Source organism: Elgaria multicarinata, chromosome 6, assembly GCF_023053635.1.
Source record: "Elgaria multicarinata webbii isolate HBS135686 ecotype San Diego chromosome 6, rElgMul1.1.pri, whole genome shotgun sequence".
Lineage (NCBI taxonomy): Eukaryota > Metazoa > Chordata > Lepidosauria > Squamata > Anguidae > Elgaria > Elgaria multicarinata.
In genome coordinates this window covers 35270454-35414632 of record NC_086176.1, presented here as the reverse complement: position 1 = coordinate 35414632, position 144179 = coordinate 35270454, and the positions used below count along the sequence as shown (strand labels likewise).

The following is a 144179-nucleotide window of genomic DNA, read 5'->3' as shown; positions in this document are numbered from 1 at the left end:
TCCATGTGTGTAGAATTGCTTTGTATGGAGGAGCGTGGAATTATGTAATATTCCACCTAAAGTCTGAAATGGTACAGTCCAAGCACATGTTTATTACTTCAGTAAGAACTTGGCTAGAGCTTTGCCAAAGCATGAAATTATCAGAAGAGAAAGTCAGTCATCCCATTGCTATAAGAGCCCAAAGGGGAATTGTTTTAAAAGCTTAGTACACACAGTTATGCAGACACTTTACAATGAAACCAAAGTAGTTGGAGAATGTTAAGTTCTTAGCTTGTTTTTCTTCCTGGCAAGTAAAGATGTAGAGATGTAGCAGTACAGAAGAAGGAAACTTCAGGCAGCAAATCTTCTCAGAAACAGGCTTCCATGTATTGTAGTAGGGCTGTTGTTTCTAAAGCTGTTGTGGGTCAAATTTCTGGTATAGTCTTAAATAGCTCTTTAAGACTGGTTGAACACATTTGTCTGACCCAGAGGCCTGTCACCCATGCTAAAACATTAAGCTAGTGTGTGTTCCATAATAAATGATAAAAAGTCAGAATTTTAATTGATCTAAATGAAACAAAAGGGATAAAACCCTGTAATCCCCAAGAGCGAGGTTATTTCCATTCCAAAAAAGCAGAAGGAGAATAAATTAGCAAAAAAGTGTATGGATTATAGATATAGGGTTTTTTTGTGCTCTCGGTGCCTATTCAGCTCTTTGTCCTGTGGTGATTGGACCATTTGTGCGTGAATAGTCAGGCTGCCCTTCCTCGTCCAAAGCCAAGATGTCTGGTATCTCATCAGATTCTGAAGACAAGTCTGTGATGGTGAAATCTGGAACCTGCAGAGGAAGAAAGTCAGATAAATTTGAAGGCAAAATTTCAAACATTTCCTAAAGCATGAAGCACCTGGGAACCGAGACGGATGATAACAGAAGCTAGCCGGCATTATTCCCATCCCCACCCACTGACCCTAATCTCATTTTAATAGTTTATTTATGCAAGTAAAGTACATCACATATCAAAATGAGATCTGATGGGAGCGTTCACAAAGCCTTAAGGTAATGGGGGAAATTAGTCATTCTGTTGGGCATTTCATAGTGAGAAATAAAAGAAACACATGCCCATTTGAAGCCAATCCCCTTTGGCTATGGGGCAATATATAAATGTAAATAAATAAATAAATAAATAAATAAAAATACTTGTATGGTTTTATATAGGAAGCTGCCTTATACTGAGTAAAACTATTGGTCCATCTAGCTCAGTACTGTTTACATTGACTGGCAGTGTCTGTTCAGGCCCCTTCCCAGCCTTACCTGGAGACATATGCTAAGTATTTTCTCTATCATTAAATGATGGCCCTCATTTAAGGTCTGGCCCTTCTTCTCCCAGTTGCAGGGGCTTGTGTAGGAATTGAGCACAGGGCCTCCCACACCCAAAGCTAGAATCATAACAGTAGACCAGGCGTTAGGAACCTATGGCCCTCCAGATGTTGTTGAACTCCATCAGCCTCTGACTGCATGGCCAATTTCAAGGATGGTTCAAGTTGTGTCCAACATCTGGAGGGCCACAGATTCCCTATCCCTGCACTAGACCAACAAGCCTGAACTATGCTTCTCACTTTCTCACAACGACAGCTTGTATTCCTACAGTTTGTCCCCCCAGTTGCTAAGCTGGACTCTTGATACCAGAAGTGAGCTCAGCTTGAAGAAGGAAGGGAAATTGCAGGGAGAATCAACTCCCCTCAACAATATCATTCCCCTTTGACTCTAATGGAGTATCTAATCTGAGGAAACCTGGCTTCTCTCAAAGAACAGCAGGCATGTGCTTTCTACTTTTCCTGGACTGAGTAGTAAAAACCCAGTTTGAAGGAGTTGTAATTATAAGAGGCAATCAAGTTGCAGAAAGGCATTAATAGGTAATCTCTGATGGACAGGGAATTTAAAGCAAGGTCGTTCTTTAAGGCAGAGTTTTAAGCTGTGTAGGTAGCTTATTATACATATCTTAGTGTTCCTGTATTGGGAGCATTATTTAGGTTTCAAGATTCCTTAACAAGCCCTGGAAACGTGGGTGTACATTTCCAAATTAGAGTGGTGTGATGTTTACCAGCAACAATCCCAAACAGGTGCTATCCATTTGGTACTTTCACAAGCTCTTTTGCATGTGGTGTAGTGGCTAAGGTGCTCGACTGGGAGTCAGGAGATCTGGGTTCTAGTCCCCACTCGGCCATGGAAGCTCACTGGGTGACTTTGGGCCAGTCACAGACTCTCATCCCAACCCACCTCACAGGGTTGTTGTTGTGAGGATAAAGTGGAGAGTGGGAGGAGGATTATGTACGCCGCCTTGGGTTCCTTGCAGGAAAAAAGGCAGGATATAAATGCAATAATAAATGAATAAAAATAAATAAATTAGTTATGAGAAGCTGAATCATGCAAAGAGGGAATTAATGTTTTCTAAATGAGTCATTTCCACTTTGCGTGATTCAGCTTCTCATAACTAATGTCAATGGGCCACTCATGACTAAGGCCCCCTTGTAAATAAGGCCACAAAAATGACTAGCTTGCAGGAAGGTGTACTAGCATACTAGGGGCTTGCAGAGGACGGACAGAGAGCTCCATCCATTGTTCGTCCAGCAGCCCACTGCATTTCTCTGCTAGACACCCAGGTGGGTGGGTGGGGGGGCTTCCCTCCTCTGGCAGCCTACTTGGTGCAGTGGGGGGATACACCACTCTATCCCTCCTCCCCTGGTCTGCTCACCTGCCTGTATGTGCTTCCTTATCATCTATGACTACTAAAAGTTATTAACTAAGTAATGCTGCAGTGCTATGCTCATTTTGAGATGCAATCCAGTGAAATTAATGGAACCTACTTTAGAGTAAACATGGGTAGGATCAGACCAGCCAGAGACTTAATTTTTTTTTAAGTCTCTGGGCATAAAAGTGGTATCCTAACTATATCTGCTGCTATGCAGGTCTGATTCCTATGTGCTACAATCATGGTTTTGGGCTTAGGAAATGATGAGGCAAGCAGGGAGTTTACTGTCGCTACACATCCATTGATTAAAGCAGGGGTGCAGAGCTTCTTGCAGGCCAAGGGCCGAATCCCACTTCAAAGAAGCCCTCAGGGGCCACATTCCAGTGGTGGGTGGGGACAAAACCAAAAGGGTGGCCCCCAAAAACACCAGCATATTTATTTTAGCATAAAGCTCTTACAGCCAGTAAATAAGTCTTAGGAGAGGTATTTTAACCTTTTTAGAACAGGACTGCAGAAAAACTGGGAAAACACCAAGCAATCAGTGGTTAGGAGAAAAGGGAGCGTGGCCATCTGGCGAATGTAGAGGGCTAGGTTGGAGCCAAGCCCTGAGGATCTGCACAGCTGTACTAATTATAGGGTAACCATATGGAAAGGAGGACCGGGGGTCCTGTATCTTTAAAAGTTGTATAGAAAAGGGGATTTCAGCAGGTGGCGTTTGTATGCATGCAGCACCTGGTGAATTTCCCTCTTCATAACAATTGTTAAAGATACAGGAGCCTTGCCTTCTTTTGTATCTGGTCACTCTAGAATAGCTCCTGTAGCTTCAACTGTTGTGATGAAGAGATAATTTCACCAGGTCCTGCGAGCATACAAATGACACCTGCTGAAATTCCTTTTTTATACAACTGTTAAAGATACAGGAGCACTGTCCTCCTCTCCATATGATCACCCTAGTCCTAAAGCTTATACAGGAGATTTTGGAAGGTGGAGCTTAATCCAGTTCTTCACCTGTTTCAGCAGAAGGCTGGACTCCAGGTCAAGTTGCCTACTCCACCCTGTCCTGTTTGGACATATGCTATTGTTAATTTACCTTGAATACTAATGGAATGTATTGTAACCAATGACAAAATGAAGGCACACCTGGGTTTATGATATAGTGCTCATTGCTCACCTATGCAGAAGACTATTTCTCTAGATTCAGGTTATTCATTAAATACACTGGAAACAAGAGTGAGAAGAAGTGTCAACTCTGCTACATCATAGCCCTTCTAATTTATGGAAGGTGCTTTTAACAGGCCAGTGTAGGAAATGCTCACAATCTGAAGAAAAAAACATTTCTAACGTATTTAGCCAGCAATAAATAGTGTAATGAAACAAAATGGATGGACTACCCTGCACATCATAGTTTTAAAATATATGTATTAAAGCCATCTGTAGCTCAAACTCAACAGGTTTATATAACTATCTCCATTTTTTTCCTCCAGCTGGCTGACATGGAGGTGGGGAGGGGATGGGTGAGGGATCGATGAGAAATGTAACCCTTTTTAAATTATGAAAAAGAAATTGCAACTCACCTTTTAATAACAATAAGAACAGTTTCACAGAGGGGCTTTTACTTGAAGGCCTGTTAAAGTTGTAACATGACCTCAGTTTTCTCCCAAGGTCTTGGACCCAGAGCCATTGGGCACAAGGTTTGATGATTTTACTACTCAAGTTGCAAAAGCAGGGGGTGAGGAGCTTCAGGCCCAGGGGCCAAATCTGGCCTCCCCAAGGTTTCCCAGATGATGGTCATATCCCTTCCCCTGGCCCACCACCACCTTTCCCCCAATAACCAATCATTTGATGGCTTCATGGCTTTTTTGCAGTTTCAACCTGTTTTAAAAGGGTTAGTTACTGGCAGTAAGAGCTTTGAGCTAAACCATGCTGGTATTTGTTTATTTATTTATTGTATTTTTGGTCCCACCCCTCTTTCCTTTAAGCTTGCTTTGTTTCTTTTGGCTCCACCCATAACTGGATCCTCCCCCCCCCCCCCCCGAGCTTCTTCTAAATTAAATTCAGCCCTTGGCTGAAAGGGGTTCCCTACCCTGATGCGGTTCTGTAGCCATTGACTAAAGTGGGGACCTTGACTTTGATTAAGGGAGAGGGAGAGAGAAGGAATGAGCCTGAACATCATCCAAATTAGGCATTTGAACAACAAAAAGGGTATATGGCTAAAACATGCCAACCGAAATGCATGCACCAGACTTAAAAGATAATGTGAACCCTCAGGAAAGATACTGAAGCTGGAAGATTGCTAGTTCAAAATTCATCTTTGATTCCCAAGCTGAGTCCATTAATGGAATCACAATAATTCATTAGAGCTATGCTGGAAGATTAGAGCAAAAAGACATAATGAATATTTACACATAACTTTGTATTTGTCCTTATGCCCACTTCATTATTTGCTAGACAGTTCCCAAGAACGCCAGATGGAACCCCATTTATACTCCTGGTATATGTTTCAATAAAATATTAAAACTGATTTCTTTTAGCCCTGTTCAGGCATTATAAAAGCTTGGAAGGTACATGGTGTCACATGCCAGCCTCAGCCCATCTGGAACCCTATTTCAGTAGTAGCAAACTAGTGGCCTTCCACATCTTATTTATTTATTTATTTATTTATTTATTTATTACATTTCTATACCACCCAATAGCCGGAGCTCTCTGGGTGGTTCATCTTGTTGGAGTCTAAATCCCATCAGCCCCAGCCAGCATGGCCATTTGTTAGATGGAAGCTCTAGCGCAACAACATCTGGAGGGCTACAGGTTCCCCCACCTCTACCCTGTTTAATTAGTGTTTGTCTTCTTTTAAAGAAAGGTTGGGGATAGACTTTCTTCTCCTTTTCCACCTGCCCCTCCATGGCATCAGTGCTTTTAATACTTTAGAATTCTAGCACCTAAGTAGTATTGGTGTTACCCTATTCATGTTCTCATTCCTTCTGATAAAGCAATAATTGGAAGTGTTGTGCATTTATGGAGTTCATATATTGCTAATTCATTTGCTGGAGCCTTCCCAAACGTGTCTGAAGAGTATCCATCTTTCAGTCAACATTTTTTTACATGCAGTATCCAAGTACTACATCATCATTTACCAGTAAATCAATGTTACACCAGTTAGTGGCCACAACAAGATTAAATCAGAGGTTCCTCATTTTGGAAAGAGCCATGCAATTTATGCAATTCAAATACACTAGGTCTTGTTAAAGAGAAAGCAGATAGATTCACACGAAGGCTGACAATATAAATTCAAGGCTCAGCTCTGCAATCAATATTCGTTTTGGGCACCATATAATCCTATTTCACGTCTCCCAGAAACCAAGATCTAGACTATTACTTATAAAAAATATGACAAAGGAACTTAATATAACTTAGTTTAACCAACCAAGTTCTGAACAGTCTGAAATGTATTAACTTTATTTGCAAATAGCTTCTACTGTCTACAATAGCAAGGCTAGTACGTGCTTTTAAAAACTGGAAGTAAAAACAATCAAGTGTGCCTTGTCATATTATGTATTCAGTTTGCTGTCAAAATACATGAACTTGCCCAAATATTATCATCCCCCAAATGCCCTTCTCCATGTCCTCACACCTTCAAAAGTGAGGCAGAGGTAATGACTTCAGATAGGGTCTTTGAGATTGTGGTGACACTTTCTAGGTAAGTGAACCTATCACCAAGGCTAATGTATTTTTGGCACCAGGTAAAGAAGACCTTTTATTTGCCTGGGCTTTTTGAACCTTAAATCTTCTGCTGTGTTTTTATGCCAACTCACAACTCGATGGTTTTAAGAACCTCCACAGTAGTTACGGGTGTTTAAAGTTCCACAGTAGCACTCAGGATTAATAAATACTTAATATGCAAGTAAAACTTAGGTGAGCAAATTGGGGAGTGTGTGTTAGGGGTTTCTTAGCCTATTTCTTAAAGTCAATTCTGAAACTTTAAGTATTACGTTACAAAACGTTTCTAGATTTCATAATCCAAACGACAGCGTCTTCTCTCAGTACTATTCTATTAAAGCCTTTAAGAAGTAGAAAGTCAACAGTTCTGCCAGTGACAATGTGTGTTAAGGCTTATTTGGCCATATAATTGTAGTATTTGTGAGCAGAAGTGAGTCAGGTGACGCCCATGTGCCTGCTCCCTGCCCACCTCTACACAGTGCTGGTCTTGTGCAACTTAGCAGCCACCTTACACTGAAACCAGGTACACTCCTATACTTCAAATCCCACTTTAAATCAAGGCCCTCAAGATGAGCTTAGAAACACATGTGGTTTTGTTTTAATGTAGGTAACCAATGCTCATGCAACACCAGAATTGCATACAGAAGAGAACTCTCACTCTGAAGGGAAGTGGGGGGGGGGGGGGGAACATCCTTACAAGATCCCTGTTCCTGATCCTTAAACAGCTAACTGGACCCAACTGTAGAATGACCACTTTCCCTTAGCCTGTTAAGGATTTTTCCTCAGCATACAATTCACATCATTCCCTGTATGTATGCGCTAGACAATCCAAACGTGGCATACCCAGTTGACTTAGTTTTAGTTGGCGTAGTTCATGTTTTAGGCAAGTTTTCAGAAGTACAAAAAGTTTGATAACCGGGAAATTATAAGATCATAACTTATTGGATATCCAAATGTACACAATTGTGACTTATGAACAACTCCACTGCAGTTTAGTTCTCTTAATGGCGAATTTTGTCATTGTGGCACGAATTCTATACAGGAAGCCTCGTGGCATCTCACTCAGTGGATCTGGGGTGCAGAACTTCAGACCTGGGAGCAAAATCTTCGCCTGCCTGGGGTATCACTAGTTTGGCCCCATCCACTTTTCCCACCCACCAATTATTTGGTGGCTTCCTGGATTTTTTGACTCCCCACTTCCCAATCTACAAACCTGAAATGCCTCTTCTAAGGTTGACTATAGACAATATAAGCAAAATTATATGCTGACATTTTTCATATTTTAGTCACACCTCTTTAACCTTCAGCCCCACCCACCATTAAGAATGCAGCCCCTGAGAACATCTCCCAGAAGGAATTTGGTCCTTGGGCTGAAAGAGATCCTGCACCCACGCAGTAGATGTTTTTTCTGGCCAGTATCCAACAGAGTGCTTCTGCCTCCACCGATTCTCCTGCGCCTTAACAATTCAGCTGCAAAAGCAGCCTCCACCGCTTGCGCGAAAGTAATTTAGCAGTTCCGGAGACAAAGCAAAACAAGCAGAAATGCTTGTTTCTGAAAGCAGCAGAGCTCGCATAAGAGAGCTACACCAACCTGCCTCCTTCCAAAAGTGAGCATTTCTACTCATTTGGGAGCTTTGGTGTGTTAATGGTGGATCCTGCTTGCACAGTGGAATTGACAGGACCTAACGCTTGCGGAAGGGAATCGGTGGATGCATAACCCCCCCCCCCCAATGTGGGCAGAACTATTAACGTACTAAAGTTTGCACACTTTTATCTTCCAATTGTTAGTGCAGTAGACAGGTAACTAGCAGTAGCAAGGTCAGATATTTTTGTTTTGAGTTCAGCATCAAGTTAAGCATGATAACTGCTGAGCAGGAAGGACCGACATCCCCAGATGTGTAGCTGGGGTTCTCAGAAAGTCGAAGTCAGTCTTTCTCAGCTATTGACTCAGAACCTGTTGTAAAGTCTAATGAAATCGTCAATCCCACAGAACATTTGTTCTCCAGGAGACAGGTTGTCATGGCCTTATGGCAACACACTGCAAAGTTACACCCACCCACTGAAAATCCCTGACCCAGAGAAGCAGGCTACAAGCAAAAGTTAGAATGAAGCTGGAATGGTAAAGCAGCAGCAAGTATCTGGAAAGCTGGTGAGGAGCTACAGGTAGGAAACAAATGCAGCAGCAACATCTAGCCCATCTATTTACATGTAATGTTTGATGCTGATTAGAGGACCAGCAGTTTGCATTCATTCACTTTTAAAAGAAGACCCAGTTCAATAGTAATTGAGTCACAATATTTGTTTAGTAACAACAATATTTGATTACACAATTCAAGAGACAGACTTTGGCTGCTGAAGCATTTATTACTAAAGCATACATGTGAAATTACAAGGCAAGGCACTACAGAAAGGACAGGCTAAACACCCGTGTACAAACAGCATGAATCTTTGTATTTAGTGCACAATACTCAATAGTACTTTAAGTGGAGTTATTGAGTAGTACAAAGTCTTTTAAAAAAAATGTGAAAGGATAAATGTAAACTGTCACAGCATATGAGTAACTCTGGCAGGTATTCGTTATAAGCCCCATTCAAAAAGTGGCAACATTCGTCAAGGCCTTTTTAGTACTAGAACGATTTGGTTTTAAGGCAGTTGTAAGGAACAGTATGTACGCAAGGGCACCGTGTGCCGTTTCCAAAGAAAGCTGGGTAAGAAATTCTGATTATGCTGCCAGAGGTTTTCAATGAAGTATTTTTTTATTCAATCGTTTGCTTAATTTCTTTCTACACATCTGAATAGCAGTACGTTCCTTTTAAAGGCCACTTTAAAATGGGGCTTTGTAACTAGATAGCTAAACAAGGCATTTCCTCCAATGTAATCTGCTGAGGTTTAGAAGTGTTAAGGCACTTCACACCTTTCGCTACTACTTCTAGCCAAAGCACTAATAGCGCAACTCAGACATACAAGAATCTCTTTGCTTATAAAACAATTCTCTTTGTCAGAGAAGGTCCCAGTGGAAGTATGGCAGAACTCAAGCATTCTCCTGTCATGTCATTCCCCCAGCAGGTTACATTGCAGCTACAACAGCTAAGCCACCTTGTTATGGTCAGGCTACGGAGTATATGTTTGTCATATTGCATTTTATTCTGTGTTGCGTTCAGGCTGTTTGTCCTCCTGGCTGGTATTTTCCTCCCCTTTACTTTTGTGCTCCGCATTCTGGGAGCCAGCCAATTGTGGGTAAAAGGGACCTACCAGCCAGTTGAGTGGCGTGTTGTTTACAAGATAATCCATCACGTCATCCAACGATTCCTTCATTTTCTTGAGCTGCCCTTTACTGGTGACAATAAGGTTGTCAGACACTTCTCGGAAAGAAGATGTCGAGCGGAAGCTTCGGTAGACTTCGGCTGCCATTTCCCCAATGTGGTGAACCTGGTCCTGGATGTTCTGTGGCAAGCCCTGTATACTCGACACCAGGGTGAGGCAGGTGGTTTGAAGCTGCTGGGTCAGATTCTGCGCGATTGACAGCGTGCGTGATTCGATGTACTGGAAACAAAGCACAGAACTTGAAAATCGGTTTTTGATTTTGTTAAATTACAGCTTCTAATCACCCACAAGAAAGAAAAAGGGGGTGGAGAACTCAGAAGAACTTTGCAATACTTCTGTCAGCCAAATACTTCACAATACTTCTGATATTCCATTGGCAAAGCCATCAACACTAGAATTTCCAACGTGCCGTGCAACCCAGTTAAATTCCCCCCTCTTTCAACGAACACACTGTGAATGAATCCAGAACTGCCTCTCCAGAAACAGGACTGCTGTCCTCAGAGAGAAGCAGGATCCAGCAGAGGCTTCCTGCTGGAGGAAGGGGCAGGTTAGCAATTTTCACCAGCTCTCCCTTCCGCCACCAGTGCCACCTCCCATGCCATTGCCCAACCTTTCAGAAAAGTGTAAGAAGCTGTACTGGGGCTGCAGGGCAGAAAGGGGAAATTGGAGTAAGTTGCCACACTGCTCCACCCCACTTCCTCCAGTGCCAGTGGAACTCTGCTGAGCACAAATCTGGGTCCAATCCATCGACCAGTATTTCTCACAATGTAAAAGCCTCTTTCCAAGAGATTAGGCTGGGACTACTAGCCTAATCAAACCCATTTTTTCCTGGCCTTCCATTTATGCAGCTATCAAGTACTTCTTCGTGTGATGACTAACTTTAACCTCATACCTTATAAAGATTTGGGAGGAGTGGATAGAGTGGTCTGGGAAAAGTTGCTTTTCTATTGGACATGTTTTGCCTTCTCTATACCAGCTTACTGTAGTTCCACTGGGACTGAGCCAGACAAGCAGCTAATGCCCAGTAGTAGCAAGAGCTAAGTTTAAGCCTATGAGTTCAATCCTGGACAGCAGCCTTATCACTGCTGTAATTATGTGGGTCAAGAGGTTAATACCCTTAACCTTGATAGAGAACTTTCAGGATGCTCAGCTGTAGACTGCTGCACTGACCGGCAAGAAAAATGTTCTCGGGTGCAAAGTTGGGCACCTACGGACCAAATCAAAACTCCTCCAACAGGCTGCTATTTGATTTTTCTCAATCAAGTTGCTGCAAGAAGGAAGTTGCTTCTGCAAGTGGTGGAATGGAGGTTGTTGTTTTTCCTACCTATTTTGCTCTGTCCCACCTAAGCCGGAGCATATTGGTTTCTCTTCCACTCAGATGTGCACCGAGAAACATGTAGTGTTAACATACAACTAAATATGCATGTAGGTGATTTAATACACACATCTGAGTCCAGACCACATTGGACAACTGATCCAAAAATGTTTCCCCATTACTTAACTGTTAGTGGTGTTGCTTCCATTAAACAGAGTAATCATGGAAAGAGAACACAACTGGGACTCCAGAGGAAGATGCATATGGAATCAATATTTGTGTTCATGTCCCTGTATTTATAGCATGCACACTCAGACACCTACCTCAGCACTGTTCAAGTCATCCTCATCATTTTGGCCTGTGTTTTTCTTCCATTCCACCCAGGAATTATACAGCTTCTGTTGGGCATCTTGGAGTTTTTGGTTGGCACTATTTATATTCTTTCTGGCATATTCAATCTAGAATACACAAAACACACATGTTCACATTTGCAATGTCTTCAGTTCTTGTTGATGTACGTATCTTTTTACAGCTAAAAACTGTCTGCGTTCAATGGTTTTCAAATGCAGTTGTACAAGTCCAGCTCTGGCTTCTCATTTTAAAACTCTATGGGGCAAGAGTTCAATATCCATAACAAAGCCTCAAAAAACATTAGGAAGAAGAGATTTCACAGTGATACATGGCTTTTGAGAACAGCAAGTTATTTGCTTGGTTTAAGCAAATTGTAGAAACAGAAGAGAGCCCCCCCCTGCCCCCAATTTTCACCATTTCCCCTTTTGCTGCCTTCCCATGCATCGCATTGTGTGTTGTGCTGGAATGTCCTTCAACTCCCCAGGAACAGTTTTTGGGGCACGCAGGGAGGGAGAAGCAGGAAAGCTGCTCAGGGAACAGGGAACTCTGCCCGCAGAAATTAAAATCCAAGCCAACTTTTTCTTCAGTGTTGGGAAAATACTAATTCATATGGACAGGTTCCATGCTAAAAGCAATCAGCGTTGGTTAACACTCAAGTTCACCAGAGAATTCCAGAGACAGAATCACCAGGCACTTGTTCATCAACTCCCGTGTTTATTACTTGCATTCAAATGGAACAATAAACCATACATACCATGGTGCAAATCACATTCTCCTCTCCCCAGCACCCTGCAGCTGCAAGGAGTTCAGTTTTTGCTTCCCTGCAGCTTGTCCTGTTATCTGAACCAACAAACTGCAGCTAATCTCATTTATTCACCTGGGGCTAGCAGAAATGCCCCCCCCCCCCCCCAGAGCAGCACCAACTCCAAGCCCCTGGTTTACATCAAGTCTCCAGCATATATATGCTGGTCCCTTTTAAAAAGCCAAACCAAAAACTATTGCATATATTCAATATAGCAGCAACGTTTCAGCTCGCACTAGAGAGCAGCTACTGTAGCTTCTCTCACATCTAAAGTGAGACTCATTCAACAGCCCAAGCCAGTATTAGCATTATCTTCCATTTGTGTTGTGCACAGCATAACTAAGAAGTGAGATATGAAGGAAAGTTAGTGAGTTGTTACTTGTGTCTGAGAAAGGAACTGTAGCGATCACTGTTTTGAGGAGGAGAAATGGCTTTTGTATGCAGCTCAGTGCCAGACTTTTCCCATTCTTTGATGTATGTGGACTGGTTATAGTATTACTCAGTGAGTTGGCAAGCACTCACACATTCTGAAGCATCCCATTTCATATGTACTCAAGCTCAGTATTGGCACTGAAAGGTATTCCGCAGTCAAACCCTGGCTCAAACTGAGCAACCAGACAGAGTGGGAATGTTTGCATTCAGCTGGAAAACCTTGCGGGGAATAGTAAGTAGTATCTGTTCGGGCAAAGATTTTCCTCCCACGATCTTTTGAGGAAAGAAGGACAAGAATGTTCCTTTGAAATTGCCTCATTTTTAAAAAAAAAAAACCCAACCCAAACATCTTTTCATTTAAATGAATAAAAGGCCATTTTTATTCTTTGTACATGTGTGCCGGCAGGTTAGCTAGTAAAACTTTTGGGGCTATTTAATACCTAAGTGGTGGTCCAGCCTTGAAAACGTTCATGAAACCTGAGGCGCATCCATAAATAAAAAGACAGGAGTGAAAGAATAAAGACAAAGTGGAATGGCAGACACTAAATATGCAATAAGCGGCTCCAAAGCTAACTTGTACGAAAAGATCAGAGTTAGGCCCAATCTACTAAGAAACATACTTACCAGATTAACTGTGTAATTGAGTTGAGAAATTGTCTCTTGGCTTCTGAGCTTAGCATCTCTAACTTTGTTTAAGGCCTGTTGGTAGGCACGTGATCGGACCTTTGAAGACAAAGATCCTAGTCTAACATAGTAACTTGGCTTCTGAACTCCAACTTCAAATCCTTCCACTTTTGTAGCTTCTTTTTCTGCAGAGTCAAAAGAACAAGTCGCTTCAACTGGATGTCAGTACCATACAATTTGCAGTTCTAAAGGTGCCATTTTGCTTATTACTTCCAACTCTATTGTTTGACATCAAGAGACACAATTCACAATATTGGGCTGACTGACCACAGTTCCAACGCCATGTTAGGAAGCTTGCATGTAAGCCACACTGTCAACTGACCACAGAATGGAACCACCCTCTTAAAAACAACAACATGTTTCTCATTGAGGTCCAGTATTGGGCAAAGGCGGGATACTAATAAATATAATAATAATAATTGCAACACAGTACTCAATAATAAAGAAATCATTCTTCTTGTTTAATTTTCTCTATAGCCACTGAAGTTGGACAAGTTATTTCTTCTCCAGTGTCTATCTATGAAATAGCAAAGTATTCACAACAGGATCAATCTAATCTGCCTATTAATTGCAAAGCAGATTTGGCCTTTGAGGAGAACTTACTTAGCTCTTCTTCTGTAAGTGGGAGGTACTGGTCTACCAGAGTTTCTGATCTGCTGAGTGCAGTATCCACTCCACTGGTCACCAGACGCACCACCCGACTTCCCAGAACAGTGTTGATGCTGCCATTGACAACCAGCTTGGTCAGTTCCACACTGTCCTGCACTGCTCCTTTTGTCTTGTCAACAACACCATTAATAGTATGTGTAACAGTATCCTTGGCACCAGTCACAGTAGTTGTTACAACATCTTTTGCACCAACAACTACATCCATTGCATTAGCAACTACCTAGAAGAAGAAGAAGAAGAAGAAGTTGTTACAGATGCTTCACTGCTCACTGAAGAGACATGCAAGAAGTGGTGACACTAATTTTAAGATTCTGCAGTGTGAAGCAGAGGGGCTCCAAATGGATGGTCAAATTCGGGATGTGCAAGATTTCTGCAGTAGTCGAAACCATTGCCATCTGGAGTAGGGTACCCCACACCTCTCCAACAAGCATTTCTTATAAACAAAAAAACATGCATCGCTACTATAATGTCTAAAATGTTGACAAACAAATCAACTAATCGTTGTAGTCTACAATTTTAGAATTCTAAGCTTTGTAAACCTCTACAGAGTTTAAAAAGAAGTCTATCTGGACAAAGGTCTTTTTAAAGGATAAAACATGGATATCTGGTCTTAGGCAGGGTTGACCTAAATGATCCAATATCTGGTCTTAGGCAGGTTTGGCCTAAATGATCCTTTAAAACTTGGTTGACTGAAGTGTAAAAGGGTTTGCATACAGAGTTTGCAAACCCTCTTAGCTGTACCTAGTTTTGACGATAATGCCTGGGATACAGCATCTCCAAAATCCAGTGGGTGCAAACACCCGGAGGGATTATTATTATTATTATTATTATTTATTTATTTATTTATTTATTTATATAGCACCATCAATGTACATGGTGCTGTACAGATTACACAGTGCATCCTGCCCTATATCACTGAGATCTCAGGGCGGTGTACAGATAAAATCAGAACATTGTAAAACCATAAATAATATAAACAGCTAAAAACATATTAAATTGTTAAATTAAATCCGGTAGAAATTTTTAAAAGCAATAGAAACAATTAAAACAATTAAAACTATGTGCAACCATAGAGAATTTAGCCCTCAAAGGCCTTGATAAAAATCCATGTTTAAACTTAGTGCCAAAATGAAGCCAGCATCAGCGCCTGTCAGTCTTCCAAGGCGAGGGTATTCCACAACTGCGGTGCCACAGCAGAGAAAGCTAAAATTTAATACTCCATGTATGCAACAAGTAGTCCATATGGATCTGCAGAACTTTTGCTTTCATAGAAGAGAATGAGACCAACCCATGCATGAAGCAGTAGATGTAAAGTTCAACCACATTTCTCTGCTCTTAGCATGATATTCTAACCCTCAGGCCTACTGTATACTTTTCCCAGCATTAAAGAGATTATGGGCATGTCTAGACCAGCTCTATATCCCAGGGTAGTCCCTGGATCGTCCCTGTGAGTGCAAATGATACACAAGGGAACCCGGGACGACTGGGGACTTTCCCTGGAATATTGGGAACCGTGGAAAACCTGACTTTTCCACAGTTCTGGAACCATCCTGGGAGCACGGGCCGTGGGGCCGCTGCTCCCAGGTCATCTCATCCTCCACACGAGTAGCGGGGCACTTGAAATGGGCATGGAGCTGCACAGCAGCAGTCCATGCCCATCGTGGGTAAGGAGTGGGGTTAGGCTTTTTTTTAAAATATAAACCCTTACTTTTTGCAGTGAAGCGCAAGTGCGCTCTTCTTCCTTGTTATTTTTTTAAAAAATGGAGGCATGGCTGTCAAGGTACCCAGGGAGGCCAGTAAGTCTGCAATCCTCCCCACTCCCTCCCTCTAGTGTAGACATGCCCATAGGGTTGTTTTTCTGACTTGGCTAGAAAAACAGTCCTTAGGGTTGTTTTTCTGGCTTGGTGTAATTTTCAGTTCAAGAGCTTCTCAGCTTTGAGTCAATATCAGTAAAGTTAGGTAAAAATACTTCTAAATAACTTACCTTATCAGTCGGTTGATAGAGTATAGGCAGCCTCTCTTCAACTTTGTCAAGTCCTATACAAGCATAGCTGTTGGCAACGGCAACTGGAAAAGATGAACAACCATTAAGGAGATCCCTTGCAAAGTTGGGAAAGTATTAGAAGCTAGTTCAGCTTCTCGTACAGTGAAGAAACAGGAAGTATTCTTCTCTAGTATGTGGAGAACAAAGTCCATCATGACTGTCTCACTAGCAAGTTAAAAGAGCCCTTTCGAAAGTGATGAAGCATTTCCTGGCTCTCTGCCAGTTTACAAGAATAGGTTTTCCCCTAGCAGACACCCAGGCAAGGGAGTACAAAATATGAACTGCCAAGTTTTAACTATGAGGCATTTAGAAAGTAAGTGAAAGGGGAACAGAAGACACAACTTGGCACTGGGTGAAGTGTCAGGCCACAACGAAGTTGAGCAACGGGCTTTTTACTCATTAAGCATCTTACAAATCAAAGTTCCATAGAAACAAGTCATGAGAAGTTGAATTTCACCACAGCCAATTAGTTTTAAAAGCTCGTGTTCAGTATTAGCTGCTCATAAGCTTGCGATACGTATCAGTAACTGCCCTTCAGTGAGGTAGGCATTATAGTTCCTTTCAGCAGCTGTATTTTCACTAAACCATATATTTTAGGAAAAAATTCTGAAGTGGAGAAAACATTTTAACTCCAGTGTCCTTGCTGCTCCAGTGACTTGGCTTGCGCACAGAGCATTTTACAAGTTACAATCTAAAGAAAGATGGGGGCATGATAAGCAAGCGACAGAAACGAGGCAGCAGAGTCATCTGGCCTGTCTGGGACTACTTGCAGTACTTTAGGAATGCCTTCACTATGCAAGCAGGAAGAAAAGTCAAAACCGCAGCGGATACTATAGGGTTCCGTGGAGTAAAACATTTTATGGCTGCTTCATCTATTCTTGTGCTATCTGTTGTCTTGCGTTCTTTTAAATATTTGTATTGCATTTTATAGTTTTAACTGTTTGCAAGGCATTTTAGTCTTAACTGTTTGTAATCCATCGATACAACATTGGTTAGTGGGTGGATTAAAAATATAAATAAATAAACAGTTTTTAGTGATGCTGCAAGTCTCAAACTAATTAAAAGAAGTAGCCTGGAACCAAGATACATGAGGGCATGTCCGATTTCATATTGGCCTGTTCATTTGCAGGGCTCAATAGTAGAGACATTTGGTCAGTGTCCCACATTTAGAAGTCAGGAAGCTGGTAACTGGAGACGAGGCCTTTTCGTTTCAGTAGTGACATCTAACTTTTTGAACGCTCCACAGAACAGCTTCATGCTACCCCTCCCTTTTATCATTCCTTTGCAAAACCAGCTCTCTTGTATTGAGGACTTTGGGAAGTGAAAAAATTGTGTTTTTAATTAGTTCTATTTGTTTTAGATTTTTTAAAAAGTTGGTGTGTGGTTATTAGGTTTGTGATTGTATATTGTTAAGTTTGTGCTTTTATACTGCTCGAGTTGTTAGCCACCTTGAATACAATAGAAAGGCACAAAGTAAATAAGAATTGCACTTGCACAGAATAAGCCAGAAATCATTATGTTGGAGATGTGGGAACCAAATATACAAATACTAATTAGGACAGCACTGAAATAAGCTCATACAAATTGCTAGCCTACGTTTTATTTTTGTGTTACAACATCCTGAAAATACACAAAAATGTACAAATCCTTCCCTGCTTGGTCTCCTGAAAGCAATTTCTATTTGCCAAAGACAACCAGGCAAGTAACTACTTACAAGCCTGTTGCCTAAAAGCAACACTCCAGTAGGTGAGTTACCAATCTGAAGTTATACTGAATGCAGTTCAAGAAACTGAATTCCAAAGATGCAAGGCTAGCCAAGCACTGGAAATTAAGTGTTAGAATCGATCCAAACGGAGAGGCAGGTAAGAAATATTTTTTTATTATTATTATTATTGGAACTGCTTAATGGATCAGAAGGAAGAATTTAACAGGATGATGAGCAGAAGCTGTTAAAGAAAAAACCGAAAAGGGCTATGCCTTACTTTGTGGCTCCAGCTTTTGGATGATAGGCAGAGCACTGGTCATGGCCACTGCAGTGATGGTCTTCACTCCTTTCTCCGCAATCTCACATACAGATTTCAGGTAGGGATGGTTATCTTTTGTGTTGACATAAGCAGAGGAGACCATGTCATAGGTGGAACTCACCAGGGGAAGGTTGGCAACCCTGGAAACCACATTCTGTGTAGACAGAAGATAGGACAGTTTAATAACCCACATTTCTTCTTGGGTAAGCAACAGACATTCTTTGGCTTATTCAGACATACCTGCTGTGCATCAGTTGCCACTTCTGCCATGTTTTGGTCTTGAATGTTTTAGAGTCTGGAAGGCAGAACACACATTAAATTTTGAGACTTGCAATAAAAAATTAACCTTCCACAAGATGCGACTGCTATGATGTAATCACCTCATTCATTTACTAAAATCCTTGTCATGGAATGGAATGGAAAGTTAAAACCCAAAATTTAAAAGTCGGAAATCAAATCTTTCCTAGACATTGTTCAATTACCCAATAATTTCAAGGTTATTATTCCTGCACTACTCTCACTTGTTCATTTAGTAAGGCATAAACTAAATTGGCCATAGACATCCTTCAGGGGCGTTAAGCAAACTATGTACTTACATACAATTTTGAGACCACTTGACCTTTCTTCTGTCCAAAACTTGGCTCGTTTACCAAGGCAAAATGCAGAAGCATTAAGTTAGGAAAATAAAGTTTAAATTACAACTAGTATATTTGAAATGGGAGCTGTATCCTAGTAATCTACACTAAGCTAATGAAAACAAATATTTTCAGAGAAAACATTAAGGTTCTGATTTCTAGAATTAATGTAATAAAAGCCAAGCAAGTCCATATAATCCACAATGATAAATCATTATGCACACATTCTACAGCTAAGACTGTGCCATAAATACAATACCAAGGAGTTACATCCCAGCCACACACACAAATCCGATTGCATATACTGCAGTGTACTCTTCTAACTGGTACTCTTCATAGGGATAATGTGCAATTTGGCCAGTATATTGCAAATATCCCTCTACTGCCACTACTGGGTGTGGCAGTATGCTTCTGTAAATGAAACACCATCTGCGTTATGAGACCACATCATTGTTCTATGATCAAGAGAGTCACTCTGGAATATTCTTCTAGCAAAGCACAAGTTGCCAATATGGGATCCCATATTGACAGGCTATGTTTTTGTTTCCGTTCTCATTTATCCTGCTATTACGCACGCAAAATGTCATCCTACAGCAGGCTTTGGCTAAGATGTAGACATTATTACAGCAATCCTGATTTTGTTTTGCTTTTTAAAAAGCCCCTAAAATGTAATTGTTCCTCTTAAAAGTCGATAATCAATGCCAGGCAGAATTCCCTGTCATATAGTCCCATCTGAGTCCTCCAAAAGGGTAAGAACACACCATTTTATGGACAATGACGTGTACGTGATTAATTTGTAGTCAGACAATGGGACAAATGCGCCTTTTATGTTCAATCACTCAAAAAACAGCACCCATTGCATCTATATTGGTCAAGCATAACTACAGGCACCATACATATTCTGTTCTAATACTAAAGGCATTGTATTTCAGATTACAAATGCTCATACATCCACCCAATTTTCCTATTCCATCAATATTTTATGCAATGTAAGAATAAACCTCTTCTACAGTAACCCCTGCAACAATTTTTTCCTCTCAGCCATTACAAATTAGGGGTAATTCAGGGGTTTGAATACTGCTGATGCTCTAGATGGGTGAAAGCATATGAACAGGGGGAACTTAGTATACACTCACTTTTAGCTGACAGCAAAAAGAATAAATGAGCTTAGACTACAAGTAGGAGGAACAAAAATCTACTTAAACAATAAGCTCATATATGAAAGCTTTCAGTCTTCTCTAATTACATTGCAGTATTATTTGTCTCTATTCAGAACAAATATGCAGCCATTTATATTTCTGTAAGAATGACCTATCGAATATAAAGACCCTCCACCCCCTGAGGTTCAGCACAGCCACTGACAAAAACTGGTACTACTGTACATCGCAGGCCAGATTTTGGCGGGGGGGGGGGGGGGACCTTTCTGGTAAAATCGCTTTGACAACATCCTCCAAGCACCCGCAACTTCCTTCCAGAGACTTCAATTCTCTTGTCAAGTTTCTCTTGACAGCAGGCTCAATCCTTTATACTTGAGCTTACATCACACAATCGAACTCTTCACCCTCCATACACAGAGTGGGGGTTCAAGAAGAACCCTTGCTGCCATACCATTACAACTATGGGATGGGGGAAATGCAGCATCCAGTGTCAGTCTAACTTAAGCCCCATTCATTTCAATGGGTATACTCTAAGTAGAACCTAATGACTCCTCGACCAGCAGTTTCTTTAATCTCCAGTCCTTACGAGATACTGATAACTTATTGTTGCTATTTATTTTTTTAAATATACGCCTGATATATTCCAGGAGGAAAAGAGGAAGACGTTGGGGTTTTGCGCTGCGGAGTGAAGGCACCCCACCCACCCGGCCCTTTCAAGGCGCCGGAGAGAGCGTGCAAGAATGAGCAAAAAAGCAGAAGCAAGCCCATCAGCAGGACTGGACGTCTCAGAAGCGGGGGCGGGAGGACCCCCCCCCCATCAAATTGACAGCCCTTTGCCCCTCGCATCCGGAGGGGTTGTGCTCCAAGGCGCCGGGCTGTCAGTCCCACCCGCGCCAGGCAAACAGCTCCAGCCTTAAAATATGCACCGACCCCACGCGAGTAGATTAGGGCGCCTCCGCCCGCAGGCGCCAAGGGCAAGGCGCTGCAGCTACTCACCCGGCGAAGAGAGCGAGAGCCGCTGGATCCGCTGCAGTGGACTAACCCCCGGTCCCTTCCTCGGAGCCCCGCTGCTGCTACTGCCCGTGCCTCCCCCGGCAATTTATGCACAGAGGCCACCACCCCGCCGGCAGCCACCTCTCGCGAGATGGCTGGCGGCTGATCCAGGCGGCTTCCTCCACACGCCTCAACCTTCTCACATGATCCGCCGCGGCGGCGGCGCCTCTCTCAGCAGCGAGGGTCGGCTGATGGGGCGGAGCTCGCCGCTTTCTTATTTATTTATTATTTTCCTCCTCCTCGGGCAGTTTCAGATCTAGCGCGCTGGATCGGGGACCACACACACAATAATATTTTGCTCTTGTTGCTTAGGGAAAGCTGGAGAGAAGAGCGTGTGGGCTTAATCGCAGCAGTCATTATGCAATGACTTGTTGCCCAAAAGAAGTAATGAATGCGTTGATCCAGTGTCCTAGTTATGTCAATGGGTCTATTCTAAGTAGGGTTGGCATTGAATACAGCGCTGAGTCGCTTTCCACTAAGAAAATCCAGAGGGGTAGTGGTGTGAGTCTATCGCAGCTAAAACAGCAAGGAATCTTATGTCGTTAACTGCATCCTTTATGTCTACTCAGAAATAAATCCTATTAATTTCAATGGGACTTACTCCCAGTAAGTGGATAAAGTACAGCAGCCTTACTGTACAATCCTATGCATCAGGACTCAGAGGTAAGTCCTGCTGTCTTCAAAAGGGTTTACTCCCTAGTAAAAGTGTTTAGGATTGCAGCCGTAAAAGCAAACAGATTTATCAAACAGCTTTCTAAAATAAGGCCCAGTTCTGTTCATCAGATCCTGAACTGTTATCCTCTATTGGCAAATAGATAGAAGGGGGCTGGTATATAGATGAAATTATAAACATGTCAAAAAGCCATGAAATGAAAGAGGAACCATCTGTGCCTCTTTTGTAAATGGTATTTTGGTAAATAATATTTATATTGCCTTTAAAAAAAAGCACACAACTAAGTTCAAATTTAAATATTCAGTTCAGAGGCTACAGAACACCACTCACTAATTTAAGGCGGCCATCCTATGCAACCGTAATAAAAGGGAAGTAGGTACTTTTTTAAAAAAAGATCTTTATTGAGTACCATATTTTCCCTCAATTTAAAAAATACAGAGAAAAATGAATTCGTGGAGGATACAGCCATCAATGTCTACTAGTAAAGATGGATATATACTACTAGTATTAGAGACTGTGTGCCTCTCAATACCAGTTGCTGGGAAAGGAGTGGGAGGGGTGCTATTACACTCCTGTCCCTCTTAAGGGCTTTCCACAAGGTAGCTGATTTGCTACTCTGAATGCTGGACTACATGGACGCTTGGACTGATCCAGCATGACTGTTCTTACATTTGTAGGATGGGCTACCCATCCCAAACATAAGCTGCCCATTCAGTGTTTTCAAATAGAACTGAGTGAGACTTGTGAATAGCCACAATTAGGATTATGCTGCACACAACGTGGGTATAAAAATTAATTTATCCATTACATATCATTACGCTTCAAAAGAAGTGTAAAGAATGACAGTTGATAGGAAAGGTAATTCATATCAAGTAATTCTAACTGACAACACTCCGGTATACAAGAAGTCATGAACTAGAACGGCACGAGACAAACTTGGGAACTCAGTCCCAAATGCAAAATCACATATTTGACCCCGTAAAACATAATAAAATGCCCATTTCCGGAATGGGAACTAGTGATGCTTGAAAAAACACATAGGCAAAATACACACAACCCAGGCCAAAGATGTATCACAACCCCAAACCCTGGCAAAACATATATACGGAGAGAGAGAGCACTAGCAAAACACACACATTCACCCCAACCGCTTCCCAGCGTAACTTTTTATTGGAAATAAAGATGGCAGTAGAAGCAGGAACTTTTTGCAGTATTCCAACTTCCAGGTAATTTTTGTTTTTTGTTTTTTAATGAAATGCTTCAAAAATCAGGAGGGACAAAGTGCCAAGGGAGGTATCTGGGGGCATAGTTGCACCCACAGGCACCACATTGGGGACTCCAGATCTATACAACTGAGCCGCCAAATCCCCACAGAAAAGAGCTATGCCATAGGACCTATGAGCTATACCTAACCTGCTAACCTAACTTTATGTTGTTTACTTATTTCCCCCCCAAAATTTCCTTTCTCAATAACCTACTGTGGTTTTTAATTATTTTATTGTATTTTATTCTGTTAAATATTTCTATTTTATTTTATATTTTTAACTGTTTTAAAATGGCACCAGGTTGTTTTTTTTAAGTGATTGTAATCTGCCCAGTGAACATGACTTATTGGGGAGATTAGAAATGTACTAATAAATTAAATAATAAATAAGGCTTTTCTCCTGAAGTCAGGTAGTATGACAACAGGGCAGTAACTCCAGACCCACATGGGCCTTATGTTATCTAGGCCTACTGACCAAGACAAGAGTTCTTATATAAAGATTAAATGAGTTAATTGGAGGACAATCCCCATATCAGTCACCATTATCAGGGTAGTTGAAGCATAGCCTTTCTTCTCAGTGTGCTCCAAGTTATTTCTGCTAAGTATTCTTAACTTTACAAATAGAGGCTGCAAAACGCACTGGTTACCTGAACTAGCCATTAGGGCCTTTACTTTCCCTTCTGAAGTTTTCATGGCGTGGTCAGTTGTGATGGCAACTTGTTCTCCACATTGACCTGTCCTCTCCTCATGTATTCTCCCTGGCCATGTTGATCTGTAGTCACTGCTGGTACCCAAAAACAAAACCCATTCAAGGAGACAATTTGAAGTTAAAGATGATAACTAATTTAACAACAGAAAATTGTTATTGAGTGAAGGGCATTCTGAAAGTGATGAATGACAAAGAAGACTTATCCTTTGCAACGAAGAGGGATGTTTTGCTTCTCAGGAAGTACCCCAGAGGACATTGAACTGGTAGAAAGTAAACCTAAAGCCTCTTTGCAAACATTGTTAATTATATTACTTCATGCTGTTTACATAATTTTTCTTATGATTTCCATTTTCAATTACACTAAAGCTATTTTCAAAGTTATTTGACCATAAAAGGGTTCGAGCAGATTTGGATATGCTGTTGATTCATTCCCCATGCTTTCCTTTTTCAGTAAGTTCTAAACATATTTTTCCCAAGATTTTTAGCCATAAAAGATTTGAGGCAGATTGGGGTATGCACGGAAGGTTGAGTCATTTTTGATGGACTGGGGCAAGAATTTTCATTCTGAGTTTCAGAGTTTCAGGAACTGCAGGATTTGTTAGAAACTTATTAGGGTCCTCAAAAAAAAGGAAAAAAAGAAAAATTCCAGACAGAGACAAGCTTGACTATGATGACTGACAGTGATGGGAGTCATTGTTGCAAAGTTTAGTACTGAATTACCTTCAGTTAAAGTTTACATCAGTGATCCCCAATCTTTTGGATTTGGTGAGCACATCTGGAATTTTGAGAATGTTGTGACACTCGCTCAAAATGGCTGCCATAGGGGGCATGGACAGTCACAAAACACCCATTTCCAAGAAGGCAAACACAGTACCCCCAACACACCAAATCCAGACAACTCAGACACCATACCCAACACACACACACTCCAGAACTCAGGCAAAATACATACACAAAAGCCAGGCCACACACACCATCAAAAAACCCAATCTCAGGACACCGGTAAAATAAACTGCACACACGCTACACACAAAACCCCACATAAAACACATACCAAAACAAACCAGATTATGTGCCACACAAACAGGCAAAACACAGCATATATTAAAACACCCCTCTAGCGCCTCACCACCCTCTTTGGCCCCCCAGAACACCCCCCTACCAACCTACCTTCATTTTTCTAGGTGGTTTGGCACACTTCAAAATGAAGTGCTGAGCTGCAGCCATCCACCATTTTTCTTTTCTACGAATGCCTCTGGAGTCCACATTTAGTGCTCATAATTTTCATTCTCTGTGACCAATGTTGTATTCAACCATATAAAATTCCTGCAAACATTAGTCCTCTGGGTGGGCTGCACCAGTTGTAGTTCTGCACCAGTGTTGTATGTGTGATTAGGGAATGGATAAACCTGCCTTGCATTTCCTAACTACTCTTATTTATTTTGTCCTAAGATTATGCAAAGAAGTTGTATAATTAAGAACTGGTGAAGGTGTAAGAGGCACAACTTTAAATTCACAGACAGGTTCTTGAGCAATACTTGGGCAGATCAGAGGATCCTTAGATTCTGTGCTTGTGGGAAGCTTTATTTGTTGCATTTCCAATCCACCCAATAACTAAATGTTTTCTGCTTATGCAACCTGTGCATGAGTATACTCACAGTTGTGAAATATTATCTGTGTGTGCTTAATGTCCAACTGTAACTGCAGCAAAACAGCTGTTTAAGGACTGGCCTATTAGGCTTAACCTTTTATTTATTTATTGCTTTTATTACATCCCAAATAATTTCATCAGTTAGGAGGATGAAGGTAATTAAACTAAATTATAAATGTAAGTATTTGCTCTAGTAGCATTCATTTTTAAATGTATAGACATCTTAATTCTCTTTTTGCTTCTTAGATGTTTCCCTGTTTTTCAGTCCGAATAATCTTCATGTAGGCTTTGCATCCTACGTTGCGCTTTTTTGTCTTGGAACATCAAGCTAATTCCTTATATCCCCTTAAGTAGTCCATCTCCATTACTGTATTTGTTGGCTTTGTGGATTATCCTGCTGGGTGTTCCTATCTCAGAAGACTTTTTTGTGCTCAAGATTAATCATATCCATAGCCTGCCTGCTATGATTCACTTTATTTCCTTTCACTAAGATTACATCAGATTAATAAAACATGATACCCTTGTATGTTCAGGATGAAATTCTGATTTTATTCACCTTTGCCCAGGAATGACAGCCTCTTCCCTCCCTTTCCACATTCCGTTTGCCTCCATCTTATTGTACTGTAAGCCTGTGAGCAAGTGCCGTTGCAAATATTTATCATGAAACTCTTAATACACATTAAGCATTTTAGAAATGATATGATAAATTACTTGTTCTGTCAAAGCAAGGATCGCTTTTGAGCAACCTTTGTTTTATTTATTTACTGTTTTTATGCTGCTTTTCAGACAACTTTTGTCTCCCAGAAACAATCTTTGTTCGAGAAGGGTAGAGCGATGGCTTAGCAGTCTCAATTTGCTACTTTTAAATATTTTGTTAAAAACACTGAAAGTGTAATTCTATACATCTCCACTCAGATTAGTGGGTATAGGATTGCAGCCTTAAGGTGTTTGCAAATAAAAACACCGTGCATTGGAAGATGTCAAGCAAGACAGTGTCCCATTCCTTCCAATACAACTCTGAAATTTGGTTTTGTGAGGGGCACTTTTCTAAGGCCATAGCTAGATGGGGCAATCCCCAGGATCATCCCTGTGCATTCACATGACGCACAGAGGATCCTGGGAGCAGGGAGGGATGATCCCTCCCTTACCCAGGGATATCGCCCTCCACTTCTAGCCTGCTTTTTCCACAGTCTCAGGCTGATCCCGGGACCGCGGAACATGTGGGCGGGCGTCACAGTTTGTCCCGGCTCCTTGCAAGTAACCGCGAGGAGCCGGGAGCTGGGCACAGGCCACAGAGCTCCTCAGGGTGGGGTGGGGGGGAGCGGGGAATTTTTTTTAAAAAAAAGACTTACCTTCTGCACATGAGCGCTCGTGCACTCCTTCTTCTTTAAAACAAAAAATTGGTGGCTGTGATGTCGCGCACCACGTGTAGACCAGTGCGATGATCTTGCAATCATAAAATTGCAAGGCCATCTAAGTAAAAACCCCTGATCTAGCTGAGGCCTAAGTATAGACAAAGCTTTGGATGTGTGACAAATAAAGCATAGTGTTAAAACATGCCGATTATATATTCCACGTTCTCCCCATAACCATAAAAGTAAGTAATATTTTTTTAAGGGATTTCCAGAGTCTTTGGAATACTAATATATTCAGGATTGGGTTGAAAAGATGCTCAAGATTCTAAGATGTGAATATCACATAACAGGGACAGTGGATGCTGATTCTGAATATTATGCTGCTCTGCTTTTGTCAAAAGCCCTTCGTCAAAAGGCTCTTGGTATGTAAACTGTGCATGTCAAAATCTGACAATGTCTCATGAAAGGAAGTGAAGGGTCCATCAAGAAAAGACAGGTTAGTGTGGACAAAGGAATGGTAACTGTGAGGACTCATTATCTACTACAAGAATCGAAGTAAGAATAATAGACCACCTTGATAGAAAGTCAGTTTATATATTTTTGTAAAGTAACTAGAATTACCTATGTACCTTCATGTTGTCTGGGAGGCTAGTGCTCTAAGCCTTCAGTCAGTCATCCATTGTCATCCATTTCTGATGTTGACCGAACGTTCAGCTGGTGGCAAAGAGGTTGCCATGGCAATACAATAAGCTTCTCGGAAGGCCTTCCCATTGCTACTGCTGATTTAAGGCCACATCATGTACTTGGGTGATCGGTATTAATCCATGTGTAGTAATAATCTACTAAAAAAGATGATATTAAAAAGGTAAAGCGTTTTTGTTTTTTTGTAAATATTTACAGAACATACAACTTTTACTGACGGCATATTCCAGCCACATAGGCTTGGCGGATTAACTGTTTTAGATATTTGGAAAAAGAAAAACAGGACTGTATTACCAAAAATGAAAAACACGAAGGAAACCTACCAAATCAGACTATTGGTCTACTGGATCCAGAAGATATGAACAGCCATTGAATAGTGGCTAACGTTCCCTTCCTGGTCAAAGTGCTCAGCCAAGTGATTGTCAGCGAACTCCAAGTACTCTTGGCTGAAACTAAATATTTGGATCCATTTCAAGCTTGGTTTTAGCACGAAAGGTCACCCTTTTGATAGGAAAGAGAAAGAGGGAGTGTGACCTTGTTGATTCTCCTGGATCTCTCAGCAGCTTTCGGTACCATTGACCATACTATTCTTTTTAAAAGGCTGAGAGTTGGGGAAACCACTTTTCAGTGGTTCTACTCCTATCTGAAAGATGGCCAGTTCCAGAAGGTGCTGCTAGCCATGTACTCAGGCTTTGACCCACACTCAAGCACAGAGGAGGACACAGATAGGGAGAATGTGCCTCTTAAAGAAACACTATCCTCCACTCAGAGTCCCTGCAGGCCAGAGTATGTTGCTGTATTGAACTTCTCAGATTCAGAAGATCCACTCCCAAAGCAGCCCCTATCACCCCTGCATGTAGGAGCCAGCGACTGCAGAACTACTCAGTGGCCCTTTAAGGGCACAGACAGCTCGGGGTGGGGTGGGGAGAGCAACAGCAGGACTAGGCCTGTGTAACTAGGCTTCAGAAGTCCTGTGTAGCTTGCTGAAGCAACAGCTCCCTTTCCATGGGTGAGTACTCCAGCCATTTTTCTCACAGTGTTCTTCTGTCCAAGGTCCTGATTGCTTCTGCCTTGTCCAAGCCAGAATCTGTGTAGCACCTTCCTTGGCCATAACACATGTGACACTGCCTTACCTGATCTTACCAGACATGTCTCTGCCCTACCTATTACGCTGCCCTGCCAGTCAGTGTCATATTGCAATCTGCTTCCCGTCAGCTCAGAGCCCAGCCAGAACACCCAGCTCAGGGATTTCTGACCAACTCCTTGATATTTATGGTTTGGGTTCCTACAGGGTTCTATCCCCCTTAGGCTTTTTAATATCTAGATGAAACTGCTGAATGAGGTCGTCCAGAGATTTGGAGTGAAGGGTCATCAATATGCAGATGACATCCAACTCTACTTCACCTGTTTAATGCAGTTGAAGTGCTAAATCAGTGCTTGCATATGGTAATATTCTTGATGAGGGCCAATAAACTGAAGCCCAGTTGAGGCAAGACAGAGGTACTGTTAGTAAGTGTTCATCTGCCCAAGTATGTAGTGTTTGACCTGTTCCTATTCTAGAGGGGTGTTGCATTCCCCCCCCTAAAAAAAATGGTGCTGGTTTTGACCATTATGAACCTCACCACAGTACCTGAAGGACTGCCTTTTTCCACATGTACCTACCTGGACCTGAAATCATATTTGGGAGTCTTTCTCTGAGGGCCACCACCAAGTGAAGCACATCCTTTGAAATGTCCTTCCCAGAGAGCATCACCTGGCATTCATCATTTCGGTGCTAGTGGAAAACCTAATTTTCCAGGACTTTTAATCTGTTTTAGCATCAAGCTGATTTTTTTTATTATCCTTATTGTTGTTATATTATTCTTTCTTGTTATAAGGTGCCTATAAATAACTAAATAAATCCAAAATTAAATTATACTGACTGGCGGTGATTCTCCATGTTTTTGGACAGGAGTTTTCCCCACCTCTATCTAGATGTCCCAGAAATTGAACCTGGGACCTTTTAACATGGCTCTTCTCTATTTGCAGTGCAATCCTAGGCATGTCTACTCAGAAGTAAGTCCGAGGTAGCAAACTTGTACCTACTCATCTGGAATAAAGCCCCATTGAACACAGTGGGTCTTACTTCTGAGTAGACACATAGAGGACTGAGCTGTCAGGCTGTTAAAAAAAATCATTTAATTAGGCAGGAATTCTATGGCCCCTATGCAGAGTCTGGGGAGCCATAGGATAATTTGGATTCCTGGATCCAAGGTCAGGAAGAGTGCTCTGACCATGGATCAAGGAATCCATGCTCCCCCTTTCAGCCAGTGCAAAGAGAACCGTGCCGGCTACTTCTCTGAGGGCACAAAGGCAACCTTGACTGGGAAAGTCTGTCTAGCTGAAAGGCAGAGCAGGAGGACCACTGAGGCAAAAAGCGTTCTACATAAGTTGTCCACAAGCTTCTGAATTCGGAGCCTTACAAGCATCATCATCAGGATAGCTTCCTTAATCTTTTTATTTATTTAAAACATTTATATCCCATCCCATATCATTAAGATCTCAGAGCGGCGTACAGATAAAAACATACAGTATAAAACAATAAATATGCACAGTTAAAAACAAATTAAACTATGATCCAAGTTAAAACAACATACAATTTAAAAGCAGTTAAACAATGTGCCAGTGAGTTTAACCATCAAAGGCTTTGTTAAAAAGCCATGGTTTACTTGGTGTCGAAATGCAATCAATGTCGATGCCAATCGGGCCTCCAAGGGGAGGGCATTCCACAGTCAGGGTGCCACCACAGGGAAAGCCCTCTCCCTTGTCCCATCATAGCTTATATGTTGCATTGGTGGGATGCGGAGAAGGGCTCCTCCAACAGATCTAAGGTCTTGGGCAGGCATATATAAGGAGAGGCGCGCTCTCAAGCATCGAGGTCCCAAGCCGTTTAGGGCTTTAAACGTCATTACCAACACCTTGAATTCCAACTGGAAGCTTATAGGCAGCCAGTGCAATTCCTTTAAGACCGGTGTTACGTGGTCTCTGTAAGATGTACCCACCAGCAGTCTAGCTGCTGCATTTTGCACTAGCTGCAACTTCCACGTCATCTTCAAGGGCAGCCCCACGTAGAGTGCATTGCAATAGTCTAATCAGGAAGTTACCAGTGCATGCACTACTTGTTGGGGGAATTAGTAGTATGGTACAAATTCCTCCTAGCAGTTCGCAAATAAACGAAAGCGTGAGCATTGAGTCCTCAATGCATTTATTTAGAGAAGTCTTCCAAAAACAAAAGACCAGGCTGGTAGTGTCAAATAATAACAAAGTAACTGTCTTACCCTAAATCACATAAGTAAGCATAACAGCTTTACGGTTCTCTTTGATAAGTCCTCCCTTCACATCAAAACAGCATACTCCCTCCTCTGGCAGCAGCCTACACCACACACTCCTGTGAAAGAGTGAGCCTTTTACTTACTTCACCCAATCACCAACAGGTGTTCTGAGTTTGCAAGTCTCTGCCAATAATTACTGTTGAAGTTAACACAAAAACCTGACACTACTGTGGCTAGGTTGTCCCTGTCCAGGAAAGGCTGTAGCTGGCAGATCAGCTGAAGCTGACCCCAAGTACTCCGTGCCACAGAGTCCACCTGGGCATCCAGTGACAATGATGGGTCTAGGAGTACTCCCAAGCTACCTTCAGAGGGAGCGCCACCTCATCCAGAACGGGTCACTTTCCCAGTTCCCAGACTTGGGAACCACCAATCCACAGAGCTTCCGTCTTACCAGGATTCAGCTTCAGTTTATTGGCCCTCATCCAGCCCATTACAGCCCCAAGGCACTGGTCCAGCACCTTCACAGCCCCAGCTGACTCTGATGACAAGGAGAAGTAGAGCTGAGTATCATCAGCATACTGATGGCACCCAAACCCCTAATAACCTCACCCAACTGCTTCATATAGATGTTGAACAGCATGGGGGATAGAATAGGTTGTTATGTATTTTATGCTTGCTGTTGTTCCCCGCCTCAATCCAATCGGAGAGGTGGGTAAGAAATAAATTATTATTGTTGTTGTTGTTGTTACAGCTCTACTTTCCAGACAATTTTCTGTAAGGGAATTGTCATTTGACCATTAGTATTGGGTCATAAGCATGTCTGTTATAGCCTATGAAAAATAGAAGACCATTGTATACCATATCCTTTCTCATATTCACACCCAGCCTCAACAAGTATCAGCACTTGGTTTTATGTGTTACATCATTTTAGCTGGCTTCTATTCCTAGTGCTGTTTACAATAGAAGTATATGTTTCAAACCCGTGGAGTGAATATATAAGGCTAAAACAGCAGCTGTTTCAGTTAGTATCGTTGGCAGCAGTTAGTATTCTATTTTCTAATATATATTTGTGTTTATTTAATCATTTTGCTCCAATTGTTTATATACAGCCTAGGTGTCTTACAAGCAAAACAACAATGCATTAATAAAAAACATGAAAAGTAACTCATAAGACTCTGTCTCACAGGGCAGTTGATGACAGAAAGCCCTGTGGGGAAGGGAGGGACAGTTGAGTTGGTGTGGGGGCCTGAGGTAATCTTCACCTGCCTCCCTCCCTCTTCTCATATTTCTGTTTTTATGTGAATGAAAATGACTATAGTTTGATGAGAGCGAGAGCGAGAGCGAGAGCGAGAGAGAGAGAGAGAGAGAGAGAGAGAGAGAGAGACTTTTGTATTATTTAAAATGGCTACTCAGTCTGCCACCAGTTTTTACTAATATGTAAGTCACAAACATCATCTTTATGGCTTTGTATTATTACTGAATGACAGTGGGTTTACAGTAATTGTTTTTTATACAACATTTCAACTCTCAAGGGAAGACCATCTCTGAGTCTTCCTCTGCCTGGGTGCCCTTCAGAATACTTTCACTCTCCACAGAAAACTCTTGATTTCTCCTACCACGTGCAGCAGGTTGAGGGTCCCTTGGAAATATGATCAACATCAGAACATACATTGGATCATGTCGCTTGACTGAAGTAGACTGCCCATTGCTCAACAAAATTATCTGTCAGAAAGTGAATGAACCTGGTTAAAGTCCATGGTTTTTTTCAGCTGCACAAATCCATTTATCATTGGTATCTTATTAGCTGGTGGAGGGCAAAGTTCAGATGCCTGCTGACTCAAACAACTATTGTTTGCACAGACTGTCTGGTAAAAAGTGCCATATGCTGATGAACATAGTCCACCAGAACCATATCGCATGTCTGAGAAAGAGAATGGGGAATGTGAGACTTTACTAGAGTGGGCTTCTGAAGCCAGCTGATATATTTAGGATTCCTGCCAATATAACTTCTTCCAATGCTCAGTGTATGAGCTAGTGCTCTTGATCAAGTATGCAAACTGATCCTTTCTATGGCTTCAGTGATGGGTTGGCTTTGGTGCAATATCTGAATAGCAGCATAACCTTCGGAGAAGTCAAAGTCCCAACTCATCCATAGTTTTAGTATGCTACATGACCATCTCAAAAAAGTTACAAAAAATGGTGGTGGTGGTGGGAATATAGAATGCCCCCATCACCTTAAAGAGCAGCGGAAGGTGATACTCTTGGGAGAAGAATAAGAATTGGTCATTATCTCCACCGCACACACTTATTATTTTGTATTCACGTACGTTTTTCTTTTTAAAAGCAATGGCTTTTTAAAGTCATTAGTGCATATAGTTACATGTGATTATCCTGAATGGACCCTCACTAAGATATGCTCTAAAAGGACCTCTAAGTTTTACAGAAACTGGTAAGGGCCAAGAGGTTCTCAGAATGTGAAAGGCACCAGAAGGTTCCCAAACATGTCAGAAAACCTGATTGAAAGATATATTAAGGTGGTTGTGAGACACATTGATACTCAATGTGTTTTCTGCTTCCCCCATCCCATGTGTGTGTGAGAGAGGGAGAGGTGAACCCATATCCCTTCCCCCTCCACCCACCCACCTCACACTTTTTATGTACACTGGTTTGGTTAGGAATGCCAGTATGGGGTTTGTGATATCACTTCAGGTTGAGGTTTGTAATATGGGAGGTGATTGGCTAATGGCCACAGTGTATTACCACCAACAGCTTTTTAGAGCAGCAGTGTTCTCATAGTTCTTCTAAAAGGCCTTTTCATGAGAAATGAAGTTTTCTTTAGGGGGTCTTCTAATGGCAGTAGCCCTAAAATGAACATCATCTCCCATCAGTCTTTGGGATCAGCTCTCAAAGTTATTTTAATCAGAAAGATAGACATGGGATTCCCTGTAATTTGCACTCTATGGTAATGCCAAACACACACACACACACACTCACTCATACCTTAAAAAGGAACTCATAGGAAGTCATAAAAAGAATTTGGTTGCAAGAAGAACAAGAGCAGGGAAAATAAGTGCCAGACAGGAATAGAATGTTGAGGGAGCACCTCAGTAAAATTGAATTTATGGTAATATTTACTTTGGCCCCCAGTCTCTCTCAAACAAAGTGCCTGGCTATCAGCCCTCTGCTTGTCTAAATCCACCCAGACTTGAAATCCGGTGTCTAGCGTATTGGAACCAGACCAAGGACAAACCTTCTCAGCAATGAGGCTGACCTTTCCCCAATCATGCTCTCACAGCCTGAATTACCTCACAAGGTTGTTGTGAGAATTCACATGGGGTGGGTAGACAATGTGCTTCACCTGAGGTCCTTGGAGGCAAGATGGAATAACGCCTGCAGTGACTTAATATCAGAATATGGAATTGATGCATTGCTAAGCGACATATTAACTATGCATGGTGTGATGTATGACCTATGCATGGCGCATTAGCAACAAAATCACATGACATGTCAGAGTGCATCAAGCAATGATTGCCACCCTCTTGCTTACCTTGATTGTTGAATCAGTCACTAGACTTTACCCTTTGCAGACCTTCTCTCTTCTTTATCACTTGCCAAAGTTCTAAGGTCCCCTTACATTTCAGAACCAATGATCACACATCAGTGTGAAAGACAAGGGAATAGGCTGAGTGTTAATTTCAACTCCTTTTTCTTGGTAATTTTTTTTTATCAATGGCCAACTTAAGCAAATAGTAAGCATGTAAGTATTCAGATAAAATGTATATCATCCTTGACCTCTTCTTGCCTTTTTGTAACTTAAAGATAACCCATATTGATGGCTAGGACTTTGTGAAATCCAGTAACCATACCTCTACCAACAGTGTTGTCTTTTGTAACATACCGAGTGCATGTAGTCTGTAGCAGAAGCAAACATTCCACATATCTCCATAGGCTCAGTGCAAACCATTCCTTCTGAAAACACTCAAGAGCTTGCTGGCGCCAGGACACACAATACATTGAGGAGTAGGGACTACAAGACTGAAACTCTTTTGTAGTCCTGAGGTCCATACTGCAGTTCCAAGTTCCTTATTCAATTCTGAGATGCAGATATTGTGTGAATTAGGAATTGCGATTTCTATAGCTCTCTGACCCAGAATAAGATATGGATCACCCCAAATCCTACGTCCAGTCCACCAGAAGACAATCTCCCACAAGAGAGAGCGCTGGTAACTTCGAGGCTTGACTTCTGCAATTTGCTCTAGATAGGGCTACCTTTGTACCTAGTCAGGAAACTTCAACTAGTTCAAAATATGGCAGCCAGATTGGTCACTGGTACACCTAGGGGTGACCATATTACACCAACTGTTACCCAGAGAGGATCTACACAGAGTCGTCAGGTGCCCTGAAGGCGCTTGCGTGCGCTTCCAGGGCGTCCCGAAACTCCTAGTGTAGATCCTGCCTACTACCTGTCCAGAAGAGGAGGAGGAGGAGGAGGCGGCCCCGCATCGCCCCTCGTGGGGACAGGGCGAGAAGTTCCAGGGCTCGGTGGCTTCACTGGTGAGTCCTTGCCGCCGCTGTCGCCCACCTCCCTGCCAGCCTCCTGGTGCCGGCGAAAGAGCCACCCGGGTTGGAGAGCTCGGCGGAAGAAGGCGGGCCAAGCTCTCCAACCCGGGTGGCTCTTTCGCCGGCAGCAGGAGGCCCCGTCCCCGCGAGGGGCGGTGCAGGGCTGCCTCCTCCTCCTCCTCCTCCTCCGCCTCTTCTGGACAGGTAGTAGGCAGGATCTACACTAGAAGTTTCGGGGCGCCCTGGAGGCGCACGCAAGCGGCTTCAGGGCACCCCGACAACTCTGTGTAGATCCGCTCCAGGAGGACCTTTCCTTCTGCAACCCCCAGACTGTGGAATGGCCTGCTAGAGGAGATTCACTGGCTTAATATTCTCTCTGAGTTTATGACAGCCATAAAGACTAATCTCTTCTGGCAGGCCTACCCAGATGAATTTTAAACCTAAGAATTTTAAGATGATGTGATTGTTATTTTAATATCGTATCAGTTTTATATGCTCTTTTAACCAGTTTTATGTATTGTATTGTATTTAATGTTCCCTGCCTCGAACCAGAGAGGCAGGTAAGAAATTATTATTATTATTCTAGAGGAACCTCTTTTACCCTGAGGGCCAAATTCAGTTTTGGAGATGCTCTCAGGGTCTTATTCCAGTGATGGGTGGGGTCAAAGTCAAAAGGGGTGAGGCCAAAATACAAAAAACTAAAAAATTCCAGCATATTTTAGATTACTGCCAGTAACTAAGTCTTAGGAGATGCATTTCAAGCTTTTAGAATGTGTGTATGGGGGATGCAGAAAGGCTGAGGAACCAGCAAATGACTGGTGGTTGGGGGAAAGGGTTGGGGCTCTTTGGGGGTCACTGGAGCAGCAGATTTGGCCTCAGGACCGGAGGTTCCCCTCATGTTCCCTACAAGCAGGACTGGCCCTACGATTAGGCAGACTGAGGCTGTTGCCTTAGGCAGCAGTTGATGGATGGTGTGGAGAGTGCAGCAGTGCAGCCCCCTTGCCATTCTCCTCTCATGGAGGATAGAGCTATGTGTTCACACAGCCTGCCCTGAATTCCTAATCTAGCTTGATGTCCCTCAGGTGAAATGGAGGATGCTTTTCTATAACCAGTGCATGCTTCAACTGCAAAGTCCGGTTGGCTTCTGTAGATGGAATGGGGTGGGTGGAAGACGGTATCTTTTCTGCCACAGGCAGCAAAATGTCTTAGGTCAGCTCTGCCTACAAGCAAGCTACTAAGGTATGTTTGTGCACCCTCAGACAAAATGGCCCTGCCACAGAAAGCATCCTATAAATAGGATGCAGGATTCAAGTAGATTTGCACCCAAAAATAAGATTTTGACCAGTCCAAATTCTGTGTCCAGGTCAACATGGAGCTACTGCATGGTGAGCCTGGTCCAAAGAGGGGCAGTTGTCTCAGGCAGCAGCCATTGGGAGGCGACAGCAAGGAGTTGGAGGAGAGAGCTGTAGGCTGCATCCCTTAAGTTATCTTCCTGCCTCCAAATGCAGTGGAAGATGTTCCATCCCCAGTATTAAAATAATATTCCATTGCAGGTCCAGTCAGCTTTTGTACATGGAATACGAGAGGGCGCCATCGTGTTCTTCACCTTAGGCAGCAAACTGTCTTGGGCTGGCCTGGGCCACAGGTTCCACAGCCCTGCCATAGGCATCTGGTTGACCACTGTGGGAACAGAATGCTGCACTAGATAGCCTTTGGTCTGATTCAGCACTGTTCTCTTTATGGTCGTAGCTCTTATCCTTGTGTCTTTTTTCTCCCTCAGACTGGAGCACTGAAGGATTCTATCATAAGATGTTCATGAGATGTTTGAGTTCTCACACAGCTCTTATTTACAATTTTCTGGGTGGGATTGGGAGTAAAAGAACTGCAAACACAGGAGCACGGGGTCCTGAAGTCTTTGGCACATAGCTGTTCCTCCTCTACCTATTTAATCTTCTTTTGTGGCAGTGATGGGGAGACCCAATATACGGTGGGAGTATCTTGAATTGCAAGGAACCCATCCGAAGGTGGGGGGCTTGATTTCTCCAGTAGATCTCTGTTCTCCTACAGAAGATTGGGAGGAGAGTGTTGAGCTGTTTGTACTGCTGCCTACTTCAAAATGTGTTATATCTAATTAATAAAACATCTTTCTTTAAATAAATGGACAATGTAGCCCAGGGAGAGGAAATCTATGGTGCTCCAGATGTTGCTGATTTACAACTCCCTTCATTTTGATCATTGGCCATGTTGGCTGGGCCTGGAGGGAGATGGAGTCCAGCAACATCTGGAGGGTCACAGTTTCTGTACTCCCACTTTGAACATTGCCTTTTGAGGACTAATTGATGCTTGCTGTAAGGTCACTACTGACATCATTTCATCAGTATTTCTTCTGTATAAAGTTTATCTTTGACTTCAAACATGGGAGGCTTATTTGGGTGCAGAGTAGGGTGACCATATAGAAAGGAGAACAGGGCTCCTGTATCTTGAACAAAGGGGAATTTCACCAGGTACTGTAGGCATACAAAAGACACCTGCTGAAATTCCCTCTTCTATACAACTGTTCTCCTTTCTATCTGGTCACCCTAGCAGGGTATAGAATAGGTATTGGGTGGGGGGACGTGTTTCAGCATTTCCATACAATCAACCTGTGTTCTCGTGCAACAACAACAACAAATAGTTGAAAAAGAAATATCTATGATGCAAGGAAAACTTCTTTGCAACATTTGCGCTCGCTATAGGTTTGTAGCTCCCCCTCATGGCCAGAAACAAAATTAATTCCAGTTCAATTCTACAATTATTTCCACATATAGCGGTGGTGGAATATCATTGCTTGTTTAAACCTTATTGCACATGCTACCTTAGCCTAATTATGCAGCATTATGGGTAAGATTTAAATTAAGCAACAGCACTTTCTTCCTCTTGTACGTTATTTTCATTTCGATACCCCCCCCCCCCCATAGGCAAAAGTTTCTGGGCAGTTCACCAAAATTAAAACCCTAAAGTAGGGGGATCTACACTACTGCTTTAAAGCACTTTATAACAGTTTTGACAACTGTTGGGGCCCAGAACACACTGCATATACAGGTTTCAAAACGTTTTCAAAGCGCTTTAAAAGCAGTAGTGTAGATCCCCCCATGATAAAAACATAATACAAAATCTTAACCTACAAAAATTTAAAATAACTAAAAGAAACAATTCATGATACAATATCAAGACGAGATAAAACAACTGACATTGAAAGGCTTGGGAGTAGAGGAAAGTCTTAACCTGGCACCGAAAACACAGCAATGTCGGCACCAGGTGGACCTCAGTGGGGTGAGAATTCCACAATTGGGCAGCCACCACTGAGAAGGCCCTCTCCCTTGTTGCCATTCCCAGAACCTCCCTTGGAGGCACTCAGAGGGCCTCAGATGTTGATCGTAGTGTACGGGTAAGTTCATTGCTTTTGTATGTTGGCACACACAGAAGAGAATCTGTGCTCCCTTTACTTATTTATTTTCTATCTTGCCTTTCCACCAAAAAATAAAAATGGTGCTCAACGCAGCTAACAATAAATCCTGATTTATAAAATCCCTTTTGTTTTCAGAGGGATTAGAATGCCATTTAGATGCAACGGCTACAGAAGAAGAAAACAGAAGGTAGATCTCTGAGTGAGTTGCTGTAGATGAGCAAGTGTTTCTGTCTCCCTGCTGTTTTACAATAGCAATGACAATCCAGCTCCCCTCCCACTGTACGTTAGGCTGCTAAAATGAAGAAACCCAGGAGTAGTTTTGTGTGTGAAAGACCGGTGAACTCAGTTCTGGTATTGAAAACAAAAATGCACCCTTTCCCATGATTCTAAGTGTATAATCTCCCTCACCCCCCATTTTGCACCTGGTTCTAGTTGTGGGACATGGGCTCAAGTAAAAAAACAACGTGGATTCTGCAAGCTTGAAGACTACCCACTTCTAGGGCAGATCTACACTGGAGTATTTATTTCAAATGCAATTGTTTCTCTCTGGTCACACAGTAACCATGTGCTGCGTTTATAATGTGATCAAGATCAATGCATAGTATTGTAATTGTGGGAGAAGTAGGAAGTATTTGATAGGTCACCTGTGTTTTATCATTTGTGTTTATAGTGCGAACACATGCAGCAAGCCACAGTATACTTCTGTAATTGTAGAAGATGAGGGAAGGTCATGCTGCCATTTCAGGTTACTATTTTTTATTTATTTTTTTAGGTACAGTAACTGTATTTGCACCGTCACAGCTATGCAGGAATATAAGGTTAAAAACAAATGAGGTGGTTATTCACCACTGCATAGCTCTGTAGGTGCACAATAACAAAAATCACTGGAAAGATTTCTGTAAACTGCCCAGAGAGCCCTGGCTATGGGAGCAGTATATAAGTGCAATCAATCAATCAATCAATCAATAAGGAAAGAGGTGGAGAAAGATGTATTGGGTGGGCAAAGGATCGGAGAGATGGGGAAATCATGCTGCCATTTCAAACTAAAATGGGAAGATTCCTGGAACGCTCTTCCAGAACATTTGAGAACTACAACTTCAATCGCAGCTTTTAAAGCTCAACTAAAAACTTTTCTTTTTCCTAAGGCTTTTAAAACTTGATGTTGTGCAGACTTTATACTGTTAGTTTTACCCTACCCTGTGCCTGTTTGCATTCTCTTCCCCTCCTTATTGTTTTACTATGATTTTATTAGATTGTAAGCCTATGCGGCAGGGTCTTGCTATTTACTGTTTTACTCTGTACAGCACCATGTACATTGATGGTGCTATATAAATAAATAATAATAAATAATAATAATAATAATAATATCTCATTACTTGAAGCATAAAGGGGAAACATCTCTTTGTGTTCGGTCTTTTGTATGTGAACTAAAAAGTAGTGGCCTTTAGTTCACTGGACTATGAACTTGGGTGTGTCGTATTCAAACATCAAACAGAAGAAAGCTATTACATTTGTGCACATTTATCTGGCTTTAATTTCTAGCATGCTATTTACTGTGGGCTACACATGCACATGAACACACACACCTGTTAAATTGATCCATATTTATCTGGCTTTAATCTCTTGCCTTTTATTTACGGTGGGCTGCGTCGACACATGACATCTAAACAGAAATGATGTCCATATGAGAGGGGAGGGAGGAGGAAGTATACCCACCCTCTCGAGTTGTAGCACAAGTATTGCTTTTGCAAAGCATACACAGGAAATTGAGAAATTACCGTGATCACGGTTGACCTCAGTGGTGGAGCACATGATCCATTGCATAAAGAAGGCTCAGCGTTCAATTCCCAGCATTTCCAGGTTGAGGATGTCAGGTAATGGCTGAGTCAGAGAAGTCATTGTTTAGTGAGAAAACAGTCTAGGGCTGAATGCACCAATGATCTGAGAAGTATATGGCTGACCATATTGTTTAATATTTTTAAACAGCAAAATTTAGAAATCTTACAACAACTATATTTTGGATGATGATTAACATTTCTATACCGCCCCAAAGCCAACGCTCTCTGGGTGGTTTACAAAAATTAAAGCATTAATTTTACAAAATTTAAAAGCATAAAAACAGTCAACATACAAAGAAAATATACATTTAAAACAACTTTGAGCTCTCATTTGCCCTGATACTGTAAGAAGGATTGTGTAACAAGTAAGCACTGCCATCGTGCCTAATACAAACTCAGGTTTTGAGTGCCAACAGGATTGTAGGGTCACTGAGAAAGGAAAAGGAGATATCAACAGACTCAGGGCAACCCCAAGGTTTGCAAAATTACAAAAATGTGTGTGTGTTTGTTTGTTTTAAATCGGGGGGGGGGGTCATCAACCCCTCAAAATAAAACAAAAGTCCAATGAGAACTGAGCATGCTCAGTACTTACAGAATATAGAGTGGTAGCCACCAAAATTTCCTTTTGTGTCCATCATACTGCACTGATGCCAACAACACAGAAATTCTCTGGTATCTAGGTCCCATGGGATATTTTTCTTCAGCCCCACCTCCCATCTGCTCATTTGTTCTATGTCTATGTACACCTGTTGCTGGGGAACATGGGCAAGAGGGTGCTATTGCACTCATGTCCTGCTTGGGGGTTTCCCATGGGCAGCTATTTGGTCACTGTGTGAACAGAATGCTGGACTAGATGGACCTTTGGTCTGATTTAGCATGGAGCTTCTTATGTTAATATGTTCTTCATTCCACATGTTCTCCTTAGGTCCCTGGGTCTCAAGAAGGTAACTAACTATATGGTCTAATCAGCTGTCAAACCATCAGAAATATTAATCCCTAGCACAATGCAGTACAACAAATATGTAAGCCTATGCGGCAGGGGTTTTGCTATTTTATTGTTTTACTCTGTACAGCACCATGTACATTGATGGCGCTATATAAATAAATAATAATAAAAAATAGTCCTTTAATGGTCATGGGTAATACTAGCCCCTTTGAACATACCTTCAGTATTCTCATAAGTACTTTCCTGTGGTCCAACCGCACATAACTGTGGTGTGAGGAGCAGAACCACATAAATGGGGTCAATCGCATGGGTCTTTCTCACTTAGTTGCCATTCAACCAAGAGGGGAGGCAACAATCAGGCAGTGCTGCTGCTGTGGGAGAAATGCTGGACCATCAAGGGTGAGCTATTCCACCTGCTCCCCTCCCCACCTGGAGACATTAAAGCAAGGCTGGAGCTAAAGGCTGGGAGGTGCTGCTTTTGAGGGAGAAATGCTGGACCATCAAGGGTGAGCTATTCCACCTGCTCTCCTTCCCCCCCCCCCCCCCGCCCACCTGGAGACATTAAAGCAAGGCTGGAGCTGAAGGCTTCCCCTCCCCTTACCTGGTTTGTTTTGCTGTACATGTGTATTTAGTATATTTTGAATATTATTGTGATATTGTTGATTTGTATGTTGTTAAATATAGTTGTAGTTTTTAATTTTTGTAAACCGCCCAGAGAGCTTCGGCTATTGGGTGGTATAAAAATGCAATAAATGAAATGAAGGGAAGATGTACCCAATTGCCCGTGCCCATATGCTTCTGATATTCAGAGGTATACTGCAGCTGTCTGGCATTTTACATGGAGAAGTACTATTAAACATTTACATCAAACCATTGGGGGAGGTCAGGATTTTTTTGGGTGTGTGTGTGTCTGGTGTCACTAATATGCAGATGACACTCAACAGTATCTCTCCTTTCTATCTAGTTTCCAGGAGGCTGTCAAGTTCCTGAATCGTTGCCTGGAAATGGTAATGGCCTGGATGTGGACTAATGAATTGAAACTGAATCCAGACAAGACAGTAGAGCTGATCCAGGAATTGGGGTTCAGCCAGTGTTGGATGGGGTAGCACTCCCTTGAAAACACAGGCTTGGAGCTTAGGGTTTCTTCTCAGGTCTTGGTAGTGACTAGGAGTGTATTTACCCAGCCAAAGCTGGTGCACCAATTATGCCCGTTCCTGGAGAATGCAGACCTGGCCAGGGTGACACATGCCATAGCAACATCATGTCTGGATTATTGCAAAGTACTCTACATAGGGCTGGCTTTGAAGAGTGTTCAGAAACTACAGTTGGTCCAGAATGCAGCAGCCTGATTGTTAACAGGGTACATGTGATTCCCTAGTTGAAACAATTGCACTGGTGATGACTTTTAAAGCCCTGTATGGTTTAGGATCAAGATATCTAAATGGATTCCTTATCCCATGCTGACCTACCCACCTAATCTTCGGAGGACTTTTTGTATGTCCCAACAACTGCTGTGATACGTTTAGTTGGCACTAGGGAGAGAGCCTTTTTGGTGCCTGTACCTAGGCTCTGGAACGCCCTTCCAGGGGAGGCCTGCCTCACTTCTTCACTAATAAATTTCTGGAAGTTGATGAACGCTTGCCTTTTTAGGAAGGCTTTCAGTAGGTAATTTTACTTGCTGTTTTAATTAGTCTCCGGTTTTTAAAAAAATATTTTTAATATTTTTCACTGCTGTGTATTGTATCTTTCTGCTGCTGTTTTAAATTAGGGGTGAGGAACAGCAACCCTCTAGATGTTGTTGGACTGTGACTCCTGTCATGTCCAGTCAGTATAGACAATGAGAGTTGTAGTTCAACCACACCTACAGGGCCTCCACCTCTGTTTTAAACATTTAAATATGTAATTGTTGCAAGCCACCTAGAGCTCCTTGGAGAATAAGTGGGATATAAATGTTAATATATATATTTTTAAAAATGGTCTAACATTCTCTGCAAATACAAATGGAAGAGGCCATAGTGTGGAATGGTGTGGTATGAGCCACTGTGGAGTTTGAAGTGCTAAGTTTTGGACTGGAATTCAAAAGATACGGGTTCCAGTCCCCAGTTGGCCATAAAGCTCACTAGGTGACTTTGGGCCAGTCACTGACCCTCAGACCGACCGACTTACAGGGTTGTTGTGAGGATAAAATGGAGAATCATGTAAGTTGCCTTGGGATTCTTGCAAGAGGAAAAAGGTGAGATATAAATGTAGTAGTAGTAGTAGTAATCGCCTATTGTGTATTTCCCTACAAGCAGCTGTAAGCAATCTATTTTGTGGAGGCAGGTTCACATAACAAGTTTGGGGGCTCTTGATTTGGTGTTTTAGCACATTGCCAGAAGCATAACTGGAAAAGACAGGCAGGAATCTTGATGCTGAACACACTCCTTTATGGATACTGGGAAACTGGCTGTGCAGTGGGCCCACAGTTCTCTCTCCACTGTGTATACAACTGTGAGGACCAGATATGTATCAGACATGGTTCATCTGACCTGACTGTGAAGTAAACGTCCTGTGGTTTCCCTTTGCAACGATGGCACCGCTCTCCTTTCTCTCCACCTACTAGCTCATTTATATCCATTCAGTGCCAAGGGTTCATTTATCCCTCTTCCCTTTCATGTTTGCAAAACAATATTACTCCAGGGACAAAATCAAGGAAAAACTACTTTTCATGTGTGTTTGAGTTACCACATATAGGGAAAGATATCTAGCAGGCTGTTCTCCTGAAAATAAACACACATGAAAGTTAAAGCAAGTCAGAAAATATTGTTTTAGTAACACATCTTTGGCTCCACTGCAAAAGCTAAAAGGTTTCTGAATGGTTAATAAATAGCAAGCTAGCAATGGCTTCCCCTGATTAGTAACCAAGCAATGTCTTTCACCCAGATTATGGAAGGATCTACACAACTGCTTTAAAATGGTTTATAACAGTAGTGACAACTCTTGGGGCCCAGGACACACACCATATACAGTTTTCAAACCGTTTCCAAATTATCCTGCTTGGGGTAGATCAGGCCTATGTTTTTTGTGTATGCTTATGAATAAAAAGAGATGAAGCTGAAGCGGCAAAATGTTCATCCAGACAGCTCTAATTCAGGAGTGCACAAACTTTTCGGCATCCAGTATTGGATTAGGATGGGGGCTGGGGGAAATGACACACGCACCCCTCCCCACAGACACACACTCACTTCCCACCCACAGAGACACACTATCTTTTTCTTCCTACCCACCCCATACATATTTCAGTGCATTGGGATGGGAAGGTTTAAACCTCCCCTCCCTGCTCACTGAGATATAAGGAAAGCTATTTCTTCACCACTACTAAGCAGCAGGGAAATAGCAATCTCACAGGTGAGATTGCTGGGGTTTGGAAGAGGTGAAAACAGTATTCACCGGCAAGTGTCATTCCCACCTCCTGGCTTGCTCTCAAGGCACGTGGGATCTCTATAGAGCCATGTCAGCTTGACAAAGCAGACGGTGGTGGCCCTTCAGAGATACTGCCAGGCTCTGAAGGGGTCCTTCTTCAGTGCCAGCCATTATGGAAGGGATGTCCCAGGAGATCGCCTGTACAGACCCAGGCATTTGGGCCTGGCTGACTCTCTGAAAAAAGCCATGCTAGCCATTTTTCCAGCTGATGCAGCTCTTCAAAATTCCTGCCCATAAGCCAGAGGGCAGGTGGCTGCAGCATTTGCTGCAGTGGGACAGTGGGGCTCTCTGGAGCACCTGGTTCAGTCAGTGCTGCCCTGCTGGTGCGAGGCAGAGGCTGGGGGCCCTCGGGGGTGGGGGGAGCATGCAAGAAGCCACTCTGCTGCTTGAGGAGGAGGATTCAACCCATCTCATGAGATGGCCGACCCTGCTACCAATGAGAATATGTTGTGCTCCTGATTTGTCTTTTTCTCAGCAGTAAGAAAAGAGACTTAAAAAGTAGTGGGGGAAACACCGGAGGGTAACAAATGAAAGATATTGGATTTGAAAGGCCAGATCTACACCAAGCAGGATAAAGCACTTTGAAAACGTTTTGAAAACTGTATATGGAGTGTGTCCTGGGCCTTAACAGTTGTCAAAACTGTTATAAACCGTTTTAAAGTAGTAGTGTAGATCTTGCCTTGGATTTACCACCACCCATAAGATTCTGTAAATGAGGCAGGGCAATTGCACACTAAAAAAACCTCGCCTAGAAACCAGCAGACCTAAATAAAAGATACTGTTTGATTTTCTGTTCTGTGGGCCCACTAATATGGCAACAAAGATTTTGATTTGTAACTTAATAAGTGGTAAGGCAGATATTACCAAAGCAAGCAAACTCAGTGCCTTTGCTTTTTTTTAATGTAGTTTGTCCTTGAAAATCAGTGCATAGTGAACTCAGTTTATTTACTTTATCTAGAAGAGATGAAAGGCTCTGTTATCTTAAACAGGATCAGAGAATATTCCAAGCTATCAGTTTGTTTTCCATGGAGGGGAGTGGTACAATTTATGGAGGAACTCCCCCCCCTCGCCACGCCTACAATAAAAATAAAACAACCTTCTCTATTTTCCACCACCTTCAGCAAACTTTCTAGAAAACCCTCACACATACATGCTACACACAATTACACAACTAAGTATGCCATTCTACACATGTCTACTCAGAAGTAAGTGTCACCCTGTTCAAAGCAGGTGTGGGCAACTTGTGGTCATCCAGATTTTTGGCCTAAAGCTCCCATCAGCCCTAGCTAGCATAAGCAATGGTGAGGGGTCATCAGAGTTGTAAAACCATGTGGAGGGCCACCAATGTCAAAGAGGTTTACTACTAGGTAATAGTGCGTAGGATTGCAGCCTGAGAGAGCCACTGGGTCTTCAGTTCCAGAGTTCCTATTTAACTGAGTTTAATAAGGGCTCATTGAGTAAGTTTCCAGAACACACAGCTGTGGGACCTTCCAGTAAGTCAACCTCCCTGACTTAGGGTGGCCATATGACCTATTTTACAGAGGACAGTCTTGTATTTGTAGGGCTGCCAGAAGATAGCCTTCTGTTTGAAGGCATCCTCTACTTCTGGAGTCTACAACGTGGTACTACTTTATGAACGGGCAAGCCCCCTCCATGGCAGCCATTTTGTGAGCTCTCAAAATTCCATATGTGTCCACCATCCCAACAAGTTTGGGGAGCCATGCTCTATTTGAAGAACTGTCCAGACCAAGTCTGGTTTAAACGTAAAGAACGATAAGAAGGGAGAGTAGGGACCTTGAAATTGCCTGTCACAGTTAGCACCTGGACATCAGGGTCACAGCCCTACTCCGATGAGATGTATTGCAGTTCTACTTAAATTATAGTCATTATTTCTAAATTTTCATCTATATGTATGAATTAGCACAAAAATAGCAAATTTTATGCTAATTTGTGTCCCCTTTTTTGGTAATGCATAAGCAGCCACCCAACTCTGAAGGGAGATTTTTTGCCATAAAGTCTTTTTATTTGGTGTTTCGTTTTGAGGCCACTGCTTGCTTATATCGCATTGCATGCTCAACAGAAGAATGTTGTAACCTGACAGAGACAGTTCCGGCAAGGACACCAGTCTGCAAAATATTTGGGAGACAGCACTATGTACAAAGGGGAGGGAGGCTATATCCACAGTTCCTGTGTGCTTATGTGGATGTTTGTCAATTGAGAAAGCATGATGTAAGGGTTCGGTGCACTGCAGAATTCCAATCCAACTTTTATACTTTGTTTGAAATTTACTTTTGAGGAACATTCTTTGAAAAGCTTTAGATGTTTTCTCTTGATGATTCTTAAGCTATTGGGTGTCTTCAGACGGTCATTTTTTCGTGCGATCATCATGGTTCGGTCACTGGTTTTCTTGTGAACTTTACAAGTCGTCATCGCCATGCAGTCATTGTCTCATGTCTCCCCACCCCTTTTCCTGTGTTATTTTACTATGGGGAAAATGTGTTTATTTTTGCTGGTCATGTGATGAAACCGCCATCATCTCCCTGTGTAATCCAGACATCGTGCTATGTCCTGCTTTGTGTGGGCGGGTATTGGGAAGTGCAGCACCAACATCATTACTGACGAAGATCAGTGTCTCTTCCCGCGCCTTCTCTCCTCTGCCCTGCTCAGCTCCGTATTTCAGGAATGCCTAAGTGAAGAGAAAGGTGTTACTATTGCTTTAGGAGCATTTTCAGATGGGAGGGAAATCGCATGGCTGGGAAGCATGGTCATAACTGTAAAGACGCTCTTATGGGGATAATACTGATTTGCACATGGGGTTGGGGGAGGCGGACCTCTGAAAAGGCAGACTTCTTAACTTGTGAAGAATCAGCACTTAGCAATGATACGGGGGGGGGGGGGGCTCCTCTGCATGTGCCTCCCGGAAAACTTTTAGCCCTTTCTATTCAGTCCCCACACTCACATACAGGAGAGAAGCATATACACTAAAGAGGAAAAAAATGTTACTGTTGCTTTTACAGGGACATAACTGACCTGCATGGATGGGGTGGGGGAACGGATCTCTAGTGACGCAGACTTCTGAACTTGTGAGGAAGTGTTTCATTTCATGCCGCGAGAGGGGAGGGGCTATGCTAGAGGGGTGGGCAACTGATAACATCCTGCCAGGCTCCACCCAACCTTGCAAATGGCATATAGTGTTATGCGTACGAAGAAAAAGCGGCCGTATAAAGACCCCATTTAATTCCTGAAAAGAATCCAGAACAGGAAGAAGCAGTAAATCGTGGGAGAAAACGCCCATCTGAAGACGCCCTAAAGATTAACTTCCAAGTTCAAGAACTTAAATCCCCCAAATCAAATATATATAATTGGGAATGTTGCAGCCATTTGAAAAGAGTTTTGACAAAATGACTACTTGTGAGAATAGGCTATTCCTCTGCCTTCAACCTGGCCTAATATGTTATGATGACATTCATATCAGTGGCAAAGCCTATAGTGCTTGAACACACAAAAGCTGGGAAATGATTTTTCCAACCATAATGCCAGACCACTTTCAAACCACGATGTACATTGGGCAAAGGGACCAGTACATGTGTAGCAGGTGATGAAGGGCAGGAGCCCATTGGATGGCACACTTGATTGTTGAACCACAGGGCTCTGGGACCTATCATACATCAGCCTGAGTTAGGGTGACCCTAAATGCATCCCTCATTTCATGTTTATTAAGCATCTCCAGGTGTCTGCTTCTGCAGCTTTCTCTGTACCTGAACATCAAGCTACTTATAGTCCTGTAGCAGTGAAGGGGTTATCAGCCTGAGTGCTGGCTAGCAGAGAGGAATTTGGGATACAAAGAAAAAGCCAGTGACAAGGGTTAAAGGTTTGGCCCCAGTTGGGCTGCATCACCACTGCAGGGGATAACAGCTCCTACAGCCTATACTTCTTGCCCCTCTCTCTGTTTTTCCCAGCTCTCCCAATCTTGTGCCATCATCAGAAGCTGCTAACAGCATATAGTATTGCAGGGGCACTACTTATTGTAGTAGCTAAGAGGCTTCAACAATTGGTGGATACATTGTAGCTAAAATGCATCCTTAGCTAATTACAAGCCACTGATAGCCTATTAACATCAACAATGAGCCAATACCACTTGTAGCTAGTGACTGGAGCTGCCTGAAATTAATTCTTGTGCTTAGGCAGGTATAATGAAATGTGGTGGAGGCTATGGGGTGGGGGTAGGGGTAGGGGTAGGGCTGGTTGCCTTTGCCATGCTGCTGCAGCAGCCCAATGACGGCCAAAACATTTTGTTCTGCTTTCCTTTCTCTATCCGGTATGACATTCCAACTTCCTCTCTTCCAACCAGCACTCAAGCTGTTATCCCCTCCACTGCTGACAGTGGCACAGGATGTGTTGGAACAAGTGGGATGTGGGGTGGAGGCTATGGGTGCCAAATGGTTAACCTCTGCACTGCTGGCTTTCCATCAGCTGTTTTCACTAAGGCGTGATGCAGCAATTATGACTTGGCAGGCATAATATCTTACAGGTCGGAGGACTCAAGCTGTTGAGGGTTGACCATATTACACCAGTTTTAAAATCTCTTCAATGGCTGCCAATTAGTTTCCGAGTGAAGTATAAAGTGTTGGTTATTACCTTTAAAGCCCTACATGGTTTGGGTCCAGGCTATCTGCGGGATCGCCTTCTCCTGTACAATCTGCCCTGCACACTCAGGTCCTTTAGGAAGAATCTACTTCAGCTAGCAAGAACTAGATTAACGACTGTTACCCATGGGGGATCTACACTACTGCTTTTAAAGCGCTTTAAAGCACTTTGAAAATGTTTTGAAAACTGTATATGCAGTGTGTCCTAGGCCCCAACAGTTGTCGAAACTGTTATAAAGCGCTTTAAAGCAGTAGTGTAGATCCCACCCACCCCAGACAACCTTCTCTTCTGCTGCTCCCAGACTGTGGAATGGCCTGCCAGAGGAGACTCGTCAACAGCCTACTAGCATTCAAGAAAGCTGTAAAGACTGATCTCTTCCAGCAGGCCCATCCAGTGGAATTTTAAGATGTTTTTAGAATGCTTTTTAGGGTGTTTTAACAATGTATATTATGTTTTAATTCAGTTTTATGTATTTTACCGTTTACTGTTGTTCCCCGCCTCGATCAAAATGGAGAGGTGGGTAAGAAATAAATTTATTATTATTATTATTATTATTATTATTATTATTATTATTGGTCCCGGAGCCCTGTGGTTCAACAGTCACACATGCATCTGAATGGGCCTACCTGGCTTCTGACCCCCTGAATCACCCAGCTGAGCTCTCACTACCCAGACACGAGTTCCCCCAACTGCTCTCCAAAACACCACCCTTTGGTAAACAAAAAATGTGAATCAACCACCCTTCTGCAGGGGTGGGGCACATCCCCTGTAATTCCCTTTTCCTGGGCCAAACTGCTCTGCCATAGGGCTCAAAAGGGCCATTTTAACTCCTTCCCCTGTGGCCACATGCCACAGCTCATTTTGTGTCTTTCCATCCAAGTTTCGCATGTTAGGCAGTTGGTTTTGAATTTTTACACTTAAAAAACTGTTCTACCATAGCATATCTATTAGAAGAACTAGAAAAACTCCCCACAGATCTTTTGTCCACGAGGCCCTATGTGGGTGGCTAATCCTCCCCCCCCAATAAAATCCCATAATAAGCTTTGTTATGCAGCACACCTAGCTAATCCACTGACAAATTACCACAGCAATCTACGTGCAAAATTTGGGGGCAGACTGGACAAGGAGGATTTTAGCTATGTCCCCAAAATTGACTTTTTGTCCCTATGGGAAAAAACACACAAAATGGTGTTCCCAACCATAACAATATTGCCACTTATTTCTCATTTATTATTTTAACTCCTATTTTCTTCTGCTCCACAAACAGAGCATGAGAAATATCTAGGCAAGGTTTAAGAGTTCTGTCAATCTTATTGCCAGTTTGTGGAGCTATGTTCTTCTTGCCCTGCCTTCTGGACCTGTTTCCCCTCCCCCCCCTTCCTTCCTTGCTATAGAGCTGTCCGACATCACAATGGGGTATAAAGAAAGGCAAGTCCTTAGTACTCATTCCAATTGCCAGCATATGCTTTCCTGTTTGCAGTAGAAATATTCACTGTAATTGATTCTGGATTTGTGACATTGACCTTCAAAGTCCAGGATCTTTGCAGAATACTGTTTGTTGCTTTAACCTTTAAAGCAAATTTAAAGAGATGTCCACTTGAGCTAATGTTACGAAAGACTGCAATGGGGAGGCAGGTGCCTCAGTCAGCAGATGGGGGTGCTGCTGTTTCTCCTAAGTCTATTAAGCTACTCTTGCTGCCCTCTGGTGTGGTGGAGGGTGCTCTCCTATCACCAATATTGAAGTAAGCTTCAACTGCCAGTCTAATCGACTTCTGTATGTGGATGGAATTGAGAGAAAGAGGCACCATCTTGTTTTTGCATTAGGCAGTAAAATGTCTTTAGCCAGCCCTGGTAATAGCATGTTCACAGAATTTCACGTCAATTTTCATGATTAAATGTTTACAAGTAAATCATGACTAAAATAAGTTCCGTTGATTTCAGTGGGTCTACAAGAGTAGACTCTACTCAAAGCATGACTAATCTGGATCCAGTTCAATGAGTATTTCATGAAACAAGCGCTGACCTTAGTAGCAAAAGTAATTTGGACTAGGGCTCTGATAAAATTTCTTTAACTCATCCAGCCTATACACCTGCACTCAGAGGGCAGCCAGAGGACTGGGAGCCAACCCAGCAATGGCACAGAGCAGAGGTTTCAGTAAGCACACCTGTACTCCCTGGCTCTGCCATGTTAATTATGTTGCCCCTGCCCCGACGTACACATCAGAAGTGGGGAGAAAAGAATGAACATCATGACTCTAGTGACTTAAGGAGCATTGTGCAGGCTCAGATGTACTCACTGCCATCTAGCAGAACCACATTAGTGATGCTGATAGCAGCAGTGGGCCCTGCCTGGGCTCTGGCATTTGCCCAAGTATGTCATGTGCTGGTGCCAGAATGTACGTGGGAATGTGTAAATGGAGACTCAATGCTGATAAAAGTAGATTAGTTATACTTAAATTTACATGTTGTCTTTCCACCATGTTTTTCTATTTAATGGAGCTCACAATACACAAAGTAAAAACAAACATCACAGGCCAATAAAATCAATACATTAAAAATAAAAATAAACCAGCATTTCAATAACAATTGAAATAACACAATATATTTCAAGACATAGTACCACTATGTCAAGAATATTTGTATAATATTTGTATAATCCTTTTTTTAAAGGTACATATGATGGAAATGACGATAATTTTATATACACAATGTCCACCACCCCCTTTTCACGATATATTTTTTGTTTTGTTTGTTGATATTCAATTTTTTTTTTAAAAAAAGAATGTTGTTATAACAATTCATAGAAAGCGTATCAGATAAAACAACTAATAGTAGATAAAAAGAAATTCTGGAACACTGCAATGGTCCCCCTGGCATGGTAATTGACTCTAGTTGATTTGTATATTTTTGTATATGATGGGCCTTAATTGATATGTTAGACAGCAAGAAGGACCAAAGGGTGATTAATGTGCCACTTGTTTGCTACTGCAGTGACTGCAGAGTAAATGACATCTCTGACACAACTCAACCGAAGAACTAATAAATCAGGGATCAGCGGGGGTGGGGGAGGAGGGAACCAAATCTGCTTGACGTGATGTTCGAAGGCAGCATTTCTAATTTCTCACAGTACTCAATCCCAGTATGTGTTGGTTTTAGTCTGTTAGAAAATGTGGCATTTCAAAGTCTGAAATAAGTTGTCATTTATTCATATCAGTCAAGGAGGTCCACAAACAATGAATGGCAAAATTCCAGTGGAGATGAAGGAAATGCTTGAGTGAATGACATCGTAGATTGTAGAGACAAAACAGGTTCCGGTGTTGCTAATTTTTCCAGACGACAGTCACAACATGGTACTTTTGTAGCACAGTTCCAAAATTTAAAGCCAAGATTTCAAGAGTTCCAGAAGAATTACCTTCAGCAGGAGGGTATGCCACTCTGTTTCAAAGGGACTGTCAAAAAATAGGCACAATCCAGCCACATAAAGGCCTAAACTTCACAAGGAAAACATGGTGTTTCCAATCCTATGTTTCCCTTCTAATATTAATGTTGTGGGCTAGGGAATATTTGCAGGGACAATTAGTGGTGGTGGGTGCTAAACCTTTCCCCACTCGCTGTTTTTCCATTGCAAATGACTTCTAGGCAGTTTATTTCCCCAGTCAGGCTCCAAAACTGGAAAAGAGATTAGCTGCAGAAATATCAGGCAGGAGAGGGCATTTGCAGGGGAGAATTGGCAAGCAGATAAAGGATGCGTTAAACATCTCTCCCCACTCTTCTGATCCTCCCCTGTAATGTCATCCTGGCCCCACATTCTACATTATCTCAGCATATAAACTTCATCCCACGTACCTGCTTCCCTTGGATTTTCCCTGTAACTTTCGCGGTTGTTGTTGTTTTTGCTACCAGGCGACAGCGATCCTTTGCATACCAGGAAGTGAGTTTAAGGGGGGAAATGTAAAAAATCATAACAAATCAACCGATGACCCAATTCAATTCAAATTTGGTATGCTTAAAGCTCTCCCTAATATCTATTACTGTGCCAATTTTGGTGTCTTTATCTTTAAAGCTTACACAGATGTAAGCATTTCTTTAAAATCCTGCTCCTGCGCCCCAACGGTGGCTCGGAAGATATGCTCAAAATGTAGGTGCTAAATACAGTGAATCTTTTTGCTTTATTGCACAATTAAGGCAGGATGCATGGGAGTACTTCACAATCAAAGCAGATTATAAGGTGGAAAACTTCTGAGTCCTTTGCAGGCAATTCACAGTGATTGCATAGTATAACGCTGGTGTGATAAAGCTCTGAGTTAGGTTGGGAATATATTTGGTAAAGTAACAATTAATTTGGCCTAAAGTCCCATAATTTTAATGGGGGAATTAAACAGACTAATTGCAACTAGAAGGATTTATAGCCCAATCCTAAATCTCAATGATTTCAAAAGGATTTATTGTAATGCTGGCTGGAAGAGGATAGCATCACTACTAAACTTGTTATGTCAGAGTATCTAAAAGTTATGATAGCATAAATATGATGAAGTTATGATATAAAAGTGTAACTTTACATCAAAGGAGATTGGTTGCGCCAGGGACCTCAGCAAGGAGTGGATGGCTGTCTGATGCTGGCTATAGGATTATAAGAGTTGTAGTCCAAAACATCTGGAGGACACCAGGTTGGTGAAGCCTGGTGTCGGGGTACATATCAGGTTTCCTAAGGCCAGCCAATCTAAAAAGTATATTCCACTAGGCCCAGGATGCCTAGCAGCATTTGCTGCTTTAAACTCTCCCATCCCGCAAAATGTCAGAATATCTAAGCCCTACACTGCAGTCACATTTTCATATACTTTCACAATATTTTTTTTCCTGAATTCAAAAGAGCGACAAGTTTATTTTTCACAATGTCAGAGATTTGTGTTCCATGGAAATCACAAGACATCTGACACATCTGAATTAGCAACTAAGCTAGTTTCACCACGAAGCCCAGCCTATGCCTCTCATATGGCTCAAGAAGAGAACTAAAAATGCTGTGGTGGGTGTGTCAAGGAAGGGCCCTGATGTACTCTGTGGTCTCAAAATTAGCTAGATCAATTGTGTAACAATAAATGAAGTCTAGAATTCTTGACAATCTGCCAAAAGCATCTTAACCGGGTTAAGACATGCTCAGGCCCTAAACCATGTCAAGATTCAGAGACCCCATACCATAAAAAAAGAGAGACAGGGTTGTATTAGATTATAATAGAAAATAAATGGTAAACTATAAAATGCCTCCGATGGTGAATGTGGCTAATCACATAATGGCAACAATAGAGGCCTAGCTAGTCAAAAGTGAGCTAAAGATTTGCAGCAGGGGGTGGGAGAGAAAGAGAGAGAAAAGTCTGCCCTAATATTTCCCAAGGTTTTGCTTAAAATAATGTTTTTGGAGGGTGCAAGTAGGAGAGAGCCTCTTGGATGCCACTGGACTTTCACACCAGACTTTCCAACGTATTTAAGCCAAAGTGATTTCAATTATAATACGTGCCTCATAATATAAGGCTCTAAGCCATGTCTTACTTGGCTTGTTCCTAAATCCGGCACTACTGTAGACATTGCTACTATCTCAGAAGGGACAATTCCGGAATATAATCCCCACCCCCTGCAGCAAGAATTGCACTGGCTACTTCCTGACGTTGCAAAAGCACCTCAGAAAGGGGGTGTGCTTGTGGGCAAGGAGAGGCCAGGATATTATGAATCCTATAGCCTCTCCAGTCCTGTTAGCGCACGCTCTCTAGACAGGCCCATCTAGAGAAAACAAAACATGGAGAGGTGAAAATTGCCCTTGCCACTCTTCCGGCATTCCAGCAAAAGCTCCACAGGGCATTGGATACACAGAGGCCTCCAAAGTTTGGAGGCTTCCATCTCACAAGGGAAACCCATAGGATTGCACCAAATCAGTACTGTTCATTGGACTGTCTTGGACCCTGCTGTTTTCCAAACTACAGTTTACTGTGGAATGAGTATGAGTATGCGAATGTGGATTCGCTGGAGGTTTCGTGGTTCGTTGCATCATTTCCATGTATTGTGTGGATTTGGTTGGTTTGCATTTTTTTAAACGTGGTGTTCCGCAATTCTGTTTATTACCCAGAACATAAGCTCTTTGCATCATTCCAGTTGAGTTTAGGGTGTGCACTTGCACATTGCCCCAAAGAGGATATGCATCATCAAAAAAGAGGACAGATCTGTATAAAATTTGGTAATTTATATCTAGGAAAATGTAGAAATACTTGCTTTAAATAAAAATACTATATACATCATTGATACATCAAAATTTGTTGTCTCTTTGTGTCGTGTCTGTTTATATGTAATGGTTTTACACTTTATATAACGTTTTTAATCTTTGCAAACTGCCCAGAAAGCTTCAGCTATGGAGCATTATAGAAATATAATCCAATGAAATCATAGTAGGGAAGACTGCGACCAGGTGACTTGTATGCCTACACAGCCAGTTGTCCGGTGCTTCTGTCCCTCATCTCACTTATGGTTCTTTATCTTTAAACCGGACTTGGGCCAGGCAGCCTCTCAAATATACAGCATCTTCAAATAGAGGGCTGTCCTCTACGAAATAGGGCACACCCTAAGTTAAGCATGCCAATTTGGTTGGTTTGAATGTTTTGTTAGATGCTGTCCATCACCAAATTATCATTCCAGAAATACTATCCTCTGGATCAGTATTCCGACTGATTTGGGTGTGGGTATTTTCTTCCGACAAGACTTTTAAGTAAAAAAATGACTTTGCAAACCGCCCAGATTGCTTTGGCTATTGGGCGGTACAGAAATGCAATAAATAAATAAACAAATAAAAAATACTGCGTGAGGAGAATGATCCACGCTGCTTCAAATGTAAGCAAGTAGGGAGGAAGTCTCTGGAAAGAGGCCCACCCAGCTAAGTTATTAAATTAGTAAACTAAATAAACACACACTGGTATAGATATTCGTTAGCTGGCTTGTTTCCTTCTCCTGCCCACTTGAGGGTGTCTCCCTGAAAAGTAATAATGACGGAAGCTGGGCTGCTGCACAGCGAAAGGAAAAGCTCCGTTCACGTTTCCTCGGAAGTATGTGCCACTGAATTCAATTCTTCCACAGGTAAATGCGCATAAGGCGGTAGCACTGGGGGAGGGAAGCTCACGGAAGAGCTCTTGGCTTGGTGGGATCATCAAGCGGCCGGTTCCGAAGGAACATTTGCCGGCGCCGTCCCTCATGACATGAGGCCTGGGCCGAGCCCCGAGGCAGCATCCGCCCTGCGAAGCGCCTTTGGAGGCGCCTGAGGAGAAGCAGCAGCTGATGCTCGTCAGCGCCTCCTAGGGAAGCGCTTGCGGCCTCTGGGTGACTCCCCTGCCTTTCTCCCACTGGTCGCGCCGCTGCCGCCGCCGCCGCCGCCGCCTCCTGGGCGGGCCCGGGATCCGCCTCCAGCCGCTTTTGCGGGGGCGAAAGGAACATGGTGGCTGCTTCCTCTCTTCCCAATAACAGCGACGGTTCGGGTTGCTCTTGAGGGGCGGGACAGGGGCAAAGCAGTCGCCGGAGCAGCCAGGCCGCAGGGCGTCTCTGCGCTTACGGGAGGAGAGGGAGCGCCGCGTTTGGTGCCGCCGCCGCCGCAGGTGAGTCTCGGGGAGCGGCGGGGGGGGGGGGGGAAGCAAGCTGTCAGGCAAGGAGGCTCCCGGGGGTTTCCCGTGTGGCTGCCTTACTTTCTCCTCCCCACTTTTGGGGGCTGAAAGTATCGTCTTTAGCAAGAGAGGGGAAGCAAAGCTTGAGCAGACGGGACGGTGCTAGTTAATGTTGTAAATACGCACTTCGCCTCTAGCTCTCTTCCCCACCGACTTTCTCCTCGCCTCAGCGTTGAGGTTGCAAAATGATTATTTCTTTGAGTGTGTGTGTGAACCATGGTGTGGAGTTGCGGCCGTCGCTCGCAACGAACGAGGTCGAGGTAGCTCTCTCTGAGAAGTGTCCAATCTTTTCTACGGGGCGGAGATGTTTTGAACGCGAGGGCGGCCCTTTAAAACAAGGGGCATCCGGTAGCTCTTCCGTGGGGGTGGGAAGGAGAGGCTTGCAGGGTTTACTCTCCTTTCCTTCTGAAAGTGGCGTTCTCCTCACACATGTCCTCACCTGTCCAGGTTTGCAGTATGGAGCTCACCTACACTTCACGGTTAGGAAGGAGCATGCTAGTAGGAAGAAGGCCCCACAGCGCGATATCTTCTCTTTTCTTGTTGAGCGTGTGTGTGTGTTTATAATATACATACTTGTTGGCAGCTGCAGTGTGTTTGTAGAGCAACCTACAACCCATCAGTCCAATTTTCACTTGCCTCGGATTACATGCTGTTCAACCCACTTCTGAGAAGAGTTGTGTAGGATTGTGCTGTTAATTACCTTGTAAAGAATAGCTTATGTGTTAAGTGGGGATGACTAAAAAAAGTCTCGTCTTGATCTTATAGTCTTGAAGAAGGTGGTAACTAACTACACACACTAGACATCCCCATGTTCAATAATAATCTTCCCAATGCATTTTAGCAAAGGTTTAGTTCTTCATCACGAATACGAGAAAGCCATTACAGCCGAATACGAATTTCTGGTGAAATTCTTGCTTAGTATTTGTTATTCATAGAAAATTAGTATTTCGTTCCCTGTCACTCTTGACTTCCCTCCCTATTCCCAATGCTTTGGTAGCTCTTGGCTTCTTATGTGCCCAGTAGATGAGGATTAGTTAGTTGAAAGAACCCCCTTAGATGCCAGCACAAAGAATACAGGTGTTGAGGGAAGACTCTAGACACCTTATCTGCTTTCTTTCTCCTTTCCTGGCTCCTCCTTTTAGCTCCTCCTGTGTGAATTGACTTAACTCTTGCAGGAATTTCTGCAAGAAACCCTAACAATTACTTCCTATGAAACAGTAAAATAGGCCAGTTACTGTGATATATGATCCAGTATTTATTACTATGTGACCTGAGCACTCTAACATTTCAACAAATAGGGTTGAAATGGCATCAGCAAGAGCAGTACTTGAAAGCACACTTCGTAATGCAGTTTTGAATTTCTGTTTACACATGTGTCTGGGGACCTGGTTACATGAGCTAATATTATTAAATGTGCTTACCGGTACCTTCCAGCCATGCTGGGAATGCTGTATAACATTCCAGTTCACTTTGGTAAATGTTGAATGGCGCTTTTTGTGTTAGGTCTAGCTGAAAGTTGGAGTTAACCTTTTTATATGTGACCACATTTGGAATAATTCTTGATGTAGTGTTTTGCTGGTTGAAAGTGAATAAAAAACATTTGATTCTTAATCATATATATGAGATGTAGAAACATCCAGGTGTGTGTCCAGTTTTCTTTCATCTAGTAAAGCAAGTATATGACCTGGTTCCTAATAGCAATTCATGCATTGCCAAGGTATAGTGGGAAGGCGCGAGCATGCTCATAAACGTGCTCAGAAATGCCCCATTCCTATGTTGTCGTGATGTATGAACCCGGCACTCTGGGTTGTTTAGGGTTAAACAACCCAGAGTTTTAACCCAACAATCTCCCTTGTTTTTCGGTGGAGTTACAACTCTGGGTTGTCTAACCTTAAACGACGCACAGTTGTTTAGGGTTAGACAACACCACAACAGCAACCTAGGAATGGGACATTCCTGTGTTGGTTACAAAGTCAGATGTAAAGCTGAAGCAACGAGTAGGTGGGAGGCTAAACTATGAATTGTTTAACCAATAGTTAGTCATGATGTGTGAACTTGGTAATTGTGTGACACGATAACCCATTTGGGGTTATTTAACTCCTGATAAGGTGCAGTGTGTGCCAACAACCATTTTGAATATACAAGCCCTGATCAAATGGTTGCCAGTTCGCCTGACACAACATCCCCTGATTGGGGGTTGAATATTCAAATTTTGCCTGGCACATGCTGTGGCTCATAATAGCTTAAATAACCCACAGTGAGCCCCAGTGTGTCATGTGAACCAAGTCATTGGGCCAGTTCACACTATTGGCTTATTTACACCACAGTGGGCCGCGGTGCATGCCAGCAGCCATTTTGAACATTCTGTGCCCAGCTGTGGATTCTTGTGTCATGTGAACTTGGGGGCCGTGGGTTATGCAAAAGTTAAACAAACTTTGCAAAACCTATGGCCCCTGGGTTCACATGAAAAGCTGCATCTGGGCGTTGAATATGCAAATCCTGCCTAGCACACGCCACAGCCCACTGTGAACTTTTTTCATCATGCAAACCAGGTCATTGTCTTCATGACAGTATCCATGAAGGACAAGAACTTAAAATTCCTGGATATTGTGTAGTATGGGGTTATGATTGTTACAATTTTGCAGACCTAAAACCCATTCCTAGAGGGTGTTGTTGTTAATTTCTCAATCTGAGCTTTGTAATGATACTTTGCTAAGCTTTAAACTAGGGATGACCAACTAGGGGCTGAATCTTGCCCCTGAAACACCTTTATCTAGTCCCTTGTTGATCTACCAATTTTTAGTTAAGGTGTTTCTCATTCATTTGCAAGAAGACTTTGCCTGTAAATATAAAAAACTTTATTGTCTTGCTCTGTCATGTGCATTCTGGACATGCACATGACAGGCAAAGCTCCAGTCTGTGGAGGGATCTTTAAGCCCTGCAAAAGAATTTTATCAACCTCTTGTCACAGTCTGACCTCATACTATCTGGAGGAATATGTTCCATACTTGGATGCCTCACTCTGGGTGATGCAAACTTAGTTCAAGAGCAGGGATGGGGAAACTGTGGCCTTAATTTCATGTGTTCCTAAGCCTAATTTCTGCGTGAAATCAGTTCAGCCCTCTGGCAAGAGTGATCTGCCCCTCCTTTGGCAGACCACTGGGTCGGAAGGAAGAGAAAAGGGGTGCCCCACAAACCTCTGGCTCTGGCCAGCAATGGCTTCAGGCCTCCTTTCTGCCAACCTGCAGCCCCCGACATTACCTGCAAGAGAATGCATCCCTTGGCAGATAAAAGATTGTTCACCCTTTTCTAGAGCCTTATTCGTAAGGTGTTCAAATCTCATTTAGCTCCAGTCTTGTTTCTGAAAAACAGTGGTCTGTGTTATCTATGTGTTATTCTGAAATTATTGATAAACTGCTTGAAATCACTCATAGAATCATAGAATAGTAGAGTTGGAAGGGGCCTGTAAGGCCATCGAGTCCAACTTCTTGCTCAATGCAGGAATCAATATTGTCTGTGTATACTAATATTCTTTAATAGTTGCATTGAGGCTTAAAAAATATTGCTGTCAGCTGTCCACTCATGTGTTGCCTTCAAAATAAGTAACTAGACACATGACAGAGAAATAAACATGCTACATAAGAATATAATTTAGGTAGACTGTTTCAAAACACTGATTTGAAAACGCAAGTAACTAAGGGCCAAAGTAGATGTGATAGCATCCAGTTCTGTGTTTTAGGGCAATTCCATCTTTATTCATGTAAACAGAGGGGTGTGAGAGACCTTAAAATGTGCATAGAGGTGGGGAATGCATAAATGTCCTGCCTCTCATGGTTTTTCCCCCAGCTGAGCGTCAACATCAGAATTTATTTCAGATGGGTAAAAAGCCTTTGGAGAAGGGACTGTAGGGAGATAAGTGGCAGGCGTGTATATGTGTGTGTGTGCAGGGTTGTACGCTAGTATCCTTTACCTATATGCCCATTTTGCTGCTAAAATCAGATGCTTGCTCCCTCTTTCTACATGATTGGTGCAATTCCATGTTAAAGCACATAGAACTGCTGCTATCATAGTTTGGTCCTGAAGTCAATGTGATTATTAATTTGTTATAAACATGATAGTGGATAATTCCTAAAACCTAAAAGAACCTCAATTTTCTGCAACCTCAAATTCACTTTTACAATGCAAGTTTAACATTTTACAGCAAAAGCAATGTGTAAAACAGTACAGACAGTACAGATGTATATCAGAGTAGATAATTTACATATGAGCCACAAAATTATATGTACCTAATCTGTGTGTTCGTGACCAGCTTGACTTTCTTGCTAGGCCAAGAAAATGATGCATCTAACTTCTTTTTGGAAAAGTAAATTTATAATGGAACATTGCTGAAATGGAGTCTAAAGGAATGTGTGCTGCTATTGTCTAGGAGATGCATTTTTCCTTGTCTAATCCTTTAATTGACTTTCTGCTTTAAATTAAGCAGTGATATTTTCAACAACAACAGATGGGCATTGCCAACCACTTGGGAATATCCTGAGATAGTCAGGCATTAATCTTCCCATCCGTTTTTTTGAGGGAGCCTTCATGCATTTGTAAAAAACCACACACACCCCAAAAAACCTGGGTGATTAGGAACATAGTGATGCGCACTGTCTCTCCCACTGCCAGCCTGGAACTTTACCTTGTCTCTTCCCTAACAAGCCAGAGAAATAACCCATGGCTTGTTCTTGGTCAGCCCTTCCTCATTCCCAATAATCCAGTATTATTTTAAATTCTCTGTTATCATTGCATACACACCAGGCCATTGTTTAATCTATAAGAACATATCTAGCCATATGAGATAATATATTAATATTGTGCATGGCAAGTACATAGCCAGGTAGCCAGTAAACTTTTAATTGAGAACTTGAGTAGCAGTACTTTTGTGGTGATATAGAGCATGTTGGTGCTAAGTACTGGTTGTTTCGAAACCAGTATAGAGAATATAACATTAACAAGTGGGTAATACATTTGTAGTATGATTTCTGGTTTCTGTGTACCAACATGATCACCTAGATCTAGTTTATGGGCTGAAGTTTCATTCTGCCATTAAGAGTGGAAAATAACAAATATTTTCTTGCAGAAAAGCAAGTGTCTTGCTACTGTAAAATTTGCGTTTGAACATTTGTGAGATTGTCACGCAGCGGAATTTTACATTGTCTGAAGTTGTTGATACCAAGAGGAAGAAGGAACTGCTCTGGTTGATAGTAAAATACCTGTAAAAATGGCTTAACAGACTTTCATTCTTTGGATTGTCACATTAAGGTCATCATCCTTTTGTTCTATTTTTCTTTTTAAAATTAAGAATTAAGCAAGTATACAAATCTAAGCCTGAAAATCATGTAAGTGGTTGAGGAAGCCTGGCATATCTGGATATGTTCAGGGCAGCTTAGAATGCACGGAACTTACTCTGCTTGTCTTTTTCTTTTCCTCTAGTGCTTTGCATCTAAGACTTGGAGTTGCTTTGAAATTCTTACATCCCTAAAGTATCACTTGATTCGGCTATGGGGCACTATAGAAATGTAATAAATAATAATCTACCATCACAAAGGATGCAATACAATGCCTTAGTTTTCACAAGTCTATGCTTAAGGTATCAGGCCTGTAACCTGATATTGCTCGGGTCCAGGTTATCTGAAAGATCGTATTCTCCCTTATGAGCCTGCCCGTGCTTTAAGATCTTCTGGGGAAGCCCTTCTTTCAGTCCCACCATCTTCACAAGTGCTCCTGGTGGGAACATGGGAGAGGGCCTTCTTGGTGGCTGCTCCAGTGCTCTGGAACTCTCTTCCCCGGGGAAGCTAGAGTGGCTCCCTCCTTGATGTGCTTTCTGAAGCAGGCAAAAACTTCTTTGTTTTGGCAGGCCTTTGGCAAATAATTTGGGCCTCCATCTATGTTAAGGACTTAGAATGTAAGCCTATGCGTCAGGGTCTTGCTATTTACTGTTTTACTCTGTACAGCACCATGTACATTGATGGTGCTATATAAATAAATAATAATAATAATAATAATAATAATAATTGTCGTGTATTTTAAATGTTTAATGTTTTAATATTGTATTTTTTAAAAACTTTTATATATTTCTTTTCATAGGTTTTAAAATGTATATGTTTTAAATTTTGTAGAGCCACCTTGAGGCCCAGTATTTGTCAAAAGGCGGGATACAAATAATAATAATAATAATAATAATAATAATAATAATAATAATAACAACAACCTACTGCATGCACTGCAGACTAACCTTGTCTTTTGGAAGATGGGTGATTGATTGCTATTTTGCTGGCATTATTGTCTGAGTAAAATTCTGGTGGCCTAGGGCTTCAAAGGCTAGAACAAGAACTAGCAGAATGATTTGCTGCTATTCCATACTTAATAGTAAATCTGGGAAAATAAATATTATTGGAACTGATAAAATTAGCATGACAAGGTGGGTTTTTTTTTGGTTTTTTTTGGTGGGGGCGTTATTTCTAGCAGCTTCACAAACGAGATGACAAGAAAACGCAAGTGACGTCTGCTTATTCAGTAAGATCTGAAATGAGATTCCTCCACATCTACCCTCCAAGTCATTCATTTTCCTCACCATACAGGTTGCTGAAGCTGAAGTCACACCTGATGTTCCGCCTTACTCTTCTTTCTTTAAGGCTATTCCTAATTCCTGTGCAATATCACTAGCCATATTAGATTCCAAAGCTGTTGTATAAGCAGTTCACAACAGTTAGGGCACAAACTTACTAACTCATCTGCCAACATAGTACCTAAACTAACCATCTCTGGCCTATAGAATGAGAATCAATTGTACCCAAGTTCTTTGGTCACCTGGAGACAATCCTGCCTTGCCATAGGTCATCAAGCTTGTGCATACATCAGTGTGGTGGGAGTGTACACTAAGAAATAAGAATGCCTAGTTCAAAGATTGCTTGGGTTTGTACCAGCAGAATACCAGTCTGTTAATAGGCGCTTTTTCTTTTTCTTTTGAACCAAAGTGAGCTATTTGCTAAGCAGTGTTGGAAATACTTCTGGAGACAGCCACAGTTACTTTGCGTATTGTTGACATTCCTTGTGGGGTTCCACTTCGTTCTTTACCATCATCATATATGTAAGATGAGAGTATACAAATCTTTGGAGTTAGCAGCCTTTTTATGATCAGCAATTGTACAATGGGTGTCCAAGTAAGTTTGCTTGGATTTAAGTACTCTTTTGCAACAACTAATGGAGACTATTTAGCATCAAATTGCACTTCCTAAAACACGTGTTTGGAACTATAGTGAGTTGTTTTCCCTGGGGAAGAATGCAAATATTTGAAATGCTCTCAGCCTTATGGGAGACTACTTAAAAACTAATTTTCACTGAATTGTTTCCTTGCACTGATTTGCCATTTGGTCATTTTCATTTGTTGTTGGACTCTACAATGAATTGAAAAAGCAAAGATGAATCTCAAACAAGACTGTACTGGTGGTTCACAGAGTTTGTGATCAGGGTGAGCATAGGAATGGAAGGTAATTGCAAGGAAAAATCCAGGGCCCAATCAGGTTTGCTGATTTGGTGTATAACTGGAACTCCAGATAATGAAAGTGCCTGGGAGTAGTGTTTGTCAGTTTCATCTGCAGAAAAGGTTACAATCCTCTTTCCTGAGGCCAGTTAATTATGTTTCTGTAGCCTGAAGGCTGGATTAGAGGCAAGGATTATAGTAGTATGCTCTGTTATGAGCAGAGGTTAACAAATAGAACTGGCTTGAGAATGATGACCTATCAACTATAATGTATCTTGTCTGTAAGATCATAGATACCTGCAATGGTAGGGTATTCATTGAGGAGGTTCATTCAAGCTTGGCCACTGTTTCATTGGATTAGCTGACAGTGACTGGCTTTCAATGATCATGACAGAAAGAAGCCATCGTGGTTTCTCTCCCCACACCCGCATGTGTGACCACTATTTGCATAATTCCCCATGATACAGCGCAGGCTGGCATGTCATCCAAACAGACATGTGGTGTAGTGGGGGTGGCTTTGTACCCACCCTACAACCTCTACTGCATGTCATTGGGTTTAGGGTGGGTATGAAGTCACCCCTGCCGTGCCACACACCCAGTTTGGATGACATGCCAACCTGCACTGCAACATGCAGGATTATGCCAATGGCACTCACACAAGGCACATACGATGGGGGAAGCGACAATGGCTTGTTCCCTTGTCATGATCATCTGAACACAATCAGTGACTTTGGTGGGATTTTATCATGATTTTAATGGGTAGTATCCAGCACTGCCCATGCACATGTTGCTCTGGCAGAATACACTATTGTTGCTCTGGCAGGGTACACCACTGGCACAACTGGCAGCTAGTATGTCCTAGAGCAACCCCAGAAACTAGCTGAAAGTTTTGTTTCTAGAACGTCAGTGGACAGGTCAGTGGATCTCCCTTCTGTGAGTCCCACTGAGGTGTTCTCTTCTGGAAATGAGTGTTTTGACTTGTTTCTGATTGCTTTAGAACGTGCTGGCTTCCTCTTGCGCCAGCAGTGGGTTTTGCTGGTGCATGGGCAGCACTGAATACTGCCCATAGTTATCTTTAAATATTCTTGTTTTATATGCCCCCTAGCCTGTATGATTAAACAGTTTTAAAAAAGCAACCCTGAAAATGGCTTTTCCTTACCACCTGCTTATATCTGTCTACCTTGTTATCTATCTTCAAGTGAAATGCTATTTTTTCTTGCTCTTCTCCACTTAGCCATAACTGCTGACGGCTATGTTCTTGCAGTTTGGCTCCAGTCCTTCCTACAGACAGGAAACCAGACCTTTTCGGTTTACTTAACTTCTTATGTAACATATCAATCATGATATCTGCAAAATCTATTCCTTCTTGTATATGTATAGGGACATCAGAAATACTGTAATATGTTCTTCTATGTCCAGCCCAGTAATTCCCAAACTGTTTGCCATAAGAGAACTGTTAATGGGCAGCAAGAAATAAATACATGCTTTTTGTGCCTAAAACATCACAGGAAAATCTGTCTGCGAAATGACTCTCCAATTCATTGCTCTAGCCCTTTCTCCTTCCATTGAGGCTCTGCTTGGCATGGTAATTTTGCTTCATCTCTGGATCAGGTGTGGTTGAATTCTTCAATCACTTCTGATGCATAAATGCAGCAAAATTACTTCTCCTTAAATGAGGTTTCCTGTCTCATCTCTATAAATCACTGCTCTGAGCGTGCCTCCTTTCCAGTCAGGTGGCAAGTTCAGAACAATGACTTGCATGGAAATATAGGGGGAGGGCGCCAGTGTGGGTGTGGTTGGGTAGTAGATGAATTCTTACCATTTTGGGTGTACAAATAAGTGCATCTATTCTTAATTCAGAAAAAAAGTGAGTGCTTCAGCTTTTCATGACAGCTTTTGAGAAGTCTTGTTTCATTTCATTGGCTGTTGTTTTTAATGTGTGAAGCTTTATGTTAATAGAAAGTTGTAGAAGGAAAAGGAAAGCAGGTGGCTGAATCGGTGAAACAGGTTGTTCCATAGCAGTCATGAACAAATAGGGCTCCTTGGCTGGAAGGAAACAAAAGAAGTTTAAAGCCAAACAAAACAAGTTTCAAGTCAGATAGTGATGTAGGAGGCAGTCTCTTTGCTTTCCAAAACAATCTTGCTACTTCGTAGTAACTGTTGCCCTGCAACCTTGAGAAATTACTTGGACAACTGTGAAAACCAAACCCCAGGTTTTAATATCCATTTTAGAAAATGATCTAGTTCAAATGCCAGAGTGTTCATATTTGGGGACTGGGAAACGAAGGCAGCTACGCCAATGTTATAATTCCCAACACAAGTGAAGCCAGGAGTTCTAAGCAATCTTCGGAAGTCCTTGAAAAATCAGTTGCCCTTGATAATGAGAAGAATTTCCAAATACGTTGGCAATTATAACATTGGTGCGACTGTCTTTTTTTTTTGGTGGTGGTGTCTTTTTACAGCTGTTTTTAAATAGTATTTGTTATATAATTATTATTATTTATACTATTTCTCTAGACCACCTTTCTAGACCAATCAAGGTGGCAGTTTACCAAAGATCCAAAACCTTGAACTTGTTAAACAGAATGGCCCAGTAGAGACATATCACAAGCTAATGCCTGAAGTATACAGGTCCAGAGTCTTGTAACTAACCACTAAATATAAAATGTTGTATCCAGTGATGTCCTTCTGCAAGTGGAACAGACACTACTGCTGGAGGGAAATTCCCTCCTCTCCAGCAGCTCCCCACATGTGTTCTAATTTTGCTCCAGAGGGTTAGGGGACCCTGAAGAACAGACTGGTGGCATGGGGGCATTCAGGAGGCTGTTGGAGAACAGAGGGGAAGGTGAATTTCTATTGTGTGAGCAGACGTCTGGATTGGATTTAATCCAAAATGTATTCACTCTTTGAGGAGCACTTTACTGAAGCTTTTATTGATTTAATTGGTGGGTCTGAGAGTTAAGAGTGCAGTTGTTAGAGGGTCTTTTAAGGATGGCCTTTCCAGCTAACAGTGAGGTAACCCGCAACATAACAAATGCACATGAATGGAATTCTTGGTAAATATTATTTATTCCTAATCAATTTGGTAAAAAGACAAGTGATTAAGCAACTAAATTTTTATTTGTTGCATAGCTCCTCAAACTTTTAAATTCCTAATTAGGTACAGCACCTTTACTTTAAACTTACCAATTTAATAATGTGAAAAAGATGGTGTTGTAAGTTTTCTGTATGTCAAAGCAATATGAAAAGGTGGAAATAATATACTTAATCCCCTCTCATTGTTTAAGAGCACATAACCATTATAATAAAAGACTTTATTTGAAAACAAAAGTATTTCTGTCATGTTAATGAATATGTTGCTGACCCTGTTTTTAAGGAAAAAGAAATATATTTGTGCAAAAAAGTGTAAGAGAGATATTTTCTGTAACTGTCTGAATTGTGTACAGTAAGCATGGGCAAGATTATTGCAGCTTCAAAGTAGTTATTTGCCATAGTCTCTGACAAAAATTCCCACATTGCTCCCCCTTCGCGTATTGTGCTCCCACATCCCCTTCCACCAGCCGCTTCCTTGGCCAATGTGGCTCTGCAGAGAGTGGCTGTGCCAGAGAGTCCCATAAACTGCTTTATTGCTGTGGCAAATGTCATTGTACGAGAGAGGCTGGCAGGGTTTTCTGGAGCACCTGCTGGAGGCAGCAACAGCCCTCCTGGTGGAAGCAGGGGTGGGTGGAGCAGCACACTTTACTGCTCTTCCCACTCTACCACCTGAAACGGAGGCTTCATCCCATCTCATGGGAGAGCCGGCCCTGATTCTTGCAAACACCAAAATGATAGTTTTTGCTGTTTGTACATTCAGTAGGTGCTCTTCTGGATGTGTGAGGTGTCTTCCTCATAGAAGGGCTGTCTTATATCTTGTCCTATACAGTGTTGGAGTGCAAGTGAAACTAATTTCAGAGATGGTGATCTGCTTGAGCAGCCTCTTGTGGAAGCATGAGGGTCTCCGTTTTATACTATTTCTTAAAGCATAGGAAGCAGAGAATAGGAATAAATGGGCAGTTCTCACAATGGAGGGGACGTAAGAACCTCCATAAGAAGTCCTTCCACCCAAGGTTCTTTATTGGGACTAATAATTTTTAACTTGTTCAGAAATTATCTGGAGTTAGCAGTGAGATGGCCCAGTTTGTAGATGATACCAAACTGGCAAATGTTGTTCAAAGTAAGCAAGTGTAAAGTGATGCATACTGGGACAAAGAATCTTAACCACGCACTATTGGGTTTTGAGCTGATGGTAACTGACTAGGAAAGGTCTTGGGGTGGTGAAGGATTGATAGCTCAATGAAATTGCTGACCTAGTATGCAGCAGCTGTGAAAAGGGTGAATTCCATGTTAGAGATCATAAGGAAAGGGATCACAGAAAAACTGCCAATATTGTAATGCCCTTTTTCCAAATCTATGGTATAATCACACTTGTATACATTTCTGGTCACAAACCCTCAAAAAGTATATTGTAAAACTGTAAAAGGTGCAGAAAAGGTCACCCAAAATTATCAGAAACTGGAGCAAGTCACCTATGAGGAAAGGCTATGACATCTGGGACTATTTAGTTTAAGGGGGGAACTGAGTAAGTGGAGCACATGGAAGTATATTAAAATTAAGAAAAATATGGAGCAGGTGGTTAGGGAAACGTTTTTCTCCCTTTATCACAAAGATGGGAAATCACAGTGAATATATAAAGTTTGTTTTCCATTTTTTATTACGTCACTTTAAAGAAAGCTAAGGTTATGTTTTAGATTTCGGTTTCAACTTCTTAAAAAGGGGTCGAAGTACTTTGTTTAAAGACATCTCTACCTCTCATCTTAGAAAGTCTCTCTTACTTCCTTTTAAATGATTCATATTTCAGTTTGAATTCTCCACCAGTGTTATTCTACATACGGAGGATATCTGCTGTTAAGCATACTGTTTATCATGGAAACAGTCAAAAGCATATGATGAGTGACTTTTCCTTACCATCTGGAGCTTGATAAGGCTCCTTTGACATGCAGAGGAAAATAGTGTCAGGATGATTTGCAATTGTGTCCTACTTCATTGGTATTATGTTACTTCCTTTTTAAAAAATGAACCTTATTCTATGCCTTTTGTACATTCTAGTGGGATTTTTTTTAACAGTATGTAAAATAGCAAGTACATTGTGGAAGTTTCTTGCATCTCATGTTCAAATACCTATCTTGCTTCATAAGTAAAACAAGTTTGAGAGTGTAAATGAGAACAGTAATGCTCCTTCCAAATAATAAACCATTTGCTTAACATATCATTACTTTTGTACACAACAGTAAAAGTGAGGGTGAGAAAAAGAAATGGCTAGCTCAATATGTTTCTGAAGCAGAAATTTTGCATCTCTTTGCCATGTTTGTGGACAGTCCAACATAATGGCAAAGTAATTAAATATTGATGGTATCAATATCTGAATCAGATCCAAAATCTGCCTTCTACAAAAGGAAGGGACCTTCTGTAAGAGGAAAGGCCCTCCCATCCCACTGCTCATCCCATTCACCAGGGCCTCCTGATGCTCCATGTAGCACTTTCAGGGGGCTGCAGGGGTTGCTGTAGGAAGGAGTGATTGAGCAAGTCCACTTCTACCAGTGTGGTAGATCCAGCATAAATCATGATCCAACTATTCACATGTCTAGGGCAAAGCTTACCAAGATCTCGTCTGTTTTCCCTCTTGGCCTGAAATAGAACTGTGAATGCGAGAATATTGAATAGAAAACAAATTGCTAAATTAGTTTAAACATCTCATTAGATGGAATTAAAGAGTTGTATTTTGGGGAAAGTGGTCTAAATAAGTTTAACATTAACGATGATCTCTTCAGACTATACAGCCTCTTTCTACCCTCCCCTGTAATTGGTGTATTCTATTGTTTTTAAACCAGATGTTGATCACAATTACCATAACAGCTTCATAATTAAGATGACAAGGTGGTTAGGATTTACTAACCCTGTATGTTTGGCTTCCATTAGGAAATTTCATGTGCGAGTTCAAATTTGTCATCCTTCCATGTTTTGACTCCCATATGGAGTTGGAAAGCAACTGGCATTTTGTTTAAATGCAAGGATCGCAAGCAGTTGTTAAAAGTTTGGGTTCTTTTTGGCTGTTCCAAATTGAAGCTACATAGGAAGATGGGTAGCAATATGTAAAATGATGCTCTGGAGGCTAGAAACAGCTGTTGTGGCTATATGACTGTGTCATATTTGGGGTCTACACATTACAGGGGCATGTTTGTAGTGATTTGTTTTGCACTTTACAATTCTGCTGAGGCAATTTTAGTGATGATTTCGTGGAAACCAGTCTGACTCACATTATAAGCATTTATTACACATGAAAATATTATCAAGTAAAAATGAGACTGATTTCCACAACTGCCATTTATGGGTGGGAAAAAGTGAGTTTGGGAGGTGTGCCTGTAGAACATTCTTTGAATTAATTTTGACATTTGGTAATTCTCACTATGGACACAGGTAATTTTTGAGTACAGTTCTCTGCATCCTGCTTTATTCTCTAGTCTCTCACCCCAATTCCAAATTCTCTTGTCTCTCACCCTAAATAGTTTCTGTCCTGCTTTCATTTAATTTGACCCTCGCCCACCTTGGCTGGTTTGAGTAAGCTGCAGGGGGCTTGACCAAGTGGATCCAGATGTGGTAAATTCTTTCTTGTGTGAAAGCAGTGCCTGCCACTCTTAAAGCAGTGGTAGTACTTCTGCTCTGCCAAACTCCACCTGACTTCCCAAGCTTAATCCTCCAGCAGTGGATGGGGACTGAAAAGGAATATGCAAGCTTATTGTTTATGGGTAGGACAGTGCTTAGAAAACATTATGTGACACAATTTCTTATCTCTAACATGGGCATTATTAAGAGAAAAATTCAAAGAATGGGGATAACACATGGCTTATCCTTGCACACATGCATACACATATTTGTTAGCACATATTACATGTGTCAACAAACCTGAACTTCTCACAATGACACCATTATTTCCCTTGGTTTCATTGTGTGATAACATTGTATAGTCTTGCTTATTTGTTAAGTCTTATAGTCTCTGTCTAGAGCACTTACATGTTTTTCCAATTTAGTAAGGAGCTAGCATTAGTGTGTGTGTGTTTGTGTGTTTACCCCATTTCTTCAACAGTCAAATCCACATGTGAAATCAACCTTTCCTACTTGGAGCAAAGCAAAATTCAACTCAAAGCTATGTCAGTTATTGTTCTCAAATCCTTCTCAAAGCTAAGTCAGTCACGTGTACTGCAGGTGCTAGGATGGTCTGGCTTATAGAAGATGGGCTGAAGTAGGGGATGCAATTTAATACTGACCAGCTGTTTGGAAGGCACATTGTTGCATTCTGCAATGTGAATGCAGCCTGCTGCTGTTTATGAGGATCTATAGATTGGGGCCAATTGGCTTCTTATCAGTTTGCAGTATAACAGAAGGGATGAGTGATGAACCAGCTAATCTTTGTAAAACATCTGGTTTCTGGAATGTAATTGATGGGCATATTGCAATTAACTTCTAAAGTAGTAGTAGTTTACTCCAGCAGTAGTGTCAGCAATAAAGTTCTTTATACTGATAGATAGATTCTGGTGAACTACAGTAAATAGGAATAGTATACTTCCTGCTGCACAGACAGTGCGCAATATAGAAGAAAAGTACTTTATTGTTGGAGTAAACTATTGCAGTTTGAGAAGGTAGGCCTGTACTCAGCCTCATACATTAAGGTTGGATAATTCATAGAGCTGTCTCAGTGTTCCTCCTTTATTGTCCTCTGGTGTGTTTTCATTGCAATAGAAGTTAGATTATTTAATGTAAAAGCTGAGAATGAACTTCTTTTAATATTGTGCTGACTTGTAAGGCATTAGTGCCAAGGTTTTGAGCTGAAACCTGTCTTATGACTCAGTGGCATTTGCCTACAGCACAGTATACTAAAGGAAAGATAGAAATCTCCTGTGAATTTTTTAATGAATTGATTGAGGTGAATCATTACCTCTCAAATAATAAAAATGTCTGTCTGGTATGTTTACCAGGCGCTACACAAAATATTTGATTTAGTAACTTTTTCCGTTTCCTAGAATATATTATCCTTTCATTTCATTTCCACTGTAGTGGACTCAACTTTGTGGAATAAGATATGTTCCATTTGGCAGCTGTGAAACTAATTGTATAAACATTTAGCAAGTAGTGAAATATTATACTGTTAGTGCATGCGGGAATTAATTTTTAAAACCATATATTGTGTTACTGCAACCTCTCAAATTCACTCCATATTATTGGAGGAAGGCATTTTTGAGTGGGTGGGTTATTCTGATACCCTTTTCCAAAATGTTTAGGTGAGCTAGTCACAAATTTTAGTAACTGCATAATCTTTAAAACTATGCTGAATTACTGTTGCCTTTTTTATATATATTGTGACTTGCTCCATTGAATCTTATCTACTGAATAGATACTATGCTTGTATTGTACTATGAGGCTGCACAGATGTTACTCCAAACCCCCACCCCTCTTCTCTGAGATTGGGAGCATTCCTTAGGTATACCTTGGGCTTTGTATGCTTCTATACCACGTGTAGAAACTTATTTATTTATTTAATCATATCTAAAAAGCCATCTTGAAGAAGTTTACAACACGGTGATGCCCAAACTAGGATATTCCATCACTATAGAAAAAAGGGATTCCCATATTCATTGTTAGGGGAGAGACCCTGCTTTCAAGTAGGGGTTTGTATCATCATGTTCAGATGTTCACTGTTTCTCAGCATGCATAGAAGAAGCTCACAACAATGTTGCCTGCTCTCAATCTCTGCATGCAGAGGTGAGCTAGTAGTGAGAGCTAGTAGTGAGAAGTAATATACAAATTTGTAATATACAAATTTGTCATCCTCCTCCCCCTGTGTGCTCCCCAAATCTGCTCCGGAGGTTCCCCCAATACTCCAGAGCAGTTCTGTGATGGTGGGGCAGAGAGGAGGGGGAATCTGCTCTGACGGTAGATGTTCTTTTGTCTGTGGATGGACACAATTGGATTTCATCCAATTCCTTATGTTGTTCCTCTTGGCAATATATCCTTTCCCATGTCATTCCTATAATGAAAATAGAAAGCATTTCCACCAGTGCCTGATAAATGTCTGGAAGTGTTATACATTTTTATACATTATTACTTTTATCAGAAGGAAAACAAATGAAAAAGAATAACATGGAAGTGTTGGTGGGTTGTATTCTTTTCTTTGTGACCAGTTCTAGCAACTAGGGCTGGCTCAAGCTAATGTTTGTTTATTTATTTGTAACATTTATATACAGCTGAATATAATAGAATCACTCAATGTTGGTAGCTTTTCCACTCCTTGCCCTAATCCTCTGCACTTGGTTTTCTGTGGGCAGAGAAAAGGTTTCCTCCTTAAAGGTTTTCCTGATTGCACTTCTTTTTACTTATTATATATGACTGAATGTGGTGAAGAGAAGGGATTAAAATTTGGGCAAAAATATGGGGAGGGGATTTTTGTACCAAACCTTGAAGTAAGGCAATAACCGTGTTTCCATTTTGAGGGTTTTTCTCATCTGCTGTCAGTTTTTTCCTACTGAATAAGACACCTCTTGTACGGAACAAGGGAAAAGGAGATGCAGTAGGGCACCACTGGGAAGGAATTGTCTCCACATCTTAGACCCTCTGTTTTAAGTGCAAAGGAAAAGGATTATATTCCCCCTTGAGGGATTGCCCAGTTAGCCTAGAACATGCTGCTCCAGACAATTAACTATACTACCCTATTGATTTAGGCACTTCACCTAACAATTTTGTTGTTGCACTGAATTTTGAAAAATATAAATATTTGGAAACGAAAGTTGTGTGACACACTGAACCATGTGAGCCAGTAATTTGAAATAGAGGTATCTAAATTTTATTAGCCTGTGTGTATATGTTAATTAGTGGACCACTTGGAAGCAGCTTGTTTAGGTTTTCACCTTTACCATGAAGACATAATTTAATAGGAACCTATTAAATTTCAGTTTTAATATAAATGGTTACCTTTCGCACATCACAAAAATCGGAGCAATTCTCATCTTAATAGAAAGTGACAGAAAAGCAGTTATGGCATACTGTGTAGAAATACTCCGCAAGGAGCATTTCAAAATGATTTTATATTAAAAAAGCTACAGTTACAGACTTCTTTCTGCATTCCTGTTCTGTTACAGAAGAAGATAGTCTTAAGGAATTCAAGTTCATATTTGTTGTGTGTGGACATGTTGGCTGTGCTGTGCATTACAAAAAATTTAAGAAGCGGAACTATACAGGCCCTTGGAATGTAAATTGAAAACTCATTATAATTATCCCCACTTACCAGGCTTTGGATGTAAATAGCAGGGAATTCTTCAGGAATAACATGATGGCAAAACAGTATTGTACTTTTTTAAAGGCAGGCTGGGGCAAGCAAATACTGCTGATTTTGTGAACATTAGACATTTTTTAAAAAGTAAGCTAGAGTTCTAAACTGGCAAATGTTTTATCTTCTTTATACATAACTGCTTCCCTGCAGCACTTTTTCGAAATGACTATGAGGTATGTGCCATGATTCGATGGATCTTTATTGTCTGTTAGCTCTGTCCACCCTGTGAGAAGGGTGTGTGTATACACACACACACACGGATATTATTACATAGAAGTGTCTTGGCTGTGTATGGGAGAAAGGAGTTGTAATCTTGTCTACCAAGAATTCAAGAACGTTACTGCCAAGGGAGATCTTGTCCTGTTAAACAGGATCTTTTCCTGTGGAGATACCTCCACTGAGGCAAATTGAGTGGAGGCAGGACGATGTCTTAAAAATACTACATTAAAATATTTAGGTATCACCCTTCTGCCTGAAATGTTATCTATTTCAGCTAGGTCAGGAGTGGACAGAATGTAGATCTCCAGACATTTGGACTTTAACTCCCATAAGACCCTGCCAGCATGGTCAGAAATGCTGGGTGTTGAAGTCATCTGGAGATTTACCTGACATCTGGAGACCTACCTTCTGTTCTCCCCTGAGCTAGTTGATAATATGAACAAATCTGAGATTTTCACATAGTGCATTGTGACATTTTAGTCATATTTTAAGAAGAAAAGGGCAATAAATAGTATAGGGGAAGAATTATTTCAGTTGTCAGTGGCTGGATGTAGGCATGGTGCTTTCTCTATTAATTCAACCAGTGCTTTGAACCTACCAGAACTTTTGACAGTCCTACGTCTTCTGTGAATTTCTTAAAACTTAAGCTTGCCAAAGTTCTCCGAATTCCATCTCGAAGCTTATTCCAACTCAAATCTGTATAAGATTGCGAACTTTGATGTTTTCTTTTTGTATGAAAATCTATGCATATTTTTATGCACATTTTCCCAAATGTATGCATCAATTGTGCACATCTATGAAATGTACACATTCTTCTATTGATTAAAGGATATTTGTGTGCATTTTTTTTAAAGTATATATCTTTCATGCACGTTTTTCAAATGTACACCTGCACTTTTTTAAAACTTGCAAATCACATTCCATGTTTGGAAATGTATGGACTTTGACTGCAGATTGCATCTGAGGCTGTTTTCAGTCCGGAAGGTGCGAACTGTGTAAATCCTGATTAAAAACTATCTGAAACATACATCCCTAACTATCACCAGTCACAGCTTTTGGTGGCACAGAACTCCACAACCAGTTGTATGCTTGGATGAGAGAGGGAGCTTTTGGTTTATAACCCATTATGTCTTCATTTCATCAGGTGTTCTCTAGTTGTAGTGTCTTATATAAACGGGATAAACAACTGATAATGCAAGTTATAGTTCTTAGCCTGATTTTTATTATTTTTCCAGGAATCCCAGGCACAACTATGATAGAGGATAAAGGGCCAAGAGTGGTCGACTACTTCGTAGTGGCAGGACTCACTGATACATCAACACTTCTAGATCAAGAAGTAAATCGCTCTGAAACGAAGTCTGTTGGTCCAAAGGCTCCAATCACAGATCTTGCTATCATCATCAAATCAGCGGGTGAAACTGTTCCTGAGGGATACACCTGTGTTGAAGCAACCCCTACAGCACTTCAGGCCAACTTGAACTATGGGAGTCTAAAAAGTCCGGAGCTTTTTCTTTGCTACAAGAGGAGCAGGGACAAGCCACCTCTTACTGATGTTGGGTGAGCTGGCTTTTAATTGATCATGGGTAGCAGTATTGTGGTCACATGGAAAATGATTTGTTCTTCGTTGAGTTGTGAGACAAGTTTTTTTATCTTCACAGTGGAACTCTGATAATCTGTTCTATCCAATAGCATAGGTGTTGGAAATAAAGATCTTGGTCCTGGCCTTTAAGGCCCTATTATTATTATATTTTTATATTTATTTGTATCCCGCCTTTTGCCCAATGCTGGGCCTCATGGTTCCACCACCCAATTTACCTTTCCTCCCTTTTGTCCTGGTATGTTCTGGGCCGGACTACCAGATCTATGGGTCAGGCCCTCCTCACCCATTCTAGTTCATGGATTGCAGTGTCCCGGTATTGTGCATTCCAGGACCTTGTCTTGCAGCTGTGGAATTCACTCCCCCTGCAGTTAACTGAGAGTTTGAAAGTGTTCAAGAAAGGTTTGCAAACCTTCCTCTTTGAATAGAGGGTTGACTGGTTGTTCCTGAGGTAGAGAATGCCGATGGTCCTTGTGATGACCACTACATGTTTTATATAGGTTTCATTTTAAGGTTTTATTGTTGTATTCTTTTGAAGCTAGTTAAGGTATTTTATTAGAACTTTTGTATTTATTGTATTTTGCGAACTGCTGACCCATTTTACTTTATGTACAGAGCTTTGTAACAAAGCGCTATGTAAATTATTTTATTATTTTTATTAGTTATTAAATACTACTGGTGGTTTTACATTTCAAAAACTTGGACCAGTATCTTGAAATTGGACCAACTTTGGAAGGCCTAGGACCAATTTCCTAGTGTATGAAATTAAGGCTGCGATCCTATACCAATTTAGGAGTAAGCCCCATTTAATTCAATGGAATATCTTTCTGAGTAGACATGTATAAGATTGTGCAGTAAGTGAGAAAGGTCAAAGGAAAAATGGGAGAAGATGCTGATATAAGTTAATTTGTAGCCCACATGTTATACAAAAGTAGTCCCAGGAGCCCTTAATTTGAGTCTTTCTGGATATCATGGGAAATACTAACATGGGGACATATCCAGCTGAGTCATTCTTTTAGCAGAAATGATATTGTGCTAGCGGAAACTAGGTTCCAAGCTATGCACAAGAGGAGAATCCAACTGACATTACGTTTGCAGAAGCATTTGTGCAACTGCTTCTGCATTATGCTTCTGCAACCACTTATGCAAGCATAATGCACAACTCCTTGCGCAACGGAAATATTCGGCAGAGCTCCACCAGCACTATTTGAGTTTGCATAATGCCACTATTGGATAATGCCATGGGGTTATACTGTGCTCTCAATATTATACACAAATTCTGCACTGAATATTTTAAAGCATGAAGTTTCATGCATTAAGTTTTGCAACAATTGTTCGGAAAGGAAGCAATATGCATGTGCTGAGGGGTGATGGCAGATCTTTGTCTCTTATCTCGCCCCCCCACCAAAACAAAAAACAAAAAAAAACTAGTTCCTGTAATCTAAGATAAAGATCTAGATTTCTTTAGCTGTGTCAGAGGAAAGAATGGCTGCTATATATATCTGCTTACCAAGAACTCTTTGAGTTGCAATGGACCTTAGGGGTGATGTACAGGAGCTCTGGACAGGGCTGTGTTCTGTACATATCTGATGGCAAGTAGTGCTTCACAGTAACTGTGCTAGACTTGAGGCTGATGGTTCACACTGGCATGTTAGCGCTAAATGTTGTTTCTGTGCTGGATAGTTATAATAATAATAGTTTCTACCATCAGCACAATACCACTTGGGATGTTGCGCTTAACTGGTTATTCTTGGAACCTGAGCTATGAGAGCAGCGGTTCTGCAACAACACTTGCAATCTGTGGCTAGCATGCTGGAAGGGTTGTGACCATCCCAGGACTTGCTAAGCCAAATGTGATTTTTGTATGGTCTGGAGAGTAACTTGTTTTTGCATAGCTATACTGCTGTCTGCTATTGAAATTCAACTTTCAAAACCAAATGTAAAATTACAATTGTTAGTATCTCGCTTAAGAGGACTGTAGATAAGCACATAAACGTCCACAGACCATCTTCAGCTCAGTTGTCCTTTCATATCTTTCATTTTTCTTACCGCCATTACATCTTTTTTAAAAAATAAATAAACAGGATGCCAAAATGTATGTTCCGTTTTCTGTAAGATAATCCTAAATATTTTTTAAAAGCATTTTTCTGGAAACCATTTTTGTGGTGGTTAAAAAATTTTTGTAGTCATAATCCATTCTACCTTTAATGGTTGTGTTGCTTTAGTTTTCAAAAATAATTAAATTTGGTCTTTAAACCAAATGAGACTATTTCATCTTCTGTAATCACTGCCAAATGCTGACAGTGCCTACACCTGGTGTACTTTCTTGCTTATATTTTTGTGTAATATAGCAAGGAAAGTGGAGAACATGTACTGAAGTATTTAAAAGGTGACGAGAGGAGAGGAGGGGAGCACTGGAAAAAGCTTTGGACAAAGAAGTCATGCCACATACAAGTGTTTTTGTCTAAGGAAGGGCATTTGCGCTTTCATTTTTAAGTCTGTCATTCTAGGTGTCCATTATTAGCTTAGCAAAAAGTCTAGCATGCTTAATAGAGAAATTAGCAGGCAGTTGTTATTTCTTATTTTGAGGGTCTTTGTTCTGCACTTGAAAAGGATATTAATTAAAGGGGTATAATTATACAGTGCATTGACAATTAATTTGATATAATGTGAGTGAAATGTTTGTGTGTCCATTATTCCCTCCTACCTACAGAATTTTATATGAAGGGAAGGAACGATTAATGCCAGGCTGTGAGGTGATTCAGGCTACTCCCTATGGTCGCTGTGCTAATGTCAATAACAGTTCAGCCACTTCCCAGCGAATCTTCATCACCTATCGGAGGGCTCTTCCAGTGCGACCCCAAAACTCCTTGGCTGTTACCGACATATGTGTTATTGTAACCAGTAAAGGAGAAACCCCTCCTCATACTTTCTGCAAAGTCGATAAGAATTTAAATTGTGGCATGGTATGTTGTCTGAAACTTTGGCCTTGAAAAATTAATAATGTGGTAGGTGGGGCAGAAACTCTTGGGGCTTGTTATTCCTGTTAAGTTTTTTAAAAGAAGTGTCTGCTGCACTCTTACCCAGTGTACTTAACTCTGAATACGCTTTGCGTCACTTTAGTTTCCATAGCTCTGTATTTCTTCTTTCCTCCACTGCTGCTGCCAGAATCCTATCTATAAGATAGCCAACAGCTTTTTCAAAAGGACAGGGTGAGAGGAAAAAGCGAGTGCTGAACTTTGGAAGGCTGCTGGTGTTATAATGATAAAGAATATGGCTTTTACTTTAGTAATGAATAAGACTTAAGTTATTTAAATGAAAGTGAAAATTGATTTACTGTTAATACTTTTTTCCTGTTCATTTTCTTGAGTGGGGGGAATAAGTGAGTTGCAAAAGTTTCTAGTGACTTTTTATTTAATACTGCAGTGTTGGTAATGATAAACATATAACTGAAAGCCCTTTTCAAAGTGGCTTTCCAAATAACAGTACTAGAATTTAAGCACAGGTTTAATAACATTTGGTTTGGGATATGTTAAAGCATGGTTGGGGGGGGGTTGTTACAAGTATAGAGATCAATAGAGAAGCAGGAAAAGCCCTATGCTGCTCTTAATATATGTGATAAGTGAAGATTATTTCTCGTGCAGGGAGAAACTATTAACAGGTGTCTCTTTTGCCTGTCTTATGGCTCTATAGCCATCAGCACATGACTTCTAATAAAATGCAGAATCAGAACTGTATGTTATGTTGTTTTGTGTTGTTCCCAAGTTTTCCTACGGTCCCGCCTCCTTAAGGACCACAGTATCAAACAGTGACTTGAAAGCATTAATGAGCAATGACAACGTAATAGAGAACGTTCATCATATTGCAGTACACACACAAACATACACTTTTTTCCCAAAGGAGAAAGTTCAAAATTCTATCATCAAGTGATTTAGGTGCAAGTGTGAACCAAATCTTAGAAACTTACATACGTTTAGCAATAGAGGGGTTCAAAAAGGCAGGAAATTCTTGTGTCTTAGTCAGTGCTTCTGTCTCCGACTTTGATGGTACCCTAATTTGTTCCCTTACAGTGGGGTTCCAGTGTATACCTGTGTTATAAGAAGTCTGTTCCAGCTTCTAACTCAATTGCATATAAGGCTGGTAAGGTATTTTCATAAGCTGCTCATATATTAGCAGAGACTTACATTTATTTTAAATTACGTTACAGTATTAAATATGCTTGCTAAATAAATTTACTTGATAATCAAGAGCTTCCATCATTCCACCTTAGACTCACCAAATTTCATTAAACAAACTTTTTGAATATAATCTATCCTCCTAGGAATTCAGAACAGCATACATGGTTTACTCCCCTCCAACCCCAAATTATACTTTTATCAGCTGAGTGGGAATTTGAACCCAGATTTCACTAACACTCCTCTCACTACATCACACTGACTTTTAATTTAGTCAAAACGAATTTTGCAGAATCTGCAAAAGAAATAAGTTAGAAATCCAGGACCTGTTATGTCAGAATGGACCATGTTATATAGTATGTGAGCTTATTGATGTGCTCACAGTTCTGTGTAGGGGCAGTCAGGAACAATTGGGCAAGCTGTATTTATTAAGCAAAAGACACTGATGTTCTCAACAGTTCCTCACAAAGTAGACCACCTTTCAAGCCGGAGTGGGAAAGATGGGTGGGTTTGCAGGCATAGACTCACAGTGACATACTGAGGGATGCTGCCTGGCTCTCTCACCACATCTTAATGGTGGTAAATAGAACGCACTGGAAGATGGAGAGATGGTTTTGATATCTTGGCAAATGTTGGAAAGAAATTCAATAGGCTGGATCCTTTTGAAGGAGGTTTGTATCAGTACATAAAGTAGATGGCCACACTTAGAGTTCGTTTTCAAGTGTGCCAAAGGAGGCATTGGTAATGGCTCTGCTTGCAGACGTTGCCTCTGCCCAATTTTCATAGATTCCCCCCTTCCTCCTCAGTTCCCCGTGCACCACAGCCCATGCCATTCAGTAGGGTCCTCTGATCCTCCGAAGAGCCTTTGAGGGTGGGGAGCTGCTGGAGGAGAAGGGTCCAGGGAAATTAGCAAGTGCCAGCTCCCTCATGTTACTCTGCATCAGACCACATGGGCTTTAAATGTTGTTTTGTAACATAGTTTCAAATAATGTAATGTAGGGTGGATTAATGGGGTTTAGCTGTTGTTATTATACTCTTTCAGATTTTTTAGTAGGTTAAACTATATATTAGGAAAAAACATATTCTGTAATCTCCGTGATCTCCTTGTATCTTTCCTTTTCCTTTCATAAAAGGCTTAATATTTAGATATCCAGAAGATGATTATGAGTCATTCCCCTTGTCAGAATCCGTACCTCTGTTCTGTCTTCCAATGGGAGCTACAATTGAATGCTGGGACCCTCAAACCAAATACCCACTCCCTGTGTTCTCAACATTTGTTTTGACTGCTTCATCTGCAGAAAAGGTATATTTAAGCAGTGTAAACTTCTATTCTTCGCTGTGCTTACTTGTGATGGATTCAGTCCTCAAGAGTATTTTTTTCTTAATAAGATGATAGCTTCAACTTAATTTTCAAACACTTGTAGTGATATAATGCAGCTGCATACTCTTGAGAAGGTCAACCATGATGGTTCCTGCACTCTTGGAAAATGTCCCACAACAACTACGGCTCAGATTGTTGCTGACAACAGTGTGTGTCATTAGACTATTGCAGGGAGTAGGCAGTTGTGGCCTGTTGATGACATCCAACCCATCAACAGGCCATAACAAGTTTCCCATCCTTCTCCATCAGAATGACCAGTCTGCAGTGAGATGCCAGATAGCAATTACGTACATATCACTGCCTGAGCTGAGTGAAGTGTGTTGGTGGGACAGATGTAACTTGTGAGCTGTGGGTTGCCTGTCCCTGATTTGCTGAAACCTACCAGGCGAATCTAGTAGCAATGTTTGAAGCTTTCTAATTGTTCAAAAATATATGGGAAGGAACAGTTAGAAGCAGGAGATGATTATAGGCATTTAAAAATTAGAGATGGAACATTCTATTTCTGACCCATTTATCATTTCCACCAATAATATTTTTTCTTCTGGTGAGCTTGAAACTTGGTGGGGGCGGGATTTAATATACATTGGGATATATGATGGGACAAGGGAGAGGGCTTTCTCTGTTGTGGCACCCCGACTATGGAATGCCCTCTCCTTGGAGGCCCAACTGGCACCAACGCTGACTTTATTCCAGCACCAAGTGAAAATATGGCTTTTTAACAAAGCCTTTAATGGTTAAATTCACTAAGATGGCACATTGTTTTAACTGTTTTAATTGTTTTTACTGCTTTTAAATTACATTTTTTTTAACTTGGTTCATGGTTTAATTTGCTTTTAGCTGTGTATATTTATTGTTTTATACTGTATGTGTTTATCTGTACGCCGCCCTGAGATCTTAATGATATAGGGCGGAATACACATGTTTAAAATAAATTAATATCTAGGTCCATATATCATTCTTCTGTCTTGATGTACATATTGTAAAACAAGCCTAAATGATGCAGCAAATTATCATAAAAGTTTGATAAGTCATACTGCTGTGGCTTACACATGATATTGGTTAGAAAATCTTTATTATATATGATAACATTGTAATTTGAAACAAATATTTGAAAGACCTGAGGCCTAAAACCACAAAGTCTATCTTAAACAGATCATGTAAGGGTTTGGGGGGGGAAGATACTCTCCCGGTATGTTTGCATCAGCTGTCCAAGGTTCTTTTCAGGACAGATGCAAAAGCATAAAAGAAATTAAGTTTAAATAATTAAGATAATATTCCTCTTTCCTCCCTCTAACTTCTTGATGTAATTATTTCTGTGGTTCTACCTCCATTTCCACTTTTTCTCTGTTACTGTAGGTATATGGTGCCGCTATCCAGTTTTATGAGCCTTATTCACAAGAGCTGCTAACGGAAAAGCAGCACATGCAGCTGGGTCTCCTGACAGCTGTGGAGAGAAAAGTAGTTACTTCCAAATCGATAAATTCCAACAAATGCATCTGCCTTCTGTCACACTGGCCTTTCTTTGATGCCTTCCGAAAATTCCTAATGTTCATCTACAAACTGTCTGTGTCTGGACCGCATCCTCTTCCAATTGAAAAGTAAGTAAAGAAGTCTTTCAAGGCAGCTTCTTGTTTTCATGGCTGCAGTTCCAAAAGTGAATGACTGTGAAGTGAATATGTTGATTCTGGTCATCTTATTGGTGAAGTGTGGCACATTCCGTGCGTTTGCACTGTCGAGTCATTACATATTAAAGAGGTATCTGGATTTTATTCTTTGTGTTGCATATGGTCAGGTGGCTGTTCCATATCAGTGTATGGGCAACTCTCCTCATAATCTATGACATTGAATTGTAAGCTACAGAGAGGATGGATAGGGATCTACTTAAGAGGCTCCAGCATTATTTAAGGCACCTCTGCCCATTCCATATAAACGTTGCATATATTGTTAAGTCTGCATGTGACTTAAATAATCTAGTTTTTCAATATTTATCTTAACTCCCAAGAAGAACAGGAACAATCAGGAAATATAGAGAGATTTTGGCTAATACGTTTTTTAAAAATTGTTTTAAAAGCTGTAGAAGAGCAAAAGTTAGGACACTTTTTTGAGTCTGTGACTATCCTTTCAGAACTACCCTGTTGCACCCCTTTTCAGAGCCCCTGATCTAGAAATTGCATGGAAGGAAAAATATGTCATTAGTTTCTTTTTGTTACTGTTCATCAGGAGCTCAGTGATGCAGAATCCTAGCAGACACTAGTTTGAAACGGGGAGAGAGAGAGAGAGATTGGATGTATAAAATTGTAGCCTATTCTCTCTTGTGGGTGAAAACAATGTGTTTATATGTTTGTATAAGTATGCACTCGAGATCAGGATTAATGATAGTTTCCTTGCATACTAGAAATTAGGAACATCTGAGTGAAGAGATCTTTGTTACTGTTTTTTGTGTAAACAGATCTTTTAGCTTACATATGCTATCTAAATAAATGGAAATTAAAGCTCCTTTGCAACTTCAAGCGGAAAAAAGTATTGTTTGTTCATGAAGAGGCTGCCAAGTTTGTTAGGCACTACTGCTTAATATACCACTCTCAGTATATAATTTTTAAAACAATGGTTTTTCTTTTGTGATCGAGGAAGAGCTAGAGTTGACAAAATAAGTTTTTCCCCTTCCCCCTTCCAATCCAATTTGTACTGATTGCTTGATAACTAGTGCAAATCCTGTGTCGCCACGGGGGCTAATAGTCTAAGAATGATTGGATAAAAATATGTTTGCCTGTTTCCCTTCTCTTCCTCCTACTCTAACTATCACCAGCTGATTTTTCTTCAGCCCCTTTCCCAACATTTTGTGCCTGTCCTTTCATTGGCCCAGCACTCTAAGCACTCCCAGGAGTAAGCACTATTACATATGCATATACACCCACACTCTGTCACATCTTACTTTACATGCACAGTGTGGCACATATGCGTTAGCCTCCCCTTTGCCTTATCCGTCTCCCTTCACCAAGCTGCCTAAAGCTCAAGCTTTGAACCTTTTTGAAGTTTCAAATTTTTCTGCATGTCTACAGTGCTCAAGATTCAGGTTTTTTTTAAAGCAATGAGCAAAATCAGCCTGAATGCTCTAGTAATAAGCCTTACACTACTGTATTCTTATATAAGATACCCTTCCTACTAAGTAGTTATATATTTTTGCTATTTCTGTCCCAATTGAATCTGAGTCAACATGTGTTCTTAGAACACCAATATCTATCCCACACTAAGTCTAACAGTGTTTTCAGAAGATTCTTCTGTTTCATCTCTAGAAGGAGAGAGACACATACGTAATTACAAAGCTATCATCAAGAAAACCTAGCTACAGGACTGTGTCATTTTGAACCTAGTGACCTTCTGAACGCAAAACATATACTCTGCCACTGAATTAAGACCTCTCTAGAACTCAATGCATTGAAAACCATGTTTTTTAAGATTAGAATGATTATTAAAAAGTATGCTAGTCAGTAGGGTTGCCAGATTACATACAGGACAGATCATTTGTGCTTTTATAAGTACCTTAGAAGATGCAAAACCATCCAAATTATTTCAGTTGTGAATCACCTCTGAAATCTCTATCAATTTATTAAAATTGCAGAACTCAGTCCTATGTAGAATTTGGCAATTCTGGTGCTTGTAGACTTGAAACAAGCCAAGCCTTCTCTTGTTCTTTGCTCTGAACCACAGACACTTTGGAATAACTTTGTTAAACATTTAAACCATTAGGTTAGAGGGAAAGTGCTTAAGCCAAAGCCAGAAATCTATTTGGCAAAGTGAGTTCTATACAAACAGAGTGTTTTACTAAAGTGTATTTGTTCAGAAAGTATATGAGTGTGCTGTTAAAACTCTTAAGTTGATAGTAGTTTATCTAGAAATGTCATGTAGCAGCCTCTGGGAATAAAATTATGGAGAAGATGTTGACAAGTTTGCATTGACAATTCCTTGTGTAGTTGACATTATTTCCAAAACCAAATAGTCATGAAGAGCTTGAGATGAGAGGAAGCTATATGTCAGTCTTCCAGTTAAATCGGAGCTATTCTTCAGCTAGTTTAAATTTGCCTACTTTGAGATGGAGCATTCTCTAACATATATTCTTGAGCACTAATATTTTCAAGTTCAAACATGGCTTTTGCAATAAGCAGAAACAAATTTTTAAAAATGAAATCTATATTCTAAAGAATGGAAAATTATTTTACTGCCTTAGCATGAATATGCAAATGAATAATATTTAGACTTCGATTTTTTTGGTATGGTTGCAAAACTAGTTGGTCACCCCAGTTCACAGAAACATTTGCCACCTTTTTAAGAAGTTGAAAATACCCTGTGGGCATGTCTCTGTGTTGTATTTTCGTTCTGGTTTCCCACCCCCTTCCTTTTTACCATTTATATTCAAACTTAATATTAAGAGACCTGATGATAGTAGCTTTGCATTCTCTTGTCATATGAGAACTATTGGTAACATGACAGCCAAGAATTTGGTATGAGAGAGAACATTTTCTCTTATAGAGGTGGTCAAAAGGTTATAAGGGTGGTTTTTTGCTGTTCCAAATTCTTTACCTTTTGTATAAAAGTCTGTTAGTATTGTTCACACCGTACTAGTTCATATATAATATATTGGAGACATACAATAATCAGAGTGAGGAGAGAGAACAGCTAATTTTCAGTATTGCAGTTATAGCAACACAATTATGAAGATTACTTCAAAAAAGATCTTGAAAATCTCTGAGACGTAGCCACTTTAAGCCTGTGCGTTCTTCTTTTTTTATTAAACTGAGCACAAATATGCCTTATTTTTCAAGGGCAGAGTTGTCCAAACCCTTGACAAGACATTAAAGCCGTTTACTGGGGTGCCACATCAAATGTCACTTTACTCTTTCCTCCTCTCTCTGTCATCAGGATTTCCTCATTATACGTCGTTTCTGCTTAATCTCCCTATTTTCCCTTTGTGTGATTGGTTTATCTCTCTTTTTTTTCTGAAAAGAGCTAGTAATTCCTTTCCTGTTGCCATCGTTGGGACACTTTTCAGACCTTGGAAGGTCTTGGAAAGCCAGCTTGTCTCGCTCACTCACATTTCAGTCAGTGTTTATCTGATTCGCAGATACAAGTGAGGAACAGATATGCTGAACAACTGTTGGAAGACTGGCCCCAGTTGGTGCATCTGATGAATAGTGTATATTACTATTGTTATTTTTGCTGAAACGTTCTTGCTTTAATTAAAGAACAAACAAAAAACAAATACAAGTTCTGATGATCTAGCAAGAGTCTAGCTGTCAAGTGTCTCTGATTTAAGTGTTTATGCAAGGGCTTAAATGAGCCTGTTTAGTGAAAAAGCAAATTTTCCATATGCTCTGATTGAAGGACATGTATAAAACTTCAGTTTTTTAAAATTGGCTAATCCATATAGTTTGTTTATATGAGTTGTTTTTTTAATTAAAAAAACACAAATCCTTATTCTTTTTTGAAATATATTGATGATTTTATGAGTATATTTTACATCCTAAATTGCTGATTTTAAGATGACAAATACTTCTTAAAATGTCTTTGCAGGCACATATCCCACTTTATGCATAACATCCCGTTCCCCTCTCCTCAAAGACCAAGAATCCTTGTGCAGGTAAGTGAAATGTCTGGTACAGCTTAATGCCACTGCCCCTTTCCCTTTGTAATGCTTACTGCTAACTTTCATGTGACTCACTAGGTATGAGTACACTATCTGGTTTCTCTTTTCCACATACCAGAGTGGAATATCCCAACAAAACAACACTGTAGTGCACTCATATACATGTCTACTCAGATGTAAGTCTCATTGTTTTCAGCAGAGTTTACTCCCAAGTAAGTGTGTATAGGATTGCAGCCTTAGACTGAGCCAAAAACTCACTGGTTTATATTCCACCATTGCCATGAACTCGCTAGCTGACTCTTATCATTCCACCCCAGTATGGAGATAGTAATGCTGTTCTACTTATAGGACTGTTGTAAGGACTATTAATGTATGTGAACATTTTTGAGCACTCCAATGTACTGCAGAATTGCTACTTATTCTCACTATGCTGCTGTGGTTTACATGTCCAATCACATTACTCTTTAACCGTTATAACGCATGGCGGATTAGAATGTTTAAATGGGTTTTCTGCAAGCTGCCAAATAACTAATATTTGTGTTTTGCCATTTTGCAGCTTTCTGCACATGATGCATTAATACTGTCTCAACCAGTTTCTACACCCTTGCCACTCAGGTAAAAATGGTCAATATCTCCAATATTTAAAGGATGGCAGGTGTACATATACTGTATCTTCAAATTGCTGGATATCAATGAATAAATAATACATTGCCCATCCAATTAAAAACTTAAAATATTAACCATATAGTTATTAGTCACAGCTCATGCCAAGTAGTGTGTGTGTGTGTGTGTGTGTGTGTGTGTGTGTGTGTGTGTAAAACTAGAAATTTGCTTAAATAAAAGAGTAATGGTTTCCATCACTACAATGATGCTTTTCAGATTAAAAACTATTTTGTATATTTAATGGGCTTTAAATATGTGGAATAGTTGAAGATGTGATAAACTGTCAATAAATGTAAAGCCTGATCCAACACTGCATGGCATCCAAGCATAAGGCTGGGTTAAGGGGTGCCAGTGCATCTCTCTTTTTATTCCTCTGCAGACATTTTGGGGGAAATCCACATGCAGGGTTAGCTGGATAGGTTGTTGACAGTCCATAGCATAAGATCCTACTGCATGCATAACAACAGCTTGTAGTGTTAAGTGTAGCAGGGCTTTTTGAAGTGGGGATAAGTGAAATTGAGCTCTGTTTGCTTGCCTGCCTTACAGGATTCAGCTCTGGCTACTACAGCATAACCAGAACTTTGCACTGTTAACTTCTATAGGAGGAGATAGGATGGGATTTCAGTGTTTCTGTCCTGTATGTTGTTGTTTATTGCTAGCTGTTGTAATTATGAATAATGAACAGTGCCGTCCTGAGCCTTCTGATCTCGTTCTAGTGGTGCAAACTTCAGCACTCTGTTAATGAATCTTGGACCAGAAAACTGTGCTACTTTACTCCTGTTCGTGTTGCAGGAAGGCAAGATCCTGCTACACTCTCTCCGACCAGCTGTGTTGACTGGAGTAGCTGAAGCAGTGGCAGCTGTAAGTATGCTGTGTACTCTTCTAAGATGAACTAATTATATTTGTGCAGATTGATCCATAGTGTCCTTTTAATTTTAGTAGGCAGTCCATTCTATTTTTGACCTAAAATACTGTTGTTTCATTTTGGATACAAAATTTGAATGGTAAAAAGTTGTACATTGCAAGTGCTGTGAATTATCAGTAGTGCTTTGTTCTGTTAAGCTATTCTGTGGATATTCTCTTGCCTCCCACACTTGGAACTCTGAAAGTTTATTGGTTTCAGAAATAATGCAGCACTGACCTTCCAATAAAATGGAAGAAACTGGAATATTTCATGAAGAAATGTGTGAAGAACTGAGTAGTAGTAATTGTTACTACACTTATGTGGATAGGTTAGGCACAGTTGGAGAACTTTGCAATCACTCTTCTTGTTCAAGGATTTTATAAAGGGATAGCTTAAGTGAATTCATAGCTTTTTGCTGTTAAGGACTGATTGAGCCACTGAGGGACCAGTACGTCAAGCGACCCTGATGATTCCTGGTTGGTTAGTTTTGTTCATTTGTTTTGGTAGCACATTTTGAATATCTGCAAAACTGGAATATTAAGAGAACTCAGGCAATGATAGTACCAGAAGAAACTCTTTAATTGTGCAAACTGGAAAGAAAGAAAGAAAGAAGAAAGAACCAATTTGGGTTGAGTTGTTGGTGGGCGAGGGTTGCATGTCCACAGCATGTATTTTTTAAAGTGTTTGGATTGGTAAAAATACTTGGCAAATGTTGCTTGTTAAATGTGAATTTAAAATATTAACGCATTTACGTGATTTAATTTTTAATCTATGGGTGAAATCTGACACCATGTGTTCAGACTTCTGCTCACACAATGGGATTCTTTCCTTTCCTTACCCTGCAAGCTCCTGTGCCCTGGAGCAGATTTTGAGGATGTGTTGGAGGATGCGGGGTGGGTGGGGTGGGGCCTCCCTGTTCCATTGACAGAAGTCATCCATCAGATGGTGGGGCAATTGGATACAGCCCTAACTATTCTTCACAGTTTTCTTTATGCTGAATGGGTACAGTTCTCCCATATAGGTAACACAGATTAAGAGTTTGGAAATCTTGGGATTTCCACATTCTTTCTTCATACCCTAGTGCAGTTATAAGGGAAAATATAACTGCTTCTTTCAAAACGTATGCAAGCCACCTTTTAAAACACAGTTTCAATGACACTTTTTGTTGTTGTTGTTGTATCCATTTTTAGTCTAAGCAAAATGAATGATGTGTGGACCCTTATATTTTGTGTCTTTTAAAACATGCATGTCATTGCTTTTACATATTACAAAAAAGAGGGGGATAACAATGAGAGTTGTTGTTGAATCATGGGTTGTCCTTATGTACGAAGCCTGCACTATTTTTTAACAATGGGTTGTTAGCCATGAACAACCCAGGAAGAGAACCCATGATTTCTTACTGGGTTGTAAACTCTGGGCTGTTTGTGAACTCTGCCCCCCCCCCTCACCGTCTAGGCTAGACAGTGTCTCAGGACAGCAGACCTGCAGCAGCACTAACAATAATTAAACAACAATTTTAGATCTTTTTTGTACTGTTTTGAGTTAGCAGTTATATAATTGTGCTGCTACTGTTCCTGCTCTGATGTTCCACGTTCACTAGGGATACTTGATGTTACAGTTTTCTTTTCCTTTTTAATACATGGGTTTCATTTCATTTTTCCTTCAGATGATCTTTCCATTTCAGTGGCAGTGTCCTTACATCCCCCTCTGTCCTTTGTCTCTGGCAACGGTGCTCAGTGCTCCTGTCCCATTTATAGTTGGAGTTGACTCACGGTACTTTGATCTGTATGACCCACCACAGGATGTTGTTTGCATTGACTTAGACACAAACATGGTGTACATGTAAGTGTGTTTTTTAAGTTTTTGTTTATATCCTTTGTCTTTATGTATGTCTGTTTCAAGGTATTAATGTAAATTTTGAATGTGTTTATTTAATTTATTTTATCCAAACCCTAAAACCTATAGATCAAAAGCCCGTTAGGCTTGTGTAAGAATTTCCGCTCACACGCTGTGCTGCCAGTTTTTTAGGGTTTGTTCTCCACCCCACCCGCCACAACTGTAGTTCACCACACCATTCCTAGAGTTTTGGGAGCAGCTTGTCAGATATAAATGCCTTGTAAAAAGCAAACTGAGTGAAAACAGGAAATGTAGGAGTGAAATTCTACAGGAAGACACGCTTTAATACTCAGCCTTTTGTCTCACTGACAAGACAGATCTCTTCATGACTCTAGTTTATGCACTAAAAAATTCTTTATATTATATCCGTGCTTCCTTTGTTGTTCCAGTATATACCTTAGTACAGTATAGACTAGTTTCTTTTGTATGATGTGAATCAGGGATAGGCAATCTGTGGCCCTCCAGATAGTGTTGCACTACAACTCTCATTCCTTCTGACCAGACCATGTTTACTGGGGTTGATGGGAGTTGGATCCAAAAAGATCTGGACAGCCACAGGTTTCCTGCTTCTGAAGGGAATGCTGTTTTCCTCTTAGTCAAAAATGGTAAACTAATATATTTTCAAGGAAAATGTTAACATGTATTTCTGGAAAAGATTACTTACATCACTGCTTGGATCCCAAGATGCACAAAAGGAACCCAGCTGATATAGCAATGTTTTCCCCTCTCCTCACCACTGCAGCTGCTAGTCCTTCAAAATCTGCTTTTGAGCTTCAGCAGAGCCTCTGGAACAATATAGGACTGGCATAGGGGTGTGCAGCAGAAGAGGGGAATTGATAGAAGCAGAAGACACCAAGCATCTTAAGAACAAGTTCGGATTCAATCCAGTGTTCTTTTGGTTTTATGTAAGGTAGTAGCACTTACATTACTGGAAAGAAATACTGAGATTGGACAAACAATTGTTGAATAGCTTGATATAATCAAGTGAAATTAAAAGGGAAAATCACTTTAGTAAACATAAATTAGCTTCATTTAAATAGAAGTTTGTCTTAATATTTTAGAGGAAGTGGCATCCTTTGAAATGTTCTACTGATGGGGAGTGGGGGCTGTTCACTTGTTACTCCCCCCACCTCTCCTCCCATGTTGATGGGAGCAGGGGAGGGAGCCTATGTGTGAGCCAAAGGCCTGCTCCTGATTTATTTATTTGCAACATTTATATACCGCTCAATTATCTAACACAGATTCTGGAGCAGTGAACATAGATATAAACAGTAAAAGAAAGAAGATTTTAAAAAGCAAGTTAAAATTATTCAGTTTAAAAACAAAGGAGCCATAAAAAGAAACAGTGGCTAGTCAGTTGGGGAAGGCTTCTCAAAACAGAGATGTTTTCAGGAGGCACTGGAAGCAGCCTAGTGTTAGTGTGCCTGACCTCCAGGGGCAGAGAGTTCCACAGAGAAGGGGCCACTACACTAAAGGCTCTTCTCCTGGTGGATTCCAATTGGGCCACAGATCCACATGGAACTACCATGAGCATGCCCTCTAACGACCTCAGTGATTGGGCAGGTTGGTAAGGGAGAAAGCACTGTCTTAGGTAGACTGGACCCAAGTTGTTTACGGCTTTGTGCACCAGATGATTTTACATTTGTTGGGATCTATAAACAGAGGGGTGGTCACAAATGGATAATGTGGAATCAACTGGTCCCCACTTTTGGCATTGAGGAGTGTTGGGATTTGGCTGGTGCATGAGCCTGAAGCCTGCTCCCCATCTCATCCCAAGTAGACTCTCGGGTGGCAGAGGGAGATGAAAAGCTTAGTCTTTTCTCATATTAGACTTGTAGGATTGTAGGATTATTAGTACTATCAGAACCCTGCATGGTAAGGCAAACAGCAAAGCTTTGGCTGATTTCATGATCAGAATTGCAAGAACCTGCCAATTTTGGCACATGTGTTTTGAGTTTCTTATTGTTTAATGGACTTCCACAGCATCCACGTTAGTCGTCATCCCCCCCTCTTCGTGTGTGTGTGTGTGTGTGTGTGTGTGTGTGGTTAATTTCCTTTCTTTGTGTCAGGCATTCATACAATCAGAAAAGTTGTATGGGAGATGGGTGGAGGGAAATTAGAAAAAGGTCATTGTAAAGCTACAGATGGCAAACCGATGTTATACCAGAAAATACACCACTTTGGTTGCCATCGCTTGGTGGAACGATGGGCTTTACATGCTTAGAAGTTAAACTAAATAGGCTAGATTCCAAGCCAATAATGTTTTATTCATGTACAAACATAAAGTTAGTGTAAACTGCCCTTAAAAAAGCTACCCTCATATGAATAAAGAGGACTCTTTCTCTGAGGCTAGGACCCATTGCACTTCCTTCCTGAGAGTTTATTGAGTGCCATGCCTGCTCTACTTTCCGCACTGGGCTCATTTATTTTTTTTAATCAATCTCTGACCATTTTGTCCATTTTGTGCTATGTGTAGTTTTGATGCAGCTCTGGTGAGGCTTGCTGTGAAATATAAGTAGAGTCCTCGCTAAACAAAATCCTCAGATCCGTACACAGTAGGATCACAATAAACTTTGTCTCTTGCACACAAGCCCTAATTTACCTGTCGTTAATTTGGTCTCTTTCTTGCTCAACTCTTTTTTGTATCTTAACTAACAGTGACACTGTGGACCTTTGAAGGCAGAGGTTCCATAATCTGCTCTTCTGGCTACCATAGACTTTCTGGTAGAAGGCTAGATAGTCTTGAACTAAGCAGCTACATGCTAATTGTTGAGGGACAGACTTCCTAATCTTACGAATTTTAGAAGATTTAATGTCCCACTTGCATTCAAATTATTGTTGGCTCTCCTGCTTCTGAATTCACTTCTTGTTGCACTGCAGAGCATGTGAACTAGTGCATGAGCCCAGTCGTTTCTTAGGATTCATGTTTGTTTGTTTTCTTTTTTGGTGGGGGGGAGGTAATAATGGGTCGAATATACCAGTGGAAGTAGTTTTGGCAGGGCACTACTGTTGTTCTGCAAACTGGCATAAGAGCTAGGAATGCATTCCAGGATAATGCATTCCAAGGAGAAATGGCAAGTTATAGAAGTGAAATGAAAAGAGAATTATCAATTTGAAGGAGGTAAAATTAATATTGTTCTAATTGTTCCTTTGAGTTCTATTCTTTCATTTGGAGCAACATCCTGTTCACAACAGAAAATCATTGGAAGTAGAAGGCCTAAATCCATTTGTAGTACAATTATAAGTCACTTCGCATACTGCAGTTTTATACTGGGTATCCTGTGAATGATTCTCATCTCTGGATGCCTGTAAAACTTAGTATGTGATGCATATAACTTGCTTGTCTGCAAACATACAGCTTGCTGGTCTGCAAATTGTGTCCTCTGGAGTTAGACTCAGGAAACCAAAAGTACATAATTGTAGGAAATAACACACCTTCACAGATGTTCCTATATGGGAAGTACTGTGTGGGTAATGATCTGAACCAGTTCTTAGTTATGAAGCTTGAGCAGCATGAAACACTGATTCAGTATAGGGAACTCTTGGGTTAAATTAACTAAATTTTTAGGTAAGAGCTCATTTGAACCTATTTTTTACGAGTGTGTAGACTTGTACTGACTTAATTACTTATTATTTCTGTAATCCTCACAACAACTATGTAAGATTGGTATTATTGTGATATTTCAGATAGGTGGAGAGGAGACTGGGAGATAGTGGCTTGCTAATAAAGGTTTGCTAATAAATTCATGGCAGAGATGAAATTTGAACTGGGGATGTCCTGGTTCACAGCTCATTCTTTCTGCCTCTCTGCTCCACTATCTCTCAAGCCATGGCTTTCTGTAACTGCTGTGCAAGAAATCCCAGTTTAGGAGAACGGTCGATGTTTTTACGCCCATGTGGGGTTATGTGCACATCTGTGTGTTTGCAATCTAATAGCAGATATAGTTTGTGTGAACCTAATCCCCTAGGGCTGCAAATATGAATGGTGTGCATCTCCATACATACAGTAGAATGACACAGATGTGTGGCACAGGGAGCCAGTGTGTTGGAGTGTTTAGAGTGTTGGTCTGAGACTTGCCCATGAAGCTTACTGAGTGACTATGACTGTCAGCCTAACCTACATCACAGGGTTGTTGTGAGGATAAAATAGAGAGGAAGGGGATCATGCACACTGCCTTGGGCTCCTTGAAGGAAAAGTGAAATATAAATGTAATAAAAAATAGATGTGCATAGTATCTTGGTACTTAACTACAGGTTGTAGTCTAATGCAAGCCCATCATTTTTGGGGGTATCTTCTGCATGTAAAGTGACCTTGGGTTGAGGAAGAGGAAGAGTAGCACTTATCAGAAAAGGAAAGCACTGTCAGAGACACAACACTTATAACAGCTGAGCAGGCCTTCAGATCCACATACTAACAGTTTCTCATTGTCGCTTCTGTGTCTAGTGCTAGTGGCTATATTATAGTATAGTGATGGAAGCATTACTGACTGCCAAAATAATGTTGAATAGCTTTCATTCACCAGACATCCTCTTCATTCAGTTGCTTTCAGAGTCTATTAGCAGAAGTGACAATGAGAAACTGTTAGTATGTTGATCTGATTGGGATGAAAGGTCAGTTTTTATCATATTTTTTTGGTCATTTTTTAAGAGGAGGGTTGATTACATGTTAGATGTAGAATTTTCCTAGTTGCATGTCTGGGGTATGGAAAAGCTATAATTCTTATCCTGGCCCTGACATGTTATTGTCGTAGTTTTCTCCTCTTCTCCCCCACCCCACTCCACCTCCAAATTTTGCTTGATTTATTGGCTTCCTTTTCTATTCCTACAAAATAGAAGTGATGCATGTGCCTTGGAAGTTGTTGTCATTAAATTCTCTGAGATGCTTATTATAAGGTGGTACTTCACAGTTAACAACACAGCCTATAAACATTCGTAAGTAACATTCAGTAGGGAGGGTTATTGAAAGCCATGTAATGTGATCTAGCTGATTAAAAAAACCATACAAATATCTGCTGATACCAATAACAAAACAACTGAATACATAACACGAAATAAAATAAGATAGGCGATGACCAATATTGACTAAATAGGTAAACGTTTCGAATCTTCTAGAAACAGGTACTGCATTCACTGCTGAATAATGTGTCCCATCACCCCACCCCACCCTGGCCACCTCTTGCATTCCAAGGGGGTAAAGAGAGGGGCTCGTCCTTAAAGTTATCAAGGCTTCAGTTTACTTCTGTTTGCTTCACCTTGAGAAACAAGGTCCAATTGTAGCTGCTGTCCTTCTAAACAAGGACATGCCTCATTTTAAGTCCATTTTAATATGATTGCCAAGTCAGCCACATGACTTGCAATGTGTGGTGAATCTTTAGCCCTTCCAGTACTACCTGTCAAAAGGTTAGAAAACTGAAAATGGAAATCAATTGAACTGCTTATGTTCCACTGAAATCCAATCTTGTGTGTAGCCTAAGTTGCTACTGATTTGCTGCTGACTCTGGCCAAGACCTTTTCCTCTCTATTTGCATTTATATTTCCTCTAATGAAAAACCAAATTCAGCCCTGAATGTGTCAGGCTCTACATCTGAATATACGTCTATGCTTTATGGACCTTTGCAATTACAAAACATGACCATAAATTGATCAAGGAACTCCCCCCAACCGATTTTAGTTTTTAGTGTGCTTTTATTTTGTTTCAAGATGCAGCTTTTTTTCTCTCTTAATCACTGCAAAATGTACTCTCATCACCAAGGAAAATGACACATTGAGTGTATTTCGCCAGTCAAATATTAACTTATAACCAAGTCCAACATGGATCATGACTGGAGAGCTTGAAAGGGTAAAAAAGGGGGGCAAGGGAAATGATGAGGGGCTGGAGCAACTCTCCCATGAGGAAAATTTACATTTGGGCTTCTTTAGCTTAGAGAAATGGTGAATAAGGGGCACAAGATAGAGGTGTGTAAAATTATGCATGGTGTAGAGAAAGTGGATAGGGAGTAGTTTTTCTCCCTCTTTCATAATCCTAAAATCCAGGGTCATCCAGGGAAGTTGAATAGTTGTAAATTCAGGATGGATATAAGGAAGTATTTCTTCACACAGTGCACAGATAAACATTCACTATCATAAGACGTAGTGACGCCCACCAACTTGGTCAGCTTTAAAGGGGATTAGACTATTGTATGGAGCATAAGACTATCAATGGCTGCTAGTATGTCTCTGAATATCAGTTGCTGGCGAACACGAACAGGAGGGGGCTATCGCGCTCATGTCCTGCATGTGGGCTTCAGTGGGTTGGCCACTGCGGAAGCAAAATGCCTTTGGTCTGATCCAGCACAGTTCTCCTTGTGGTCTTCTGTGTGTACCCATAGAAATGGCCCATACCTGGAGCCAGAATTATAGTAAATTATTTTCGTTGTAGCAGTTTCAACAGCAAAAGACCACAAGGCTGACTTTAAAGCGCACAGCTTGTTTTTTCAGCAGAGAATGGCTACAAAGAAAGTGGAAAGTTGTGTGTTGCAGCTATGCATGCACATCTGCCCCACAAACACATCCCCCCTTTAGATCTTGCATATAAAGGAACTGTTCCCAGATTTGCATGTGTAGGGGCATAGGTTTTGTGTAATTTCATAACATTCAAGTTAACTTGGCCCATGCTTGTTGAGTCTCCACACTACTTTTTTCCATCATAAGGATTAAAACATGTCTTTTACCGTCGGGATGCAGTATGTTCCCAATTGGCAAACCCCTGACCAATGCTGAAGTACATAATTGCTGACCTTATAATTAATCTCTTGTGTCAGAGAAATAATGTATAGATGCATTGTGCTGTTGTTTACTAGGATTTTAAGGCATGGAAGTGATTTTGTACCTGAAAATATATAACATTTGAATATGTTTCCATATATAAAATGCTCTTATATTCAAGACTTTTTATAATAATTCAGTAGGTATGACATTATATGCATAGTGATGGAGTAAATTTGATAGGAAATTTGAGGGGGGGAAACTCAATTCAAATGTAGAAAGTGATTTTTTAAAGGTACAGACATTGAAATATGAGGTCAAGTAACTTGCAATAATTCCTAAATGAAACCAAAAGAAAAGTAGCTGTAAATTGGGAATTTGGGATTAGCTCCAAATTCAACTGAGAGAGTTGTATCGCTTTCTAGTGAACCTCAATAGCTACTACTAAGTGTTCCACTTCGAAAAAAATGAAAAGTGTTTTGGAGGTAGAGTGGAAGCTTTTGGCTTCCCTTTCTTGTTTTTAGGTATTAGGAAACCCTAGAATTGAGCATTCCACCTTTAACTATTTCTCAGGTTTAATTTGTGTGTGTTTGTCTCATCATATAGATCAGATGATAAGAAGAGCATGAACTGGAAGCAGCTTCCAAAGAAGCCATGCAAAAGCCTTCTCAGCACCTTAAAGAAACTGCATCCACAGCTGGCATTAGGTAAGTAAAGGCAGAGGGTAATAGAAGCTACTCTCATCAAAAGAAGAAAATTATAGTATTGGAGAGACTTTGAAACTTGAACTCGTCGTTTCCCCACAAATTAGTGTAAGAGGCAGCCTATGAAGTTTCACTTATTATAAGCACCTAACACTGCAATCTCCTCTTAAATTTTTCGCCCTTCTCTGCTTCCCTGTCTCTTCAGTTTAAAGGGTGGTATACAATTAACCCCTCCCATCGACAAAACGGTTTCCATCAGCAGAATGAGAGGGGGGCATTGTGCCTCCCTTTTTCAACCCCTGCACACCCTCGAAATGCAGTCTGGAGGGTTGGGGAACCTTCTGGAGAAGACCTGTGGGGATGTGGGGGACTGTGAGGAAGAGAGGAGGGAAAGGACCAGTTGCATGTGTGGATGTGACCTCACATGATGTTGGATTTTGCCCCATATTTGTAACAACCTGGTTCTACCTGAAATTGGTTGCAAGGACTGAAGTGTAAAATAAAGGAAGGGAACCCCTCTATATAGAATAAATTTGTTGTTGTCGTTGTTATTAGCAGAAGCAGAAGCATTTTATACCTCCCAAGTATTTATTTTGATGGTTTTATCCTACCCTTTCTCTAAGGAGCTAAGAGCAGATTACATTTTATCCTCTTAGGGTGCAGTCCTATGCATGTTTAGACAGAAAAAGTTCTACAACAGAAATATAACTGGCTGGGGAATACTGGGAGTTGTAGGACTTATCCTGTTTAAATATGCATAGGATGCACCCTTAATAACCCTGTGAAATAATTTGACAGTGACAAAAAACATTAAATTACTACTGCCTGTTAGTCTTCACTGCAGAATCTGTAAACTTGTAATCATTCTGTGGGTCCTTTGCTTGTTTGTTATTAGAAGCTGGTTTAGAGATAATTTTCTTTAAATTGTGGATTGTTGTGAATGAGACAGCATGTTTGCAGCAGGAGCTGCTAAACGGCCCAGGGACACTGTGTCCCTGCATTGTTTACATGAACCAGGAGCTCTAGTTTGTCTCTCCCCCAGCAAACCAGAGAAAGAACCTATGGTTTATTCTTGGGTTGTTTCTTTCACTTACCAGGAGACACAAGCCAGAGTTCCTGGTTTACACATACTGCTAAACAAACCATGGAGAGAATGCACACTGCTTCATTCACGACAGCCCACAATATATATTTTTTTAAAAATGTGGTTCATCATTATATGAGAACCAGCCCTATCTGTAGTAACTGCATGGTTCCAAATTGAACTGGAATATGCAATTATGGTGCATCTGGATTAAAGCTGTTCTGTGCAAGTCACATTTTTCTGACACTATGGACGAAAGTGTAAGGGTGGTGATTTTAAAAGGGTTTTTCTTTTGCTGTGTGATTAGGAAAAACAAACATATTTTGCAGGTTACAAAAAGCTTGATTTTTAGCCAAGCTGCCATATTAAAAAAACACAGTCACTTAGCAAACACCATTATTTCACCTTTAGCAGAGATAATAGCTTGATCCTGGGGATGAAGTAAGAGGCCATTAGTGAAGCTGAAATTCATAGCAGTGGAAATTTTCAGATTCCAAACTGTTGTTCTTTGAACTGCACTCTTTTTCATTCTTTTGTGCTTAAGTGTTCTTTGACAGTCAGCCTTTTCAGAAAATATTTTCTATATTTTTAAAAAAATTCCCTTTATTCAAACTTGCCGTTTTCCACTCTCCTCTCAGTTCACAGAAAGACCCAAGAAGGCTTGGCAGTTGAGATGACACCTATAGAGGCAGACTTCTCCTGGCAGAAAAAGATGACACAATTTGAAATGGAGATACAGGAAGCTTTTCTACGTTTCATGGCATCTATTTTAAAAGGTTACAGAACATTTCTTAAACCAATTACACAGGCGCCTTCAAATAAAGCTACTGCAGCAGATTCCTTGTTTGATCTTCAAGGTGAGTTTGAGGAGATTGATGATATTGGTTGAAATCAAATACTAATGGCAGTTAAAAATACCAAGCCAATTTCATGCCTCACAGTTGTCCTTTTTATATGTAAGGGAACAGACATGACATGTTTGATGCAGGACTTCAGGGTTGTTTAGTGGTAGAGTTTAAAAATTTTTATGACACCACACAGTGCACCACACATTATTCATACAGCATGCTGCTAGATTTTATGCCTCTTCCTAATCTGAACAATTAATATGATATTTTGTAAGTAAAACTCAGATATGAAAATATATATAATAATTTGTCCTTTTCGGTGTTTAAAATAATGGGATGGTTTACACATGATGCACATCTCCCAACGTGCTTGTCGAGATCATTACATTTGGCTTTGGAAACATTGACAAACTGAATGTTATTCCCACCCACTGTGAGATGTCAAGCAGTGTGATGTTTAGATGAATATAAAAGGGTTAATGTGGTTGTCCTAGTATCTTGCTTACTTAAAATGCTATGATTATATACTTGAGAAGAAGAGATGGCATTTCTATAGTGCATGAAATCCCAACAGTACAAAAGAGTTCACCTATTTAAAATTGCATTTAATGTTGTATATAAGATGGGCATTCTATTGGCTTTAATGTAGAGCTCATAAAGTGTCAGAAAGATCTTGAGAAATGGCAAAGTCATCTCTGCTCTGCTGGGGGTGGTGGTGGTAGGCAGGGTTCCAGGTTAGTAGGATGTTAACTACGTGCATCATAGCACCAAGCCTCAGTAGTTTAATAACCGGACAAAAGTTGGTGTTCATAAGAAGGTGTGATCCCTTTGGAAGCTTTCCTATGTACAACTCCCATTGAAATTAAGGGAGTTGTACAGGCCCTGTTCATTTCAATGGGCTTCCCAAAAGGATAAAGCCCAATATATATAATACACATTTCATCTTTTCATGTTGTTCAGGAATAGTGTGAGTTTTAATGCACTAAATTGGCAGGTTCTAGATTTTTTTCCTGTTCAAACCTTATGTCCGCCTCTGAGTTTATCGTGTCAAAATGCTATAATTATGACAGTTTAAAGAAATAGTACTTCACTGTGTTACTGAAAGGGCCTGCATATAGGAAACCAACAACAGAATAAGTTGTCTGGAAGCTTTTTACCCTCAGAAACTCTGTGAGCTTTAGACAGAACAATCCTATCTGAAGCGTCGAAATGCTCCAATATTGTAGCCTCTGCCATATCCAAAGTTCTCTCATCTTGGCAGGGCAGAAGTGAGGGAGAAGCATCATTCTCTCTTCCTTTTTTCCTGTTCTGAGGTGGGGGAGATTGATTTAAATACCCCCTTGATCGAGGTGGGGGAAGCATTGTTGGAGAGTAGGAACAGTTTGGATCCTGCAGGTCCAAAGCTGCCTCACTCCATCCCCTTTTACCTCTTCCAATGTTAAAGTTCCAAAACACATTATGGAGCTTTCTGTGAGGGTTGGGAGACTGAAACTCCCCCAGCAAGGGCAGACCTCTCTTTCCACCCTTGGAGGGCGAGAACAGATATATCCTACAGCAGCAGAGATGCCTTCCCAGGGGTCTTAAGATTGCAGCCTAAAGTGTAAATAGGCTTGTCAGTGGAGAATGCTTATAATATCAGAGAAATGCTCAGTGCCACACTAGAAGTTTTAATAATTAAAAAAAAGAGATAACAGTGAACCTTTTATCAGTAGCAAATATCTTTAGTAATTGTCTTTTTTTTAAACTAGGATTTTTAAAAAGTCGAGACCGTGCCTACACAAAATTCTACACAGTTTTAACAAGAACACAGATATTTAGCCGTTTCATTGAAGAATGCAGTTTTGTGAGTGATAAAGATACCGGATTGGCATTTTTTGATGACTGTGTGGAGAAGGTAAAGGCTTTTCCTTGTCTGATAAATATGATAGTGATAAGCTATACGTATCTTTTTGTTCCATGCAGTGTCTCCTTGAGCAATGTATTTATTAGGATCAACCAAAATTACACAGAAATGTGAACACTTTTGAGTTCTTCAGGACTCTTAATCAGGCTAGATGGTACAAAAAGCAGGAAGGGGGGGAAACAAATTCCAAAATTATTATTTTGTTTACTTGTTTATTGGGTACTTTAGGATCTAGCCCAATCTCACAGAACTTAGATTAGTGTAAATATTTATCAGGACTTTTGTTAGGCAAGAGGGATGAAAACGTTTGAACAGAGTAATAGCAAAATATGTTGTGCTTGGTTTACAAAAATAAGCATTTCTAATTTCATTTCTAATGCCTTTCTAGCTTTTTCCTGAAAAAGGATCAGAAAAAGGAGATAAGGTATTTATTTACTACTCATGGGGACATCTTAAAGAGTTTTCTGATAATTAAGCATGTATGGTAACAACATGACTATTCAAGCACCTCTCTGGAAATCTTTGATATGCTGGTTCAATGCACTTGATACCTGCAAGTTGCATGGCTTGAACAGTGTCTCGGTGTTGATCTGGTTGTCTTCATGCCAGACTTGACATATGGCTGGAAGATACAAACACATTTACAGCTGTCCACATATACATTCTTTCTTGGTGCTCCTTCCAGTACTTATACTTACAAGATAAGGCATTGAACTGACCTGTCTTGACCTGAAACTGGAATATTATGTTTTTGCAGGTTGATACAGACTCTACTGAGGATACCCGGTTGATTGAGCTTGATGAGTCACAGAAGAGTGAACACACAGTGTTTATAATGCCACCAGAGCCTCCCCCTGATGATGGACAGGAGAGGCTACCAAAGTACAGGTATTCTCTAATGCAGTGGAGGGAATCCTCTAGCACTAACACAATCTAATGAAACTTAGATGCATTTTGCCTTTGGTTTTTGTTTTATAACTAGTGAGGGGACCCAGCTTCCCGTGGGCTGGAGTACCCTTTAGTTTGATTCGGGGAAGGCTTCAAGCAAAGTCACAGGTGACAGAGTTGGACATGTTGTGCCCAGTCTGTCTGAGTGAAGCCACACCTACTGGCACTCCTGGGCATGGTTTCTGCTGTGGTGCATCCTTATAGCCCCCTAAATTGGGGCTGCCACACAGCAGGGGGAAGGGGGCAGCTATATATTTCTGTCCCTTGGACCACTCCCTCCAGGCTTCAGACTGTTTCGGCTGCAAAGCAATGAGGCAGTTAGGTGACTGAAGATGGTACTGCAGAGTTGAAGCACATGAACACTTTTAAATAAATTTAAATTAATGCATTTATAAAAGCAAATAACCCTGAGGTACACACCTGTAGGGTCCCCTTTGTATGCATGCCAGGTTTCATGTGTCTGGATTTTACGCTCTTGGCACTGACAGGCAGACATTCTGTATTATTATTATTATTATTGATTGTGGATTGTACTGTAACTTTTTACATTTGCCTTATTACTTTAAAAATGTCATTGCTATCTTGATTTTAGTCTGTTCTGATAAATTTATTAACAAACTGCTATGGCTTCGATGTTCGCTATTTGGAGATTGTTTGGGCATTCCTGATTGTGAAAACTATTTTGACTTGTGAAAACTATCAATTTGGCACCATATGCTAAAGTTGTTCATGTGAAAGAATGATAGCTTAGTATTACCATATTACATAGCCTAGCACTTTAGATGTAAGCAAATTTGCAAAACAGTATGGCTTGCATCCAAAGAATTATGAAACTACTTCTGTAGGTTGAAAGGAAACTACAACCTGTATTTCTTTAATAGAATCTCCTTCCTCCATCCTAACTGCCATGATTTGGCAGAACGCTTTGAAACTGGAGGGGTGGGGTGGGGGTCAAAAGCAATTTGTGATATAAAGTGTGGGCAGGGGGGCTTTTGGAGATCCTTTTAGCACAAACTAAAAGAAGCCTAACAAATTACTTTAATATATGTTCTAGTATAATTATTTCAGCCGGCTGAATTAAATTTTGTTCTACTTTCATTTCTCTATGAGAAATATGGCTAACAATACAGTGCATATTGTTTAGAATCATGTTAATCATGTATGCCTTACCAAAAATAAGTCTGGTTCACACACTTTTTACACACACTCTTTCTCTCTCTGTTACAGCTATAAAATCTTCCCTAGGCTAGAGTTAAAACTCTTTGACAGACCACAGGAGTTCAAGCTTTCATTCAAGAGGCACCCAGCTGGAGGCAACATTTCAAATAGTCCAGCGCTCATGGCAAAGAGGACAAAACAGGTTAATTTTGTTTTTAAAATCTCTTATGACTGTATAAAATACTCACCCATGTGATTGTAAATCTGAGGGTAGAGACTAGGGACTCTGATTTTATTGATCTATAACCTGCTCTTGGAGCCTTTTTAACTGAAAAACAGATAAAAATGCTTTATGCAAACAAACAGATTGTTTAATATTCAGCCCTGGTTATTCAACTGTTCCCAAAGTTATATATGCTTCCTTTTATGTAAACCATATGTAACATTTGAATAACCAGGGCTGAATATTTAAAGCTGAAACCTTGAAAAATGACACATCCTGTCTTGTGCATTGCATATTGTGAAAGGAGTATGAGATGTGATGTCCCAACTGGTCACTGTTAATATTTATGTTTACTTTCCTTTTCCTTTTCCTTTTCTTTTTGCAGGAGATTAAAGCTGCCCATAAACTAGCCAAGAAATACTACACAAGTCCTCCACAATGGGCCAAATACCTCTTCAGTCATTGTTACAGCTTATGGTTCATTTGTCTCCCAGCCTATGTTAGAGTTACCCATCCCAAGGTCAGAGCCCTACAGCAAGCATATGATGTTCTTATCAAAATGAAGAAAACTGACGTGGAGCCGCTAGATGAAGTAAGTTAAGATAATTGCCATGCCAGATGAAGAGATGCAAGTGCATATTTAGTCTGTGGGTATTATCTGCATTAGTTACTGTTTTCCACCAAACATTTCAAGTTTCTCCAGCTTTGGACACAGTACACATCAGACTACCTTACTCGGAGCAAAACATAATCAGTTACGTTCTGCTAAACAAGCAAGCTAAAAAATGTTTTAATGACTCAAAATCTTGCTCTCTTACCTTCACAGTGTAGCTGCTCGGGGGAAAAAATTGCTGAACCATTTTACTGATAGCAGCACAAGATCTTTTTAATCACAGATGTGAGATAAATACCTGTCATTCGTAGGTGCAGTTTCTGAATTAGATCTGAAAGCAGAGAACAGTGATGTATTCCCAGGTTACAGTCCATTATTCTCTCACACATTTGGACTATTTTCAGCAAACTCCACTTCTCTGCTCTCAAAGGATAGTCTACATAATTCCACTCTTAGGCATGTAGCCAGATTTGTCTTTCCTTTAACAAATCCTGTTCTAATTTTGGGTTCTCCCCATTGTGAAATTAAAAGTTCAATTAACTGACTTCTTGTTTTAATGTCCAGTTTATAAAATATAAATTAATGGCCAGATGAGAAGCCAAAATTCCCTAGGGGGAAAAACACATTAATAAAAACTGGCATTAGCAACTCCTTGATTGAAAAAAAAAATGAAATTGTTTCAAATGGGTCATCTTAAACCATCTGCAAACTTTAAAAGCTTGTTCTGAAACTATTTGTCTCATCTTCCACATGAACTCTAATGGGGGAATTTAATTATCTTGCCTCTAATGCATCATCAAGGTTTGGACTGGCTTAAAATGACTGGTTTCCCTTTTTAAATCTTGTCTCAGCCTATTTTAAATAAAAAAATAGAGAATGTCTCTGGAGATGTAGACACAAATTATTATTTGTGGGTGTGGCTCAGGATGTCAAGTTTGACAAGTTGGGAGATAATTAAATAATGCTGCTGCAGCATCAGTTCTACTTAAGTATTCTGCCCAAACCTGAAATGAGGCACAGCACATCTCATTAGCTGTCATGCACTTTTGAAACCAGTGTTTCAGACAGTTATGAGAACATGTTCAGAGGAGAACATTTTACTTAGATTTCACTTTTTTAAAAAAGGAATTATGGTTTTAAGCTTGCAAAACATATTTAAAGTGCTTTTCTCTGTATCTAGCATGGAATTTGCACTTATGTATGCTGAGGCTGATATACACTTATCTTTGTTTGACTGGATTATAATTGAGAATTTTTTAATAAATATTAATGTGCTTCAAGAAGCTGTTTTAAGAAAGGGTTCTGGTGGTTGTTAGATGTGATGATAAACAGATCTTGTGTTTTTCTTTGGTACTGATTGGCTAAACCAATACAAGGTGCTAGGGTAGTTCTTCCCCAACAGTTGCTGTAAACTTCATTTTTTCTTCTTTTAATGTCTTATATCCACAGTCTTCTATCTTTAATGATTCACAGCATTCACATGTTAACGTCGACATTCCCCGCATTTAATACATTCATGTTGACAGATGTCTACATTTCATCATAACCACCACCAAATTAAAATTGGCTGCCGGTTTGTCCTTTGGAAAATTAATCTAATAGTGGCCTCTCCATTTCATACCAGCCACTATCCATAAGTTAGGCCAAGAGTGGGCAATGTTGTTTGGAAGAGATCAGGATTTGTTTCCTTACCACTAATAGCAGTGCTGGAACAGCATCCTTTTCCCTGCTGGTTGATTGATGGCTGATTGACTAGGCAGTGAGGAAAAGTGGATAAAGGCTCTGTGGGCCACATGGAGAGCGATCAAGGGCTGCATGCAGCCCATTGTCCAACTGAATTATTCTGTGTCCCACCTCCCATGATTGATTGGATACCATGATGCTGAACTGAAAGTACGTGAGAAAGTATTTACCTGAGGCAGGAGCTGGGAATCTGTGCGCTTTAATGCAGTGCCTTTTGTCATAACCTGTTTGCAGACACTTTAAGATGTTTTGCTACATGCAGGCAATGATGGCTCTGTGTGTTCACTTCTGCAGTACTACAAGTCACATTGTATGTCACAGAAATTGTTGTGAATGCTCACCTTCAATCCTAGATACTTAACTGCAGTGTGTTTTATGTGGGGTTATGCTGCAGGTTTGCTGCTGAGTGGGTCAGTGTACCAGGAACATATTGCATCAGTACTGAAGGAGTGGCACTAGTTGCCACTAACTTACAGAGCTTTGGATATATAGCTTTGGATCCTGGATTTTTGCTTATGTATCTGCCCTGATATTCAGACTGACTGGGGATGCCTTCTTGATGGTGCTGCATTTACCTGACATTCGATGTTCGGCTACCTGAGAGAAGGCATTCTCAATATAGGCACTCCGGCTGTGGAACTCCCTATGCACTCATATGCAGTCGGCATTAAGTCTTACAAGCTTTCAGCACCAGCTAAAGACCTATTTGTTCACCCAGGCTTTTGACTGAATTTGTTTTGCTGCATTGTGTAAATGTTACTTTTTCCCTCTATTTGGGATTTTTTGCTGATGTGTGATTTCGTTGTGTTTTATTGGTTATATTATGCTTTGGGATTATTTTATAATGAAAAGCAAATGATAAATTTCATAAATAAAAAATGGAAATACTTTCAGTGTGTTTCCTCATAGAATCAGAGCAGATGTAGCTGCTTTTGTTTTATTATTATTATTATTATTTATTTATATAGCACCATCAATGTACATGGTGCTGTACACTGGATTTTTAAATAACATTGTTTGGATTTCTGCTATAGAACAAATGGTATCGCCTTAAGTAGGCTGATCAACAGATGCTGAACTATATTTTATCGTTTCCCCCAGTTTAACTTGTTTTCCCTCTGCAGGCTGCTGAGGCACACATATTGTGCCAGTTTGCATGACGTGATAACCCATCTTGGGTTAATTAACCCTTGAGAAGTCACAGCACTTGCCAGCTACCATTTAAAATATGCAACCCCTGATTGGGGAGTTGTCATGTCATTGGAACCCAGTCATCAGGATTTAAGTAAGGGTTAAACAACCCTTGCATAACCCTACAACAAGCCGAGGAGTTATGCTGTGTTTAACCCTCACATAATCCCTGATGGCTGGATTCAGACAACACGACAACTCCCAATCAGGAGTTGCATATGCAAAATGGTGCCCATTACATAAATAAACAAATAACCCATGGTGAGCTGCAGTATGTTATGTGGACAAGGTCACTGGATTTTTTTCCTACCTTTTGCAGACAGTGTCATTTGTCGTTGAAGTTATTTCATATCTAATAATGTTCCATATTATGAAACATAATGTTTCATATCCAATAATGTTCCTTTTCCATTTTGATCAGGTTTGCTACAGAGTTGTAATGCTGCTTTGTGGACTTTGGGGGCATCCTGTTCTGGCTGTGAGGGTCCTCTTTGAAATGAAAAATGCTGGCATACAACCAAATGCGATCACTTATGGTTACTACAACAAGGTAAACAAACAATGGGGGGGAAGGAAAACAAGTAAACACTTGTACACTGTGCAGATTTCTTTTATTTTGACTGCTGATGTGCAGAGACCTTTCTCCTGAGTACTAGGCCAGTGATACTAGACCAGTGATGTCAAGCACAAGGTCTGGAGGCCTCATCAACAAATTAGAACTCACTGGTGTGGCCTGCAAGAAGGGGGGATAGATGGCAAAGAGCCCGTGTTTGAGACCTTGTTGGTGAAGGAGTCAAAAAGCAAAGGGGGCAGTGATTATGCTGCTGTTTTGTGTCTGTGTATATTTATGTTTTATTTTGCAAGTTGTTGAACAGGGTTTCATAAGATTGGGAATGTGGCACGTTGGTAGAGAGATGGGATGGCAAGTTGCTTGAATGGGTTTGATAGTACACAGCAGTAGGGTTAGGATAACTGGTAAGCTTCTAAAATGAGCAGTGCTGTGGCTAAGACCTGCTTGGAAAGCTGTACCTCTGACTTTGGGGTCTGCTGCTAAACCCCAAACATGTGGAGACTGGTTGAGGTTACTCAGTAGTGAAAGCAATGTCCATTTCTCATGGGTGTGGCCCCATGGCGTCTGCTGGATAGGGAATTTCGCCTCCAGTCCATCTGCAGCTATACTGGGCTTTACTTTGCATTATGTCCATTACTATCATGCTCCCCCCCCACCCCATTTGGAAATCATGGCCCCGTTCAGAAGACATCTTAAACCACAGTTTTAACTATGGTGGTTAAGCCAGAAAGCCAGGCCGTGCTCAGACGACATCCTTAAACCATGGCTTTAACCATGGTGAATAAGGCTTTCTGGCTTAACTTCTTTTTAAGTTAGGTGTGGCTTCTCTTGTGTTGCACCTTACTGGGAGGCTTGGGATTCCCTTTATTATAGGAATTCCGTGTTCAGAACTCTTCTAATTTACTTCCTTACTGTTATTCAATCAGTGTCTTGTGGAACTTGGTGTTGAGGAGGTGTGACTTTCAGGGAGATGGCAGCATGCAGAGAGGGTTAACCCTTTCCTCTCCAGCTACCACCTGCCCAATAATTGGCCACTCCTATGCAGCAATTACGTTTAGGGGGAAAAGTCCCATTTGCACAAATATTCCTAAACCTGATTGCCCACACCTGCTATAAAAGCTCATGCTCCCGCAATACAAGAAGTTGACTCTAAGGTGCTACATGACTAGTACACTATATTATTAGTCAGTGTAAGCTAATTTCAAGCTTAAGTCTTTCTCTATCCAAGATCAAACAAATTTGGGGGTGGGGGGATTCTAAAGTAATGCTTCGTATTCAGTCTTATTTTAAAGGGATTGTTTGAGCATCTGTCTGTGGGAACTGGAAGTCAATCTCATTTTTCTTCAGTTGAATCTGTGGAATGGAATCTAGGATATTGTTCACAGAACTGCTCAGCAAATGTTCCCACATCTCCAAGGGGTAGACATTTATAGCATCATTTCAGAGAGTGAACCCATGAGCACACTGGGCTTCAGATTGCTGTGGCTGGATTAGGATTGTGTTTGTCTTCTTGTAAAATAGAGCATTTTAACTGTATAGAATGAATGTGCAATAATTTCACTCTTCCAGGCAGTTTTGGAGAGCCCATGGCCCAGCAGTAATCGCAGTGGTGTATTCCTCTGGACAAAATTACGGAATGTGGTATACAGCATGGCACAATTTAGGCAATGTCTCAGAAAGTCTACACGCACTCCACAGGTCATTTCAGTTCCAGGTAATGCCATAATTGCTAACTCCTGCTGCTATAGAAATAGATTATAAAGTGCCTTCTCCTTGTGCTGATGGCTTTGGGGGTAGTATGGGAGAGGGATTTTCTCAAATATTCATACAATAGAAGTATCAAACTATCTCAGAGAAAAGAGAATTCTGCGTGCTCTTTCCATAAGTGGAGATCTTGTAGCTTAAGAATTGCTGTCTTTTTTTTAAAAAAAAATGTGCACACATTTTTAATTAATACACTATTGTTCATATCTTCAGCTCCTCGGATGGTCACGGGTGGAAGTGATGGGGACACGGTGAGCCATGGTAGTGTGGATAGTTCTAATGATGCTAACAGTGGGGAGCACACACTCTTCGTCAGAGACTTAGTCAGACTTGATTCCATTGGTAATCACTCTAGCACAGGTACTAGATACGTTGGGTTTTACTAACTGCACATCCTCTTTCTAATATATTGCTCACTTGGTTTTCCTGAATATTGTTCTCTCTACTGAAAAGATTGTATGCTATGATAATGTTGAGGAAGAGAATACATGCGGTTTGCACCATGGTAATCCCATGAATAGCAGGTTACAACTCAAAGGGTCACCAGGAAGCAAATTACACATGTATATCACATGCTGGGTGCATGTTTCTGTGTATTCAGCCATAAATTCCTCACTGGCATTATTCCATATCCTACGTTGTGGGCTCTAAGGGAGGAATAACCAATAACAATAATTAGTGGGGAAGGGTAGAGGAAGATGGCAAATCATTGTTCCATAATAAAGAAATGTGTTTTTAGTCGGCTTGCACTTTGCATTCACTTACCCACAACAATTTGGTCTTTCAATGTTGATGGGTGGACATAATGAAAATTGTTGTACAGACATGTACTTTGTTTGATCCGAATAGAGCATATTGTTCAAATTACAAGTTGGCAAACAACTTGCTGGCAGGAAATGCATTGTGCTATAACCCTGAATTTTATAAATGCTTTTTTGAACTTGGCTAATGTTTTGCTGAGGGGAAAAAGGGAACATGACCAAGAAGCAGCAGCATACTGAATATGGAGTATAGTGTTTCAGACAAACCAGCATTAACTTGCTTTAGGTGGAAGCTTTGTATATTTGAACAAACATTGAATAGTGAGGTTTTTTAGCTGTGTGTAGCATACTTTTCTGAATACTACTTTATTGTTTTTCTGTCCCCTCACTCAGCCTTTCAAATGATGTAGGTTATGCATTTTGAATAAAATAAAAACAATTCTTTATTTTTAATAACTGAAATGTTGGGACACACTCTCACACACAAATCCTTCATGGCCTGTAAATCTAAATGTTTTTCCTCTTCTCTTACTTTTCCCACTAAACTTTCTGACATCTTTCTTTTTTAAAGAGTTTTAGTCCTCCTGTGTTAGATGGCTTGCTGTATTTGTCTAGTAGATGACTAAACATTCCTTCCCTCTGATCTTTGTTGCTCTGCTTCTTACTCTGTGCTGTCTCTTGGTGCTGCATTTGTCCTTGGCTGTCATGGTGTGGGGTGCAGACTTGTGTGGCGTGAAGCCTTGGAGGCACATGTGCGTTAATTCTGCCCTTGAATGTTAACCACTCCAGGTAATTTCCCCCATTTATTAATGGGTTTTTGTCAATTGAAACAGAAGGAGTGGGAGATTTGTTTATTTTTTTTTAAGTAATACTGGCACACTTATTTTTTAAAAAGCCATGTAGGCAGCGTCCATTAATTGTTTGGTCAAAATGTGTGCATTGTGCTACTCCCCTGAAGATGAGCAAAAATACTGAACTACTTTGTCATTAAGCAGCCTAACTTGCCAGGAGTTCTGGTCCTGTGGTTGTAAATTTGACTGTCATTCAAGCTGCATGCTTTTTCCTCTTCTGACTATTTCATGTACCTAATGGATTTAACGAAAGGAATCACAGATGAGAACTTAAGTTTTCTCACGCTGTTTGTCAGTTTGGGAGCTGTTAGATTTAGCAGCTGCTGGAATCCCTGTTTTTGCTTACCCTAGAGCAGGGGTAGCAATATGGTGTCTGTGAGCACAGTTGTGCCCCCGGACACCTTTCTTGGCACCTGTCAAGGTGTCCTACCTTTCATACAGATAGCTGGGATTGCTGTGAAATAGGTTTTTATTGCTGCTGAAAACTGAGTGCAAAGGAGTTGTTTAATGTGTTGGGGCTTAGACCCCACCTCTGCCTTGTACTCAAGACTTTTGGACAGGTTACTTGTCCTTTGTCTTGCCTCCCATAGCAGCCATTTTGTGGTGATGCCCAGGACCATATTTCAAATTGCCAAATGGGCCCACAGCCCAGAAAGGTTGCTTACCCTCTGCCCTAGAGGAAGAACAGCAGCACTAAGGAAAAGCTAAAGGTAGCTTTGCAGGCAGCAACATTTATTCAGTTGTGATATGTGCTTGTATATGCATATGGGCAAGTAACTAGCAGCGGTGAAATAATTAGCCTTATCTGAGAGGGAAGAGGAGCAGGAATATACATTTTCATATAGTGTGCAAAGTGGAGATGATTTTTATTCCTCCATCCAGTGTTAGTGTTTGTCAGTTTCTGCAATATCCTACTAAGAACACACTCTGCAAATCAGATCTTAGGCATTCCTTCTTACTGCATCTATGCTGCTGTTCTTTCTCCTATTCTGTGTGTCTATTTCTATGTGCTAGGCACCGACCATTTTGGGTTTTTTTCACATATCAAATTATATGTATGTTAAGTTGCAACGCAAATGAATTTCCATTTCACAATTTAAAGTGTTAACAATTCAGTCTTGGAGGAAAATGTGCCTGTACTGCATTATTTCCCACAGGTGGTCAGTCCGATCAAGGCTATGGTTCTAAAGATGAACTTATAAAGGACGATGGAGACAGTCTTCATACAACAGATATGCTTGTAGAAAAAGAGCTTGTTACTAAAGATGAAGGCATAATTGGAGGTATATTACGTTGATTTCTTTTTTTAATGATGTTTTAGTAGGTATAAAGTAGACCTTGTGCTTTGTTTCCATCACCTTGCCAGAGGAACCCTGATACCTATGACGTATGCATAGTATACAGCTGCCTTGTTAGATTTTCAGACTTCAAACCTGGGATGTAAATATGTAAAATAAATATTTTCGTACAGTTAGAGATTATGACACTGTGACTTTAATAGCATTGCAGGGTGAAGTTCAGCTAGTGTGAGCTCTCTCTCTGATATGCTGTATTTCTCTCTGCAACATTGGTTTAAGCACAGGAGTACTTAAGATAGCCTTCCCCAACCTGGCGCCTTCCAGAAGAACTACAGCTCCCAGCCATGCTGGCTGGGGATGGTGGCAGTTGTCGCCCAGCACATCCGGAGAGCACAGGTTGGGGAAGGCTGCCTTACAGCCTGAAGAGCTGTGAGTTCTCCATACAGAAAGGGGCAAAGGGGAGAAACAAACGCAGTTGCCTGTTTTATCAACAGAATCTTCAAAGCTGACAATCATTTAACAGCAGTATTGCGCTTTTTAGAAAAAGAGGGGATATTTATTTATAGCATTTATAAAGTGGCTAAACGTGAATCTTACTTTGTGTTTAGGTTGCCTTTACAGTACAATCAGGGCTAGAAATTGAGAGGGTAAACAAATCTATTGAACCTATCATACCATTTAAAAAAAATCAATTGTCTAATTCTAGAAGAATAGAACTGCATCCATTTTATTACCGTCACTAATTTTTGCATATGCTGTGGATAGAATTTGCCCTCACTTTTTTTTAGGGCATGTTTGGAGGGGCATAAGGTGTGGCAATGAGCATGTAGCCCAGCAATGCTGCCCTTTGGTCCTGGTTGTGACTTCAGGCCTCACCAACACTCTCTTTCCGCCAACTGAAGTACAGTGGGTAGGAATGTGTGGCAGGGCCTTTTCAGCTACCTCACTGCTGGCCTTTTAAGCATACAACCCAAACCTGTATTTTTTTCAGGAAAGCCTTTGGGTTGATTTTAGAGAACGCCTTTAGAGCCACCTCCTTTTTGGCTACTTTGCTTGTTTTTCCCCCCTGTTCAAAATGTGTGTCTCTGTGTTTTATGATTTTAACTATTTTCTTGTAACAGCCTTGATAGTTTTATGGAAAGGCAGGATATAAATATGTAAATAAATGTGCTAAATAAGGATCAGCTTGGTCTACACTGAGTGCTCGAGAATAACAGAAGTGACGATGCGTTTGCTACTAAGCAACAATTTTGGACTCCTGTTTCACTTCTAGAGCAGTTAACATTTTTCTCTCCTTGCCTTTTCTCTTATGAAGAATTTTGTGGTACTGGTGAGCCTGTTGAAAAACATCCTCCTAATGCAGAATCCCACAGCCCAGTGGAAGTGCCTCTTCATCCTGTAAGCAGCATCGTGAAGGTTCCTTCTGGTATATTTGGTAGTACTCGCAGGAAGAGCAGTGGTGGTGAGTTGGTATATACACTTGGCTTATTGTATTTATAAAACTGGAAAGCAGTTGTATAAGGTTTAGCCTGTCCAAGAAAATGTCTTCAATGTACCAAGGTACTGGAATGTGCAAGAGGAATAGAGCTGGGCACAAGGAAAGATTAAACATGGCAATTCAGTGGGTCTGTGACTGCATAATAAAACAGGGGAAAAAATGGCAATTATCTCAAAATATGTGTTCTCTCTATTCGAAACACATATTTGTGTAGTATTATTATATATTAGCAAGAAACACCTCTCCTCAATGTGCTACATGTGAAATGGTTTCTCCATGGCTCATAAACATTCCCAGATGTCAGTGTAGATAGTAGAGGGCTAGATCAGGTTGAGCCAAGCACTAGCCTGCAATGGATTAGTAATGTATACAAGCCAATTTGCCTTTGCATTAACGGGTGTGAGTTACAAATATCATTATAAAGTAAGAGAATCAAGAGGTTGGATCAAGATTTACTAATAACAGTAGACCCACTGAGATCAACAGGACTTTAAAAATCACTACTACCTGGATCTAATGACTTTTATACATTTATAGAACTGTGTAAGTTTATGATAACCAATTGATTACACAATTAAACTACTGGCCTTGCTACTAAATAAAAGTAGCCACTTGGTTGTGTTATCATACCACAACTGATCTTGCAGAGAAACAGAAAATTTGTTATAACTCAGTAAAATTGAAGTTCAAAAATATTATGAGCCTTTTCCTCAACTAAACTATGCTGGGTGAAGGAATTTTCACCTACTGCAATTTGAACATAACCGAATAGAAGGAACCCATCCTCCTAAATCAGTTTTGTTAAGTGCAACACTTAAGTTTATTAAGTTAACAAATTAAGCAGATAGAAAGCTGGTAGAAGCCCTATGTAAGCAGTAGATAAATTCAACATGCAATATAGAAGAGGCCAAAGGACAGTTAGCTGTTTAATAAGGGTCGAAATGCATATTACATAAAGCACACTTTCCCAAAAATGTGCTTAAGCATGTTTTTGTGTGGGTATCAGGCTCTACACAGCTGCTTTTCTTTAAAAATAAAAATGGCCAACTTAAGCACACTTCTTTTAAAGCATCTTTAATGTAATTAAGACCCAAATGTCATGTTACCTGCAGTTCATTAAACTTTGTTGTTTCGTGGTATCTTTTTTTGAAATGTGTTCTCCTGTGCTTTATATATTTGGTATTCTGTGCTTTATGTGAATGGATTCCCTATGAGTAACGTACCATTATTGTCCTGCATCTCTTGTTTTTTGTTCAAAGGAACTGCATCCAGCCCACTGTTCATAGCTCAGGATTCAGTTGATGATACAGCATTTGATTACAATACTTCTCCTAATAGAACAAGCGAAAAAGGGAAGAAAAGACAGAAGCTTTTTTCAGAAAGGAGCTGCAGCTTTAGTACTGAAAGTAGAGCAGGCATGTTGCTGAAGAAAAGCAGCTTGGATTCTAATTCCAGTGAGCTAGCAATAATGATGGGAGCAGATGCAAAGATCCTCACTGCAGCTCTGTCTGTGGCCAAAACATCACCACCCCATATCAGTAAATCCCAAAGCTTTGGCAATGCTGGTGGTGTACACTTTTTCTGTGGTGCAGATACTGCTAGAACCCATCTCAATGAAAATACTCTGGAAGCAGATTCTAGGTCATCACCTGTTCTGGAGGAGCCTGAAGAAGGGCTGGAACAGCTCAAAAATGGACACGTTGACAGTGCAGCCAAAGCAGAGAGCATTAACCCCAAAGCTCTTGATTCTACTCAGTCCCAGACTGAGCAAATGGAATCCAAAGAGGCAGAGAATAAGAGAAATAGTTTCTATGGTGTGGCCAAGCCTGTTGAAAGGGAAGATGTTCAAGTGGGCTTGGACCCTTTATCTTTACTGGCGACAGAGACAATAGAGCCAAAGCCCTCTGAACCAGAAGAAAAGATGATATCGCCAGTTGTAGCACGCAATCTGGCAGATGAAATTGAAAGCTACATGAATCTGAAAAGTCCCCTGGGCAGCAAATCTTCCAGCATGGAACTCCACAGGAAAGAGAGCAGCCAAGAGGAAGCCTCCCCTAGTTCATTAGTCCCCTCTCTGGAGAGGCGGTCAAGCTTGCCTTCTGATTCCATACCACCACCCCAGGTTCAGAATGCCAGTCGGAAAAGTCCATCTGTTTCCAGATCCAAAACCTTTACTGGAAGGCCAAAGCAACTGGCTCTTTCACGATCCCAGAAAGAACGGTCTACGTCTTTAACGGGATTGGGTCGTTCTTCGCCGCAGGCTTCACTGGGGGCAGTAGTTACGACGCTATCGGGTCTAAAGCTAGACCACATATTATCTGGACCTAAGATAGATGTCTTGAAGTCTGGCATGAAACAAGCAGCTAATGTAGCCAGCAAGGTGTGGGGAGCTGTGTCCTCAGCATATAGCTATTCAGATGATGAGGTATGTGTTGGTGTTTGTTTTTTAAAATATATGTTCCCTAAGGGCAAAGTGATGCCTTCAGTCACTTTCTCCATTCCGCATGGGTCAGAATCTACTAGTTTGAGCCAGGAACTCAATTATCTTAGTGATAGCAACAAAGGTTAATTGTTGTGAACCGCCTGGAGACCTTTGGCTATTGGCCAGTATGGAAAAGTAATGTAATTATGAAAGAAAGGAAGTCTCCAGATTGTGGCCTGAGGATGTGGCTGAGATCAGTGAGTCGATTGCTCATATGAGGAGATTACTCCCAGGAGTGAAGAAAGCATCAGAAGCACAAGTATACCTAATAGGTGGCATCCAACAGGATTTACCCTTCATCTATTCCCTCCTGCACCTGCTCGCAACCTCAAAATCTCCAGAGCAGATTTTGTGGGCGTGCAAGGGGGCTACAGGAGGGATAGGGGAATCCATTCCGCCAGTTGTGTCTGAATTTGATATACAAAACACCCATGATGATTCTGTTGATGCTGTCTCTTCTTTCCTGAAAAAATGTGCTACGGTCCATCAGTCTCATGGTTCTTCAGTTTGTAGCTTTCAGTCTCTCCGTTTTCTGGTTGTATACTTCAGCCATCTTCTCTTCATGTCATTCATAGTCTGCAAGATTCTTTACTATTGGTTCTGTGTACTTTTCTCCTGTTCTTGGCTTTTTGTATTTTGCATACTATTCCTTGTGCCTAAAGATGTTGGGCCTCCCCAATGTTTAGCCATCCAACAATTTACTTCTTTAAAGCATTTTACCCTGCTCTTTTAGCCAAAAATAGCTCCCAGAGCACCTAACAAAGATGAATAAGACAGTCCCTGCTCTCAGGCTTACGTCTAAAAGACATGATGCAAAAGGAAATGGGATTGGGAGGGAAGAGAGGGAGGGAAAGCAAATTCAGCCACTGAACTTAGTTACAAAGTTCTTACAGGTGCTCTTTCTGGCAGGGAAGGGTGAAGCGAGCTCCCAACATTTGTTCCTTCTCTGGCTGGCATATAGGGACAGATTGGTCTCCCACTTGCCATGATCTTCCTGGAATGCAGGGAGTGCAGCTTCCCACTGACTGTTGATCTCCTGGCAACTGCCAGGGGGAGCTGAGTGTTCTTTATTCCAGAGAGGGGTGGGTATAAATAAATAAATAAATCACACTGCTCCCTTTTGGGCTGATCTATGGGGCTAGAGTGATCTCCCTCATGTAATAAAGTTCTTCCTGGGAGGCAAGCCTCGTAGTAGCCTGTGTTTCTCTGGTTGCTGGATGAGGCCAGAGTCTGCAGCCCCAGGCCAACAGTCAGTGGGAAGGCGAAGCAAACACCGGCATTACTCTAAGCTGCTGCAGAACATTCCCAATAGTAGTTTACACTGACACAAAGAAAATGGTGTGGTGGCCACCCATCCATACGTGAATGGATTACTGCATGGCACTGTCATCAATTCAACGAGGTTTCAAGTAGCCCCCCTGTGGCGGTGTTGTGTGTGAAATAGGCCTGAGTCTTGTTATATTTTAAATAAAGGAAAGGAGAAGGGAGTGGTGCACATGCAAGAAGCACCCATTCTAACAACTGTTCAGACTAAAACTATCAATGCAATAGATAGGACCAGGTTTTAGTTGGCAAAATGTCCATTGGGCATTTTAATCTATAAACAATATGTCACTCTGTCACCGTTTTCTGTTATACTTTATGCTATTTATGTAGATGTAGCCTGGATTTTATTTATTTATTTATTTATTACATTTTTATACCGCCCAATAGCCGAAGCTCTCTGGGCGGTTCACAGATCCAAAGAACTGCACAAGTTCTTTGTGTCCAAGGGAAGTTCGTGTTTGTGTTTTCCAATAATAGTTCCTGAAACTGCACAGGAAATGTTTTTTGAAACTGGGAGGAATTTCAAAAGCAGTTTGTTAGATGACATGGGCCTGCTGTCACAGGGGTGGGGTAGGAGAGGTCCAAAATTGTACTGGCTATGCTCAATCCCATTGAAGTGCCAAAAGTAGCTCTTTAGATCCTGGCTATAAATTCTTATTATGGAGTTTTCTTCTCAAGGTTAAGTTTCCCAGTTCTTTTCCGTCATACCTACTTCCCTCCAATTTCTTTCTGGAAATCCTCTTCTGCTAGCTGTTTTTCATTTTCTGATCAACTGCAAACACTTTAAGCAAAGAGACTAGTTGCTTTTCAAAATACAACTCTCTTGCACTACTTCTTCTATAGTCATAACTAAATGTCAAAGAAATAAAATGATTTAGAGTTAAGTGAGAGATTCTGAACTTACCCATCTTGTTTTTCCTTTCAACTAAAGGAAGAAAGCAGTCGACCTGATTTTACCTTTCCAGCTGGTTTTGAAGATCATATTTTAGGAGTCTGTCAATCGCCAAAAATAGGAATCACCAGTGAACTTGCACAGAGTACAACCAGTCTTGGAAGCAGCAGCAGCAGTGGAGACGCAGGGAAGCAACATTATCAAACAGGTGTGATCTTTCGTAACTAGGGTTGGTTGTCCCAACTTGGAAAAATTCTGGTTCTCTGATCATCTCCAGGATCAGGGAAGATCTCTCGTTCAATTAACTACAGGACCTCTCAAGTCAGGTGTTTGTGGTATTCTGCATTGAAGAGACTTTGAATTCGGGGAGAGAATAAATGAACTTGAAGTCTGCTCCTGGTCTCTCCCTTGGGGAAAATATAATGTCCAAAGTCTCACACGCCACACAATACTTGCTTTTCCAAACATCTAATTGTGTGGAAATTGTAGATGCCATTATCCTGTTGGTTCCGATAGCTAAGGTTCTACTAAGTTTGTTAATAATTATAGATTGCCAGTACCTGTTGCATTGTTGCTGCTTTTTTCGCTCATGGGAGACTCTGCTTGGATAAGCAACATGTGTGAACTGGTAGTCACTGATCTCTGCTATAGGAATTAGGGGTGTGCACGGACCCCCCGCTCCACCCCGCGGGCTGATCCGAAAATTTCGGATCGGCCCGCTCCGCTCCGCCCATACTCCGCTCCTCTTCGCCGTGGAGCTCCAGCTCCGAATCGGAGCTCCGCAGTGGAAGGGAGTGGTGCCAGGTAAGGCCAGGAGAGGAGGGCAGGGGGGTTTACCGGGCCCTGCCGCTGTCGCCGCCCGTGCGGCGATGGTGGCAGAGCCCGGTAACCCCCCCGCCCTCCTCTCCCTTACCTGCCTCCTTCCGCGGTCCCTCGGCTTCTTCAATTGAGCCCGCGGTTCAGCCAGGAAGTCTGGGCCGCAAGTGCGGCCTAGACTTCCTGGTTGAACTGCGGGCTCAATTGAAGAAGCCGAGGGACCGCGGATGGAGGCAGGTAAGAGAGAGGAGGGGGGTTTACTGGGCCCTGCCGCTGTCGCCGCATGGGCGACAGCGACAGGGCCCGGTAAACCCCACTTACCTTTCCGGCGGAGCTCCGGATCGAGGCGAAGGATCCGCCTTCACCTCGATTCTCTTCGCCACGCTCCGCCGGCCCCCCAATCCTCTTCACCTCCGCCTTAAGGGGAGGCGAAGCACCCCGCTCCGCTTCTAATTCGTCGGTCCGATTAGAAGCGGAGCACATCCCTAATAGGAATGTCGACAGTCTCTGAAACACCAACATGTGCAAAACAGCAACCTCTTACCTACATCTAAGAAACATGAATAGCTGGTTTGCAGGTTATGCAGATAAACTGGTTCTGTGAATGAAAAGGGGAACATAAAACGACATGCAATAAAATGGCAAAAAACTGCAGCCCAGATTGATAAGGCATCGGAACCTTCAAAAATGCAACTTTCTCTGAGGAAGAGTAATTGTGAGCTTATGCAGTTGAGGTGAACCAACAATATTCCTGCAATGAGCAGGGGGTTGGATTCGATGGCCTTATAGGCCCCTTCCAACTCTACTATTCTATGATTCTATGAATATTTCTTCAGAAATGCTGTGCAATTCAGGTAATTCATTAAACTCTTAGAAGTGTAAGTGTATTGAGATGCTTCCCGCCCCCCCCCCCCAGTGAATTTGTGATGGTGTGGTGGGGGTTGAGCATATTAGAAACATGCCAACATCGGATGTTTGTTTTTCAAGTTATTTAATACTCCTTCATTGCCTGGTCCTCAGCTTTGAATATAATCAAATTACTTTTTTACAGGTGAAGTCCAATTCCCAAGAAGTATGAAGGGTATGATGGATTCTGATAAGTCTGAGCATGGCTCTTCATACAATACTAGTTTGTCCAGCATCTTCCAAAACTGTGCAATGGAGGTAAAACTGGTTGATCATCTGCTGCAAATGGGATTTATTTTGAGGGATGTACTACTAGCTGAGAGCATTCCTACTCGGTCGAAGCCTTTCAGTACCTCATGGGACCAAATTTTGTCTTAAAGTCTTGCTAAACAAGCATTTCTTAATGAATTTTTTTTTAAAGTATCATGGAAAAACCTCTAAAATCTATTTAAAAAACCCCTTCCCTTTAAAAGTACCTTTTGAGAGTTTTATTTTTGAAGTTAATGATTACTTAATATGCCTTGTTCTTCATATAGAATTTGCATACGGTCCATTGGTTCTTCAGTTATTGCCTACACCCACAGTCTATTGACACACAATGCTTCAAGTGCCATGATCACGACAATTGTATACCACTCGTACTGTAACCAAAGGCATTGCAAAGGGAATGGTTATTAATATAGTGAGACATTTGAAGTGCAAGATTTGAAGGACATAGTCCACAGGAAATTTAAGAGTGGCAGGATGGCATTGCTCTCATGTCCTGCTTCTGGCCTTCTCGTGGGCATCTGACTGGCCACTGTTTGAACAGAATGCTGGACTAGATAGGCCTTTGGTCTGATCCAGCACCAGCAAGGTTCTTCTTATGTTCTTAATTTAAAAACCAGAGCTCTGAATTCTGCATATTTTAAAGCGGATGCCTACATGTGTAAACATTTTTTTGGCAGGTCTTAATGTCAAGTTGTTCTCAGTGTCGAGTATGTGGAGCACTGGTTTATGATGAAGAAATCATGGCAGGATGGACTGCAGATGACTCAAATTTGAACACTACATGCCCATTTTGCAAAAACACTTTCTTACCTCTTCTTAACGTGGAGTTTAAAGACCTGCGTGGTCTTTCAAGGTTGGTAGACTTACTGAATTGTGCCACTTTTGCCACTAAATGCTGATTTAGACCCTTGCATGTTTTATCATATGCAGCTGATGTCAAATTTGATTTTGTAGTACTTGGGGGGTGCGGTGTGAAATTCAAATGAATGCTAGTTAAATTGTCCTTTGGCTACATTCTGGATATAGAGAGACTTTTATTTACATGATAAAATTAATGTCCCTTTTTGCCTTTGATAAATTGATGTGTGTTTGAATTTTAGAGTCTAATACAGTTATTGCTGAAGTCAAAGTTCTTGGTGAATTTCAAGTATAGTTAAATGTTACAAAGGGCAATATTATACATTCCAATTTTCCTTTTTTGTTTGTGTTTTTGTGTGTCTGTGTTTGTTCCTGTTTCCCAACTAGCTTGCTTTTGAAACCAAGTACCTCTGGTGATAGTTTGCACAGCAGTAACATTCCATTAACCACTGATTCCCTGGAACAGAAGCCTGTTTCCACTCCTGCCACTGATTTGATCAGCTTTTCAGATCCCTCAAATACCAGCCAGACCATCACCGAAGAAAGCAGCACCACAGCAACGCAAAGGTACAAGAAAGGATAGAGGCAGAGCAGTTTTAGTCTCTGAGGAGAATTCATTAGAAACCAGTCATGTTTCTGAAAAATGCTATTTATTTCTAAATTCATAAGTAATGGCAGTGATCTCAGCATAGTACACAAACTGGAGGTGCAGGTACTTGTTTATTAAATGCAGAGACTAAGGCAAATATCAGTGTGGAAAACTGAGGTACTCACTTGGCTTCAGTTCTGATAAAAGACAAGTTTAAATTATAAGTATATAAAAGATAAATAGAAATGTTCTGAACAGAATTGCTGGGTCAATGAACACAATTGATTTCAATGCAGATTGTATATTAAAAGTATTCTAGAAATAGCTCCCTCAAATTGCTAACTCTGCTGGTGAGTGCTTACAGGCTTGTAACCAAAATGGGAAACACTGAGAAACAAGGGAGGTAGCAGTACTTTTGGGGTAATCCCAAAGGGCAATATCCAACTACAGCTGCGCCTCTGCTCTTTCTGTTGTTCCAGCAGGTCTGACTGCTAGCGCAACAGGAATCAAGTGCTTCGTTAAGCAACCCTGAAAAACAGCACGTACTCGTTTCTGAAATGAGGCACGTCGGTGGAGCTCTTTTATGTGAGCTACGCTGGCCTGACCTGTTCTAGAAACAAGTGTTTGAGCTCATTTCCGGTTGCTTTAGGAATTGCTAACTTCCCGTTAACACTAGCAATAGATCCTGTTGGATACTGCCCGAGCTTTGCAAAAGTACAAAATCCTTCAGGTGGGAAAAAACTAAAGAGGCAACTTCCCCACAAAGAAAATGCAGTCCAGTGAGCATGCTTATGTCCACGGAATGCTTGGTTTTGAGGGTGTTGGGGGGGGGGGGGGCGGGAGTGGGCGGAGCGAAGGACTATCCTGGGAAAGGACATGGCTAGCCTCCAAGCATTCTGCTGGTCCCACCTGTTAACTTTAGTGTCTCTGACTTCTTGCATATGTTTAAGCATTGGCATAGCAGAAGGGGACAAGGACACCAAACCCACAAGGCCATCTGTTACAAGTAACTCATCAAAACGAGGAACTTCTCTAACTCGGAGCCACAGTGTTGGTGGCCCCCTTCAAAATATTGATCTCCTGCAGAGGCCATCACATGGTATTTCAACAGTCAGCCTTCCTAATAGTTTGCAGGAGGCAGTGGTAAGTTCTTGGTGGTAATTGCATGTTATGTTAACTCACTGATGGCACTACAGGTGCCTTGATATCTTTTGCTACTTACAGATCATCTTGAGCATAAGTATTCCAGGATTTTTGCTGCTTTGGGGAAACTTTCTCTAGGAGCTAAGGGTTGTTTCTTTAAATGTGTACAGGAAATAGGTGAAAGGATGCCTGATTAATTTTCTTTTCCTTGTGCTGTTCATTTTATCTACCCCAAGTTTATTTTAGCATGTTCAGCTTTTTATCTCTTGGTAAGGAAAGCTACAAAGAAAAGTGTTGTTTAGACTAAATTAGCACTATTGGGCGTGCATTACTCTTAAATTAATGTGACTCAAGACTTTTGAGGCTTTTCGTTACTGGGAGAAGCTAGGTAAACTGATTCGGCATTATTTACCAACTAACTATTATTGACTCTCTTTAGGATCCCTTAACAAAAAGGGGTAATCCTTTACCTGTGTCCGTGCCTTATTTGAGCCCTTTGGTACTCCGGAAAGAGTTAGAATCTTTGTTGGAGAACGAGGGAGAACAAGTGATACACACCTCAACATTCATCAATCAACATCCCATTATTTTCTGGAATCTTGTGTGGTATTTCCGGCGTCTGGACCTCCCAAGTAACTTGCCAGGACTCATTCTAACATCAGAACACTGTAATGAGGGTGTGCAGGTATGTTCTGCTAAGGTCCTGGACACATTCTTCAACATGCTCAATGTGTTTAGCGAAACTTTAGTTATTATGAAGATGGAAAAAAGTTTAACACATTGGTGTTTTTTTAATATCTCTCCATTCATTTCAGAGAAAGACAGAAATAGTGATATAATTGAAAAGTTTTTAGCTAGAGTTGTACTTACATTTCCAGCCAAACATAGGGCAGGTGTTCAAAGTCTATTGGTGGGATGAATTTTAGTGGATGCTGATGATATTGGAGGCAAAATATGTACCTAGAACACAATCCAGACCAAGTTTGTGACAAGTCCCATTGGTTTCAGTAGGAGAAAATTAAGCAGAGTTAACTCTTCAGTACTTTATTTATTTATTATTTATTGCATTTCTATACCGCCCAATAGCCGAAGCTCTCTGGGCGGTTCACAAATATTGAGACTTAAAAGTTCTTAATTTTGGGTTGTAGCCTTTAAAAGTTGGCACTAAATTACTTTGGGACCAAGAGTAAATGTTGGCTCTAATTTTTTGGGGTGGGTGGGTGGGTGTGGGATCAAAAGTATCAGAATATGGTAAAGTCTCAATCATTTTAGGAAACAACATGGATGTATTGGTGAGAAGGTCATACTATGCTTAGGAAATGCACTTTGAATATGTGGAATAGATCATGTAGTAAATCAACTTTAACTGATGATTATATAAGGCATTTCGGTTTAGAATACAATTATTTGACATGTGGCTTGTTGCTATGGGGGATATTGTCTGCCATGTAAATATTCTTAAATGTTTTTCCCCAAGTGACTCTATAAACAAACTCCTGCATGGGTTTTGGATATGATGCAAATCCTATTATGTTTCTGAATTTGGCTTGATTTAAATCAGAAGAGACAATCTGTTTTAGGCAACTGTTCCCAGTTTGTTAGAGAATTCAGATAAGACAAGAGTGAAACTAGGATCGTGTACTTGGCATAGCAAAACTATTGGCAGAGATCTTGGTCTGTGGCAAACTGATAAGAAAGTGTGTTTCCTCCATTTTAGCTTCCTCTGTCAAATTTGTCTCAAGACAGCAAGCTAGTGTATATCCAGCTCCTGTGGGATAACATTAACCTTCATCAAGAGCCTGGGGAGCCTCTGTATATTTCATGGAGAAATTTCAGTGAGTAAATTTCAAATTGGAGTCTCAAGGGATAAAAAATAAAATGGTTTGCTGTTTGGAAAACATCTTCTGAACTGGATGTCTTGTCACTTGTGCTTGAAGAGTGTCATATGAGCCCAACTTCTGCCGTATGATAACCCACAGCAAGTATTTATTTATTTATTTATTTATAATATTTATATACCGCTCCCCATTCAAAATTTCAGAGCGGTGTACAAGATAAAATAAAAACAGAATAAAACACTTTAAAATAGATTTTAAAAGAAGCAAAATATGCCCCGTATTTGTTGATGTGGCTGCCAATTGTTACAGGACATTCCAGAAATGTTTCAGGTCTGGCTTCTTTTATGATGTAGGAAATTACCCACAGACTAGTTGGTGGATGGGCAGCTTATTTCACATGCTGAGAACAACTTCATCTACACCACAATTTCCCCCCCCAAACTTGATGTCTGCTATAAAAGAACTTGAAATTCTACTTTTTAAATAATTGAAAATGTAGATTCTCAGGATTCTAATGAAGTGTAGTTGACAGGGAAGGGAGAGGCCCAGCATTGGGCAAAAGGCGGGATACAAATAAATATAATAATAATAACATTCTGGGTCAGAAGTTGCCCATGCTGGATCCAAGTGCTTGGAGGCTAGTTTATATCACTAAATACATTTGCTAAATGCAATGGACACTTGGTGCCTTATTTTTAGATCCCAAGGCCCTCCCCAAATGCAGAGTTATTAGATTTTTTGATATAATATTGAATGTTTTCAATGTTAAGGCACAAACATTTTTTGTAAATTTTAGGTACCAGGCTGGAAGACTTTTTTTTTTTTTGGCTTTGTTGCTATTGTTTGAAGTTTGACTTAGGCTGCATACCCATTTGGGTAAAAGATTTGGACTTCGATCTAGGAGATGGTATGGCATCAAGCAATTCACATCCTCAGTTCCCCAGCAGTAAACCTGCGACAATAGGGACCAACCTCAAGGAGCTGATGTTGGGGCAAATTAGGACAATGTTAAAGTATCATGTAGACCTGTACATACTAGTAGTAGGAGCCATACATTAGCACATGTAATCTTGAGAACTCAACATGATGGGGCAGTTCACAAGATTGAACAGCCCAATGTGCCTTATTTAAAGTGCAGGCAGGCAGCCATTTTTAATATTCAAGCTATGACTGCAGTTGTTGTGTCATCCAAACCTGGCAGGGCTGGGTTGTATAAGGCTTAAACAACCCTCACATAACCCTAAAACAAGTCATGAGTTATACAAAGATTGTTTAACTGTCTCACAACCTCCCACCCCCTGGTTCAGATGACACAATAAGCCACAGTAGTGGCTTGAGTATTCAAAAGCTGCCCAGCACACACCACCACCTATTGTTGCTTATTTAAGCCATGGTGGGTTGTGGCATATGCCAGGCGGCTTTTGAGTATTCATTGTGGCTTATTTAAGCCACTCTGATGATTTAAACTTGGTCATTGTCAAACTACTTTCCTTTTCTCTCGCCAAAGCTACCTCTCCTTTCTCCATTTCCTTTTCTGTTGTCCCCCGCTCTTTTCTTTACCGTTTTCCCTTTTTCTCATCTTCGTGTTCTTTGTTCCTCCTTTTCTCTGCTTCCTCTTAATTGCTTGTAACAACTGCCTTTCACTTTCCTTAGTCTTCCCAATATATTATTTCTTCTTCTTACAGATTCTACAGAGAAGAAACCCTCAGTAAATTCAGAAGAGCAACAAGCAATAAGCACTTTAGTTGAGAATATCAAATTGAATATTCAACACAATGATGTTATTAAACCTATCAACCTCCTTGTGCAGAACATTAAACAGGATGAAAAACGTCAAAGGTAAAGGGCAGTACTGCCCACACCACTGAAAGATGGAAAGAAAGGGTGACTGCTATTTTTAAAGTCCCTTGCTGCTTACTGTGTCCATAATAGCATTGAACAGTCTGTAGAGATGGCAATTTATTGCATTAAGAGGCATGTAGGTGCTTGCATAAGAATCTAGTTTGGTGCATACAGTTGCTTTAGAAGTGAGGAAGTTAAAGCCCAAAAACAGTCACAAAGAGGCAGCAAAGGTACATGCAGAAATAACTATAAAATATGTGGTGAAGTTGAAATGTACTGTGAAAATCTAGTGACTTTATCCTTTTGCAATTTTAACAGTTTTTAAGAAGAGGCAGCTATAGGTCTGTGGTTAAGCAGAATCAAAACTGCAAAATATGCTTTCATTCAGAGCCTTTTCAGAGCACTTCCTTGTGATCCCCATTTTATCAGCACAATGCCGATGGATTTGTATTAATGAACTGTAGATCATTTTACCTTAGGGAAACATGTGGCTATTTGACCTATGAAACCCTTTTGCATAGACAGTTACAACTGAAAAATTAAAATCAGATCCATGGAAGGTTATACTGGCAACGTGATGATAGCTCAGGTAGGACTGAACTTGCCTTAATGTCTAAATATATCTTTTATAGGAGTTTTTACAGAGAAATCCTTTTCCTGTCCCTGGTTTCCCTTGGGAGAGAGAATATTGATATCGGTAAGGAAGTGTGATTGTGTGTCTGCACGTGTACAGTCATATTTGCCATGTACATAGCTGAAGGAAAAGCTCAGATTAGTGCATTGGTCTAGGAACCAACTCTTCGGTTCCTGTATGCGTAATCATGTTCAGTATTCCTGGTTTCTATTAATTTTGAATAATTACTAGATTTTTGATACCTTTAAACAAGACTGAACTCTTCTGGAACATTATAGCTTGCATTTGAAGGGCATAATAAATCAGAGTGGACAAAACATGTTACCAGCTTCTAGAGTTCTTTTCAAAACAGCAGCAGCCCAAAGAGACCTTAGCTTTCTATCTGCAACTGCTGAAGGGACTTTTGTTCTCCTTTCAGCTACAGTGTGAATTGTTTGATGCTGAATGGAAAGAGATATATTGCAGGGAACTAAACGGTTTAGAGAAAAGTGAATTTAAATTCCACAAGCTCTGTGCCCCCTGACTCAAGCTTTGCTCTTGTTGCTTACAGAGGCCTTTGACAACGAATACAGAGTTGCGTATAAAAGCCTTCCAGCAGAGGTGCTGGAAAAGATGCAGAAGATAGATACTCCACCCAGCGGCAATGTTGAGTGGTGCAGGAAATGCTTTGGAGCACCTGTCATATAAACTCCACAACGTAGAAGGCCCACAAACCAAAAGCAGAGGATTGGGGCAAAACTGGACATGTATTGATTTAGACTTGGCTTCACAACCCCAGTGAAAGCTGCTGTGCTCAATCCAGTTCAGGAGCACTCTTTTATATGACAGTTTGATATTCATACCAGCCCATGAATTAAGAGCAAATATGCTAGTACAAAGAATCTTTGGCTTTTAAACTGACTGATAACCTTCACCTATCTTCTGCCTATTTAACCCTTCTCTGCCTCATGTATAGAAGAGAATAATGACATTAGAGACTAGCATCTATTTGACGTCTTTCATTTGAATACTTGAAATGTTGGAATATTTTCTGTAATCTGCCTTCAAGCCCAAGAGCACATTAAATTAACTTCTGTATGTATGGAACAGGCCCAGTTTAAAGAGGGGTCTATTTGCTGCATGAAAATGTACATACATATTGTACATTTGAATAATGAATTGCAGTTCTTTTTGCTTGGGTCAAAAGACCAAATTGTAGCTTAAGTAAATACCCATCTACTTGGAAACAATCACTGTCCTGGTCAATTGCAAAAAATATAGCCATGGTTTTGGCTGTTGTAAAGCTTAATAGTTTCTCTTTTCATATTATATTACTTTAAATTTTAAAATGTACATACAATGTTCTCTTGTCCCAAACAATGATGGGTTTCTACCCTGAGTGGCTGTAAAGCACTTGCCTTTTTGTAAAGGAAAAGTGGGAAGTAAAAGAATCTAGGGTACATAAAAGGGTGTGAAATATTGACCATATACATTTTTAGCATTTGTGTAAATGAAAGTATAAATATAGATATATACATATAGATATAGATATATATTTGGGGCAAAGCTTGATGCTTCAGGTGCACTAATGCCTCATTCCTGCTCATCTTTCTACCCTGTGGGACGTTTTTTGCACTGTCCAAGTTGAATTTGTACTCACACACTTGAAGATACACTTGCTGAGAGTGGAAAGACTATTTTTTAATGTTCTTAAAAATGTAATATCCCAGGGTTAAATGCCACTTTGACTTCAGGTGTGTACTCACACCTTACCTTTCTGCCAATTCATGGCAGTTAAGAGAGATGATAGTTGTCCTGCTTTGAATGGTTGTCCTGCTTCCATTCAAAGGATGGAATAAAACCTGGGCATGTTCGTTGATTACTTTGTGAAGCAAGTCTAGGAGGAGGAATTTTTAGATAATGATTGAAACTGCAGACCTATTCTCAGTCATGAATGCATTCTGCCCCCAGTAATCTTTCACACTTCTCTAGTGCTAGTAAATAAATACCTAGTGCAAAGCTTGGCAGGACTGTAAACATTCTGGAACTAGCAAAGTGTTTCAATAAAAGCAATGAGAATTTTGCACTTGTCAGAACAGTTTGGCACTTCAAGTTCAACTGTCTTTTACTGTTCCATGCTAAGCCACATTTCAAAATACATTTGTTTGGGATTTGGTTTTTAATCTGGAAGCTGTGCCCTTAAAAAGCAGTCTGAAAACAAAGTCTCCATTATATCATTTCCATACACACCTTTTTCTGAAACTGTAGGGGGACTAGTGTCTTAACTTGCCTATGGAATTAGTTGGTATTTTATTTTTGTCTCCTATGTTTCTTCCCCAAATACAATGAACTTTTCATCTACAAATGATTTTTGTTAATAAAAACCCTTATGAAACACATTTCTGTGTGTTCATATTTCCATTCTGACAGCAATTGATATGATAAATATAAGCAACAAAAAACATTGCACTTGAATTCTTCCTGTTTTTCCTGTATTTTGTGAATACAGCTTCTTACCATGTCCCTTTTGCTGTTTCTAAATGATGGCTTATGAGTATCAACAGAAATTTGGGTTATTGATACTGCGCAGAAAAAAGTTTCATCCCTAACTAGTTGCAGTTCTTTTGGCCATTCTGTAACAAATAGCATTTCAGAAAACATAAGTCAAAATTTAAAACCACTGGGCTAGTTTGCACGATCACCATGGGTTAAACAAGCCAACAACAGCCCATTGGTTAATTGAGGATAGTTTCCCCCTCAACAAACCATGCCACCCGAATTCGGACAACACAACAAGCCGTACCTGACATGCTTGTTTAACCTACTGTGATCATCCAAATCAGGTCACTGTCTTTTATTTTTCAGCTTTGAGCAGTTGAAGTGCAGTTGTGCTTTAATGCAGATCAAGGGCTGGGTTCTTGCATTACTCTAACTGTGCTGAGAAACCAGTTTCCCAAGAGTTGGTTGGCAAGGTGAGGAGCTGTGGCATGGAATCCTCTTGTGTGGCCCATGAGCACAGCAGCACAGTAAGAACAAGCGCCAGATTAACACAAGTACCAAGCCCAATTCTACAAATGCCACATTTTGGGCCCATACCAAAGCTGATGTTGTAGGGTTTTTTTAATGTATTGCCTCATGCCTTTTACACTTTTTATACTTAAAAACTGAATGTTGCTTTCATATATTTATCTCAGCAACATTTTTACTAGGAGCTGAAGATGTCAGATCCAACTACAATAGCATTTAGACTTGTATCCACATATTAACAGGAATGTCTAAATATGTGTTTCAACTGTGCCCCCCCCCCCTCCGTTTCCATTTCACATTTCTAGAAAATGAAACTGTTTATGGTTTTGCATGTAAACTAGAAGCCAGACGTACAGATTATACCTATGCAGATTCTGGAACCTCATGATATAGTTCATAATGTGGTTAATATTTAGTATTTTAGCCTGAAATCAATTTAGCTTAAGCTTTTGTTTTTAAAATGTGAATTGTCAATTCACCTTTTGCTAACATAATTGCAGGTGAACACTTTAGTAAACCTTAAATCCATCAAAGCAACTGACAAATGAGAGTTAAAGGAAATAACATGCATTTGTTCAAGCAAAGTGAATTATATGTGGCAGCTTGAACAAGAAAGTAGAAAATCTTCAGGAACGCCAGGCTTTTGCAAAGTTGTATCAATCCTATGCATGTTTACTCAGAAGTAAATCCCCCTGAATCCAATGGTATTTAAGTCCGTGTGCCTAGGAAAGCAGCCTTATATGTAATCCTATGTATTTCTACCCAAAAGCAAGTTCCACTGCATTTAATGGGACTTAATCCCAGGTAAGTATGTATAACAGGGTGGGGCCCCCAGGTGCTGTTACGACTCTAGCTTCCAACAGTCAGTCAGCATGGCCAAGAATGATAGAATTGAGATTCAACATCTGGCAGGTCACTGGCTCCCCATCCCTGATGTCTAGGATTGCAGCCTAATCAGCAAAGCAAGTGCTATGTAAAAATTCGCATTGGGGAAAAGAAAAAAAGCTATCTCACTAATGCTCAAACTTTATTCTGTTAAACATCTGCACTGACAATGCAGAACTTAACATTGTTTTTGGATTTTAAGGGAGAAAGATGTTTTGAAAGTACATTTCTAAGTAATATATTTGCAATACATGTCATTACTGTTAAGTCAGTCTGGAAAGCCTATAGTAGCACATAAGTTATAATTCAAGAACAGTATAGTCTTGTCTCTTTTTTTATAGAACATGAATTAACATAGCTATTTTATTTCCATTTTAAAAAAATTAGCTATAGAAACAAATCAAATGTAGGACTTTAAATTCATTGTGCAGATGTCCAGACCAAGTAGAAAGTTGTATATCTGTCTTCAAATTAAATTGTGTACGTGATACTCTAATATAGATATCTGTAAAACTTGTATTAAATGCTTATACTTGGTTTGGTGAGAAACTAATAAGGAAGATTGCATGTGTAACCCTTGGCCACTAATCTTTTTTATTTCTTCAGTGCAAAAATTAAGTGTAAGAAAACTGCTTTTCAAACCTGTGGCAACATTGTTTTAAGACAAACTCAAGAGTTAAAACAGAAATTTTAAGTTGATGCAGTTCTGATCCTATTCTGCTATGCATTCATTGTACTGCATATTAAAAAATTAAATTGTAAGAGATCTAGAATCATCTTGCATTATCAATGGTGCAAGTATGAAAGGGATTGTTTTGTCTTTTTTTACCATAAAATGCAACCGGAGCTCCTTTTGGGAGTTTAAATTGTATATTTTCAATATGGGGGAAAGGACTTAATAAAATGATTAAGCAAAGTTTTCTATTACTAATGCAATAAATATTGTACTGGTTTCAGTTATTTGAATTATTCAAATATGGCATCAATTCTCTATGCTTGCTTTATTTAACCGGTATCAAATATTTTTTGTAGAGATGTTTAAAAGGGCACTCATGTTTTCTATTGACTTTTGTATAGGTACCCTAGGTGATTTAGAAACCACTTGGCAATGTTATCTTAAAAATAAAAGTGTACAAATATCAAGCTTTTTCTTGTATTTTTTTCCATTAACGTTCAAAGGCAAGCCAATGCTATACTGATACCTTCTAGCTGTTTTGGACTATCATTAGCCCCAGCCAGCATGACCAGTGGGGTAGACTGCTGAGAGTTGTTGGGAAAGGCTGGCCCTGTCCCAGTTAAATCTGCAGGCACATAAAGCTAGAATTAAATGTATAGAAAAGCATAGCCTTGCTGAAAGACACAGCAAGGTTTTTACAAAAGGAAGTCCTGCCTCAAACTTTGAAGTCTTTAGGTGTCACAGCCAAAGGCCTTAAAGGAAGTCCACAATGGAGGGGGGGGCTACGCGGTTATAGGACAAAGCTAATAAAAATGAAGTTTCACAACAGACAAGCAATATCATGTGGTATTTAACATCTAATGATAGCAGTGAATTAGCAGGTTGCGAACACCACCAATCATTCAGGAGGGTGTAAAATAGTGGTGGTAAAGTGGCACTGGGGCAAAAAACACCCCCTCACACACACACTTTCACTGATACTGAGAGAGATGCGACAAGACATATTTGGAAGTTGTGAAATAAAACAACTTATTTTAAAACTTATAAAATAAGTTCCATACAACAAACCATGGCTTGCTTCGATGCTCTCACTTGCAGGGGAAGTGATCAGGCAAGCACGCTGCTCATAAGCTTATGATTAACAACTGGAAATAGTAAGTTTATCTTTTGCTGTAAATGTTATCTTCGTTTCAACCGCTGCTGAGGCCCTCTGAAGCAGCTTGAGTGGGCAAACTGTACAAGTTGTACCGAAAGAGCCCAATAACTCTGGCATTTGGTAGTTAGAAAGTGGTCACAAATTTCCTTTAGAACCAACCAACAAGTTCGATTTCCCAAATAAAACAGATTTGTTTTTCCCAGGGTTCAAGGTATTATCACAATGGCAAAGGTCTAGAATAGAACACAGAAGTAAGACGCCCGTCCTATCCCGTTAGGAAATCAGTCTGGCTGCAGGCAACAATTTGTTTTGCACACCGTATTAGTGTATTAAGAGTCAAATACACATAACAGCTTAAAGTTTTAAAAATAACATGGAAACAGCTCATTCGCAACATAAAAGTTTTATTTAATGTTTTTATGAACACAGTTCATTGTTTACTTCTGGCTGGATTCAGATTTAGATGTGGAGGCTCTCAGAGAAGAAAGTCTACGCCTCTTGGCTATTTGCTCTTGGCGTTTTTCCTTCGCCTCCTGGAAAAGTAAAGTAAAAGGGGGTAATATCACCACATATCAGCACAAAACAGCATTTCCATTGACTAAAGGAGGTAGCTGCATTCTATAAAATCATCTTGTACACAAAGAAGCTTCTACTTTCTCATCTCCACTACCACAGCATAGATGCTTATCTGTATACCTTATACCTGTCAATTACCAAACATGAAAATACAATTCGAGTTTGGGCAGTACAGTGCCCAGAAATGTTAACTGGACAACTCCAAGGGTGTAGAAGCTCTTTTAACCAGAGGGCAAAATCCCATGTCGGAGAAACTCTTGGGGGCCAAAGTATATCAGCACATTTTAGTGTAGATCCCTTGCTGCCAGTAACTAAGCCTTAGATGAGGCATTTCAACCTTTCAGAAGGGGGAAAAACTGCACAAAATCTGGGAAATCACCAAATGAAAGGGGGTGGACACATGGGAAAGGTGGAATGGATTTCTGGGGATATCTGGAGGCCGGATTTGACCTCTGGGCCTGAGGGTCTCTATCCCTGGCTTCGTTTAAATCTCGCTTCAGCTGTGAACTCAGAATGACCTTAAGCAAGCTTCACTACTAACTCACTTATTAAAAGCAGACAATAGAGACCTGATATTATATTAAGGAGTTACATCGACATTTATCTATATTCTGACTTTCCTCCTAGGGGGCAGGGACAGCATACATGGTTCTCTCCCGTCAGCCATTTTCTCATCACATCAACCCTGCCGGATAGATTAGGCGGAATGCGTGTAACTGACCCCAAATCATGTAGTGAACTGCATTGCTGAATGGGGATTTGAACCTGGGTCTCCTTAGTTCAAGTCTGACACTACACCAAGCTGACTCAAATCAATGTGTTGCATATTAAAAAACCAAATATACCTTCATTCTCTTAGCCAGAAGCTTGGCGTACTCTGCAGCTTCTTCCTTGTTCTTCTGAGTACGTTGCTTCTTAAGAGCAATACGCCTGCGCTTATGCTGCAGAACTCTAGGAGTTACCAAACGCTGGATCTTGGGTGCTTTGGTCCTGGGCTTCTTGCCTTAGAAGGACAGACATGAGTGTGATTAACAGGGTAACTATTCAGAAGTCCAAAATACAGACTGTACAGCTGCAGAGTTGGTCACCCAGTTTGTCCCCTACTGAAATTAAATCTTGCCTGAAGTGTACATGCTTTTAAATCCCAAGCAGATAGTCTGTATTTATTCTCCATCAAGAGATGGGGACATGCAACAAAGTAAAGCCAAAATGTACAGAAGCCTCTGCGTACCGATAACAGCCACCGAACCTCTACAACATGTCATATTGGAATGCCTCCTTCCAGTCCTTCCTTGCCTAATATTCTTCTTAGGGAGAGCTACTACTGAAGTACTAATTTTGCTTTTAGGAAGCAGGACAGAGAGATCAAGAAAGGCACTGCCCAACTGGCATTGATTAATCCATAGTACACAGAAGTTTCTATCTGTATCTATGTACACACATGCATAGGTACTGTGGTTTAAAAGGCTTGTCATTGGATAGACTGAAAAGAAAACACAGCTGGTATTTCCATCCATTCCTTATTCTTTTCCCCCCAGATTGCTTCCATTTCAGTGAAAACGGAACCAGCCAACAGAAATAACTCTGCAGGGTCTAAATATCTAGTCAGCAACTAGTTTTGCCCGATGGATCCATCTCAATAAAATGGGCAATGCATTATCGCAGTTCTCTTACCTTCCTTGTTCAATGGTTTTCTCACAACGTACTGACGAACATCATCTTCTTTGGAGAGATTGAACAGCTTTCGGATTCTGCTAGCCCTCTTGGGACCAAGTCGACGAGGCACAGTGGTGTCAGTCAATCCAGGAATATCTTTCTCACCTTGCCAGAAAAGGAAGTATTATTCTTAGCAAGAATTATACTCAAAAGCCAAGCCTCCCTCCCCACACATTTGTGACTCTGGTCTTCTAGATCCTTTACAAACAATCAAGTATTTGAAAACATGAACCATCCAGTCTTCATTATTCTCATTAACTTCTGCTCTCTAGCATAGGCAATAGCGTGTATAGAATTCCGTACAGCCTAGTTTTGATCTCTTAATTCCCTGGCTGCAACAACAAAAATTCCATTCAAACATAGCTTCCTAGAACAAGTCCTGACCAAGGCAAGTTTAATTTTATACATTTCCAGCAACGACTCTTAGAGCACACAAAGTGCACGGCTCATATGCAACTAATACCCCAACTTGTAGTAGCTTTAAGTAGGAATGCCAGGAGACTGCTAGTCTTGGTGCACAGATTGTCTACAGAAGTCCTCTTCTGTTCAATCCTGTTGTCTGTCTCTTGGGTGGTATGTTAACACCCAACCCACTAAGAACTTTATACATGTGAAAACTGCCAAGAAAGCATGAATGTATACCAGAGCATGTGCACGATTTGCTCCTACTGACCCATGTTATAAAGCTGCACCAGTTAAAGATAGCTGTATTCTATCAAAAGCAGTTTAACAAACAACATTATTGGCAGCACTCAAAGATGGGACACAAATGACAACTATCTGAACCAGACAAGAAACCTGTACCTGAAACCCAAAAGGAGCTGATGAGGAATATCGCTGGCTGTAACCGGACAGAAGTAGATAGCAGACACAGAGATTGACAAGAGCAGTCCTGTACTGGAGCCCTCAGAGCCCAAAAGGAGGCTCTTGTTTTATACATGCTCTTGCTAGCAATTTTGAAAGACAAGGTTGCTCAGCAAGGAGTGCTACTCTTTGTGTGCGTAATCCCAACCAACACCCACCATTTTGCTGTGCATGAAAATGGGTCTTTTGAGCACACTTTGCGATTGCAGCTATAAACATGTTGAACATGCCATGGACCTGCTACCTCAATAGTTCAGACCACACAAGACATATTACAATTGTGTCAAAGAAAATCTCACCCTCCAGAGCAAAACACATTCTAAATAATTAGCACACATTCTTGAACAACCCAACAAAATGCAACTTCACAGCCTTTCCTCCCTTTGCCTCTTCCACTATTGCAAACATTTAGACTGTAAGCATCTCTGGTTGGGAACTGTTATTTTCTGCTTGTATTAATCTGTAAAATGACATGCACATTGTTGGACCTTCATTAAAAACAACAGCCAACACAGATCTCATAAAGATTCATGGATAAACCCAGCTTAGACATCATATTACAGGTTTTTGCTACTCGTTGCCACCTCATATGAAGCAACTCACCTTTCTTGACTATGACCAAATTCAAGACACTCAAGTTGGCATCAACAATGCAACCCCGAACAGATTTGCGTTTCCGTTCTCCAGTTCTCCTGGGGCGATAACATGAGTGGCCCTTACTGAGCAGCAGGCGGACACGTCCATGAGTTAGGACTCCTTGCTTCATGGGGAAGCCTTGTTTGTCATTGCCACCGCTGATGCGGACAACATATCCCTGAAACAAGAAGAGATTAGATCGCTCTCCCTATTAAAAACATAATTGGATTTTCTCATTCTTCTCTGCACATGCATATAAAATATATGCCCCTAGATATAATTTAAATTACATTGGCAGAAGCAATGTTTGACCACATGGAACTAAACAACTAGAATTCCCCCATTCTACTGGTATTGGAAGTACCAGTAGAATACTATTGAATTATAATTCCAACCAATAATCCTCCTTTAGAAGTATTGTAGAATGTATCATGAAGACAGATATATTTAAATAGGTCGACTTAAAGCAGATTTGTGGTATATTTCCAATGTGCAAAGTCGCTCTTCCCTAGAAGCACTCACATGTGAATCTGCCAATGTCTCACATTCCTTCCAGGAATTTAATTAGATTACAATTCCATTCCTAATACATGAACATGAAACCAATGAACTTGTTGCTCTAATGAAACATACACCACTCTGAACTGGATATCATTTTCAACCACTCCTACATTGATTGCAGAGGAAATGTGGAGTGTTCTAGGACTTACTCTCACATTCCAAAGGAATTTTGCATAGTCTAGAACATACCCATAGTGAATTCAGAATTACCATTCAAACAATGGGAGAAGGATATATTTAAATTTATATGGCAAGCAAAAAAACAAAAAAACAAAAAAACCCACACCAAAAATTAAACATAAACTATTACAGGACGCAAAAGAAAGGGGGGGGTCTAGGTTTGCCGAATCTAAAATTATACTTTACTGCATGCGGCTTGGTATGGATGAAGGATTGGATATTGTTGAAAAATAAAAGACTATTGGATTTAGAGGGACATGAACTGAGATTTGGGTGGCATGGTTGAAAGGGGCATGATGTACAAATGACGAACATGTTATTGCTAAAATTTATAAACTTTTATTGAGGTTTGAGATGGAGGAAGAACAAGTGAAAGAATGTATGATAAAATGGGGCCAGAATATGGGACATAGTATACCAATGGCACAATGAGAAAATATGTGGACAAGAGGGTGAAAATTTACGTTAAGTAAATTTAAAGAAATTAATTTACAAAATGATTTATAGGTGACATATGCCACCAGCAAAATTGGATAAAATGTATAAAGGGGCATCAGGGTTGTGCTGGAAATGTGAAGAGCAGGAAGGAACATTCTACCATGCATGGTGCACCTGCAAAAAAGCAAAAACTTTCCGGATGCAAATTCATTCTGTAATCCAAAAAATTAATATCCAACTGAAGCCGGTATACTTTCTTTTGGGATTCATGGATGAACAGATGAAAAAGAACAATGGGACTATATTCTTATATATGACGACAGCTGCAAGATTACTATATGCACAAAGATGGAAGGGCAAAATAGTGCCCACAATAGAGGAATGGCTACTGAAGATGTTTGAGCTAGCGGAGATTGCGAAACTCATGGCAATGAGAGAAAAATTGACTTTTAAGATTTATAACTGAATGGGAACCTTTTGTAAACTTTATGAAGGGACGAGAAAAAGATACTTGTATATCTGTGGATTCAACCAATAATATAGAAAGTGTTAAGAGAGAAATTAGAGATTTGGATTTGACAGTGATAAGAGTAAGAAAAAGTAACAACAACATTGTTACATATCTTTGCTGGGGAGAATATTGGAAGAACATTTTATTTTTGTGGGCGTGTCGTATGTATTATATTTTGTTCTGTAGTGTCTTTTATTTATTGGTGTTTGGAAACAATAAAAAAAATTAAATCCATTGTAATGCAATGGCTGCCATCAAATAGAACATATCCCACTGCTTGCCAAGGCTATGCAAGAGGAGTGTTGACTCAAGTCAACTTTCAGGGAAGGTTGTCTAGAACTACCACCATTTTCAATGGAGGAACACTAGTAAGTTTTTAATGATGCAAGAATTCCCCTGGACACAATTTGAAAGCCACTATTATAAAACACAGCAGAGAATTATTAACATTTGAGCCTCTGGTTATTCAAGCTGAGCCAATCATAACTTTGAATCCTTCCTCCAAGTTATGGCAAATAGGAATGCATATGTGCACTACTAAAGTAATCCATCAGTGCTGGATTGCCAGTCAAGAGTCTCTGCTTTTCATAGACCACAAACTAGTTTATTCCAACAATTTATCAAGTTACAAGGTCAGTGAAGCTACATTTACACATCATTTTCAAGCTGTATCACATGACACAGGCCCTTCCAAGATCATTTTCCTAGTGATGTTTTGAACTTCATTACCCCACCACCTTCCAAACTTACTGTATCTTTTAGAGCCTCTGCTGACTCAGGATCTCACAGAGATCTGTGCACTGGAGTAGTAACTCCAATAGTGGCATTAGAAAAGAAACAGAAGAGCATTTCTAACCACAGACAGGAAAATATCATAAGAAAGCAGCAGCCCTGAACCTTCTTCCTAGTTCAATGGGGAAATGTGGATGCAATCAACCCCACAATGGATATCCTTTCTAAGGGGAAGGGCCATGGCTTAAGAGGTAGAGAGCATGTTTTGCACAGAGAGTTCCCAGGTGCAGTCCCTGATGTAGACATGGGAAGGACTTTTGCCTGGAACCTTAGAGAGCCACTCCAGAGTCAGATCTGAGTTGGTATACAGCAGCTTCATATATTCATAGCCAATGTGGATCTGTGAGGGTCTTCTGCCATGCAGCTTTCATCCAACCCTGTTATGGGCTGATCCGGGGTCAAAGATGGCATCTGCCTCAGGATCCAATTTCTCCCTGAAACTTTGTTCTCCTGTCCCCCTGCTGCAGACAAACCTCTATTTTCTATGCCAACTTCATTCTTGCAAGTAGGAGTTCTGTTTGGTCGGAAGTGCTGCGTATTTTGAGCATGTTATGTACTGCCAGGCCTGGCAGACAAGCCTAGAAAGAAAACCACACGTGCCTTACCTTCCACTCCTCACCGAGGGCATCTGCGGAGACTTCCGTGGTCATCCGCTTTTCGTAGAAGGTGCGGAGCTTCCGCTCATCGTCCACCTCGATGAGTTTCTGGCAGCCAGTGGCCGGGAAGGAGATGTTCAGCTACAAACAACCACACACACAAGTGGGGAGAGTGAGCGCCCCCATTCTTCAACGCAAATAACAACAGTAGCAGCCGTCCGTCCTCCATGAGGCCTAGAAACTGCTGCGGCCGCACGCATGGGGGCAGGCAAGGAACGGAGGAACCGCAAGTTCAGAAAATGGAAAGAATATGGGAAGGGGGGGAAGTATTGCTGGCGCGAGCTGCTGAGGAACACGGAAGAAGGCACCATTTCTCTTACCCTTCCCCCCACCCCATTGCCTGAATCCGCCTCAATCCATTCCCGGGCCGGCGTTCCCTCGGCCAAGCGCTGCCTCGTCGCCTCCCACCAGAAGCCTCCTCTCCGCCAACGGGATTATTTGCGGGGTCCGAGACAATCTTACCGCCAATATCGACCCTCGACTCTTACCTTCATGGCACCGATGCGGCTGCTCGCTTCGGATCCGCCACGAGAAAGAGGCCGCACTTCCGCTCAGCTAGAAGTCTCATAGGCTCCGCGGGATCTCGCGAGACTACGCGTGGCGAGCCCGCTCAGCTTCCGGCAAGAAGATAGAGATAGGAAAAGGATATAGTGACAATGATCATTTATTTGAAACAGAACTTCCTGATTCTTTATGAACGGCTGAGAGATGTTATTATATTCAACGAGAGATAAAATAAATAAATCTTGAGACCTCTCCCCCCTTTCTTTCTCTTTCTGTCTCTCTTTCTCCGGCCCACTCCCATAGAAAATAATGGAGAATTCAGAATTTTCATATAGTTGTGATTGGGCAGTAATTGTGTTCATTTAACCGGGGAGGGAACAAGACACCAGGGCCAGATCTACACTAAGCAGGCTGTGACACTTTGAAAACAATTTGAAAACTATATTCGATGTGTCCTGGGCCTGAACAGTTGTCAAAACTGTTATAAGCTGTTATAAAGCAGTAGTGTAGATCCTGCCCAGGTAACAACAGTTTAGAAGGGAGTTCCTACTTTCTGTTTCATCTGGGAAATTTTACGTAGTGTGGACAAAGTGGGTAGAGAGAACTTTTTCATAATACTAGAATTAGTATTAATAATCATCCAATGAAGCTGAATCGTGAGAAATACAGGACAGATAAAAAGACGCAATAGAATTAACTGCCACAAGTTGTATTCATGGCTGCTAACGTAGAGACTTTTACAATTTATTTGCTTATGTACAGCATTTTTATACCAGCAATTCACAATAAGTTCTCTACATGGTGTGCAAAAAATATAAAAGTACAAAATATAACAATTCAAAAACAAACATAAAAACAAGTTAAAACAGCGTCACAATAAAATAAGCAACAGTAGTGTTCAAGATGTAAAAAGCAATACAACATTTTCTTGAAACTAAAAAGCCTGGGTGGGAGGGGAGGTCTTCACCTGGCACTTGAAAAGACTGCAATATAGGGCCCAGGCAAGCCTCTTTGAGGAGGGCATTGCTACCACTGAAAAGGCCCTTTCCTTAGTAGACACCTGCCTTAACTCATTTAGAGGGGGCATCCAGAGAAGAGATGATCTTAGTGTTCAGCCAAGTACATGTGGAAGCAGATATTCTGTCAGGTAACCTGTTGTTGTTGTTTATTCGTTCAGTCGTTTCCGACTCTTCGTGACTTCATGGACCAGCCCACGCCAGAGCTTTCTGTCGGCCGTTGGCACCCCTAGCTCCCCCAAGGTCAAGTCTGTCACCTCCAGAATATCATCCATCCATCTTGCCCTTGGTCGGCCCCTCTTCCTTTTGCCTTCCACTTTCCCTAGCATCAGCCTCTTCTCCAGGGTATCCTGTCTTCTCATTATGTGGCCAAACTACTTCAATTTTGCCTTTAATACCATTCCCTCAAGTGAGCAGTCTGGCTTTATTTCCTGGAGTATGGACTGGTTTGATCTTCTTGCAGTCCAAGGCACTCTCAGAATTTTCCTCCAACACCACAGTTCAAAAGCATCTATCTTCCTTCGCTCAGCTTTCCTTATGGTCCAGCTCTCGTAGCCATAGGTTACTACGGGGCATACCATTGCTTTAACTATGCGGACCTTTGTTGTCAGTGTGGTGTCTCTGCTCTTAACTATTTTATCGAGATTTGTCATTGCTCTCCTCCCAAGAAGTAAACATCTTCTGATTTCCTGGCTGCAGTCAGCGTCTGCAGTATTCTTTGCGCCCAGAAATACAAAGTCTGTCACTGCCTCCACGTTTTCTCCCTCTATTTGCCAGTTACCAATCAAGCTGGTTGCCATAATCTTGGTTTTTTTGAGGTTTAACTGCAACCCAGCTTTTGCACTTTCTTCTTTCACCTTTGTCATAAGGCTCCTCAGCTCCTCCTCGCTTTCAGCCATC

At 40.8% G+C, this 144179-nt stretch overlaps 3 protein-coding genes across 7 annotated transcripts in view; 1 reads left to right on the top strand and 2 right to left on the bottom strand.

The window, feature by feature from the left end:
• PLIN2 (perilipin 2) overlaps nucleotides 1-50172 on the bottom strand; it is a 51115-nt gene extending 943 nt beyond the window's left edge. Inside the window, exons 1-9 of one of the 4 annotated variants that reach the window (XM_063129230.1) lie at nucleotides 50163-50172; nucleotides 18329-18384; nucleotides 18047-18242; nucleotides 16005-16087; nucleotides 13955-14240; nucleotides 13292-13476; nucleotides 11406-11540; nucleotides 9696-9986; nucleotides 1-817 (exon numbers count right to left, since the gene is read on the bottom strand). The exon at nucleotides 1-817 is cut by the window's left edge and continues 943 nt beyond it. In XM_063129230.1, coding sequence (XP_062985300.1) covers nucleotides 683-817; nucleotides 9696-9986; nucleotides 11406-11540; nucleotides 13292-13476; nucleotides 13955-14240; nucleotides 16005-16087; nucleotides 18047-18242; nucleotides 18329-18358 — 1341 coding nt within the window. In that variant the 5' untranslated portion in view covers nucleotides 18359-18384; nucleotides 50163-50172 and the 3' untranslated portion in view covers nucleotides 1-682. Of the gene's footprint in view, nucleotides 818-8787; nucleotides 9987-11405; nucleotides 11541-13291; nucleotides 13477-13954; nucleotides 14241-16004; nucleotides 16088-18046; nucleotides 18243-18328; nucleotides 18385-18982; nucleotides 19002-20876; nucleotides 20962-50162 lie in introns of those variants that run through there. The other 3 variants (XM_063129228.1, XM_063129229.1, XM_063129231.1) reach the window with 3 other exon arrangements.
• Nucleotides 50173-56933: 6761 nt separating this feature from the next.
• On the top strand, nucleotides 56934-134140 carry DENND4C (DENN domain containing 4C). 2 transcript variants are annotated; one of them, XM_063129224.1, is made up of 33 exons: nucleotides 56934-57124; nucleotides 76587-76908; nucleotides 79662-79914; nucleotides 81019-81088; nucleotides 82257-82426; nucleotides 83861-84102; nucleotides 88073-88139; nucleotides 88702-88760; nucleotides 89525-89669; nucleotides 91379-91554; nucleotides 98959-99059; nucleotides 100779-100997; nucleotides 102737-102882; nucleotides 103280-103315; nucleotides 103649-103779; nucleotides 105067-105199; nucleotides 105606-105812; nucleotides 109189-109317; nucleotides 110908-111052; nucleotides 111316-111462; nucleotides 113872-113997; nucleotides 115328-115474; nucleotides 116770-117935; nucleotides 120250-120418; nucleotides 122078-122190; nucleotides 122880-123055; nucleotides 123448-123627; nucleotides 124600-124792; nucleotides 125232-125477; nucleotides 126510-126627; nucleotides 128316-128469; nucleotides 129105-129169; nucleotides 129657-134140. In XM_063129224.1, the coding sequence occupies exons 2-33, from the start codon at nucleotides 76604-76606 to the stop codon at nucleotides 129791-129793; spliced, it is 5871 nt and encodes a 1956-aa protein (XP_062985294.1). In that variant the 5' UTR covers nucleotides 56934-57124; nucleotides 76587-76603; the 3' UTR covers nucleotides 129794-134140. The 2 variants fall into 2 exon arrangements, with proteins under 2 accessions (XP_062985294.1, XP_062985295.1); XM_063129225.1 differs by lacking the exon at nucleotides 111316-111462.
• A 1076-nt stretch (nucleotides 134141-135216) lies between these two features.
• Nucleotides 135217-142350, bottom strand: RPS6 (ribosomal protein S6). Its single transcript, XM_063129223.1, has 6 exons — nucleotides 142248-142350; nucleotides 141709-141840; nucleotides 138589-138799; nucleotides 137080-137226; nucleotides 136251-136408; nucleotides 135217-135362 (listed from the first exon to the last, which is right to left on the bottom strand). The coding sequence occupies exons 1-6, from the start codon at nucleotides 142251-142253 to the stop codon at nucleotides 135267-135269; spliced, it is 750 nt and encodes a 249-aa protein (XP_062985293.1). The 5' UTR covers nucleotides 142254-142350; the 3' UTR covers nucleotides 135217-135266.
• Nucleotides 142351-144179: the final 1829 nt, after the last annotated feature.

Coding starts and splice junctions, on each gene's coding strand:
- RPS6 (XM_063129223.1), bottom strand. Junction 136,409..137,079: donor AAAACCATTGAACAAGGAAG/GTAAGAGAACTG, acceptor TGTCCTTCTAAG/GCAAGAAGCCCAGGACCAAA. Junction 135,363..136,250: donor TTCTGGCTAAGAGAATGAAG/GTATATTTGGTT, acceptor TTACTTTTCCAG/GAGGCGAAGGAAAAACGCCA.
- DENND4C (XM_063129224.1), top strand. CDS start 76,604: ATGATAGAGGATAAAGGGCCAAGAGTGGTCGACTACTTCGTAGTGGCA. Junction 82,427..83,860: donor CTGCTTCATCTGCAGAAAAG/GTATATTTAAGC, acceptor CTGTTACTGTAG/GTATATGGTGCCGCTATCCA. Junction 99,060..100,778: donor GCATCCACAGCTGGCATTAG/GTAAGTAAAGGC, acceptor CTCTCCTCTCAG/TTCACAGAAAGACCCAAGAA.